General features: G+C 51.3%; 4 protein-coding genes and 1 non-coding gene across 7 annotated transcripts; all 5 read left to right on the top strand.

Annotated features, from left to right (window-relative positions):
- The first annotated feature begins 18,538 nt into the window (after positions 1-18,538).
- On the top strand, positions 18,539-29,625 carry LOC124511151 (cytochrome P450 2S1). The gene is made up of 9 exons (XM_047078100.1): positions 18,539-18,709; positions 19,837-20,002; positions 21,879-22,028; positions 22,716-22,876; positions 23,012-23,191; positions 25,561-25,702; positions 26,935-27,122; positions 29,208-29,349; positions 29,444-29,625. The coding sequence occupies exons 1-9, from the start codon at positions 18,539-18,541 to the stop codon at positions 29,623-29,625; spliced, it is 1,482 nt and encodes a 493-aa protein (XP_046934056.1).
- Positions 29,626-38,325: 8,700 nt separating this feature from the next.
- AXL (AXL receptor tyrosine kinase) lies at positions 38,326-65,056 on the top strand. Its single transcript, XM_047079169.1, has 20 exons — positions 38,326-38,475; positions 39,625-39,847; positions 40,189-40,289; positions 40,876-41,052; positions 45,999-46,079; positions 46,220-46,335; positions 49,629-49,839; positions 50,149-50,288; positions 50,958-51,108; positions 51,310-51,336; positions 52,573-52,705; positions 52,988-53,079; positions 56,359-56,454; positions 56,591-56,668; positions 58,352-58,444; positions 58,856-58,977; positions 59,619-59,728; positions 62,648-62,807; positions 63,323-63,459; positions 64,257-65,056. Exons 1-20 carry the CDS (start codon positions 38,412-38,414, stop codon positions 64,606-64,608), a joined length of 2,664 nt encoding a protein of 887 aa, XP_046935125.1. The 5' UTR covers positions 38,326-38,411; the 3' UTR covers positions 64,609-65,056.
- A 3,378-nt stretch (positions 65,057-68,434) lies between these two features.
- On the top strand, positions 68,435-102,981 carry HNRNPUL1 (heterogeneous nuclear ribonucleoprotein U like 1). Of its 3 annotated transcripts, none has more exons than XM_047078009.1 (15): positions 68,435-68,870; positions 72,392-72,514; positions 75,127-75,280; positions 77,046-77,119; positions 78,606-78,745; positions 80,624-80,723; positions 82,628-82,740; positions 87,805-88,071; positions 89,311-89,433; positions 89,532-89,660; positions 98,247-98,415; positions 99,020-99,304; positions 100,393-100,682; positions 101,965-102,156; positions 102,698-102,981. In XM_047078009.1, the coding sequence occupies exons 1-15, from the start codon at positions 68,576-68,578 to the stop codon at positions 102,812-102,814; spliced, it is 2,571 nt and encodes an 856-aa protein (XP_046933965.1). In that variant the 5' UTR covers positions 68,435-68,575; the 3' UTR covers positions 102,815-102,981. The 3 variants fall into 3 exon arrangements, with proteins under 3 accessions (XP_046933965.1, XP_046933964.1, XP_046933966.1); XM_047078008.1 differs by having other exon boundaries at positions 75,124-75,280; XM_047078010.1 differs by having other exon boundaries at positions 68,681-68,764; positions 75,124-75,280.
- Positions 97,441-97,543, top strand: LOC124511985 (U6 spliceosomal RNA). Its single transcript, XR_006962023.1, has one exon. It is a non-coding gene; the product is annotated as a U6 spliceosomal RNA (small nuclear RNA).
- Positions 102,982-103,346: 365 nt separating the features above from the next.
- On the top strand, positions 103,347-116,506 carry CCDC97 (coiled-coil domain containing 97). Its single transcript, XM_047078007.1, has 5 exons — positions 103,347-106,145; positions 109,550-110,005; positions 111,593-111,868; positions 112,311-112,440; positions 114,280-116,506. Exons 1-5 carry the CDS (start codon positions 106,100-106,102, stop codon positions 114,398-114,400), a joined length of 1,029 nt encoding a protein of 342 aa, XP_046933963.1. The 5' UTR covers positions 103,347-106,099; the 3' UTR covers positions 114,401-116,506.
- The last annotated feature ends 544 nt before the right edge of the window (positions 116,507-117,050 follow it).

Genomic DNA, 117,050 nt, shown 5'->3' with positions numbered 1-117,050 from the left:
ACTGGATAGGCAGCCACAGGGACAAATTAAAGGGAAAAAAAATGTTTTTAATTTGTTTTAAAGATTATTTATTTATTTTGAGAGAGAGAGAGCATGAGTGGGGTAGGGGCAGAGAGAGAGAGACAATTCCAAGCAGGCTCCGCACTGTCAGCACAGAGTCTGATGCGGGGCTTGAACTTGTGAACCGTGAGATCATGACTTGAGCCAAGATCAAGACAAGAGTCAGACACTTGCCTGAATGAGCCACCCAGGCCCCCAAATTAAAGAAAATGAATGCCCAGATCCTCACCTTCCCAATGGACAATTCCCTAAATAAATCTGCCTGAGAATGTCGCTGGTTCTGTAGGACTTAGCCATTTCCCATTTCCGTCCTTCACCACCTTTTTTTAAATACAAAAAGTGAAACACTTGACCTCCTTCCCAACTTCTCAATTCATGCTCTCAGGGTAGAAAATCCTCTGGTGACCAAAGAGATCTAGAACACTGATATTGGTGCTAACAAAGGGAAGAACTTTGGAGCACCTGGGTGGCTCAGTCAGTTAAGCACCTGACTCTTGATCTCGGCTCAGGTTGTGACCTCACAGTTTTTGAGTTCGAGCCCGCGTCAGGCTCTCTGCTGTCAGAGCATGCTTCAGATCCTCTGTCCCCTTCCCCTGCTCTCTCTCACTCACTCACTCACTCAATAAATAAATATATAGGGGCGCCTGGGTGGCGCAGTCGGTTAAGCGTCCGACTTCAGCCAGGTCACGATCTCGCGGTCCGTGAGTTCGAGCCCCGCGTCGGGCTCTGGGCTGATGGCTCGGAGCCTGGAGCCTGTTTCCCATTCTGTGTCTCCCTCTCTCTCTGCCCCTCCCCCGTTCATGCTCTGTCTCTCTCTGTCCCAAAAATAAATAAACGTTGAAAAAAAAATTAAAAAAAAAACTCTTTAAAAAAAAAATAAATATATAAATGTAAAATAAAATGCTATAAAGAAAGGGAGGAACGCTAGTGACTAGATAATGAATAATTTTGCAAGGCTTTGCTTTTCAGATTTTTTGCTTCCAACACTTTGCATTCAACAAAATTGGAGGAGGGTGTGGGCACGCTATCAGCTGAGAAATCATTAAACTATGTTTTGGAGATAGATCATGATTGATTTCTGGCATACAGCTTAAGAGTTCAAAGAATTAAGGGACACACTATACTGGTATTTGTTGGATTCCCATCTATTTAATTGTGTGAACATGTTTTCTCCTTGTTTGCTTGAAAAGGGGGGGGGGACATACTCATTTTTCCCTGGGTATCCCCTATGTATATATGAGATATATCCATGTTAATAAACTTCCGTTTGTTTTTCTCCTGCTTAAAAAAAGAGAGAGACAGAGAAAGAAATGATTTTATTCCAACAAAAACAAACATAAGAAAGAATACCAGAATAATCTTATGACAAAAATTTTTGAGAAATAAATTAAGTGGGGGCGGCTGGGCGGCTCAGTCATTTAAATGTCTGACTCTTGGTTTCAGCTCAGGTCATGATCTCAGGGTCGTGGGATGGAGCCCTGTGTCAGGCTCCATGCTGAGCATGAAGACTGCTTAAGATTCTCTCTCCCTCTCCCTTTGCCCCTCCCTCACTCTCTCTTTCAGGAAAGAAGGAAGAAGGAAAAGAAAGAAAGAAAGAAAGAAAGAAAGAAAGAAAGAAGTAAACAAATGCCTAATAAAATAATAATAACAGGAGTGCCTGTGGTTAAGTGTCTGACTTTGGTTCAGGTCATGATCTCACTGTGAGAGCCCTACATCGGGCTCTGTGCTGACAGCTCAGAGCCTGGAACCTGCTTTGGATTCTGTGTCTCCCTCTCTCTGCCCCTCCCCGGCTCGTGCTCTGTCTCTCTCTGCCTCTCAAAAATGAATAATCATTAAAATATTTTTAAAAAGGAAGAAAATCATTCAATGTAATTAACAGAAGGAAAGTTATATCTCAATGGATCTAAAAAGTATTTGACAAAAAATTCAACACTCATTCATGATTTTATATTAAAAAAAACTCCTAGTAAAATTAGAATAAATACCTTAGTCTGATAAAATTTCTTGCAGCAAACTTCACAAATAATAGTGAAACATCGCAAGATTGGCAGCAAGACAAGGATGCCTACTCTTACCACTTTGTTTCAACATTGTGCCAGAGGATTTGCCTGTGCAGTAAAGCAAAAAGATAAATAAATGGCATAAAGGTTGGGGTGCCTGGGTGGCTCAGTCAGTTGAGCATCTGACTTCAGCTCAGGTCATGATCTCATGGTCCGTGGGTTCGAGCCCCACGCTGGACTCTGTGCTGACAGCTCAGAGCCTGGAACCTGCTTCAGATTCGGTGTGTGTGTGTGTGTCTCTCTCTCTGCCCCTCCCTTGCTTATGTTCTGTCTCACTCCCTCTCAAAAATATATAAACATTAAAATTTTTTAAATAAAATAAAATAAAAAGACAAATAAATGGAGAGGGGAACCATGTTTCTGGATTGGCAGACTTAATATTTGAAATGTGTCAGTTCTCCTCGACGGGCATGTAGATTCACTCTAAACCAAAAGGTTATTTTGTGGAATTTGATAAGCTCATTTGAAAATGTATAGGGACAGTACACCTTAAACTCACACAATGTTATATGTCAAATATATCTCAGTAAAACTGGAAAATAAAAATTGAATATGTATGGAAATGCAAAACATCAGGAAAAGCCAAGGACTGTTTGGCTGGCTCGGTTGGTGGAGCATGTGACTCTTGATCTTGAGGTTGTAAGTTCAAGCCCCATTTTGGGTGTAGAGATTACTTGAAATTTTTTTTAATCTTTTTTTTAAAAGTCAAGACACTCTTTTTTTTTATTTTTTTAAAATTTTTTTTCAACGTTTTTTATTTATTTTTGGGACAGAGAGAGACAGAGCATGAACGGGGGAGGGGCAGAGAGAGAGGGAGACACAGAATCGGAAACAGGCTCCAGGCTCCGAGCCATCAGCCCAGAGCCCGACGCGGGGCTCGAACCCACGGACCGCGAGATCGTGACCTGGCTGAAGTCGGACGCTTAACCGACTGCGCCACCCAGGCGCCCCAAAAGTCAAGACACTCTTAAACAGGAACAAGGTGGAAAGATTTACTTTATTTGATTTTTTAAAATTGTTAACATTTATTTATTTTTGAGAGAAAGAGACAGAGCATGAGCAGGAGAGGCTCAAACTCACGAGTAGTGAGATCATGACCTGAGCCAAAGTCCGACACCCAACCGACTGAGTCACCCAGGCGCCTCTACTTTCTTTGATTTAAAAAATTTTTTTTAACTTTTTTTTTATTATTGAGAGGCAGAGAGAGACAGAGCATGAGCATGGGAGGGGCAGAGAGAGAGGGGGAGACACAGAATCTGAAGTGGGCTCCAGGCTCTGAGCGGTCAGCACAGAGCCCGACGCGGGGCTCGAACTCACGAACTGTGAGATCATGACCTGAGCCGAAGTCAGATGCCTAACCGACTGAACCACCCAGATGCCCCACTTTATTTGATTTTAAAATTTATTATGAAGCTGTAGTAATTAGGCTGGTGTGGAGTTGGCACAGCATGAACAGAGACCAGTGGATGGAAGAAATTGGGCAGCTCAGAAGAGGGACCCACATCTGGATCAGGCCAGAGATGGCATTACGGAGCAATGGGAAATGGATGGTCTTTTCAATAAAGGGACTGAGACAACTGAGTAATGCAGAAAAAGGAAATTCGATGCCTGCCTGCCGTCGCACTAAATATCAATTCTAAGTAGATTGTAGATCTAAACATGAAAGGCAAAATAACAAAAGTTTTAGAAGAGCACATATGAGCACAATCCCTATCAAAATAACACCAGCATTCTGCACAGAGCTAGAACAAACAATCCTAAAATCTGTATGGAGCCAGAAAAGACCCCGAGTAGCCAAAGCTGCCCTGAAAAAGAAGACCAAAGCTGGAGGTATCACAATTCCGGACTTCAAGCTGTATTACAAAGCTGTAATCATCAAGACAGTATGGTACTGGCACAAAACAGACACTTAGATCAGTGGAACGGAATAGAGAACCCAGAGATAGACCCACAAACATATGGCCAACTAATCTTTGACAAAGCAGGAACAAATATTCAATGGAAAAAAAGTCTCTTTAGCAAATGGTGTTGGGAAAACTGGACAGTGACATGCAGAAGATTGAGCGTGGACCACTTTCTTCCACCATACACAAAAATAAACTCAAAATGGATGAAAGACCTAAATGTGAGACAGGAAGCCATCAAAATCCTGGAGAAGAAAACAGGCAACAACTTCACTGAACTTGGCTGCAGCAACTTCTTATTTGACATGTCTCCAGAGACAAGGGAAACAAAAGCAAAAATGAACTATTGGGACCTCATCAAGATAAAAAACTTCTGCACAGTGAAGGAAACAATCAGCAAAACTAAAAGGCAACCGACAGAATTGGAGAAGATATTTGCAAACGGCATATCAGATAAAGGGTTAGTATCCAAAATCTGTAAAGAACTTATCAAACTCAACACCCAAAAACAAATAATCCAGTGAAGAAATGGGCAAAAGACATGAATAGACACTTCTCCAAAGAAGATATCCAGATAGCCAACCGACACATGAAAAAACTCTCAACATCACTCATCATCAGGGAAATACAAATCAAAACCACAATGAGATACCACCTCACATCTGTCAGAATGACTCAAATTAACAACTCAAGCAACAACGGATGTTGGCAAGGATGCAGAGAAAGGGGAACCCTTTTGCACTGCTGGTGGGAATGCAACCTGGTGCAGCCACTCTGGAAAACAATATGAAGGTTCCTCAAAAAATTAAAAATAGAACTACCCTATGAGTCAGACATTGCACTACTAGATATTTATCCAAAAGATACAAAAATGCTGATTCGGAGGGACACATGCACCCCAGTGTTTATAGCAGCGCTATTGGCAATAGCCAAAGTATGGAAAGAGCCTAAATGTCCATCAACTGATGAGTAGACAAAGAAGATGTGGTATATATATTCAATGGAATATTACTTGGCCATCAAAAAGAATGAAATATCGCCATTTGCAACAACATGGATGGAACTAGAGTATATTACGCTAATCAAAATAAGTCAGCCAAGGAAAGACAAATATCATATGATTTCACTCATACATGGAATCTAAGATACAAAGCAGATGAACATAAGGGAAGGGAAGCAAAAAATAATATAAAAACAGAGGGAGACAAACCATAAGAGACTCTTAAATATAGAGAACCAACTGAGGGTTGCTGGCAGGGTGTTGGGTGAGGGGAAAGGCTAAAGGGGTGAGTGGCATTAAGGAGGACACTGGTCGTAAAACCACAATGCAACACAACTACACACTACGGAATTGCTAAAATCAAAAAGGTCTGGAGCAAACACTGGCCTAGAGGGGGAACAGAAAATCTATATGCTGCTGGTCAGAATGTTAATTTGTATTATTGTATCATCACTTTTGAAATCTGGTAGTAACTACTTAAGGCACAAGAAATGCATATCCAATAACCCATTCATCATTCTTCTAGGTATATACTCAACAGAAATGCGTAAATATAAATCGAGAAACATAAACTTTATTAAAAAAAATTTTTTTAACGTTTATTTATTTTTGGGACAGAGAGAGACAGAGCATGAACGGGGGAGGGGCAGAGAGAGAGGGAGACACAGAATCGGAAACAGGCTCCAGGCTCTGAGCCATCAGCCCAGAGCCCGACGCGGGGCTCGAACTCCCAGACCGCGAGATCGTGACCTGGCTGAAGTCGGACGCTTAACCGACTGCGCCACCCAGGCGCCCCGAGAAACATAAACTTTAAAATCTCACAATATTGGGGCACCTGGGTGGCTCAGTCAGTTAAACATCCGACTTCAGCTCAGGTCATGATCTCGAGGTTCGCGAGTCCGAGCCCCACTTCGGGCTCTGTGCCGGCAGCTCAGAGCCTAGAGCCTGCTTCAGATTCTCTTTCTCTCTCTCTCTCTCTCTCTCTCTCTGAAGAATAAATTAACACTAGAAAAAAAATTTTTTTAATATTCAACTCTGGTTATAAAATTTACAGTATTGGGGTGGCTGGGTGGCTCTGTCAGTTAAACGTCTGACTTTGGTCATGATTCCCCAGTTCAGGAGTTTGAGCCCCACATCAGGCTCTCTGCTGCAAGCACAGAGCCCACTCCAGACCCTCCGTCCCCACCTCTCTCTGCCCCTCCCCAGCTTGTTCTCTCTCTCTCTCCGTCACTCTCTCTCTCAAAAATAAATAAACATTTAAATAAAATAAAAAATAAATTGACCTTTAAAAAAAAGTGACAGGGGCAGCTGGGCAGCTCAGTCGGTTAAGTGTCCTACTTCAGCTCAGGATATGATCTCACGGTTTGTGGGTTTGAGCCCTGCATCAGGCTCTGTGCTGACAGCTCAGAGCCTGGAGCCTGCTTTGGATTCTGTGTCTCCCTCTCTCTCTGCCCCTCCCCAGCTTGTGCCCTGTCTCTCCAGTTCTCAAAAATAAATAAAAATTTAAAAAATTAAAAAATATATATATGACTGACTCTTGATCTTGGCTCAGGTCATGATCTCATGGGTTCATGGAATCCAACCCCAGGTCAGGCTCTGTGCGGACAGCGTGCAACCTGCTTGGGATTCTCTCTCCCTCTCTCTGCCCCTCCCCTGCTTGCACTCTCTCTCTCCTTCTCTCTCTCAAAACAAATAAATAAACTTAAAAAAATTATATTATTGATAAAAAACTTCCTAGAAAATAGTAGGTGAAAGTGAAAGCATCTCCAGTGATCTCCAAGGCTGGTGCAAAAATCCCAAAAAGATCGATTTGAAATGCAAAATAACATTAGCCGCACATGATTTTTGAAAAGTATTATAAAGTACAAATTCTTAAACAAATTTTTTTTAAGTTTATTTATCTTTGAGAGAGAGAGAGAGAGAGAGAGAGAGAGCACAAGCAGAAGAGGGGCAGAGAGAGAGGAGGACACAGAATCCGAGGCAGGCTCCAGGCTCTGAGCGGTCAGCACAGAGCCCAACATGGGGCTCGAACTCAAAAGCTGTGAGATCATGACCTGAGCCGAAGTCGGATGCTTAACCAACTGAGCCACCCAGGCGTACCTATAAAATATAAATTCTGCTGAGGGTTGATGGAGGGAGGTGGGCGGGGGATGGGCTTACATGGATGGTGGGTATAGGAGGGCACTTCTTGGGATGAGGTCTGGGTATTATATATAAACAACGAATCACTGAATTCTACTCCTGAACCAATATTGCACTGTATAATAACTAACTAAAATTTAAATTAAAAATATATATTTTTTAATAATTTTAATTTTATATAATTTTATATAATTAAAATTTATATAATTTTAATAATTTTAATATATATATAAAACAAAATACAAATTCCGGTGGGGAGTCCATTGAGAGTCCCTCTGCCTGTACAGTCCCTCTGTACAGAGTCCTGTACTCCCTCTGCCTGGTGGTGGCAGGTGGTCTTACCCCCCACCCCACCCCACCCGAGGCCTCACCCTCAGTTCCTCAATTCCTTGATCCTCCCTCCCTTATTCTGTCCCACCTCCAAGAGCTGGGATTCCTGGGGGCTAGGACCCAGGGCCACACTCTCTCTCCTGGTGAGTCCAGCCATTCGTAGGCTCCGAATGCCACCTCTTTCTGCTAAGTGTGGGGTGTGAAAGAATTCACCCAAGGCAGAACAAAGGAGATTGAGGTTTATTGAATGTGCTGTAGAGGAGCAGTGGGCAGAGCAGCAAAGGAGAGACTGTCTGCCAGGAGCAGTGGTGAGGAGCTATAGTTATAGGGTAGAGTGAGGGAGTGTGGGGATATATGGAATTTTCCCTTTTTTGGTGGTCATTCCACACTCTGTGCTGGAATCATCATGAACAACGCTGAGCTCTTCCAGTCCCCTGTGCTACCCCAAGCTCCCCAACATGCTGTTCCCTCTGTGAGGAACACCTTTGCCCATGATCTTTCTCTACTCATTCCTCAGACTCACATATGCCTCCTCCAGGAAGCCCTCCTTGACACCCACCATTCCCAGACTAGCAGGCACTTACTCCGGGTTCAAACAGTCCTCTGTGCCTCCCTGATCTCAGCCCTGATCCCACTGGGCAAGAAATGGCGATCGATCTGTCTCTCCACTGATCTGTGAGCCTCATGAAGGCAGGGCTGTCTTTATCTCCACTGTGACCATAGCATCCCCCAGCCAGGCCTGGACACAGAGCTGGCTGGCACCAACTCTGGATGTAAGGAGCTGAGGCCCAGGTTCTCCAGGGTGCCCAGCATCTGGCACAGGCAGAGGGACCTTCTGCATCCTCACCTTCTCCTGTCCTCCAGCCTCTCCACTTATTCTGGAAGCTAGCACAAGGTGAAATAAAACGGAATTAATGGGGCGCCTGGGTGGCTCAGTCGGTTGAGTGTCCAACTCTTGGTTTCAGCTCAGGTCATGATTTCACGGTTTGTGGGATCGAGCCAGGCATTGGGCTGTGCACTGGTGGTGTGGAGCCTGCTTGAGATGCTCTCTCCCTCTCTCTCAAAATAAAAAATTAAATTAAAAAAAAAAAAAAAAAACAGGGAGGGAGGCCTTACGTGGCTCAGTCTGTTAAGCACCTGACTCTGGTTCAGGTCATGATCTCAGGGTTTGTGGGTTCAAGCCCACTCCGGGCTCTGTGCTGACGGCTCGGAGTCTGGAGCCTGCTTCGGATTCTGTGTCTCCCTCTCTCTCTAGCCCTCCCCCACTCATCCTCTGTCTCTCTTTCTCTCTCAAAAATGAAATAAACGTTAAAAAAAAAAAAAGAGGGGCACCTGGGTGGCTCAGTCAGTTGAGTGTCCGACTTTGGCTCAGGTCATCATCTCATAGTTCTTGGGTTTGAGCCCTGAATCAAGCTCTGTGCTGACAGCTTGAGCCTGGAGCCTGCTTCAGATTCTGTGTCTCCCTCTCTCTCTGCCCCTCCCCCGCTTTCTCTCTTTGTCTCTCAAAAATAAATAAACATAAAAAAAAATTTTTTTAAAGAAAGAAACAGGGAATTAAATACAGATGGAACGTGCTACAGATTCAGAGACAAGTGTGCATAAAGGGGAATGTAACTTCCCCAAAGTAACACCAAGAGCCAGTGACCCCCCCTGACCCTGGGTGCCGCCTTTGGTCAACTTTCCAAGGGTGGGTCTCACTTTTGCGGGAAGATAGAAAAAAATGGAACCAATCCAGGCTGGTTCCTGCAACTGAGAACAGTTCCTCGAAGTTGATGACCTAGCCCAGCCAGGAAGGAAAGAGCTGAACAGAGAAAAGGAATTCTTTTTCTGTAGTCTTTGAAATTTTTTTTAATTTTTTTTTTTAACATTTATTTATTTTTGAGACAGAGAGAGACAGAGCATGAGCATGAACGGGGGAAGGGCAGAGAGAGAGGGAGACACGGAATCGGAAGCAGGCTCCAGGCTCTGAGCCATCAGCCCAGAGCCCGACGCGGGGCTCGAACTCACGGACTGCGAGATGGTGACCTGAGTTGAAGTCACACGCTTAACCGGCTGAGCCACCCAGGCGCCCCAGTCTTTGAAATTTTTAATGAGCCCGTAATCCTCTACCACGTGTGTAATTTTCAGTATCTCTGAAAAATTAGAGGCGATAAAGGCACTGCCTTCGGGCTGTCGTGAGGTTTGGGCACCACGCCTGGCAGGTGCCCACCCAGAGCCAGATAGCAGCGAACTGCCTTCACCCTCTGAGAGAAGTACTAATATACTGTCCGCTCCCACTGAGCACTGAAACAGAGGTGGTCGAGTTGCCCCTGCCCAAGGCCACCCAGCATAAGGCCAGCTCGGGATTTGAACCCAGGTAGCTCCTGGCCGCAGAGGGCAGGTGAAGAGGGGGAGGAAGGCAAGGAAGGGTCAGTGCCTCCGGGGTTCTCCTCACCCCTCTCCCCTCCAGCCCAAAGCAGTGACCTGTGGGGCGGAGGGCGCCCCCTTGGTGGAGCGGCCCGAGCAAGCCAGGGGGTGAAAGGAGAAGGACTGGAGAAGGTGAGAAGGTGGGGGGTGCGGCCAGGCGGGGCTCCTACCAGGATATGGAAGGATGGGCTCGCTCATTCATTTCTTCGACAACTGTCTGCCCAGAGCAACTGGTCTGTGCTCTGACTGGGATGGGGCAGGATCAGGGAGGGAAGGACAGGAGTGGAGAAACAACCCAGAACAGGAAGCGCCTAAGAGCTATGTAACCTTGAACAGGTAACCGAACTTTCTTCAGCCCCCATTTCTTCTGAGGTTGGGAATATTTTAGCACCTCCCTCAAAGCAGTAATGTGAGTCTGGTAGGAGTCATGCCCTTTGTTGGAAGAACCCAAAGCAGATTCCTTAACCCAGCCAGAGGTGGGGGGGGGGGGTGAGGGGTCGGGACTTACTATTTACTGAGCCTCTAAAGCTTGAGGTGAACGGAAAGCTAAAGGTGAACAGAAAACCCAGACCCTGCTCTCACGGGCTTACCCAAAAGCTCGTGTGTCCTGTGCAGACGTAGGGGCAGAGTAGCGCCATTATGCCATTTGATGGGTACTATATCCTTGGGAGGTGGGTGCAGTGATGAGCCCCATTTACCGATGAGGAAAACCGAGAGGCTGTATAACCTGGCCAAAATCACACAAAGAGACCTGGCGGTGGCCGGGCAGAGTTAAATTCAGGTAACACCTGTTTCCAGAAGTTGCTTCCAAAACTCTAACTTGGGTCTCCCTCTTCCCACACCACTCCACCTCCTCAAACATTTCCTGTTCCTTTATTCTTTTTTTTTTTTTTTAAGTAAGCTTTGCACCCTACTTGGGGCTTGAACTCAGGACCTTGATCTCACATGCTCTACTGACAGAGCCAGCCAGGTGCCCCTTCCTGTGCCTTTAGAATGCAAAGCCTTAAGCTCACTCCCTTGTTGTTCCAACCAACCAATTCTTTATTATTATTAATATTATTATTAACACTTTTTAAGTGTTTTTTGGGGGTGGGGGAGGGGCAGAAAGAGGGGGAAACAGGATCAGAAGCAGGCTCTGCCCTCTCAGCAATGAGCCCAATGCAGGGCTCCAACTCATGAACTGCAAGATCTCACTTGAGCTGAAGTCAGGCACTCAACTGACTGAGTCACCCAGGGGCCCTTTGGATGCTTAACCTACTGAGCCACCCAGGCACCCCTGCAACCAGCCAATTCTTAAGATGCTGCCCTCCACCCTTCTTCTACTCCCTCGCCTCCACCAACCGGCTGAGCCACATATTTTCAGCCACCAAAACAGTTCTTGCCCTAAGAGAATTCCAAAGCCAGCTGCTGAATCTGGGACATTTTCATCTCACTCAATGTGTCTTCCCAGGGTGCCCAGGGGTGAGGAAGATGGGTCCTGTTCCCACCCTCATCCATCACTGGGCTTGGAGATGGAACCAGCATCAGGCAAATGATCACAGACGTGCAGTTTGAAGACCCCACCCCCACCCCCAGCTTCAAGTGGGGAGTGGCCTGCAAGGGGAGCCTGGGAGCTGGGAGCAGCTAGAAGGGAATGGGGGTGTACCGAGAGGGGAGGGCAGGAGGGGGCAGAGTGAACCCAAATGCTGCAGGCATAAGGAACCAGACCCCCATGACTGGACATTTGAAATGAGGACGTTCTCAGGGCGAATGGCTGGCTCAGTTGGTAGAGCATGGGACTCTGCCTCTCAAGGTTGTGAGTGCAAGCCCCACGTTGAGGGGTAGAGATTACTTTAAAAAATTAAAAAAATGAAACAAGGAAGTTCTCAGCTAAATGAAAGACGTAGCACCGTCTGTTAAGAGGAAAAGCCAAAATACCCTAGAGACTGATCCAAAGGGAAAATGGATGGAGGCTTTGCATCAAAACCATTGCCTATTGAAATACCTCCCAGGAATGAAAACGAATGAACCAAAGCCACATGTATGGCTAGGAACGAATCTCAAACATTAAAGTAAAAAGGCCAGTTTTTAAACCTGCCAAGGAACACTTTCCCAAATATTGTGCGTGGATGCACAGATATGCAGTAAAAGATAAAAAACAAAGGGTGGGGTGCCTGGGTGTCTCAGTCAGTAAAGCATGCAACTCTTCATCTCGGGTTGTGAGTTCAAGCCCCACGTTGGGCATAGAGCTTACTTAAGACAAAACAAAACAAAACAAAACAAAACAAAACCCATAGGCTCCAAATGGTGTGATTTAGACCAAGTTCCCAACTGGGGCTTGATACTTAATCTAACTGCAGTTTCAGCCTCCCCAAGAAATGTACACTTATCTGGTCAGTCAGGAATTTTTGAGTCAGTGCCATGAGTCTGCCACTTGGATCCTCTCCAGTCCCCCCAAAAGATGAGGTAATCTGCATGATAAGACCCTTGTTTTTCTCTTAAGGGAAAGCCACCTTGCCCCAAACCCTGTAACAATGCTAATAACTTTCTTGTCCCCCCTTCTTTAAAAACCTTCCATTTTGTACATTTCCTCAGAGGGACCCTGTATTTACTAGATGGGATGCTGGCTGATTCCTGAATTGTTTAATAATGCCAATTAGATCTTTAAATTTTACTCACTTGAACTTTTGTTATTTAACACATTAAAGAATATTACTGGGGGTGGGGGGCGCCTGGGTGGCTCAGTCGGTTAAGAGTCTGACTTCGGCTCAGGTCATGATCTCACGGTTTGTGAGTTCAAGCCCTGCGTCGGGTTCTGTGCTGACAGCTCGGAGCCTGCTTTGAATTCTGTGTCTCCTTCTCTCTCTGCCCCTCCCCGACTTGTGCTCTCTCTATCAAAAATAAGTAAACGTAAAAAAAAATCTTTAAAGAATATTGCTGGGGGGTGGGTGGGTAGGACTGAGTGGCTCAGTTGTTAAGCATGACTGGGTTGTGAATTCAAGCCCTGAGTTGGGTGCGGAGAAGAAATTTTAACTTCTCCTTTTGCCTAGTTCTGGGTGCTGGAGGGGGGGTGGCTTTGAGGGAGGGAAGGGCTGGGAGGAGAAAGTCAGGAGGAAGACACGTGGGCCAGACCGCAGACTGGCCATGGCTTGACCAAAGTCAAGTTCTAGAACCATAAGGCTTTGGAGGATCCCAAGCAAAATTAACCCTGGCAATTTCCAGAACCCACCCACCACTCAGCCTGCTGGAACCCCGGGGATAGCAGCCTCCAGAGTGATCTTAAAAAATTCATGGAGCTAAATTTCAAAAGGGTTGCTCTCCAGCTTCCCTCGGCCCAGAGCAGAGGATGTCTGATGAGAAGTAGCTGGTGGGGGAGAGGAGTCAGTTGTCAGCCACCCAGGGTGAAGAGAGACCGGGATCCACCAAAGAGTACTCTGTTACTGTGAAACCTATATTGGGACCCTCTGAATCTGTGTTATTTAGACCCAAGAATTTGGAAACCTTGATCGCTCTGTACATGACTTTGAGAGACTAACAAATTGTATCCAAATCGCTCATTCAATAAAATATGTATTGAACACCTACTGTGTGTCAGATACTGGGGATACCTCTGTGAACCCAACAGAAGTCCCTGCCCTTATGGAGAGAACATTCTGGTGGGAGAAGGCAGAATAAAAATGTAACTGCACATATAACATGATTTCAGGTAGTGATAGAGGTTATGAAGAAAATGTTTATATATTTTACCAACACATTCAAAGCTTACTATACACCAGGCACTACTGTAAATACTTTTAAAATATTAACTTGTTTAACATTCATTAAAGGTCTTATATAATGGATTAAAGCAGGGTCTGGGATTGGGAGACAGCACTAATTCAGCTTGTGTGGTCCAGGAAAATCTCTTCTGGAGGGGACTGGCCTTGAGCTAGGAACAGAAAATGAGCCAACCTCAATCACCAGGCCAAGCATTTCAGGCTGAGAGCTAGTGCAAAGGCCCTGAGGCTGGCTTAGGTGTTCCAGAAACTAAAAGAAGGCCAGCGTGAGTGGCGTCTCATGAGCAGGGACCAGAGTGGGCCAACATGATATCAAACTCAGCAGCCAGTAGACAGCTGCCGAAGAGTCTTACAGGCCACCACAAGGGGCTTGAATTTTATTACCAGGGTAATGATAAGTCTTGTCTTGGAATCTTTAGAATCTTGGGGATTTGGAAGTTTTCCTACCTACGGGATGTTGTGTAAAAATTAATAAAAGGTAAACTCACTAAAATGGAGTCAAGAGGTTGTACAGGGCAAGCTCTCAACGCCCAACCCACTCAAAGCCAATTGCAAACCCAATAGGAAGAGAAGGACTTTGACAGTGGATGCTATTATACTATGCTTGCTGGAGAAAGGAAAGCTTCGCTCCGCCCCACCTCAGTAGTCCAGCCAATGAGAGACAGCCAAAACCAGCCAATGAGAAGCCACTATACTTCCATCTCCCAGTTTGCTCCAATGGATTTTTTGTTTATAGCAGCCTTCCCAACTCCCCCCACCCCCAGCTCCTTCCTCTATAAAAGAGCATACCTCTGGGCGCCTGGCTGGCTCAATCAGTTAAGCCTCTGACTCGATGTCCTGTCAGGTCATGATCACGGGGTTTTGTGAGTTCGGGCCCATGTCAGGCTTGGGTTGGGCTCTATGCTGGTAGTCTGGAGCCTGCTTGGGATTCTCTCTCTCATTTTCCCTCGCTGCCCCTCCCCTGCCAGCTCTTGAGCGCTCTGTCTCTCAAAAATAAATAAAACGTTAAAAAATTAAAATCAATACAATACAATACAATACAATACAATACAATACAATACAAAATAAATAGGGGTGCCTGGGTGGCTCAGTCGGTTAAGCATCCAACTTCAGCTCAGGTCATGATCTCGCTGTTCATGGGTTCAAGCTCAGCATCCGGCTCTGTGCTGACAGCTCAGAGCCAGGAGCCTGCTTCACATTCTGTGTCTCCCTCTCTCTCTGCCCCCACCCCTGCTCATGCCCTCTCTCTCTGTCAAAAATAAATATTTTAAAAAATTAAAATTAAAAACAAATTAAAAAAAAAAAAAAAACATGGCCAGAATGTTCCCTGCAGTGTCCTCTAGTCTTGATTCTAGCCTCTGACATCCAAGGGGTGTGCCCTGAAACTGGAAGGGAGAGGTGGGGAGGCTGGCCTACACTTTGTTGCCATGAAGGAGGTGCCAGTTCTATGTTCCTCCTTTGTCTTGTTCTGGAGGGTTCCACGAGGTCCCAAATCCAACCTCTAACCTTTCTGTCCACAGGGGCTTTAGTCCTGGGACAGCTTACCAGCTATCCCAAACTTAATGACACCAAATGAGAATTCCTGATTCTCTGACCCCCTGCAAAACCTGCTCCAACCGCTTCCCACCTCTGGTCCCTACAGGTTCCCTCATCCCCTTCCTCGACCCTGTACCAGGCATCACCATCTTTCTACTTGCCGAGGACAACAAATCGAGGAGTAGAGAAAAAAAATTTGTTTCACTAGAGAACACATCCTTCTGGGTTATCAGACTCTGGTCTTGTTTCCTGTCTTATGCAATATAATCTCCTCTCTCTCCTGTAATAGTCTTCTAGCATAAAATCTCTCCTTAGCTAAGACCAGAAGTGTTTGCATTTGACAGGCTGACCTTGATTCCTTCCTTTGCTGTCACACCCAATTTGTCAGCAAATCCTACAGGCTCTACCTCCTCATATATCCCAAATATATCCATTTCCTTCTTTCCCCACTGCCGCCCACCTTGCTTCAAGCCATTGGCATCACTTACCTGGACCTTACTTGCCTTGGGTTCTTTGCTTTTTCTTCATCTGCTTCCCAGTCGCCCACAATTCATTCACCGGAGGGTAGCCCAAAAGATCCTTTTAAAATGCAAAAAGAGGGGCACCTGGGTGGCTCCGTGGGTTGAGCCTCCAACATCAGCTAGTGAGTTCAAGCCCCGCGTTGAGCCCTGCGTCAGGCTCCGTGCTGACAGCTCAGAGCCTGGAGCCTACTTGGGATTCTGTGTCTCCCTCTCTCTCTGACCCCCCTGGCTTGTGCTCTGTCTCTCTCTGTCTCAAAAATAAATAAACACTTAAAAAAATTAAAATAAAATAAAATGCAACGAGAAAACTAATCTAGGAGAAAGTAGTGATCAGTGCAGTGGGTGGTGAGGGGTACTGATTGGGGAGGAGGATGGGAGAGGTTTCTGGGAAGATGGTAACTCGCCATCCTGATAGGAGTTTGGGTTACACAGATGTAAGCAGATGAAATGCATCTTAAATACACTTAAGATTTGTACATTTCATAGTATGTAAACCTACCTGGGGTGGGGGGAAATGCCCTGGAAACAAATATTGAACTCTAGCAAATGATGCATGCTGATGTGTTTAGGAATGAAGTGTACTGGTATCTGCAACTGTCTGAAATGCATCCAAAAAAAATCATAATAAGATGGATTGGTGGGGCAAGATGAATAGGTAAGCAACAAAGAAAGAATAGTAATGATGAGAGAGCATAAGGCAAGCTGAGGGTAAAAGGGTAAAGCACAAAGTAACGATACCTCCCTCCCTCTCCCCCCCCCCGCCATTGCCCCCACCCTCGAAAGTGGGATATGTGTGATATTCCTCAAGCTCTCCTGACAGCCAAAGAATAAAGGAAAAGGCAGAAAATAAATGGTGGAATAGATAGAGATCACAGAACCAGAGTATCCAACGGTTTATAAGTATCTTCCTAATTATAAGAAAAAGGCAATCTTCTCAATAGCCTAATCTCCAGGAACTCCCTACTGTCTCAATGCTTTGCTAGACAGAAAAGCAACCTTAGTTTGACAATAGCTAGGCCTCCAGGAACCTGTGAGTCCTCTTTAGCACATGGAAATCCCTTTAAGAAACTTCCTCTTGACTTTCTCTCCTCAGCCCCATAGTATGTAACCAGCCACTCTGCACAACCCCAATGCAGCTCTTTCTGCCCACGGGTCCTGTCCCGGTGCTTTCATAAAATCATCTTTTTTGCACCAAAGAGGTCTCAAAAATTCTTTCTTGGCCATCAGCTCTGGACCCCCATCACTCCAAAACCTCATCCGTAAAATGTTTTTGGTGGAATCTAGGTGGTGAATATGCAGGTGTCTACTGTATGTTTGAAAGTTTTCATAAAATGTTTAATGAAAATGCAAAGCAAACTAGTGCTGCTTATGCCGGAAACCCTTCACCTGCTTCCTTTTGCAGGACAAACTATGCAGATAAGTTTTCTAGGACCCTGCATACCTCCCTGCTGATCTCATCTCCCACATGCAATCTTTGATGCAACAAATATTTATGGAGCACCTCCCGTGCTCCAGGCACTGCTCTAGACACAGGGGATACAGCTTTGAACCAAACAGCATGGACTTGACTTTGGAACGGTCTTCCTCAAGGAGCTCATTCCGGAGGCAAACCCTTGAACAACTGGAGATTATCTTTTTTTTTTTTTTTTCAACGTTTATTTATTTTTGGGACAGAGAGAGACAGAGCATGAACGGGGGAGGGGCAGAGAGAGAGGGAGACACAGAATCGGAAACAGGCTCCAGGCTCCGAGCCATCAGCCCAGAGCCTGACGCGGGGCTCGAACTCACGGACCGTGAGATCGTGACCTGGCTGAAGTCGGACGCTTAACTGACTGTGCCACCCAGGCGCCCCACAACTGGAGATTATCTTAATTTAAGACTTCACTTGCATGGTCAATATAAGCTCAGGGAGGGCAGGACCCTTCTCACTTATAGCTGCATCTCTGGGTCTAGAACAGTCTTGTTTATAGTTAGACCTCAATAGCAATTAGTTGAAAGAATATTAGCTAACATTTATTTGGTACTTGTTATACACGCACCTGGACCTCTTTGAAGTTGTTTACACATGAACCTATTAATCCTTAAAACGATCCCCATTTTTCAAGAGTTAACAGAGGCACAGAGAAGCTAGGCTGTGAACTCAAGCACTCTGGCTTCAGATAGCATGTTCCTAACCATTATACGATACTAAGTGAATGAATGATGGAGTCAGTCAATCCTTCTGAATGGCCGGGAATTCAAACCTCAGCTCTGCCGCTTGTTAGCTGTGTGGCCCGGGGTCAGCCGATTTATCTCCCTGGACCTCAGATGTTTTATTGTTAAAGGTCAAGTCCTCCTCCTGGTTCACCGTGAAGATGTAAGAAAGATGTTGGAGGAAATCGGCTCAAAGACGCGCGCACGCACAAGCGAACGCACACCCCGGCAGCCTCGAGGAGGGAGGTGGCAGCTGGGGAGGGCGGCCGCGGGTCACCTCTTCAGGCACGGGGTGTGGCCTCCTGGAGACAGCCAAAGTCTCTGGCTCCCGGGCTCTTCCAGTGTGCCCACGCCCTACCTGGGGCCCCAGGCGCTGTCTCCGCCCCCCCGAACCTAGGTGACCTGGTAGATACCCGTTCGAGAGCGTGTCCCCACACCCGGCGGCCGCAGGGGTCTCGAAGAAAGAAATCCGGCGGCGGGGAGAGAATCCTGCCTGTAGGTAGGGGGAGGGGCTGGCTGCCCCGCCCCTCGCCGCCGGATTTCGACCGCGAGGAGCCGCCCGGCTCCCGCCCCTAGCTGGCCCAGCCGCGTGGAGTGTCTGGGAACCCGGAGAAGGAGCCAACCCGCCGAGATGGAGGCGGCCAGCACCGGGACGCTGCTGCTGATGCTGCTGCTGCTCTTGGTGCTGACGCTGGCGCTGCCCCGGACCCCGGGCCACCTGCCCCCGGGGCCCATGCCGCTGCCGCTGCTGGGGAACCTCCTGCAGCTCCGGCCCGGGGCGCTGTACTTGGGGCTCTTGCGGGTGAGGGGCGGCGGGGACGCCCTGGTTGGGGCGGGGGTCCGGGGCCAAGAGAGGGAGGGGGCCCCGGGAGAGAGGGAAAGCGGAGTGCCAGGACAGACAGACCCTTGGGTATCCTAGAGGAGGCAGGCGAAGGGTGCAAGGGCGAAGGGGTTATGGGCGTTCTGGGGTGGGGCAGGGCTCCGGAGCTGAGAAGGGTGGAAGAGGGCGCTGAGGTGAGAGGACCCTGGGGTGTGGGGCCAGGGCTAGGAGGAGCAGAATCCTAGAGAGGATGAGAGCAGGGGAGCAGGATCCCGTGGCCGAGGGGTCCACAGAATCCTGGGAAGGTGCTAGAAGCAGGGGATTAAAGCCAGAGACTGGGAGAGAGCCCTCTAGCAGCAGAGAAGCTGATGAAGGGAAGCCTGTCCCAGGGGGAGAGGTAGCTGGGGAGGGGCAGAAAAGAAAAGGGGAGCGGTCGCTGGCGGGAAGGGGAGGTTTGGCTGGAGAGTTCCAGGTATTTGTCTGCAGAGAATAGGGGCGTGGGAGTGCCGTTTGCATGGGACTCGGCTAGGAGGGACCTGGAAGTCTCCAGAACAGCAGGGAAAGAGGGCAAGAAAGAAGGCTGAGACAGTTTCAACCCTTTGCAGGAGAGAGGAAGAGGCCAGAGGTTCCCCATTCAAAAGGAGTCTGGGGGACTCCAGAACATGGGGAGGGGGAGGGGGGTCTTGGGGAAAGATTTGGCAGGTGCCCAGCAGTGTCTGCTCCAAAATCTGAGGGTTTAGCAGTGATGGAAAAGGGTGGCTAGTTTGGGGGTAGGGGAAGAACTGAGCAATCAGGAGAGGTCAGAGTCTCAGCTGCCCATTTTTGCTGTCATATGTCTGGGTTGGGAGGTAGGGGTGGTTCTGGGTTGTCCCCGGGTCTGAACCGGGGTCTCTGTAGGAAACAAGGAGTTGAGGACTCTATGGGGAGGGGGCCTGAGAGCCTGATGCAGAAAGAGAACTGAGTCTCCCAAGGGGGCTATTTCCGTCTGGAGGGGAGGGGCTTCCTCCTAGGTGCTTCATCCAGTGATGGGGCTGTGATGGGGACATCTAAACTGAAAGAGGCCATAGCCTGTCCCTCAGCACCTGCCCCTTCTCCCTCCCTACCCCCAGCTAAGTAAGAAGTATGGACCAGTGTTCACCGTGTACCTGGGTCCCTGGCGGCGCGTGGTGGTCCTGGTTGGGCACGAAGCTGTCCAGGAGGCCCTGGGAGGTCAGGCTGAGGACTTCAGTGGGCGGGGGATGCTGGCAACGCTGGACGGGACTTTCGAAGGCCATGGTGAGTCATGAGCAGGGCTGGAGACCCCTGGCTCCTTCCCTTAGAGCCTGCTACCACTTAACCGGTATGATTTTTGTGCGTGACTTAGTGTCCCTGAGCCTGTGTTTCCTCATCCATAACATGGGGTGATAATAGCACTTGCTGAGGTCCTGCTGAGGATTGAATGAGCCCTGGGCCAGGTTGTAGCGATGTCATCACTGCTCCAGGTCAAGCCCCCAGGGCTGGGAGAGACCAGGAGAGCTTTCTAGGCACTGGGAATGGGTGGGAACACTTAATGTTATAAGTATTATTCTCTGCTAAGCCTGGAAGTAGGAGCCTGGTGTTGGGCACTATCGGGACACAGCAGTGACCTAGAGCTTGTTAGCCAGTGGGGAGAAAGACCCAGGCAGTGACAGGCCAGAGAGGTCAGGCCTAGGATGGGGAAGGCAGAGAAGCCAGGGCCAGGATAGAGGAAGCCCTGGGACTTCTGGAACCTGAAGAGGCACCTGACCCAGCCTGTTTGGTGGGAGATGTCCAGGGAGTCTTGAAAGACGGGTTGTCTGAGCTCAGACTCCTAGGATGAGTGGGAAGGGCGTTCCAAGCAGAGACTAGCACGTAGGAAAGCATGGAGGTGAGAGAAGAAGCATCCATTCACTCATTAAATTGACAAATCTCTATCATGCCTGGCCCTATAGTGGGTACTGGGGACACAGAGATGTCCAAGACAGATGTGGCATCCTGTCTTACTGTAGGAGAGGTGGGCTTGTCATGAGACTGGAGGGAGAGAATGGAATTCTGCAACCTGCCTTCAGCTCTGACAGCAGGACACAAGGGAACTATACTGGAAGGGGGAAGGGAGGGAGACCGGGAGGAATCAGGAAGGCTTCTCAGAGTAGGGGACAATTGCAATGAGACCTGAAGGAGGAATGGAATTAGTTCAGCGAGAATGGAGAGTGAATGATCCAGATGGGGGGGTGGGGGGGGCGGGGGGGGCAAAGCCTAGAGGGGGGATCCTGACACCACTGAGGAAGCAAGAGGAGCCCAGTTCAATTGCAGCAGGATGAGTAAGAAAGCTGGAGAAGTGGGTCATGCCGGGCCTGAGTCACACCAGAGTGCTTGGTTTTGGGTTTTTCTGGGGGCTGTAGATGGAAGTAGGGATGGAGTATGGTCAGAGCTAGAAAGATCCTCGGGTTGCTGTGTAGGAGCCCAGGGAGGGGACTCTACTGGGCTGGAGCTGAGGCCGTGGGAAAGGGAGGGGGGTGGCTGGGAGAGGTTTCCAGGGCTCTGGACCGGGGCCGGGGCCAGGGCCAGGGAATGGTGGGCTGAAATGAGAAGGAGGAGAGGTGCGGAGGCCAGTTTGGGACACCCAGGAGGCCACTAGGGGCCAGCACTGCACAGGTGAGATGCTGAATTCAGAGAAGGCAAGGTTTTTGTCCAATGCCGACCCTTAGCTGAAGGAGGAAAAGTCAGTTCCATGCTCCTCCCTCCCGCTTCAGTTTCCAGCTTCCAAATGATGTGGAGCAGGGGACCCCATGGTACTCTGTAAATGTTGGGAAGGAAGGAGGAAGAGGAAGGAGAGATAAAAGGACTCCAGGGGAGGGGGGACGGGAAAAGAGGAATAAAAAGATAAATGCAAGGAAGAAGTCCTCATTCATCCTGGTTCATCACAGAACATGTGTGACCGGCTTCTCAGGAGAATGTCACCCTCTGCCCCAAGGTTAGGCATTTACTGAGTACTTACGGAGTCCCCTGCCAGTCCCCTGGGCTAGGCTGATAACGGACTCGGGACAGGACCTTCGGAGTCCCCCTTGGGCGCGTCACTGGGGGCAAGGGAGCAGTCCTGGGGGTGGGGGGGGGGAGGGGGCCAGTCCCTCCTTGAGTCCAGCCTTCTGTGCAGGGGTTTTCTTCTCCAATGGGGAGCGATGGAGGCAGCTGAAGAGGTTCACCACACTCGCGCTGCGGGACCTGGGCATGGGGAAGCGAGAAGGCGAGGAGCTGATCCAGGCGGAGGCCCGGTGTCTGGTGGAGGCATTCCAGGGGACAGAAGGTCAGCAGGGTGGGGTGAGCCTGGGGTGCCCTGTGGTGTGGCCTTCCCTCTGGCGCTGGGCTGAGGGCTCTGTTCGCCTCCTGGAGCGCCTCCTCCACCTTCTGTCTCTGTCCTCATGTCTCCCCAGGGATCTCGGTGCCCCTGGTGCTGCCACATCACTCTTAGTGCTTCTTTTCTTTCTCGATTTTTCTGTTTCTCTCTCCTATAAGTCTATCTTTCTCTGTCTCTCTCTCCCTATCCATCTTTCTCACTCAGTCTTTCCCGGTCTCTCTTTCCCTGTCTCTTTCTCCGTCTCTCCCTGTCTCTCTGTCTGTCTCTTTCCCCATCTGTTTCTCCATCTGTCTTTCATCCCCCTGTCTGTCTCTCTCTTTTTTTTTTTTTTTAATTTTTTTTTTCAACGTTTATTTATTTTTGGGACAGAGAGAGACAGAGCATGAACGGGGGAGGGGCAGAGAGAGAGGGAGACACAGAATCGGAAACAGGCTCCAGGCTCTGAGCCATCAGCCCAGAGCCTGACGCGGGGCTCGAACTCACGGACCGCGAGATCGTGACCTGGCTGAAGTCGGACGCTTAACCGACTGCGCCACCCAGTCACCCCCCTGTCTGTCTCTCTCTATGCCTGTCTCCTTCTGGTCGAGTCTGGCCCCCTGTCCATCACAGCCCTCCTCCCTGCCCCCTCCTCCTCAGGACAGCCATTTGACCCCTCCCTGCTGCTGGCCCAGGCCACCTCCAACATCATCTGCTCCCTTACCTTCGGCCTCCGCTTCCCCTATGAGGATGAGGAGTTCCAGACCGTGGTCCGGGCAGCTGGTGGCGCCGTGCTGGGGATCAGTTCCCCATGGGGCCAGGTACGCGGGTGGGACCCCTCTTGTTCCCCAAAGGTTCCTGCCTACCTTTCCCAGGTAACCCCCAGAGCACCCCTCCATGCTGGTGCAGGGCCAGGCCCCATGGAAATAGCTGTCCTTCTCCCCCGCCCCTCGCAGGCCTACGAGATGTTCTCCCAGCTCCTGCAGCACCTGCCGGGGCCCCACACACAACTCCTTGGTCACTTGAGCATCCTGGCCACCTTTGCCATCCAGCAGGTGCAGCGACACAAGGGGAGCCTGGACACCTCCGGGCCCGCGTGCGACGTTGTGGATGCCTTCCTGCTGAAGATGGCAGAGGTGGGGGAAGGTCAGGGTTGGGGGGCCTCCTGAATGGGGCTGGCGGCCAGTCTGGGGCCCACTCTGGCATAACTGGAATCTGTCAGGCCTCCCTCTCTCTCTCCCTCTCCCTTTCTCCCTCTCTCTCTCTGACCTTAGCCCCCTGTGCAGGCCCCAACTGTACAGTACCCCACTGTACCCCACCCCAAGACATGTCAAGTAAAATCACTTGATCATGAGACCTTGTGATATCAAATTACAGGAGTAAAGTCCACTTCCTTCATTCAATAAGGACAATATATTATTACAAGGAAATTGCAATGAAGGTTAAGCCTATGGAAATAGCTACTTTTGAATTATCCAAACTTTGGAATTATGGAAGACATTCAGGGCCACATCCTTGGAATAAATGCGGCCACCCTGTTCATGGAGAGACAGAACACTTTTCTTAACCTCGTACCCCATTTCCTTCTACTTCCATTTTCTAAATGAAACAAAATTTTTGAAATGGTGGTAAAGCACACATAACATAAAGTTTACCACCTTAACCATTTTTTGGGTAAAGATTTTATTTCTAGGAGGCACCTGGGTGGCTCAGTCGGTTAAGCTTCTGACTCTTGATTTCGGCTCAGGTCATGATCTCCCAGTTGTGGGATCCCACACTGGATTGACAGCATAGGGCCTGCTTGGGATTCTCTCTCTGCCGCTCCCCTGCACTCTTTGGCACTCTCTCTCTCTCTTTCTCTGTCTCTCTCAGAATAAAAAAAAAACTTAAAATTTTTATTTTTAGAGGCGCCTGGATGGCTCAGTTGGTTAAGCATCCAACTCTTGATTTCGGCTCAGGTCATGATCTCAGGGTCATGGAATCAAGCCCCACGTCAGGCTCTGCACTCACAGCGTGGAGCCTGCTTGGGATTCTCTCTCTCCCTGTGCCCCGCGCACTCACTCTCCCTCTCTCTCTCTCAAAATAAATAAGTAAACATTAAAAAAAAAGATTTTATTTTTAAATAATCTCTACATCTAATGTAGGGCTCGAATTTACAACCTCTGGACCAAGAATCACATGCTCCTCCCACCACCAGCCAGGTGCCCCCTACCTTGACCGTTTTTAAGTGTCAAGTCCAGTAGTGTTAATATATCCACATTGTCGTGCAGAAAATCTCCAGAACTTTTTTTTCATCTTATCAAACAGAAACTCTCTACTTGGTTAAGGACTCCCCAGCCCCCTCCCAGCCCCCAGCAACCACCTTTCTACGTTCTGTCTCTATGAGTTTGCATATTCTAGGGACCTCACGTAAGTGGTTTGTCCTTTTGCGATTGGCTTATCTCACTTAGCGTGATATCCTCAAGGTTCATCCATGTTGTAGCCTGTAACAGCATTTCCTTCCTTTTTAAGCCTTTTTTTTTTTTAATGTTTATTTATTTTGGGGACAGAGAGAGACAGAGCATGAATGGGGGAGGGGCAGAGAGAGAGGGAGACACAGAATCGGAAACAGGCTCCAGGCTCTGAGCCATCAGCCCAGAGCCTGACACGGGGCTCGAACTCACGGACCGCGAGATCGTGACCTGGCTGAAGTCGGACGCTTAACCAACTGCGCCACCCAGGCGCCCCCTTTTTAAGCCTTTTTAAGGCCGAGTCCTTATTCCACCGCATGGATAGACCACACTGGGCTCATCCATTCATCTGTCAGTGGACACTTGAGCTGCTTCCTCCTTTGGTCTGTTATGAATAACGTTGCTATGAACAAATACCTCTTCACGATCTTGCTTTCCATTTGTTGGGTTCCCTGCCCAGAAGTGGAAATGCTAGATCATACCATAATTCTATTTTCATTAAAAAGAAATTTTTTTAATGTTTATTTATTTGAGGGGAGGAGCACAAGAGGGGGAAGGGGAGAGAGAGAAGGAGACACAGAATCCGAAGCAGGCTCCAGGCTCCTAGCTGTCTGCACCAAGTCTGACGCGGGGCTTGAACCTCACCAACTGTGAGATCGTGACCTGAGCCAAAGTTGGGCACTCAACAGACTGAGCCACCCAAGCGCCCCCTTCTATTTTAATTGCTTAAGGAGCCTCATGCCATTGCCCATAGCTGCGCCATCTGACGTCCCCACTGAGGGTGACAGGGTTCCGGTTTCTCCACATCCTCACCACGTGCCATTTTCTGTTTGTTTGTTTTTTATAGTGGCCATGCTCTTTCATTTTCAAAAACATTCCAACCAAAGAAAATTAATATCAAGAGTCCACTTCCCAACTTGCCCAAACATTTATACAACCCCCACCCGCCCCGACAAAGCTTCAACTTGCCGTGTTGCAGCCCCAGGCGTGGCTGTGCTGGGCCTCTGCTCCCCACAGCCTGAGTTCTCTGAGCCCTTCTGCCTGGTTTCTTCCAGGAAGAGCAAGACCCAAACACAGAATGGACTGACAAGAACTTGTTGATGACAGTCATTTATCTGCTGTTTGCCGGGACGGTCACGGTCAGCACCACGGTCCGCTACGCCCTCTTGCTTCTGCTGAAATACCCTCAGGTCCAAGGTAGGAGCCTTTGGACCAGCCAGCCCTGGGAACGGAAGTGAGGGCTCAAGAGGAAGAATGTTCAGGAGAACGAGCTGGAGCCTGGTGGCGAGAATGAACCTGGCATTGGGGGTGTCTGACGAGCAAGAACTTGGGGGCGGTGGGGGCTGCAGGTTGATGTGTGAAGCGTAGTGAAATGAGAGATGAGGCAGGGGGCCTTGTATGCCTGATCCTGAGCAATGGGGAACCACAGAAGGATGCTGAGCAGAGGAGGGCAGGGTTCAATTAGCCTTTTACAAAAAATCTTTCCGGGTGAAAGAAGATGCCGGGAGCCCAGGGAAGAGGATGGGATAGGGACCTGGGCAGGAGAGGACAGGCCTGGGCCAAGCTGTGGGGGGAGAAGAGGGGCTGGGTGAGCAGGTAGAGAATGACGCGGGAGGCCCAGGGGATTTGGGGACCAGAGGGCCATGGAGGCACCCTGAGATGGGGACAGAAGGAACGAGGAGCTGTTTCAGGGGAGATGCTGAGGCCAGTTTAGGACAAGTGTAAGGGACCTGGGGCCACCTGGGGGGAGGCATCCACGAGGCCACAAGACATCCGGGGCAGGACTTAACAGGATCCTTGATCTCAGGGTCCTGAGTTCAAGTAGCATGTTGGGCACAGAGTTCACTTAAAAAGGGGAAGGGAGGGGCGCCTGGGTGGCTCAGTCGATTAAACAACCAACTCTTGGTCTCAAGTCAGGTCTTGATCTCAGGGTAGTGAGTTTGAGCCCCATGTTGGGTGTAGAAATTACTTAAAACAAAAACTAAGGTCATTAGGGCACAAGCAAGAAGCAAAAGATGACTGGCTGAGAGGCAGAGCTGGGGGTGTGAGCTCTGGGAAAGCCCAGCATTTTGGAGTCAGGCAGCTGCATCAAATGCCCTCAAGCCAGTGGGGTGGGCTGAACTGGAAGGTGGCCTCAGCGGAATGGAGTCCGCTGTGACTTTAGCAATCTGGGCCTCAGTTTTCTCATCTGGGAAATGCGGATGGATAATGGTAGCCCACCTCGCAGCATTGCTGTGGGAATTGAGAGGAGAGACCCTGTGCTCAGCACATAGGTCATGGGGACTCTGGCTCAGTGCGATCTGGGAACCTCCTCCCTGCCCAACAGCCTCACCCCAACCACCGCCACTTTGAGAAGATGGGGCTTCCAAGGGTAGGATCGCGGGGCCCCACCCCACCTCTGACTCCAGCCTTCCTCTTCCTCGGTGCAGAGCGTGTCCGGGAGGAGCTGACCCGGGAGCTGGGGGCTGGCCGGGCGCCAGGCCTGGGGGACCGAGCCCGCCTCCCCTACACGGACGCAGTTTTGCATGAGGCACAACGGCTGCTGGCTCTGGTGCCCATGGGAATGCCCCACGCCCTCACGAGGACCACCTGCTTCCGAGGGTACACCCTTCCCCAGGTGGGCGCCTGCACCCAGTGGTCGTCTCGGCCTCAGGCCTGAGTCTGTTGCTGTCTGTGTCTCTGACTTTTTCTGATTATTGGTCTCTCTCTGACATCCCTTTCTTGGTGTCCCTCTCTCCTTCCCTGTCCTGTTTGTTTCTTTCTGGGTGCATTTCTCTTGCCTTTGCCTCTGTCTCTGGGCCTCAGCTCCCTATCTGTCCAACGGATATCCTAATTCTACCTCCTTCCAGGGTGGCTGGGACAATCACAAGCCACAGGTGACAGGGAAGCAATTTAGGAACTGCTGTAAACCCCCACCATCAAACCCCTCCCTCCCTTCTTCCCCACGCCCCGCCCAACTCCTGCCCTCCATTAGAGAGCAACTCGGAGCCAGCACCACCAGGGGGCGATGTCCGCCCGGGAACCCCAGGTGCCGTCGTCCCGCAAGCTGCTGCCTCCTCTTAGAATCAAACCCATAGTAGTTATGATCTGTTTTTTCTCTGGGACCTTGGGCAAATCACTTCACCCTCTGAACCACTCGCCACCCCTCTTCTACATCGGGAACAAAATAGTATTAATTTGAGATCTTAAGGAACCTGCAAGACAATGCTTGCAAAACACCAACTCCGCTCTTGGTGCAGGGTGTCGGGGGTTCCCCAGGGGTTCCCCGTTCGGCCGCAGCAACCATTGCTAGTGCAGTGACGGTCGCAACTCTTGATAGTGATTATGTAAACAGGCATCAATGATTGAGGACTTGCTCTCACCAGGTATCGTTCTAAATGCTTCACAAATATATTACCTTACGGGGCGCCTGGGTGGCGCAGTCGGTTAAGCGTCCGACTTCAGCCAGGTCACGATCTTGCGGTCCGGGAGTTCGAGCCCCGTGTCGGGCTCTGGGCTGATGGCTCAGAGCCTGGAGCCTGTTTCCGATTCTGTGTCTCCCTCTCTCTCTGCCCCTCCCCCGTTCATGCTCTGTCTCTCTCTGTCCCAAAAATAAAGAAATGTTGAAAAAAAAAAACAAAAAAAAACAAATATATTACCTTACTTAATCTTCAGCCTCAGAGCAACCCTACACTATTATGTCCGTTTTACAGATGAGGAAACTGTGGCCTTTAAAGATGAGAAGACTTGCTGGGATCACCCAGCCTACAGTGGTAAAGGCAGGATTTACACTCAGGACCTGTGCTTTAACCACAGTTACCTGCTTCTCTTATTTTAAATAGTCATAGCATGAGCCTGTCTGTTTTTTGGAGCCCCCCTCCACTGCACAGCCTTGGGAACACTGTAACTGATCTCGACCGCCACTGGGAGGGGGCGGGGGAGGAGCGGGAGCTGGGCGGAGGGGAGTCGTCAGGGACAGCCCTCACCTACCCAGCTTTGGTTTTACCCGTGGAAGAGCACTGTGGGAAAGAGCTGGACTCTGGCCAGGTGGCTTAGGACAGCCACAGATGAATCACAACATACCCTCAAAGTTGAAAGACAAAATTAAAAAATAACAACAAACTCTGCTGTCACCGAATGGTACCTTGGGCAAGTTGCTTAAGTTCTTTGGGCCTCTGTTTTCCCATCTTGAAAATGGGAGTCATGTCAGAAATACTTCCCAGCCTTGTGAAAAAGCTTTAGCGGATTCAAGTGTATGTTTGTGGATGTGAGAGCGAGCAAGATACACATACATGTTACATAAGAGAGAATATATCAAAAATGCTTAATTGGGGTGCCTGGGTGGCTCAGTCAGTTACGCGTCCAACTTCGGCTCAGGTCATGATCTCGTGGTCGGTGGATTTGAGCCTTGTGTCGGGCTCTGTGCTGACAGCTCGGAGCCTGGAGCCTGCTTCGGATCCTGTGTCTCCCTCTCTCTCTGTCCTTCCCACGCTTGCACTCTGTGTGTGTGTGTGTCTCTCTCTCTCTCTCTCAAAAATAAACAAACGTTAAAAAAAATTTTTTTTAATGCTTAACAAAGTACCTGGCCCATAACAAGCCCTTGAAACACGTTGATGCCATTGTGTTTTGTGAACTGGAGTCCCTGACACTCCAGACTCTTGTGCTCTGCCCTCACGCCTGGGTGGGGAGGGATATTTGTAACTTTGTTATTATTCCCCCTCAGGGCACCGAGGTCTTCCCCCTCCTCGGCTCTGTCCTGCATGATCCTGAGGTCTTCGAAAAGCCAGAGGAATTCAATCCAGACCGATTCCTAGATGCGGACGGACGGTTCCAGAAGCAGGAGGCATTCTTGCCCTTCTCCTTAGGTACTTGCTGGGCCCGTCCCTGCTCACCTGCCCATCGTCCCCGCATCTGTGTGTGAGGAGGGCCGGCCCAGCTCTGTCTCCCTGTTCCCTGCAGGGAAGCGCGTCTGCCTCGGAGAGGGCCTGGCTCGGGCAGAACTGTTCCTCCTCTTTACCGCCATCCTGCAGGCCTTCTCCCTGGAGAGCCCGTGCCCGCCAGGGACCCTGAGCCTCCAGCCAGCCGTCAGCGGCCTTTTCAACATCCCCCCAGCCTTCCAGCTACAAGTCCAGCCCCACTGACCTCCACGCATCCTGTGGCCCCGATGACGGAGGGAGCCATGGGAGATGGTGGCCTTCTCATGGGGGTAGGCGTGAACACGCTTGTGTCTCCAGAACCGCAAGCCCACACCACAGGCAGCCACGTCCACGCACCTGGAGCTGTTTTCTAGGGTCGGTTGCACAGATACTCAGCCTACATGTCCACAGGGCCATGCTCACTCAGCCCACGCAGCTGCCGAGACACGCAACCCCCCCCCACTTCACGCGGCCACGGAAAGGTCCACGAGGCAACTCTGCCACACAGGCTTTCTGTAGTCACAGATTTAGTGCGTCTGGAGTCACGACCATGTGCCCAGATAACACACCATCTTGTACACAACACAACTCCCCTTGATGTGCAACCTGCATGTGGGAGTTTCGTTCCTACCTTAACAAGCCACAGAAGCAGCCTCTATGTTCAGGGCCCACACGCCCTCGTCGCCCATCCAACTTACCAATGCTGCCAGTTCTGGGAGCCTGCTGCAGAGGGGAACGTGCCCCTTCCCGGGTCATGTCCCCACACAGAGAGACCGGCCCTGTCTTCAGCCCTAGCATACCCTCTCTCTCGCAGCCACACTGCAATCCAGGCACATGGCCATCGCTGTCCGCATGCCCCCGACCGCTGAACCACACAGCCAGCCCACACATGACACCATGCCATTTCCAAGTATCTTCTCACTGAGACACGCCATTCCCGGGGAGCACAGCCCTGGCCTCCTCCAGACCTTCAGCCCTCAAGGATACCCCTTTCCAAGCCCCTTGATGCTCAGATTCTCCCAAATATAAATATATCCCCGAGTGTGCAGTTGTGCGCACAGGCCTGGGAACCAAGGGAACTTGGACACACTGGACCCTCCGATCAGAGCCCCCCCCCCCCACCCTCTTGTTTATGTAACCATGTTAAAAGCCTCCCCTGCCTGTCCCTCCACACATACACACTGACCCACCTCCCCTCCCCACGCCCCAGTTAGACCCGGTGAAAGGGGCTAGATGACCCAGTTGGGGCCAGATTCCAACTCCCGGTGTCAGGGAAGAGGCCAGTTCTGACGTCCTTGTGACTTGAAGGTCCCCATTTTGCAATAAAAGTTGATGTCTGGCCCCTGTCAGGGCCTGGTGTGCCTGTGACAGTGTCTGTCATTGTGAGTAAGGGGTGGGAATGGGGGGTCCGCCCCTCCCTCGAGGCTGGGCGGGGAGCTAAAAAACATGGCCCCCGCCCACCCTGGCTGTTGACATCAGTACACCAGATGTGGAGGGGGGAGGGGGGGGGGCCTGTCCTGGGCCTCACTTCCGGTGAAGCTGATGTGGGGAGGGGGGTGCGGGCAGGGAGAAAGTAACAGGCTGAACTGCAACCCTGGGGTGGGGTGGGGGGCCCAGCCAGAGAGAGCCTACAGGTGAAGTTCCAGATCCCGGCCCTGGGAACTTTCCGAGTCTGAAAGCTGCCTGCCGGAACAGCATTCCTGACCCAGCTTTGCCTCTTCCACAGGCTCTTTTCCTCCTGCCTTCCCGTCACAAGGAAGGGAAGTTTTCAAACACAAAAATAGAGAGAATGGTGTAATGAACCCCTGTGCCCGTCACCTGGCCTCATCGATAACCATCAACTTTCTGCTAGTTTTTTTTTTTTTATTTGCCCATCACCTGGCCTCATTGATAACCATCAACTTTCTGCTAGTTTTCTTTTCTTTCTTTTTTTAGTTTATTTATTTATTGTTTGAGGGAGAGAGAGCACACATGAGTAGGGTAGGGGCAGAGAGGGGGAGGGAGAGAATCCCAAGCAGGCCCCCCACTGTCAGCGCAGAGCCGGATGTGAGGCTTGAACTCAGGGACCATTAGATCATGACCTGAGCCGAAATCAAGAGTCAGATGCTTAACCGACTGAGCCACCCAGGTGTCCTAGTTTTATTTCTGCTATCACTCATTTACGACTAAGATTTTATTTTTATTTCTTTTTTTAAGCCAAACCTAAATTTTATTTATTTTGAGAGAAATAGAAAACACATGCGCTCACTCTCTCTCTCTGTCAAAAATAAACATTTATTTAAAAAAAAAAAAAAAAAGGAAGAAGAAGGAGCACCTGGATGGCTCAGTCAGTTAGGCATCCGACTCTTGGTTTCGGCTCAGGTCATGATCTCAGGGTTCTGTGAGTTTGAGCCCCACGTCGGACTCTGTGCTGGCGGCGTGGAGCCTCCTTGGGATTCTCTCTCTGCCCCTCCCCTACTCACGCTCTCTCTGTCTCTCTCAAAAATAAATAAACTGTAAAAAAAAAAAAAAAATTGTTGGACCCAAAGTGAAAATGTAGAATTAGTGTGGTCTTCAGTTTTGTGTGTGTTTATGGTAAAATACATATAACATTTATCATTTTAACCATTCGTAAGTGTTTAAGTCAGTGGCATTAAATATATTCACAGTGTTGTGTAACCATCACCACTATATTCAAAAATTTTTATTATCCCCCCCAAAGGACCCTTTACTACTAAGCAATAATTCCCCCCTTTCAATTTTACTTTTTTTTAAATTTTTTTTTTAACGTTTATTTATTTTTGAGACAGAGAGAGACAGAGCATGAACGGGGGAGGGTCAGAGAGAGAGGGAGACACAGAATCTGAAACAGGCTCCAGGCTCTGAGCTGTCAGCACAGAGCCCAATGCGGGGCTCGAACTCACAGACCGAGAGATCATGACCTGAGTTGACCTGAGCCGAAGTCGGACGCTCAACTGACTGAGCCACCCAGGCGCCCCTAACGTTTATTTATTTTTGAGACAGAGAGAGACAGAGCATGAACGGGGGAGGGTCAGAGAGAGGGAGGCACAGAATCCAAAGCAGGCTCCAGGCTCTGAGCTGTCAGCACAGAGCCCAATGCGGGGCTTGAACTCACAGACTGTGAGATCATGACCTGAGCCGAAGTCGGACGCTCAACCGACGGAGCCACCCAGGTGCCCCTCAATTTTACTTTTTTAAAGTCCCAACAGGGGTGCCTGGGTGGCTCCGTCAGTTAAGGATCCTACTTTTGATTTAGGCTCAGGTCCTAGTCCCACGGTTCAAGGGATCCAGCCCCAAACTGGGCTCTGCGCGGACAGCATGGAGCCTGCTTGGGATTCTCTCTCTCCCTCTCTCTCTCTCTTAACATAAATAAAAAGAAATTAAAAAAAAAAAAAAAAAGTCCCAACAAACACCCATTTCACCCCTTCTCACATTTACCAATTCTGCGGTCTCCATATTCACCTTTCCCTGATGGCCTCCTAAGGGTCCTTTATAGTTCAGTTTGTTCAAACAAGGATCCCATTTGAACGTCTCTGGTCTTTGAGATCTATAGCCACCCCTCAACATGTGTACATCTGCTCGTCTTTTAAAGAAACTTAGGTCACTTGCCGTGTGCAAGGTTTCACATCCTGGATTTGACTGAAAGCATCTTTGTGGGGGCACTCGAGATGTCTTTCTACTCCAGGAATTTCCTGTAAGATGGGAATTCGGCCAGATTTGGGCTCATTCTGGCAAGAGCTCCCCACTGGAGGTGCTGGGGCCCTTCCTGGTACATCATGTCGCAGTAATCCATGGCCCCATGTACTGCGGCCAGGTCCTGATCTCTCTCTTAAGAAGTTTCCTATCAACCTTTCACTTATTGGTCTTAGAGGGATCCTTTTTTTTTTTTTTTTTGTAAGTTTATTTATTTTTGAGACAGAGAGCAAACATGAGTGGGGGAAGGGCAGAGAGTGAGGAGAATCCCAAGGGGCACAGAGATCAAACCAGGGGCACCTGGGTGGCTCAGTCGGTTGACCTTCTGACTTTGGTTCAGGTCATGATCTCACAGTTTGGGAGTTCGAGCCCCGCATCAGGCTGGCTGCTGTCAGCACAGAGCCCACCTTGGATCTTCTGTCCCCCTCCTCTGCCCCTTCCCCGCTGGTGCTCTCTCTCTCTCTCTCTCTCAAAATAAATTAACGTTAAAAAAATAATAAAAGAACCAAAAAGATCAAACCAGGTCCCTCTCTGCTCAAAGCCCACCCCCCAGCCCCCCAGTGGAGAACTCTTCTGTGCTGTTGGTGGGAATACACATTGGGATCGCTATAATGATAAACAGTATGAAAGTTTCTCAAAAAATTAAAAATAGAAATATCATATGACCCTGCAATCCTACTTCTGGGTATATATCCAAAGGAAACAAAACCAGTGTCTCCAAGAGTTATCTGCACTCCCGTGCTCATGGAAGCATTATTTACAGTAGCCAAAACAGAAACAAACCTACTGCCCCTCAGCAGACGAATGGATACAGAAAATGTGAAAAGAGGGGCGCCTGGGTGGTTCAGTCGGTTAAGCCTCCAACTTAGGCTCAGGTCATGATCTCGCGGTTCACGAGTTCGAGCCCCATGTCAGGCTCTGTGCTGACAGCTCAGAGCCCGGAGCCTGTCTCGGATTCTGTGTCTCCCTCTCTCTCTGCGCCCCCCTCCCTCGCTATCTGTGTGTCTCTCTCTCTCAAAAATAAATAAACATAAAATGTGAAAAGAAAAAAGTAATAATAATAGGAGGTGCCCGGCTGGCTCAATCAATAGAGGTTGATCTTGGGGTTGTAAGTTCGAGCCCCGTGCTCGTGCCAAAATTACTTCAAAATATAAATTACTTCAAAATATAAATCTCAAAAAAAAAAAGTTCTCATCACAAGATTAAGAAAAATTTGTATCTGTGGTGACAGATGTTGATTAGACTTACTGAGGTGATCATTTCTAAATAGACACAAATATTGAATCACTACGTTGGGCCCTTGAAAGTAATGTCGTATGTCCTCCTCCCTAGGCCAAGGTCCTCCTTGACCTTATCATCCATCCCAGACACGCGGGTCTCCTCCTTGAAGTTCTTCACATGCTTGCCTCCAGACCTTTGTACTGGCTGTCCGCTCTGCCTCCAATGCCCTTTCTTCATGACTCACTTGCTAATTAACTTCAGATCTCAATCATATCCTCAGAGGGGCCTCCCCTGACCACCCTGTGGTTTTTTTTTTTAAGTTTATTTATTTTGAGGGAGAGAGAGAGAGAGAGAATGTGCGCATGCAAGTGGGGGAGGGACAGAAAGAGGGGGAAAGAGAGAGAATCCCAAGCAGTCTCCACACTGTCAGCACAGAGCCCAATGTGAGGCTCAAACCCACGAACTGTGAGATCATGACCTGAGTCGAAAGCTCAACTGACTGAGCCACCCAGGCGCCCCCTGACCACCCTGTTTAAAATGGCACTCTTGGGGCACCTGGGTGGCTCAGGAGGTTGAGCATCCGACTTCAGGTTCAAGCCCCACGTTGGGCGCCATGCTGACAGCTCAGAGCCTGGATCCTGCTTCGGATTCTGTGTCCTCCTCTCTCTCCGCCCCACCCCTGCTTATGTTCTGTCTCTCTCTTTCAAAAAAGATGAATAAACATTAAAAAAATTTAAAAAAATTTTTTTCAATGCTTTTTTTTTTTTATTTTTCAGTTGGATGCTCAAGTGACTGAGCCATCCAGGTGCCCCGAAAAAAAAATCTTTTAATGACACTCTCACCCCTTGGTATTCCCTCCCCTGCTTTGTGTTTCTCCGTTGCCCATAATGCACCCTGATAAACCTTTACCTGGTTGTTGTCTCTCTTCGCCTTGGAATATGAACTCCATGAGGGCAGACGTTTGTCTCCCTCGCTGTGGAATCCCCAGCCTCCGACACACGGAACATTTCTGTCCACCCATCCATTTCATTTTTTAAATGCATTTGGAAGTAAATTGCAAGCACGTAGTAGGTGCTCAGCAAATAGTTCTTGAGTGAGCAAACACAGATTCCAGTTGGCCATGCACACAGCCAGGTGCACAGAACTCTAGGTGTGCAGGGTCCCCCAGCGTGTTTATTTATTTTTATGTTTATTTATTTTTGAGAGACAGAGACAGACAGAGGTGTGAATGGGGGAGAGGCAGAGAGAGAGGGAGACACAGAATGTGAAGCAGGCTTCAGGCTCCGAACTGTCAGCACAGAGCTTGATTCAGGGCTCAAACCCAAGAACTAGGAGATGATGACCTGAGCCAAAGTCAGACACTTAACCGACTGAGCCTCCCAGGCGCCCCTCGCCCAGTGTATTTAAACCTTTGTTTTTAAAGTTTATTTATATTAAGAGAGAGAATCCCAAGCAGGGTCTGCACTGTCAGCACAGAGGCTGATTTGGGGCTCAAACTCGTGAACCATGAGATCATGACCTGAGCTGAAATCAAGAGTCAGATGCTTAACCGACTGAGCCACCCAGGCACCCCTCTCCCAGTGTATTTAAACAAGTGGGCAAACCTTTGCACAAAATTTGTGCCCCCCCAAAAAAAACCACAATAATTAATTGGCCCCTTTATGGCAGGCCTTTTATAGGGTGGTAGGGATGCAGTGGTGACCAAGATATACCCAGTCCCTGTCCTTTCAAAGCCCACAGAGCAGCAGGAGGAGACAGACATCAGACACATAATATATATGTGCCAATGAATATATCATGATGGCCCATGCTGTATTGCCAAAAAAAAGGACAGAAGTGTTGACAGTGGACAACAGGAGACCTAGATTAGACCAGGAAGAGCCGGCAGAGTCATAATTGAGGGGGGATGACCGACATGGGACTGGTGGGTGTGCAGGTGATAAGGACAAGGCCGCAAAGCAGGGAGAGAAGCCTGGGGACAGGAATGGGAGGCTAGGTAGACAGGAAGGAACATGCAGTCAGCAGTTTGAGATTTCATCTTGGAAGGTCTGGGGCAAAGAAGGAGAAATATCTGATTCGGGATTGAGAAACATTTGTCTTGTGTCGCTGTCTACAGGTTAGAAGGAGGGACAGTGGTGGTGGCTGGGAGACCACTGAGGAGGCCAGGCTGGACCGTGGTGAGGTCAAGGGGAGGACAGCAGCACCAGGTGGGAGAGAGGTTTATGAAGCTCCTCCATCCTGCATGGGGACTTAGTCACTTACTGCGGGGAGGGGGCAGGGGGCGTTGTGCAAGAGGACCCTGAGGGTCTGGCCTTGGTGGCGGGATGGATGCTGACTCTGTCACTGAGATGGGACACACAGGAGACAGCTCATGGAAGCCTCTGGTGAAGAGCCCTAAGTGCCAGGCTGAGGGGCTGAGAGCTCAGCCCCAGCACAGTGGTGGGTCACAGTTAAGCAGGAGAGGGACAGGGTGAGAGCTGAGTTGCAGAAACAACCCTCTGGCCACAGGGAGGCAAGAAGGCCAAGGAGGAAACCAGGGCATAGCCCTGTGGGGAAGGATGGGGCTAGACGATGGGGGTGGGGAGGAGCCTACTGGTACACACAGAGATGAATGCCCAGCCCCCTCCTGCATAGACACCCAGGCTTGTAGAGACCCCCCCCCCCCACGTACACAACACAGAGGGGCACAGAAACGGACAAGCAATTGAATCAACACACAGGCGCCAGGATGCACAGTCCCACCAGAGGGAGACAGCAAGGCGAGAGACCAACAGATGAGACGCAAAAACTCAAGGGCACCTTGTCAGCTGTGTTACCACGTGCGAAGAAGAACCGTACACGCACTGACCTCACATATCCTCCCTCTAGCCTACTAAATGGGTTCTATTCTTTAAGAATTTTTTTAAATCTTTATTTTTGAGAGAGAGAGAGACACACACGGAGTGAGGCGGGGGAGAAGAACAGAGAGAGAAGGAGACACAGAATCCGAAGCAGGCTCCAGGCTCTGAGCTGTCAGCACAGAGCCCGACACGGGGCTCGAACTCATGGAGTGTGAGACCATGACCTGAGCTGAAGTCGGACACTCAACCCACTGAGCCACCCAGGCCCCCCCTATTCTTAGTCCCATCTTATAGATGGGCAAACAGAGGCTGTGGGGGTGGGGGGAGTCAATGGCAAGGTCACACAGTTAAAGGTAGAGCTGAGACTCCAACCCACATCTTCGGGCACCCCTGTGAGTGCCCATACACTGCCGTCCTGTTTCTGCACCCACATGGGTCTTTTTTTGTTACAATGATCCATGTCTGCCCGAGTCTATCCAGGGGATGCCCGCTGAGCCGCGTCTTCCCGTTCCTGGTTTCTGAGTTTCTGCAGGAACGGAGTTCCTGACCCGGCTTGTCTGAGTGGGTCCGTGGGCCAGCAACGTGCCCCTGCTTGTCCCCTGCTGTCCCAGCCTCTGTGTGTGGATGACATCTGAGTGTGTGTGTCCTCATCAGCGGTGCTGCGAGAGTGAGGGGGAGTGTCTGGCTGGGGCTGGGGCTGGGCTGGGGGTGGGGGTGGAGGCAGGGCAGGGGGGAGTCGCATAGGCTGAGAGGGGAGTGGAGTTCTGGAGGAATTGTTTACCAGACACTGAGAGAGTCCAGAGGGACATCGCCCAGAGCCAGGATAGCGAGCTTAGCCTCTCTGCCTCGCTGGCCCAGGATTAGGGGTCCATCCATCGGGGCCCCTTCCCCCTCCTCAGCCTCGCTCCGCTGCTCCGGGGCCCCTTTAAGACAGGGCTGGTCCTCTCCTCCCCGGGTTAACCCCTCCAAGCCCAGGTGGCCCCCTGGGCTCCGTCCTGTGGGCGGAGGCAGAGGGGGAGCCAGGGGCGGGGAAAGGGTTGCCCGAAGTCTGGGAGGGAGAGTAGGAGGCAGGGGAGCAGGGGAGGCGGCCGCTGAGCAGAGCCGGCAAGGGGCCCTCCGTGGCAGGCAGGCAGTGCCAAATCCGGGGAGCCCGGAGCTGGGGGGAGGGCTGGGGACAGCCCGGCCCTGCCCCCACCCCCACGGCGTGCCCGGCAACTTCTGAGGAAAGTTTGGCATCGTTCGAGTGGTGTCCTGAGGATGGGCAGGGTCCTGCTGGCCTGGTGCTGGGCGCTGTGCTGCTGGGGGTGCGTGGCCCCCAAGGGTGAGTGCTAGGGGCCTGCGGGGGAAGGCCAGCGTGGCTGGGCTGGGGCAGGAGGGAGCGGAGTTGGGGGGGGGCGGCTATGGCAGGTGTTGGGGGAGTCTGGGCCGGCTGGAGAAGTGTCTTCGGGACAACAGGGAGACAGGGACACACAGACACTAACGGAGAAAGGCCGGGGTGGGGGGGGTGGGGAGAAAGGGGCTCAGAGAGGAACAGGGTAAGAAACAGAAACTGGGAGGGTCAGAGACGGAAAGACATGGACACAGAGGGAGACGGACAGACAGAGACACTGGGGGCAGGAGTGGAGCTGGACTTAACTTGGGGGCCCTGGGGAGCGGACCTCAGCTGGGGGCTGCCGCGGAAGGAATCTTCCAGAAAGGAGTACTAAGTCAAGCAGTGGGATGAGGAGGGCTCCGGAGCTCTCAGGAAAACCCTCGCCACTGTCACCCCCCACTTGTCCTTACCCCATCACTGTCCACTCCGTCTCTGGGCCAGGGGTCTCTGGCTCTAGCTTCAGCTCCACCATCTCCGGGGGGCTTCACTTCTCTGTCCTGGTCTCTGTCTTCATCTCTCCCTATTTTCTAAGTGTCTCTATGATGTCGTCTCTCTGTCTGTTTCCCTCTGTGTCTCTCCCCCCAACTTTTTTTCCCCTCTCAGGGGTGTCTCTTTCCTCATCGCTTATTTTCTGTGTCTCTCCTCCAGTCTCCGTTCCCTGCTGTCTCCGACTCCTCATGCCTGACTTTGTCTGGCTTCTCTGTGTCTCTGTCTCTCCTTCCCTGTTACTCTCTCTCTCTCTTCTCTCCCTCCCCACCTCTTTTTCTTCCCCGCCATCCACCAGCCCAATCCGTCAGGTCTCTAGAGACCCTAAGGGAGGGCAGCGGGGGCCGGGGCTGGCCCTGTCGGGCAGTCCAGGGCGTGGGAGGCTGCCAGATCCCCGGCCTACTTCCCAACAGACGTAGGATGGGGGCCCCTGTAGGAAGGATGGAGGCCGGACCCCAGTCTCCTGGGAAGGCTCCCATCCTCCCCCAAAGCCTCCACCCTCCACCCCACCCCCCCTGCTGAGGTCACTTTACAACTATGTGGGCCTAAGGGCCTGGCAGGCTGGGAGGAAAGTAGGGGTTCCTGAGCTAACTTTTGCCCATCTCCTTGCAGGCACACAGGCTGAGGCAGACCCTTTCGTGGAGAGTCCAAGGAACATCACTGCTGCCCGGGGACTTGTGGGGACCCTTCGGTGTGAGCTCAAGGTTCAGGGGGAGCCCCCTGAGGTGACCTGGCTTCGGGATGGACAGGTGTTAGAGCTGGCCGACAGTACCCAGATGCAGGTGCCCCTGGGCGAAGACGGGGAGGATGAATGGAAAGTGGTCAGCCAACTCAGGTGCTCAGCCTCCCCCTCCCACCCCCCTAGCCCCACCCTGACCAACTGCATGCCTCCTGACCCCTGTTCCCCCCCACCCCCCGGACCTCCATCGCATGGCGGGTGAAAGGTTATGGGCAGGAGCCCCCCCTGAGCTGGAACCCCAGTGTGGCCACTCGCTGGCTATGTGGCTTCGAGCATGTGATGTAACCCTGGGTTTCACTTTCCTCTTCTGTAAAATGAGTTAATAATAGTACCCACTTCTTAACCCCGAAGAGTTTCCAGTCCAGACCCCTTCTTTCAATTCTCTCAGTATGCAGCTCTGACCCTGAGCCTTTCTGTCTCTCCTCTTGCCCTGTTAGAATCTCATCCCTGCAGCTCTCGGACGCGGGGTGGTACCAGTGTGCCGTGAACCTGGGAGGAAAGACCTTCCTGTCCCAGCCTGGCTATGTTGGGCTGGAGGGTGAGCCCTGGGCTCAGAGGTCATGGGAGGGCAGGAAGCCTCAGTGATTAGAGGGTGCTGGGGAATTCAGGGTGTCCCCCGGGGGACTCGCAGCCTAGGAATGTCAGAGATTGTTAGGGGTCGGGAAGCTGGGAAGTCTCTAAATTACTGGGGGCAGGCCTGGGTGAGATTATATGTCTTGGGGTAGAAGACATCTTGGGGGTTGTGGCATGTCCTGGGGTCAGACATGGTCGGGGTAGGATACTCTGGGGATCAGCTAAGGGACCAGAGGTGCCACTGAACCCTCTCCTCCACCCCTGGGGGCCTCGCTTTCCTCGTTGGTAAAATAGGACTGGGAGCCAGACATTTTGGAAAAGAGACGTAAGGGACTCAGGTGTCCTGGAGTTCGGACACTGGTGGGGGAGTCAGATACTGGGATCACATGTTCTGGGGGTAGAGACCTGAGGAGTCAGGCATCGGAAGGAAGTATGGGTGTCCTGAGGGATCAGACACAGGGGTCAAAGCATCTGAAGCCTGCCCTATCCTAGCGGTGAGTCAGACACCTGGGGGGCTCAGAGGGACCTCAGCATCCACTACCACTCCCTAGGCCTGCCTTACTTCCTGGAGGAGCCGGAGGACAGGGCCATGGCCGCCAATACCCCCTTCAACCTGAGCTGCTGGGCCCAGGGACCCCCAGAGCCCGTGGACCTACTCTGGCTCCAGGATGCTGTCCCCCTGACTCCAGTCATGGGCCGTGGCCCCCAGCATACACTGCGCATCCGAGGTAAGTCTGGGGATGCGGCCAGTTCAGCACGGAGGGCCAGGCAGGATGGAGGTGGGGAGCAAGGGAGCCCTTCATGCCTCTTCACGTGTGTCTGCCTGTCCCTCTATCCTTCACTGTCTGGCTCTTTCTGTCCCTGCTTCTCTCCTCTGAGTCTCTCTGCCTCTGCGTCTCTGTCCCTACATATCCCCACATTTCTCTCTGTGTGCTTTCTCTGTCCCTTTCTGTCTCTCTGCCTTCCAGCTCTCTCTGTTTCTCTCTTTCTGCTTCTCTATGTGTGTGTGTCTGTCTCCCTGTCCTTCTGTCTCGTCACCCCAGCCTGTCTGAATAGAATTCTTTGTCCTGGGTTTCCTCTGAGCTGTTCCATGGCCCAAATGTGTGTGTGGGGGGGGGGGGGCTGATGCTCCTTTGTCAGCGCTTGACCCCAAGCAGGGCATTGGAATCGACCGTGCCCTCCTCTTCTCCACCTCCCCCACCCTGCCCACCTCAGTAGCTGAAGAGTTTCACTGGGGGGACAGAGCCAAAAGCCGAGAGAGGAGGAGAAAGTGGAAGAGGGAGAAAGACAGTTACAAAGAGAGAGAGAGAACAAGAGACACAGGAAGGGACAGACCACAGAGGTAACCCAAGATGGAGAGACTGGACAGGGAGGTCTGAGTGACAGTAGAAACTCTCTTAGCCTCAGGGTGACCATCCTCTTCTGCACCACATAGATGGGGCAGGACTTAGCTTGGGATCACAGAGCAGTCAGAGGCAGAGCTAGGGCCCCTGGACACAGAGGTTTCACCCTCACTAAGGAAGGAGAGATAGAGGAACACAGAGGGCTGAGGATCAGTCAGAGGGAGGCAGCTGGACCCTGGAGGGCATCAGCTTCTGGCACACCCCCCCCCCACCCGCTGCCTGAATCCTCTGGGATGGGTGGGGGGGGAGGAGACTCTGAAGGGTCTCCAGAGGTAGAGGGAGGTGTCCACATTCTCAACATTCCGGGGGCCCTGAGTGTACAAGGAAGAGGTGGTGAGCATGCCAGCCCCTAGAAGGGTGACTCAGGCCCATGGCTCTGGGGCCTGAGTCAGCCTGGCAGGACCCCGGAGATGGGGAGGGAGGGGGTATAGGTCCCCCACTCCATCCCAGGAAGGAGAAATGGGTGCCCCCCCCCGCCCCACAGGCGCGAGAGGATCCGTGTGTGTGTGTGTGTGTGTGTGTGTGTGTGTGTGTCGGTGTATGGTAGAGCTCTGTGGGGAGGGTGTCTGTGTGTGTGTCTCAGTGTGTGTGTGAGGTCCGGGTGTGTATGTATCCATGTCCCTCTGGATCTGTGCCTCAGTGCATCTGTCAGCATCAACCTCTTTGTATGAGGGTGTGCTTTAGGGAGGTCCAGCTTCTTTCCTTTTTTAAAATTTTTTTAATGTTTATTTATTTTTGAGGGAGACAGGGACTGAATGCGAGTGGGTTAGGGGCAGAGAGAGGGAGACACAGGATCCGAAGCAGGCTCCAGGCTCTGAGCTGTCAGCACAGGGCCCGACACGGGGCTCGAACTCACCAGCTGTGAGATCATGACCTGAGCCGAAGTCAGACGCTCAAAAGACTGAGCCACCCGTGCGCTCCAGCTTTTTTTTTTCTTAATGCTTTATTTATTTATTTTTGAGAGGGGGGAGGAGGGGCAGAGGGAAAGGGGGACAGAGGATCTGAAGCAGGCACTCACGAACCGAACCGTGAGATCACGACCTGAGCCGAAGTCGGACGCTTAACCAACTGAGCCGCCCAAGTGCCCCAGGGAGGGCCAGTGTCTATGGGTGTTTCAGTGTGTGTGTGTGTTTGTCACTAGGTATGCTTCTGTCAGCTTGGGTGTCTCCCCCACTGTATGTTTGGGTCTTTAGAGTATGTCTTTGTAAGTTTCTCAGGGGCTGCCAATGCACGTGTGTGTGTGTGTGTGTGTGTGTGCGCGCGCATCTGTTTCCTTGTGGACTCAGGATGTTATCAGCGGACAACCTGGTGTTTCTTCAGTGTTTCCACAGACTGTGGCTGTCCGTGTCCACAGGATGTCTTTGTGGTTTCTATGTATATGTCACAGGGTGAGTGTGTTGGCATGGGACCGTCACATGGACATCTGTGTGTGCGTGCACGCGCATACATGTGTGAGAGGAAGAGAAAGATTTCCAGCAGGCAGTAACAACACCCTTCTACTTCTGTCCTGTCTCCCTGCGAATCAACCCCAGCCCTGCTTTTCTCTTGGTAGATAAATAGCGTATATGTAGGTCTGAGCCATCTATGTGCACAGGGCAGCTTGTGTGTCTGCGTCAGTCCTGTGTGTCTACGCAAGCGTGTGTTTTTGTATAGTCTGTGTCTGAAATGCGTCTGAAGCAACCTGAGTGTCCAGCTGTGTTTGAAGGATTGGCTGTGTTTGTTTGCAAGCAAGTCAACATTCACCTCACTCACGTCCTGGTGTGTATTGGTGGGCCCACTTCAACTTCAGTGTACGTTTGTTGCTTGGTGTGTGTATTTCAATTCAGTTTCAGCCTGGCTGGATGTTGCCTTGTGTTGCTAGGTGTTTGTAGGTTGTACGTTTATGTCTGTGGATGTATGTGTGTCTCTTTATAAAGTGCATCAATGTCAGTCCCTGTGTATATAGACACAAGTCACTGAGTGTATATTTGTGTCACGGCGTGTTTGCGACAGCATCAGCCCTCTGTGTAGCTTAGCGAGAGCCGGGTTTTCTGTTTTTGTGCCAGTAACGGCCCCCGTGTGTTAAGTATGATTCATTGTGTCTGCGTGGTTGGGGGGGGTTGCTGTAAGGAATTTTGTCCGTTTGTGTGAGTCTGTCCCTTGATCTGACTCAGGGCGTGCCCCCTCTCCTTCCATGCCTCTGATTCCCTCGGAAAAAGCGCGGGCGTGGGGGGGAGGAGGAGCGGGAGCGGAGAGGGCGAGGGACAGTGCACAGTGCATCTGGAAAGCACATCTGGAGTGGGCCTGCTCCAGTCGAGGAAGTTCAGCCCGCTGGAGGAGAGGGGGTCCCAGGCCCCTCCATCCCTGCTCTCCTAGTCCTCAAGGTGCGCGTTGACGCCAAGGAAGGGGGATCCTGGGCCGCGCGCCCCCCACCGGGCCGCCGGAAGTTCCAGAGCGGGAGGGGGGGGCGCCCCGTGACTCACGCGGGGGCAGGAATGCTGCGGTCGGAACAGGACCAGGCTCCAGAACTCTTTCTTGCCCCAGGGCTCCTCCGGCGGGCAGCGCCAGCCCCCGCGCGGTGACCCTGGCGGGCCCCCACGTGCCAGGTGGCTGGACCGGACCCAGGCTCCCCGCCCCCTCCGGCAGTCGGCCCGGGGCTGTCCTGCCCTTCCCCCGCCGGCGGGGGCTGCGGCCGGGCACCTGACCTTGGCTGGGAGCTGCCGCCTGGGCAGCGGCGCTGAGGAGCTTCCCTGCCCAACCCCCTTCCGGGCCCCGGCTGCCGGGCCCCGGCTGCCGACTTTCCCTCATTCCACTCCCTGTGCCGACTGAGAAAAGGAAACTTTGTGTCTGCGGGTAGATGGTGGTGGTGAGAACGCGGGCTCACGCACGCAGAACAAGCAGGAGATACACACACAAGGTATACGACATCCACAGCCACACACAGACCTGCGGTCACCCTGACAGACTCAAGACCTGGTCCTCTTACATCCTGTCACCCAGACACTGTGTGTGTGTCTATATTTCCTCGTGTGTGAATCTGTGTATTTTTGTGTTTGTGTGTCTGCGCCTCTTGTTTGTCTCTGTACTTGTCTTGGTGCATGTGTGCATGTGTGTGCATGTCCGCCTGTGTTCCCACCCGCACCTCACTGGGGAGGAGAGGCAGTCCACCCCCAGACACCCAGAAAGTTATCCAAGACACGTATTAACTCACTTACCCATAGAATTACACACGCTGGCATTTCTACACACACGCCCCACAACGTTCATTAGTACATAAAGGCATACACATAAATTCATCCATTCGTTCAACAAGCATTTACAGAGCACCTGTTGTGTGCAAGGCCATCGTATGCCCTGGGGCATACAGCTGGGGGCAAAACAGAAACCCCTGCCCTCCTGGAGTTGACGTAGTGGAGTAGACACTAAGCAAGACAAGGTAATAGGTAAAGTATGTTGTGATGAGAAGAACCAGAGGAAATGTAAAGCAGTGGAGTGGCTAGATAATGGACGTGAGCTCCCAGCTCTAAACAAGACAGCCAGGGGCGGGGTGGCTGAGAAGGTGGGGTCTAGTAACAAATGTGAAGGAGGGCAGGAGGGAGCCACGTGCACATCTGTGGGAAGACTGATCCAAGCGGAGGGAACAGAGAAATGCAAAGTTCCTGAGGAGGTGGGAACGTGTCTGATGTCTGATGGCCTGTGTTCCAGAAACACCGGGAGGCCACTGAGGGCGGGAGGGGGAGGGGGCTTGGTAGGAGCTGAGCTTAGAGCTTATAAGTGAACAAACATTACCTTTATACACACCGGTGAAGGCCTGTTTCTTAAGTGTGTGTCCATTCGGTATAGAAGCCTCTACGTGTGCCTGTGTGGCTCAGCGTGATCGTGTCCGCGTTTGTCCCAGTATGTGACTGTGTGTGTGTGTGTGTGTGTGTGTGTGTTTCTGTGCATAAGTGTGTGTGTCTGCGTGTCTATATGTGCATGTATGAGTATGTGTTTCTGTGTGTGAGTGTATGGGTATGTAAGTCTCTGTGTGTGTGTGCCCCTGTGTGTGTCTGCATGTATGTGTGTCTGTGTGGTGGGGCATCAGGACTGAGGCCACTAGCCTGTCCTTGTCTTTGCATCTGAGGATGGAGGCCTGCGTTCCCAACTCATCGCCCTTCCCCCCTCTTTCCCATGCAGCAGGTGCCCATGTGGGCTAGACTGACCCTGTCAGGCGGTAGGAGGTGGCCCAGCATGGCCCGGGAACCCCTTCTTGGCCTCTCTGACACTGGGCCCTTCCTTCTGTGACTCCCCAGGCTTGAACAAGACGTCTTCTTTCTCCTGTGAAGCCCACAATGCCAAGGGGGTCACCACATCCCGCACAGCCACCATCACAGGTGACAGGAAAGGGAGCTGGGGAGCTGGGTGTCAGAGGGTGTGAGGTCTGGGCCCAAGGTCAGAGCTGGGGTAGAGGGCAGGGCGGGGAGCTTTGGGCCAAGGCCCCCCAGGGTCAGCTCCTCCCCTCATCTCTCCACAGTGCTCCCCCAGAGGCCCCACAACCTCCACCTGGCTTCCCGTCAGCCCACAGAGCTGGAGGTGGCTTGGACCCCAGGCCTGAGCGGCATCTACCCCCTCACGCACTGTACCCTGCAGGTGAGACCTTGGCCCTCCTTCTACCGCTCATAAGCCCCCATCCTCTTCCTGGGAAACCAGCCCTTACCAGCCATTCGTGTGTTGACCAGCAGTAGAGCCTTGAGTTAAGCCAGGCGTCCTGGGTTCAAATCCTGACTCTACCAGCGGCCAGCTGCAGGAGCATGGACCAGTGACTTAATCTCACTGGACCTCGGTTCTCTCATCTGTAAAATGGGCAGATAGGCTTGTTGTAAGAATTCAGTGAGTGAATGCAAGTAGCAAACTTACCATAGTATCTGGAACATAGGATATGCACGATAGACTATCAGCTGCTTTAACTTTTTTTAGTATTAGTAATATTGACTCTGGCCAGAGAGGGAATCCTGAGACAGGTGGTCCAGAGCCATCTCTGTCACCTCCAGGTGCCCGCAGCCCTGTACTTCTCCCATCCCAGCCCTGATCACTCTGGGGTGTCACTGTTTTGGGGGTGAGTGTGTCTCCCCACCGGACAGTGAGCTCTGGGAGGGGGCCGGTCCCAGCTGTCTTGGTCACCACTGAGTCCTCACGATTGCCCAGTGCAGGGCCAGACCTAGATTAGGGAACGTTTGCTGGAACCTGAAATGCTCTAGACCCAGCCCTTCTGCATCAAAGTTGTTCCTGTTCTACAGTAAGAAAAGCAAACCAATGCAGATCTCTGAATACGAGCCCAGTTCTGGCCTGAAGTTCTCTGAGATTTAGAAGTTGGAATAAGGGTGGGACAGTGCCTGCCACGGCAGGTGACAGTACTTAACAATGACCAGCTTTTATGGAGTGTCAGCTCTGTGCCGGGCCTTGTGTTAAGGCTTTGCGCACACCCCCTTGCGTGTTTATGGAGTAGGGTTTATGGATTCACCCATTTTCCAGATGAACAAACTAAGGCTCAGAGTAGTTACACAACCTGCCCAAGATCACAGCCAGGAAGTGGCAGAGGTGGGATTCGAACCCTCATCTCCTCAAACCCAAACAGTCCTCCTCACCTCCTAAGAGACCGTTCAGAGCCAGCGCGTGATTAAATAAGAGTTGTCTTTCTTGTAATTACGTGCCCTGGACACAATTTCATTTGCTTGTCATTTTAACCCTAGAAACGTAATCTGTTAATCTTTCTGTTTTCAAGGTAAGGAACTGAGACCCAGAGAGGGGAAGTGATCTGCCCTTCCCATTGGCTAAAAGGGATAAAACTGATTTAATCCCCGAGGCCAGGGCCCATTTGGGAGACCTCAAATGCCAGGTCAGGCATCTGCTGTACCCCCAACCCACATGCGTCCTATGTCAAAGGAAAGCGGAAGTGTGTCCCTCTTCCCTCTCCAGGGCTCACTTCCTGCTGCGCCTGGCGTGGGGCTAGAGGGTTCGAATGGGAGGGTCACAGGGAAAAGAGAAGTGTGAGTGGGCACGGGGAGGCTGATTGTCTGGACCCATGTCCCTGTTGTCCCCTTTGTCCCAGCGAAGGTTCCCCTTCCCATCTGTCACTGCAGGTCAGAGAGCAGGCATGGGACAGCTTCCCCCCATCCCACTCCCCACCATCTGGCCAGGCCTCGTGGTGGTCTCCTCTCCCCACAGGGGTCTGTGTGACCTTGGGCAAGCTGCCGAACCACTCTGGGACTCATTGTCCTCATCTGTAAAATGGGAATGAAAAAAGAAATTGACCTCAGAGGGTGGTGGTAAAAAGCCAATGAGTTCATCCAGGATTGCACTGGCCAGGGTGCCTGATACAGTGTTGGCACTCAAGAAATGTTAGATGTTGATATGATGCGCGGACCCCCTGACGTGCACTGCGTCATTAAACCTCACACCCTGCCAGGTAGGGACTCTTGGATGCCCATTTTCCAGAGATAGGAATAGAGACTCAGAAAAGTAAAGACACTCATGCTAGGTCATACAGCAAGTGATATCCAAGCCAGGACTTGGACCCAAAGAATCTTGAGTTCACATCGGAAAGCAGTAAACACCTTCTGACACATGGTGTAGAGGAGCGGTTAGGTCTCCTGCTGGCTCCCCGGTTGCAGGGGGCGGGAGGCAGCATCCTTGCGGTGTGGGGCTGTGATTGTGTGGCTGTAGAGGGTTTGTGGTTCTGTGTGGCAGGGCTCTGCAGATGCAATCCCCAGCTGTGGCCTTTGCCATGCTGATCGTGCTATTCCTGGGGACCAGGTGAGTGTCCCAGCCTGTGCCTTTGTGCAGAGTGTGCAGAATTTGACATTGGTAGCCAGGCAGCCTCTCACACATGCACAAAATAATAATAATAATAATAAACACCCGATGTGAACAGGCCCTCTTCTAAGCGCTTACAAGCATCAATTCAGTCAGTCCTGCAAGTTAGGAAGCCATTGTTGTTTTCCCACTTTACAGATGAGGAAACTAAGGCACAGAGCTAGGGAACGGTAGAGGCTGGATTTGAAGCCCAGATCCAGCGTCTACGCCTAGCACTAAGGCTATACTGCCTCTCTGAACAGAAGTACCGTGACTATCAGTGATGTTCTTAAATGGACATTCTCACCGTAAGTAGGGCAGAAGTTTGCAAGACAGGTTGGGGTTCAGTTCCCACCTTCGTCAGTGACAAGCTGGTGACCTTGGACAAGTGGTTCCATCTCTCCAATACTCAGGGTCCTCATCTGTAAATGGGTATACACACAGTACCCACACTGAGGGCTGAGGTCAGGGTCAAAGGAGTTCTGATTTATAAAGGGCTTTTCTTTTTTATTAAGATATAGCGTACATAACGTACATAATCTTTGGTGTAAACCTAGATTGTTTAACACGAATATTCAGCCACGTCACCATCCTTCCAAATCGAGAGGCAGACTCTTCCCTGACCCCCTACAAGGATCCTTCAACCCCCAGAGATGCCCACTCTTCTGACTTCTATTGTGGGGCATTACTTTTGCCCGTGGTTGAATGTCATTGTCACTTTATTGATGCTGACCACCTGCCATGTTCTGTACAGCTTGTCCTATGTTCATCCTTTAGGCAGCCTTGTAAGGTATTTGGTCCTCTAAGCCCCCCATTTTCCAGATGAGGAAACTGAGGCTCAGAGAGGGAAAGTCTTGCCAGAAGTGGCTTCTGCAAGTGATGATAGAGCCACATTGTACAACCGGGTGGTCTCCTTGCTTTGCAAATGCACGTGCCCGTGTTACACCAGCACGGCGCTCACACACACGCACGCACGCACGCACATCCTTGCGAAGCCGTGTAATCACACCAGGACCACCACCATCGACTTGGGTGACCGCCTCGTTTAACTGCGTGGCCATCCTGTCCTCATGCTCCTTCCCTCTCCCCAGGCTGTGCTGTCAGACGATGGGGTGGGTGTCTGGCTGGGAGAGCCAGACCCCCCCAAAGAACCTATCACCTTGCAAGCATCCGTCCCCCCTCACCAACTTCGGCTGGGTGGCCTCCACCCTCACACTCCTTACCACATCCGGGTGGCCTGTACCAGTAGCCAGGGCCCCTCGCCCTGGACCCACTGGCTTCCTGTGGAGACACCGGAGGGAGGTAAGAAGGAGCCGGTGTGGGGCAGACATCACTCTCTGCCCTGCTGGACCTTGCTCACATCGATGCCACCCCAGCAGCTCCTGTTACCCATTCACCCCATGTGGCCTTAGTCCTTCCTGTCCACCCCCTGACTCCTCAGCACGGCCCACTGGCGTCTCTCCCAGACCTCTTCCCTGCGCTTCTGCTCATGGGAGGGCTGCACGAGTTGCCCACGTGCATGCCCTTTGCACCCTGCCCCCGCTTCCTGGGAACAGGGGAAGGGGGCAGGAAGAGGTGGGGTGCCAGCTTCCCCTCTTCCCTGTCCTCCAGTACCCCTGGGCCCCCCTGAGAACGTTAGTGCCATGCGGAATGGGAGCCAAGCCCTCGTGCGTTGGCGGGAGCCAAGGGCACCCCTGCAGGGCACCCTGTTAGGGTACCGGCTGGCCTATCGAGGCCAGGACACTCCGGAGGTGGGTGCTGTTGGCTGGGCTGGGGCGGAGTGGCCGGGGGGAGGGAGTGGGGGAGGAGATGACAGGGTGGACATGGACAGTTGTGCAGGTTGGGTAGTGTGGGATACATTACACCTAGGAGAGCACTTTCTGGGAAAGTTAAAGGAGTCCAGGGGAGGGTCAGGGAATAGCTATTTACGAATCATTGTAAAAAGTGTTTCGGTAGACTTACAGATGTACTATGACAATTTTATAGCAGATAATTGTATAACACCTTGAAGAAGGGGTGACTTTTCCTAATTTGCACAAGAGTGGTGTTGGAACAAGCAGCACCCTGGGGTGCAGAAATGGAGTGGGAAGCGGGGAGTTACGAGGCAATAGGGGAACACGGGGGGGAAAGATGAGGGTTCGGCCCCTCAGCAGAAGTACTGCGTGCCACGCACAGTGCTAGCACTTGAGCACAGGCGGCGAATGAAGCAAAGGCCCAGTCCTGGTGGAGCTGATGAGTGGGTGTGGGGATGGAGAATGGAGGTGGCGATGGGGGTGAGAGATGAAGGGTAGGAGGAGAAAGGGTGAGGGGCTGGGCGTGAGGAGGAGGCTTTGAGAAAGATGAGGACTTGAGGCCAAGGGTGCAGTCTTAAGAGTTGGAGGCCTGGGACTCTACCCTGATGCTACATCTGGATGTCCTAGGTGCTAATGGACATAGGGCTAAAGAGAGAGGTGACCCTGGAGCTGCAGGGGGATGGGACTGTCCCCAACCTGACCGTGTGTGTGGCAGCCTACACCGCTGCTGGGGATGGACCCTGGAGCCACCCTGTGCCCCTGGAGTCCTGGCGCCCAGGTAACTTCGTGCTCAGCCCCCTCCAACTGATTCACAAGGACCATGTCTTTCCCAGATACCCCTGACTTGCTCCATGTACCTTTCAGTGTTGCCCCAATCTAGGCTCTTTTCCTACCCCGGAAGCTTACTGAGAGCCTCACCCATGTCACATCAGTCTTGCTTTCTCTGAGCATGTCCTCCCTCTGTCCTTTCTCCTCACAGGACAAGGACAACCAATCCACCTGCTAGGTAAGGGTTTTTGCACCCTCTCTCCTCCTTTATTTCCCTCAGCTCCCAGTGAGGACTCCATCACCACACACATACTCTTTGACATGCTTTCCGTGTTTCTCAAACTTCTCATTCTAATCCTCTACTTTTGGGGTTTGTGTGGTCCTTGATGGGGTTGCCTGGAATGGCCTCACACATTGTAGGTACTCAATGAATGGTAGATGGGTGGATGGCTAGATAGACGGATGGATAGATCAGTTATCCCCCTCAAATCCATCCCTCTCAAGTATTTCTTCAGCAATTCTCAAAAACTCCTCCTACACCCATTGTACCCTCCTAGCATTATGACAGCTCACCTCTTGTAACTCAACCTACTATCCTTAAATATTCCTCCCATGCCTTCCTGCCTTTCTTTGCAAACCCTTTCCACAGCCTCCTTTCCTCCCAGTCTTCTTTCCCAATCATAGCTTTACAAGCCTTTGTTCCTCACACATGCCTCTCAAACCCAATCACACCCACACTTTGCATTCACAAACTCTGCACGCTTTTTACACGCTCACCATATATCTCACATTGCAAATGCTGGAAAACTTCGGGTCCACACTTTTCAACTCTCCTTACACGTTACTCCCTCGCCCCTTGCCAGTCCTACCTGTTCCCACTCTATGCACAGACCCACACCAAACTCCTGCTACATTTACCATGTACCCATTCCCATCCCTTACACGTCTACTCCCACCTTTCTGCACACCATTTCATCCCATGTTCCTCACCTGCCCTTCCCACACTCCTCTTGCACCAAAGTTACATCCTTACAAATCACTCTTCACTAATTGTATCTAAAACTCCTTGACTACTCCTCACTCGCATACCCAAAACTCCTCCAACACCCACCTGACGCTCTATATATACATGCCTTTCCTTTGCACATGCATTTCACTTCCATCCCTTACTTTACGGAAACCCCTCCATCATCAGGACACACTCAAGACTACTCCTTAGCCATCTATGCGTGAACCTCACACTCCTTACACACGCCCCCCCCCCACACACCCATCCTATGCTGCACGCATTCTCTCCCTTGCTCACCTGTTTTTCACACCCAAATCTCGTCTCCCTGGATAAATGAACACACCTACCTGCCACATGTCTCATGAGATATTTCCTCATCTGCCTCCCTCCAACATCACCCCTTTGGGTCCCAGGGAGCAGGATCCAGAGCCCCAGCCATGACCTGTGTCCCATACCCCCTGACAGTGAGTGAGCCCCCAGCCCCTGCCTTCTCATGGCCCTGGTGGTATGTACTGCTGGGAGCAGTTGTGGCCGCTGGCTGTGTCTTCATCTTGGCCCTGTTCCTCGTCCACCGACGGAAGAAGGAGACCCGCTATGGGTGAGTTGGAACTACATGAGTAGGAAGGCTAATGTGGATTGGAACAGAGAGGCTGGAGTCGGGGAGACCGTGAGGAGGCTGGTACAGGATGAGAGATTAGCAAGAATCGGAATGAGGACAAGGGGGGAGGCAGAAGGTAGCGATCCAAGACAAGCTCAGCAAACGATGGAGGAGAGGGCGGGCAGGGCCTGGGGTTAGGGTGGTGTTCACTTTCACTGCTGTTGGAAGGAGGGGGTTCCACTCATTTCTGTCCTGCCCTCACCTCCTGCCTGTTCCCCCCAGAGAGGTGTTTGAACCAACAGTGGAGAGGGGTGAACTGGTGGTCAGGTACCGTGTTCGCAAGTCCTACAGCCGCCGGACCACTGAAGCCACCTGTAAGTGAACCCCGTGCCTCCCTGCCCTGGTGCGGGGATGATGAACGTAGAGACTGGGGCCTGCTAGGCTTCTGTCGATGCATGCACCAAAAGTTTCTGAAAGTCTTGGAATGCTGGGTTGTTAGAACCACAGACCATAAGAACAACAGAACTGTGAAACCACACAGACCCTTAGAGTAATAGAGTCTTAGGGGCGCCTGGGTGGCTCAGTCGGTTAAGCGGCCGACTTTGGCTCAGGTCATGATCTCGCGGTCAGTGAGTTCAAGCCCCGCGTCGGGCTCTGTGCTGACAGCTCAGAGCCTGGAGCCTGTTTCAGATTCTGTGTCTCCCTCTCTCTGACCCTCCCCCGTTCATGCTCTGTCTCTCTCTGTCTCAAAAATAAATAAACGTTAGGGGCACCTGGGTGGCTCAGTCGGTTGAGCGGCCGACTTCGGCTCAGGTCATGATCTTGTGGTCTGTGAGTTCGAGCCCCGCGTCGGGCTCTGTGCTGACAACTCAGAGCCTGGAGCCTGTTTCCGATTCTGTGTCTCCCTCTCTCTGACCCTCCCCTGTTCATGCTCTGTCTCTCCCTGTCTCAAAAATAAATAAAAGGTTAAAAAAAATTTTTTTAAACAAAAAATAAATAAATAAATAAACGTTAAAAAAATTAAAAAAAAAAAAAGAATACTAGAGTCTTAGACACAATAAATCGTAGAAAGACCAAACCCCGGGGCCACAGGACGCTAGGACATTGTAATGATGATGATGATAAAGATAATGATGATGGTAACAATAAGGATGAGACTCATTGATGATGATGAAGCCAATGATGACAGCCAACCCTGGCACTTCTAGGGGTGATGGGCGCTGTCCTAAGTGCTCTGTACATATCACTTACTTTAATCCTCATGACAACCCAATGAGGTAGGTACGTCAACAGATGAGGAAGCTGTGGTATAGAGTGGTTAAGTAACTTCCTCAAGGCCACACAGCTTGTAAGTCGGACAGCTGGGCTCCGAACCCAGGTAGATTTGCTCTGAAGTCCATCCTCTTAACTGCCTCTTGGAATTATAGAATGTTAGAGAGGTAGGGTTGATCTTGGCCGAAACAATCAAAGGCTTAATTCTTGGTGCGCCTGGGTGGCTCAGTTAGTTAAGCATCGAGCTTCGGCTCAGCTCATGATCTCACGGTGTGTGGGTTTGAGCCCCACATCGGGCTCTGTGCTGATAGCTCAGAGCCTCAAGACTGCTTTTGATTCTGTCTCCCTCTCTCTCTGCCCTTACCCCATTCGCACTCTGTCTCTCTCAAAAGTAAATAAACATTAAATGAAAAATTTTTAATGTTGTAATACTATAGACCCTTAAGATTTTTTTTTTAATTTTAAGTATTTATTTTTGAGAGAGAGAGAGAGCTCATGTGCACAAGTGAGGGAGGAGCAGAGAGACAGGGCACAGAGGATCCGAAGCAGGGCTCCACGCTGATAGCAGAGAACCTGATTCAGGGCTCCAACTCACAAATGGTGAGGTCATGCCCTGAGCTGAAGTCGGACGCTTAACTGACTGAGCCACCCAGGTGCCCCTAGACCCCTAAGATTTTGAAAATCATAGGCTCTTAGAACTCTAGACTCTCTGTTCGACTGTGGAGCTATGAAGTGTCCCAGCTAAGAAGGGACCTCAGAGGCCACCTCGTCAAATCTCTTCATCTTTCCCGCTGAGGAGACCAGAAAGAAAAGGGACAGAATTATGTCTCTTCCCAGCACACAGTGAGAAGGCTACCGGGGCCCCAGGGAGATACCAGAAGGGGCTGGGAAAGACATTTATTTAAGAGGAGAAAGAATAGGAAGCAAGGAGGTCATGGTGCCGTAATGAAGTAACATGCAGAGTACTTCTCAAAGTGTGATCCAGGTCCCTGGAGGGGTCCCCGAGACCTCTGTATGGGGTCCATGAGGTCAAAACTATTTTCATAGTAATTCCAAGATGTTATTTGCCCTTTTACACTGCTGTTCTCTCACACGTGTTCCGTGGAGTTTTCCAGAAGCTCTACAACGTGTGTTGATGTCATCACTCTATTGGTTGATGAATGTGTGCTTGTTTATTCTGGTTTTAAAAATCTATTCATTTGGGGTGCCTGGGTGGCTCAGTTGGTTAAACCTCTGACTCTTGGTTTCAGCTCAGGTCATGATCTCACGGTTCATGGGTTCAAGCCCCACATTGGGCTCTGTGCTGAGAGCACAGAGCCTGCTGGGGATTCTCTCTCTGCCCTTCCCTATTCCCACTGTCTCTTTCTCAAAACAAATAAACTTTAAAAAATTTTAAAAATTAAAATCTATCCATTTGACTTTGCATACAGTAAGTGGTATACATAATCCCCCTAGACGAAAGCTTTTTGCAGTCCTTAGTAATTTTAAGAATGTGAAGGGGTCTTGAGGCCAATAAATTTGAGAACTGTTACCATATAGCAACGAAAAAAAATTGCAGTTACCCACAACCACATTACAGCTGTCTCATAGACGCCGTGTTGACTGAAAGAAGCCAGACACAAAAAAGAACATATTATGTGATTCCACGTTTATAATAATCTCCCCAAACAGAGGAAGCCTATCTATGGTAAGAGAAGTCAGGAAGGTGGCCACTCTTGAGAGGGCAGGTCATGGTCTTTTCTTGACCTGGGTGCTGATTATACTGTTGTGTTTGGTTTGTGGAAATCCATTGAGCTACTAACTTATGATTTGTGCAGATTCTACTTCAATAAAAAGTTAAGAAATATTTTTAGCAACTGGCATTGTAGGACACTGACCAGTCAGGGTGCCCAGTGGTGCAAGATCATGTGCCAAGTTCTAACCCTTTAGCTGCTGGTTTGGGAGAAGTTTCAGGGATCTAGAGGAGGATCTAGGGTAGGGTGTGTGCTTAGGGAAGTAGCTGATTTTTTTTTTTAAGTTTTAACTTCATTTATTTTTGAGAGAGAGAAAGAGAGAGCAGGAGAAGGGCAGAGAGAGAGGGAGACAGGAGACGGAGAATCCTAAGCAGGTTCAGAGCTGTCAGCACAGAGCACAACTCGGGGCTCAAACCTGCAAACCGTGAGATCATGACCTGAGCCAAAATCAAGAGTTATATGCTTAACCAACTGAGCCACCCAGGTGCTCCAGGGCAGTAGCTGGTTTTGAATGAATGCAGAAGTATTTCAATATTTTAATAATGGCTACATCCCTATTGACATCCGAATGTCAAATGTCCGAATGTTGAATGTCGCCTGAATGTCAGCCCTGCTCCATGGTTCTGTCCACCCCCACCCCCCATGCAGTGAACAGCCTGGGCATCAATGAAGAGCTGAAGGAGAAGCTTCGGGATGTGATGGTGGACCGTCATAAGGTGGCCCTGGGGAAGACCCTGGGAGAAGGTGAGTTCCGTACCTAGTGCACACATGTATTCCCTTGAACCATGAAGTCCTTCACTTGCCCACCCCTACCCAGTCACAGGAAATGCAGTTTCCACAAGTGCCCCTGAGGTCAATGTCTCCCTCTGGTCCCCCATAGGAGAATTCGGAGCTGTGATGGAGGGCCAGCTCAACCAGGATGACTCCATCCTCAAGGTGGCTGTGAAGACAATGAAGAGTGAGTCTATGCCTGCATGTGCACACGTATGGGACCCCCGTCTCCTAGCCCTAGACCCTTCTCCTATGCCCCTAAGGAGGCAGAAGCACAGAAAAGTTAGTAGCAAATTAGCCCTACCACAGAATCTCAGGGTTTCCAGAAAGGAAATGGAATCCATGCCAGGTACTTCAACAGAAGGAATGTAATATGAGGAGGTTTACTACAACGGTGCAGGAATAACTGGGAGCAGTGAGGCAACCTGGAGATTAGCAGCAGCAGTACCTTACTTCCTCCCCAAGGCCTGAAGGGCAGAGGGAGGAAATGGTGTTACCAGAGCCCATGGCCAGGGACGCCTGGTGGGATTTAGGATCACAGGAGTTAGCGGCTACCTTGTAGGAGCTTGAAACACACAGGAGGCACAGCCACCATCAAAGCAAGACTGGAAGCAGTAAGAGACAGGGTGAAATACCCTGACTTCTCCCCTTCCTCCTACGCACCTGCCAGTCTGCCATCAGTGCTTCCCATGGGCAAACTCCCAACAGAAAGCCAGTATGAAAGGGAGCCTGGGAAATGTAGTTTTCGGGGACGAGCTCCTGTGATACATAACAGAGCAGGAAAAGGTCTGGAATGAGGCATACCTGGTTTCATCATTTACCAGCTGTGTGATCTCAAGCAAGTGACTCTCCCTCTCTGAGCTGCCATCCTTCATCCAGGGGAAAAAAAAAGATAAAAATCTCCCTGCCTCCTAGGGTGAGCCAAAGCACTTAATGCTGGGTATATAGGATGTGTCATTGATGTGGACTGCGACTATATTATTTACATAGTCAAAGAGGGTGAGAGCCAGTCCAGGGTCACGCAGCACACGGAGTCCATGCCCAAGTCCTTTCTTTTTTTTTTTTTTTTTAATTTTTTTTTCAACGTTTTTTATTTATTTTTGGGACAGAGAGAGACAGAGCATGAATGGGGGAGGGGCAGAGAGAGAGGGAGACACAGAATCGGAAGCAGGCTCCAGGCTCTGAGCCATCAGCCCAGAGCCTGACGCGGGGCTCGAACTCACGGACCGCGAGATCGTGACCTGGCTGAAGTCGGACGCTTAACCGACTGCGCCACCCAGGCGCCCCCCCAAGTCCTTTCTATACAGGAAAGAGGCGTTGAGGGTCAGGCTGAACCTGGTGGTTAGGCAAGAAGGTTCCTTTCTGAATCACTGGGGCTAAAAGCTTGGATTATGGACTCAACGGTCTCTCACTCATTCATTCATTATTGAGCACTTCTTATGTACCAGGTTATATTCCCCACCTGGGTTTGAATCCCAGCTATGTGACTTTGGGCAAGTCACTTTGCCTCTGTGAGCCAGCGTCCAGAGTAATCGTATGGATCGCCGGGGAAGCAGCCTTGCATGGTGTTTGCACGTGGGCCTCAGAGCCAGACCACCTGGCCTTCAGTTCTGCCTATTCCGCTTGCAAGCTGTGTGTGCAGATTCCTTAACCATTGTGTGCCATGGTTTCCCCATCGTTAAAACAGGGAAAACAATAGTGGCACCTCAGAGGGTTAAATGAGTTAATATATGTAAAGTGCTGAGTGCAGCACCAGGTACTTAGTAATCATGTTTGATGATGATGATGATGATGATGATGGAGGAGAAGAGGAGAGAAAGAGTCCTCTCTCCCCTCCTTTCCTCCTTATCACCTTCCTTTCCCCTCCAAGTTGCCATCTGCACAAGATCGGAGCTGGAGGATTTCCTGAGTGAAGCCGTCTGCATGAAGGAATTCGATCACCCCAACGTCATGAGGCTCATTGGTGAGGGAGGGGCAGATTTAGGGGATCTGCAGGCTCCATGGAGGCCACCCTAGAAGGAAGACCCCTCCCTCTGGCACTGAGAAGATCAAACCTCCAGGCTCCCTGTCTCCCTCCCATTCCTCAGAGTCAGCAAGCTCCCCCCTCCTTCTTTCCCTCAGCTTGGAATGTGACCTCTGACCTTTCCCAGAAATAGCTGAGGTCCCCAGGAGGGCTCTGGAAACTTCCCTGGGAACAGTGCTGGAAATGGCTTCTCTGAAGCTCAGTCCTTGCCACTGCTGTCCCCCGCCCCCAACAATTTGGGGGGAAGGGAGAGATTTGAGGGGAAGGGAGAGACAGAGCTGAGGGAGGGGACGGCTTCCCGTCCTGTCCAACTGGAGTGACAGGGCTGCCTGTGGGGGGCGGGGGGCTCAGGTGTCTGTTTCCAGGGTTCTGAACGAGAGGGCTTCCCGGCACCTGTGGTCATCTTACCTTTCATGAAACATGGAGACCTGCACAGTTTCCTCCTCTACTCCCGGCTTGGGGACCAGCCAGTGGTGAGGGACATTTACATGTCTGGTTCACAAGTATTAACTGAGCACCTAAGAGGTACCCAGCGCTGCTCAGAGACTGGGAAAACCATGGTGACCCAAACCATGGTGACCCAGAGCTTGCTGTCCTGGAGCTCTCTGCCAGTGGGGACACCGGGCAGTAAATTAGTTAACAAATAAGCAAGATAATGTAAGTGCTAGGAAGGAAATAGAGTCAGATGAACTATAGAGAAGCTAGGCAGTTAGTTTGAGGGGACAGAGAAGGTCTTAGTAAGGAGGTGGCCTTGAAGGAGGAGCCAGCTGGTGGGAGGTGGGGAGATCTTGGGGGAAGCAATCCTGGCAGAGGGAACAGTATAGGCAAAGGCTCAGAGGTGGGAGCAAGCAACAGCCTGTCTGAAAACCAGAAAGGAGGCCCCTGGCTGGAGCGTGTGTCCTATGTCCAGGGCAAGGAGAGTAGATCCACTCAGAGAGGAAGGCAGGAGGGGATTATATAGGGCCTTGTTGGAAAGAGGAGGGATTTCATTTTCAGAGCCATTAGAAACCACTGCAGGGCCGAGTGAGGCACACACAGGAAGGGAAGGAAGGAGGGGGGAAGAATGGATCTCATGGACTCTGCTGACCTCTACTCCCTCCTGGGCTGCCTCCAGTTCCTGCCCACTCAGATGCTGGTGAAGTTCATGGCAGACATTGCCAGTGGCATGGAGTATCTGAGTACCAAGAGATTCATACACCGAGACCTGGCTGCCAGAAACTGCATGTGAGTGTTGAGCCTTCCAAAGACATCCCCACCCGCCGAGGAGCTCCATCCCTCCTTCCAAGATGGAAGAGGGGTCTAGACACTTACCTCTCGGGTAGTCCAGAACTCAGGACTGGGACAGAAAGGTCAGCAAGGGAGTTGGAGAAGCATTCCTGGAGGATGTGGGCCTGGAACTGAGATCCTGGAGGGGCATTTGGATGTGGAGACAGGTGAGGCAAGAGGGTTGGCTCAGTGGGTAGCATGAGAGGTGCAGAGGTGACTGATGACCGTAGTAACATTGAAGCCCCATCTCTGTCTCCCTCTGTGCTGAGTGTCTTCCCCGGGCTGCCTTTGGGGAGGGGCCACACTGAATAATGGTGGGTTGGGTACAAGCCAGAAAACAGGCCAGAACTGAGCTAAGGTGAGAGCGGTGTGTGTGTGTATATAAACACAGGCTTAGGATATTAGTTACATTACAATATTGGACTCCTAGAAATTGGAGCTGGAGAATCAGAATCTTGTGTAAGATGTCTCATTGTTCGCAACTCTCAGGAATATGAACGGTTCTGCATTTCTCCCAATTTTTTATTTTGAAAAAGTCCAACCCTACAGAAAAGCTGAAAGAACTGTACAGTGGACCCCCATATACCCTCCTTGTTGAAATTCTCTTCTATTCTCTTTCTGTCTTTCCACAACCATTTCAAAGTGAGTTGCCAAGATAGTGGCACCAGGCCCCTAAATCTTCAGTAGGTATCGCCTAAGAATGAGGACTTACATGGAAGTGATTACAGTTCTGTTGTCACACCTAAGATTAACCGTAATTCTGTAACATAACCTCTCATCCAATCCATGTTCAAATTCTTCCAGTTGTCCTCTGAAATGTCTTTTAGGGCTGTTTTAATTTTTTACCCCAAATCAGAATCTCTTCAGGGTCCCCCCGCCACTGCATTTAGCTGTTATGCCCCTTTGGTCCTTATAAATCTGGAATAGACCCCCCCCAATCTTTTTCTATTTTTACATCATATTATTTTGGAAGAGACCAGGCCACTTGTCTCGTAGGATGTGACAGGCATGTATCTGTTTCCTTGTGGTGGCATTTGCCTTGTTCCTCTGTTCCCTGTATTTCCTGTTAACTGGAAAGTTTATGTAAAGGCTTCAACAGGCTCAGTCAAAATGGAAATTCCTTTCTTTTTTTTTTTAATGATTATTTTTGAGAGAGAGTGGGGGGCAGGGAGGGCCAGAGAGAGAAGGAGACACAGAATCTGAAGCAGGCTCCAGGCTCCGAGCTGTCAGCATAGAGCCTGGTGCAGGGCTTGAACCTACAAACTGTGAGATCATGACCTGAGCTGAAGTCAGATGCTTAACCAACTGAGCCACCCAGGCACCCCTGGAAATTCCTTTCTATCTGCAACTTGGCGTGATCCTAGTCAAGTCCCCCATGGAACAGTGACACTGGAAATCAGAGTAGACAACCCATTGTTATGCATCTGCCCCTTTTTGTTAAGTTACAATATTGAGGGGTGCCTGGTTAGGTCACTTGGTAGAGCATGCGACTCATGGTCTTGGAGTTGTGAGTTCAAGCCCCAAGTTGGGTGTACAGATCGCTTAAATATAAAATCTCCAGGGATGCCTGGCTGGCTCAGTCAGTAGAGCATGCAACTCTTGATCTCAGGGTCATGACTTCACACCTCACATTGGGGATGGAGGCTACCTTAAAAATAAGTAAATAAGGGGCGCTTGGGTGGCTCAGTCCATTAATTATCCGACTTAAGCTCAGGTCATGATCTGGCCGTCCGTGAGTTCAAGCCCCGTGTTGGGCTCTGTGCTGACAGCTCAGAGCCGGGAGCCTGCTTTGGATTCTGTGTCTCCCTCTCTCTCTGTCCCTCCCCTGCTCACGCTCTGTCTCTCTCTCTGAAAAATAAATAACATTAAAAAAAATAAAAGTAAATAAATAATTTTTTTAAATGTTATTTCCTTACCCAGTTGGCAGTTCGCCACTACCCGAAACCTCCCACCCACTCCACAGCCACCAGCCTGGATACCTGAGCATCACCTCTCTCTGCCTCCCTGCCATGATCCTCTGGGCTTTCCCTGGACCTAGAGGGTGAAGGTTAACTCCTGCCATGTGAGGGGCCTCCAGGGTCTGTTCTGATTGGTCACTGCCCCAGCCCATCACCCTGGCTAGAAATCATTAATTCTTAATAGGATCCTAGAACCTCAGGTGCAAAAATTAGAGAATCTTCTCTTTATGAAAAGCACAAAAGCAGGCAAAAGTAATCCATGCTCGAAGACTGTGGCTTCTCTGGGAGGGGTGGTCACAGGCAGGACTAGTAATGTGTTCCTTCCTTTCTCATACTTAAAAAAATCAACGTATGCTGACAAGCTAACACACACACATTCTAGGTGTGTGGCTAAATGCATGTTTATGTCTATAGACTCACGTAAACGACCACCACTGGATAAAGGTAAAGAACATTTCTGGGCCCCGGCAGGCTCCCTCAAGCACTTTGTAGTCACTGCCCCCAGGGAAAATACTGTCCTGTATTTCAGTCACCTGTTCTTAAATGTCACGGAATCACGGAAGGTGTACTTCTTTGTGTCTGGTTCCTTTCGCTCAGTGTGCTATTGTTGAGATGAGCCCACGTCGCCATGCATATTGGTTAGTTCCAGCTTTTTCTTTGCTCTGTGGTATTCCTTGTACAGATGATGTCCCGCGGTGTTCTGTTTCTTCATCTGGGTGCTGGTTACATGGGTGTGTTTGTGAAACTTCATATAGAGGGAACAAGAAGCAACACATTTCCCTTCGGTCTGGGGTTGACAGACCCTCACCCCCAAAGAGGCCAGCCAGAGCAGGGGGTGAAAAGGCGTCTGAGAGTGAGGACAGGCTTCCCGGTGGAGGGGGCGATGCCGTGACTCTATTCCTCTCCCCATTCCGGGCAGGCTGAACGAGAACATGTCCGTGTGTGTGGCGGACTTTGGGCTCTCTAAGAAGATCTACAATGGGGACTACTACCGGCAGGGACGCATCGCCAAGATGCCAGTCAAGTGGATCGCCATCGAGAGCCTAGCTGACCGGGTCTACACCAGCAAGAGTGATGTGGTATGTGTCAGGTGTGGGGAGCAGTGGCCAGTTCATGTCACATTGCAGCTGGGCTCACAGGGATGCCCGGGCTTCCCGGTACAGGGGCCTGACCGCATGTGTTAGGCATGTCTGGGGGTGTGCTGGGTGTCTGTGAATGGTGGTGTGGGCATGGTGGCGACATGCACAGGTCCACGTGTGCATGATGGCAGGTTCATACATGGGACGTGTGGACAGTTTAGGTCGCGAGAGGCAGTGGTGAGGACATGTATGTATGCACAGCCACAGTGCCCAGGGCGACCCGTAAGACCATGTGACTGTGAAGTGTGTACATGTGTGCATGGATCATCATGCCTATGCACACACAAAAGTTGCCACTCAGTGTGTCCCTGTGCCAAAGTGTTTCGGTGAAGAGCTGTGATGCCCCCACAGAAATAGCTGTGTACAGATGTGCACATAAATGTGGGTGTACCTGTGCGTTGGGGTGTCTTTGTGCAGGAGAGACCCTCTAACTCTCTCTCCTCTGCCCCCTACAGTGGTCCTTTGGAGTGACGATGTGGGAGATTGCCACGCGAGGCCAAACCCCATATCCAGGAGTGGAGAACAGCGAGATTTACGACTACCTGTGCCAGGGAAACCGCCTGAAACAGCCTGTGGACTGTCTGGATGGACTGTGAGGACCCTGAGGACTCTCCCCACCCCCAATCCAATCCCAGATTTCACTCCAAAAGTCCTGAGCACCCCACATGGCCCCGACCCTCTAAAAGCTGCACAGAATCCCCCAGACCGTTGAGGAACCCACACACCTCCTCACCAATGCCCCACAAGACTAGGGTTAGCTCACAGGGTGCAGACTGGCAAAAGGTGCCCTCTCCTCTGGTGCCTTTCTGTGTGGAATGCAGGCTGGATCAGCCGCCTTGGCCGGGCATCTGTGGGCAGTGAATAACTGCACCAGCTTACCTGGGGGCCCTGCCTCTGAGACCCCCCACTCTCCCCAAATTCTAATTCACCTCAGACTCCTGAGCACCCATACTTCCCCCACATGCTCTTCAACACCCCTCAGGACCCGCTGCCAACCCTCCGGTTTGCCATATGGGGCTTCTCCAAACTCATGGGGCTCCTCTGAGATATCCCCAGGATCCTTTAGGACAGTGTTTATGAAACTTACAGTTTATGAAACTGACAGCGCACAGAGAAAAGCAGAGCATTCATCCAGCGCTTTGAGGGCAAAGTCTGCTCTAGCAAACCCTCACTGAACACCACACGATACTCAGAGAGGTTCCCCAAGACCTTTTTCAGCTCCTGAGTGTCCTAGGACTCCCCTCAGAAACTCTTGAGAGTTCCCAAATCCCCTATAGAAGCCCCCAAACTGCTATGGTTCCTTCCAGTCCCGTGAAATACCCCAAACTCCCAGAACGCCCTCCTTCTGAGTGCCTGCTCAGTCTCCCACCCTTCACTTTGCTGCCCTAGGTATGCCCTGATGTCCCGGTGCTGGGAGCTAAACCCTCGGGACCGGCCGAGCTTCTCAGAACTTCGGGAGGATCTGGAGAACACACTGAAGGCCCTGCCCCCTGCCCAGGAGCCCGACGAGATCCTCTATGTCAACATGGATGAGGGTGGGGGGCATCCTGAACCACTTGGAGCTGCTGGAGGAGCTGACCCCCTAACCCAGCCTGACCCTAAGGATTCTTGCAGTTGCCTCACCGCGGCTGAGGTCCATCCTGCTGGACGCTATGTCCTCTGCCCTTCTACCGCCCCCGGCCCTACTCTGCCCACGGAAAGGAGCTCCCCAGCTCCCCCAGGGCAGGAGGATGGAGCCTAAGACAACCCTCTACCTGGGACTCCCTCTCAGGACCCAAGCTAGGCACTGCCACTGGGGGAGCCTACCCTATCAACTATTTCTCCATTCCAGGCCTCACCCCAAACTACAGCCTTCTCTTCCTACCTATTCCACTTCCATCCCAGACAGATCCTTTCCTTTTTCCATGCCTTAGAGTCCCCATGTGTAAAAGGAAGGGGTTGTACCGCAATCCCTAAGGATCCTTCCAGGTCTGACATTCCACGATTCTAGATTCTAAGGTTTAAAGAGTCTAGATTCAAAGGTTCTAGGTTTCAAAGATGCTATTGGTCTTTGGCTCTAAGGACCTAAAATCCCAAAGTCTCTAATTCTAAAGTGCTAAGGTTCTAGACATGGAAGTTGCAAGGTCTATATTCTAAGGCTCTGAGAGCCCATGGCTCTGGATTTTTCTGGTTCTAGGGTTCTTCATAAAGCCCACAAGATTTTGGGTTCTAAGCTCTAAGATTCTAGTTTTAGGATCCAAGGTTCTGTGATCCTAGATTTTATTTTTCTAGGGTTCTGAATTCTTAGGGTATAAGATTCTAGATTCTACAATTCTAGACCTGGAGGTTCTAAGGCCTAATGTTCTAAAATCTGGTGTTCTAAGCCTCCTAGACTGTAAATTCTCTGGCTTATCAGACTCTACATCATAAGGCTTCCAGATTTTATCTTCTCAAGTTCAAAGCTTCTAATAATGGTTAATTATAAGTTTTAAGGCTTCATGATCCTTGAAACTCTTATGAGATTCTGGATCCTAAATATCTAAGGTTAAAATGTGCAATTCAAAAGTTCGAAGAGTCTAAAGATGGAGGTTCAAAGGTCTAATGTTCTAAGATGTGATGTTCTAAGACTTAGTCTAAGAACCTAGATTCTCTGTGTCTAAGATTCTAGACCATATGCTTCAAGATTCTAGATTATTAAACTCAAAGATTCTAATGTTGTTCTGTTCTATGTTCCAAGGTACTCTAGAGTCTATTGGTCCAAGATTCTGGACCCTTAGCACTAAGGTATAAAACTCTACAGTTAGTTGTGACTAGCTAGATACCAAAGTTTTAATCATTTCTAATGTTGGATACCTTTAGGTTCAATGCTGCATTCCACCTTTCTAGAGTTTTAGTTGAGGGTCCAAGAATCCACAGTTCTAAATCTTAAGTTCCTAGGCACTGTAGTTCTAAGATTCAAACGTTGTAGTTGTAAGATTCAAAAGTTCAAAGATTCTAAAGGTGTACTGGTCTAGAATTCCAAGGTATGATCCAAGATTCTAATCTTACAGTATTCTTCTGTGCGACTCTCCCTTTCTTAGCCACCTCTGCTTCCTCCTCCCCTCATGTGGGGGCATGCCTCCCCTCAAGCCTGTGCAATGCATTAGGGATGCCTCCTTTCCCCAGGAGACAATTTCCCTCCTTTTGGGCCATGCTGCCCCCCTGAGCCAATCCCTCAAGCCTCCTGTACAGAGGCGTGGACTCTGGTGCCTCCAGAGGGGCTCAGATCACATAAAACTTTATAACCACACTTCTGTCTCCTCTTGTTTCCACTCAGCTGTCATGTGGCCCCTCTCCCTGGCCACTCAGTTTCCCCATCAGTAAAAAGAAGAGCTTGGTGGTCTAGAAGTTCTCCCTTTATCAAGAGGGTAGAAATGAGCATATGCATAGGCAAAAAGACATACAAAGAAATGCCGACTCCTTCCTAGTGAGGAAGAGGCGCGTGGATACTCCTGTCACAAAGAGACTCTTCTCCTCACCCCAAAGTAACAGACCCATTAGGACATACTCAGGCATACCTTGCCACAAATAGAGACACTGAAATTCAGACGCACAGAGTAACAGACATACAAAATTACACAGATAACAAACATATTTGCAAACATATGCAAGGCAGATACTCACCAGGAATAGGAAGAAACTAGACTAACAGATTACAGAATAAATAAAGTGACACAAATACCTAGAGAGTACAACAGGTACTCACAGACTCAAACGTTCAGGTTCACATAGAAACACAGGCACAGAACACCTCCGATCAGCGAGGGCGCACAAAGGGATTGCTGCCAAGACAAACACCCTGTGCTTTGCATGCCCACGTTCCTGGGTCTATCGGGCAGCAGATGAAGAAACCCTTGGCAGCGCCCGGACGCCCCCCGGTGGCAGCTCCTGAGAACCCGAGGACAGTTCAATCCGGGCCACAAACTTTTTCAGAACAAATCATTGTGGGAAGCTGGGAGGAGAGAGGAAGTCGGACGTGGGCGAGGGGCGGGGTGTCTGGACTGGAACCTCCGGGCCCACGTGAGTGTCTGCCCCGTTTCTGAGTGGGTGCTGTGTGTCGAGGTTGCCTAGTCAGCTTGTAGTGTAACTGTCCCTTGTCTTTATCATTTGATGCCTCCTGCCTGTGTGGACCTTAGTGGCCACATCTACACTGCAGTTTAGTGTATTATCCCCTTTACGGATGTATCTGATCTGACTCACGGCCATTTGTTTATCTGTGTTGTGTGTGCTTTTGTCTAAGTAGAGGTGGTGGTGGTGTGTGGTTTTTGTGGGCTTGTGGTATGGCTCGGTGGGCAGCGGGCGTTTGCATTGTGTAGCACGATTGTGTATTTCACGGAAGTTTTGTGTCTTTTGAGTTAGAGGCGACAGGTGGTGCAGCAGTAGACATTGTGAAACTGTGGCGTTTGCATTTGTAGCGTGAGGCTGAACTACGGACCTATGTGTTCGAGCTTGTCCGTACAGACGCCAAACAGCCAGAACTACTGAACAGCAGCTCAGAAGATTTGGGGTACAGACCCGAGAACTTTCGGAGGTGGGGAAGTCTCTATGGTCGCGTGCAGAGCGCCCATTCCACGTAAGATACCAACCATAGAGAAAGACTGCAGCGAATCTATGATCGTGGAAAGAGGCGCCCCTTGAGATGAACTATCAAAAGGGAAGAGGGTGCGATTTCCTTTACAACTTTTTTCCCGTTGTTGGTCTAGCCTCTATTTTCAAAACTCCGGTACTCTCTGAAGTCAAAAGATTGCTTTTCGTAGTCAATTGAGTTTCTTCCAGATTAAGGATAATTTATCTACTTAATCTCTATCTCCTCGGCCTCCCTCTTCAGCGAGATTTGTGAGGCCGTCCGCCAAAGAACAGCCAATCTGGTTGGCTTTTCCTAAAGCTATCCAACTGTACTAGCTTTAGTGAGTTAAAACGATAATTGCAATTGGTGGACAGATTGTTTTGAAACCGCCCTAACGGCAAGGGGCAGGTCCTTCGTGAATTCATCTTTCCGGTTTCTTAAAGGCAAACGTGAAAGGAGGAAGAGGGGGGAGTTGGTCGGCCGACCCTCCATTTGATTGGTTCTAGTGCTTTTATCCGCTTGTACTCCTCTAGGGGCGGGAGATCTAGACCAATCAGGGTATGTGTTACAGGAGACACCAGTTTGATGAAAGGACCGCGCAGGAAAGGCCGAGAGTGTGTATGTGTGAGTGGCGGGGGGTGGGGGGGTGGGCAGGGAGGTTCATTCTGAGATCCCATCGCTGATTGGGCCAAGTCCTTACTCCCTTTTCTTCATTTGACCCTACTGGAGCGGGCGCGCGGGGGCCACCCAATCACCGCGTGCTCCGCCTCCCGCCTTTTCCCGCCCTCCGCTCCGGCGGCTGCAGCGACGTAGGCCAACGCTTCCTCCCCGGGTGCTACGGGGCCCTTTCATTGCCGTTCTTTTGAAAGCCGCGCTCTGATTGGCTGAGTCTCCCGGCCCGCGCCCGTTGCCTCCACGCGGTGGCCAATTGGCACCCGTGTTGCATCGCATGGGGCCACGGAGGAGGGGGAGGTGGCGGCGGCGGCCATTTTGAGCCGCCGCCGCCATTGGAGCGGGCCCCCCCCCCCCTTTTCCCCCTTCGCCTCCTGACAGGAAAGGTTTAAGGGGGACAGAGCCCTGGGAGGCCGGGCCGGGCTCGGGGGCCGCCCCGGGGGCCCGGGCCATGGATGTGCGCCGTCTGAAGGTGAACGAACTTCGCGAGGAGCTGCAGCGCCGCGGCCTGGACACTCGCGGCCTCAAGGCCGAGCTTGCTGAGCGGCTGCAGGCGGCGCTGGAGGCCGAGGAGCCCGACGACGAGCGGGAGCTCGAGGCCGACGACGAACCGGGGCGACCCGGGCACAACAACGAGGAGGTCGAGACCGAGGGGGGCTCCGAGCTGGAGGGGACCGCGCAGCCACCGCCGTCCGGGCTGCAGCCGCACGCGGAGCCTGGCGGCTACTCGGGGCCGGACGGACATTGTGAGAGTGCGCGGGGCGGGGGTCGGGGAGCCCGGAGTCCGGGCCGAGGAAGGGCTGTGGGACGCGGGAGTCCGGCGCCTGAGGTCGGGGAGATGGTCTGAGGATTGGGGGATCCTGCTACCTGCCGCTGAAAAGGATCTAGGGCCCAGGGCCTCGGGACGACTGGAGGGTGGACCCTGGCATTCGGTGCAGGAGAGCTACTGGAGTGGGGGCTCTTGGTTTCGGAGATGAGGAAGGTCCCGGGGGTGTAGAGGATTCCGGAGTCTGGGGCTCGGAGACCGGAAGCCGTGGTTTCTGGAGCCGAAGAGAGTCGGAAGAACAAGAGGTTTTCTAACCGGGGGCCAAGGAGGGTCTTGGAAATGACGATATTAGGGTTTGGAGCCGGGGGGGGGGGGGGGGCTTTGGGGCTGTGCTAGCCCAGCGTGTGGGCTGGACGTCGGGAGCCGTGTTTTTAGGGCTGGAAGAGTTTTAAGAATAGAGGATCTTGGAGTTTGGTGCTGGGTGGGGTATGGGGAGTTCTCATATTTGGTATTGGGATGGGTTAGTGAGGTGGAGGTGCTCGTGTCTGGCCAGGGGGAAATCTGATGGACTGGGTGTTCTGGTATTTGGCTAGTGAGCATTTAGGGGATGTGGGAGACTACCATGTGATTGGACTGTGGGGGATCCCTATCTGTCTAAGGATGGCCTGGGGGACTCTGAGATCCAGGGCTGGAAGGCCAACCTTGAGTCAGGGCCAACTTGGGCATTTGGTACTAGGATACCTGGGGATCTTCTGATTGGCTTCCAGAGGAGGTAGAAGGAAACCACCATCTCTGGGGGCAGGCAAGGGAGGGAAGGATGCCTCGCTGGACAAGGAACCTAGAGATCTTGAGCTGGGTGGATTCTGGGAACAGGTAATTCAGCGCCTACTGCTGAGTCGTCTTGGATTAACAGTATGGATTGTTTGAAGAACAGAAAAGTAGCTAGGGGTGGGGTGCGGCTGATAGCAAGTTGATGGAGTTTGAAGTCAGTGGAGTATCTGGGGGATAGAGGATCCTTCTGTCCAGGACAGGAGTGTACGTGTGGTCTAGCATATGTGGGAGAGGGGAGGGTATAGAATGGAAAGAGAAAGAAAACCTGTTGACTTGGCTAGAGGTCTCAGGATGGAGTGGGGGTAGTGTTTCTGAGACTGAGTGTCTCCACGAGAGGGCTCCTTGGTCCTCAGAAACAGTTATTTGTGTGCCCAGGGAATGGGGGGATCTCAGGGTGTAGTAAGGAACCACTGCGTGAGCCAGAAGGTATGGCTCAGAACAAGAGGGGCAGGGTAGATCTGCGATTGTCTGAAGAGAGAAGACCCTAGTATGGAAGGTAGGAAATGTGGAGTTAGAAAAACGTGGTTTTCTAGCAGGACAGGGGAGTGGTGATTGGAGAAGTTAAGGAGTAAGTAGAAAGGACTCCGGCATACAGCATTTGTGGTATTTCTCTGAAAAGTGGGTGCCATGAGGTTAGCCAAGTGAAGAGAGCAAGAGGGTGAGGGAAGAGACAAGAAACTGGGTTGGCATTGGGTACTTACTGACTTATTGGTGAGAGATGTGATGTCCTGGAGGGGGGCGACCTGAGTATAAATTAGCAGTGAGAGCAGCCTAGTGATTGTCCGGGACCCACATGCCAGGAAGAATACTTCCTTTGCAGAGACCTGTGAGGGAAGGAGGAGTGCATGTCTAGGGCAGGAGAGATGCTGCAGGAATGCCTAGGAGGAAGGGCCAGTGGCCAGAGGTGTCTCAGAAGAGGGACTGCTAGACTCTGGACAGACTTTGTTCCAAAGGTGTGTCTATGACTTGGGCAAGTCAGTTCACCTCTGTGAGCCCTGGTTTTCTTGCGTGCACAACAGGGATAATAATATGCCCCCCAGGATTGTTATGAATGAGGTCACATGTGTAGGAGGCTTAGCACTGGGCTTGCATGTCAATAGGAGGTGGATGTTTTAAGGGTGGAGAAGGACCCCAGAATCATCCGGGGTGAGGCTGCCTTTGTGGGCACAGGAGAGATATTTGAAAAGAGAGATGTGAGTATTTGTAGGAAGAAGAGTACTGTGCTTGGAGCCCAGAAGAAACCGAATAGTTTGAAAGGCACTCCCTGTGTTCCAATTAAGGAGATAATCTATTTCTTCCTTTTTCCTGTAACCCCTACAACAAAATCCTCTGAGCCCCTTTCATGCCCCACTGCAACCCTTCCTTCAGGCTCTGGTAAACAGAGCTGTGGCAGATCACGTGATCTGTTACTTTCCTCCCTTTGGGCTGCACCTGGTTTGTGCCCAGATGTATTTGTCCTCTGAGAAAGGATCCAATCAGTTAGCAAGTGGCAGAATAGTCTCTCCTTCCCTGTGGTTCTGCCGGTCCTGGCACAGCTACCAGTAGGGCCCTAGAGGCACCTAGCAGAGCTTGCCACTGGGGTAGAGAACCTGCTTGCTGCTCGTCCTAGGTTTCCAGACTTCTCTCTGGGTTTGGCTGCAAGGTTCTTCTTGGGTTTGCTACTCTGGTTCTAGTCTCACCTCTGAACTTTGACATGTTGTAACAACCCCAGGAATGGCTTCTCTGTTACTTTCTGGGTTCCTGTCTTAACTCCTGGTACTTCTTGGTAAACCTGAATGCAATTAGAATTTGCTTTTTGTGTTTAAGTATTTGTTTAATGTATGTCCTATTCACAAAACTGAAGGCTTCAGTGAGGCAAGCTTATTCTAAGCTATACCCAGGGTCTGGTATGTAGTGTGCATTCCACAAATAGTTAATAATATTCTTGTAATAAGAATAAGCTTCCGTTCTTAGTCTGATTCCATGAGACACCTTCTCGAAACCCTTCCCACCTAGCTCCATATATTTCATGACTTCTCCCTAATGAGTCTAAAGGCCACTATTATCATAACTCCTGTTTTCCTAACTGTTCCTCCGCCACCCCCCATTTCTCTGTCAATTGGGATGGTTACTCTTTATCTTTGCAGCTATGGTGGGGTGGAAGAGATTCTTGAAGAGGGTTGGCTGTGCAGTGAGTTGGGCTGGGCAGCAGGCTGATTTGCAGCCTGAGTAGTTTTTAAGGTCGTGCCCTGAAGCCAGCTCCCTACACATCATACCATGTCATAAGACAGCTAGACTGGTGGTTTTTAAACTGTGCTGCATGGAGTCCCAGCTGCCAATAGAGTTGTCACAGCCTTTGAGTGGGGACTTAGGGAGTGAGGTCAAGCTGGGTACTTTCTCTGACCCTCCCATCTTCTCACTTTAACCAGAGCGGTTCTGCCTCAGTTGGTTTTGTTTGTTGGGATTCTGTACAGCCCAGTCACAGATGTATCGCCAATCATTTGAGGGACAAGAGGGCACGTCCTTAGGCAGTTGAGGCTGCTGACTGCCCAGATAGGTTCCATCTGAAGGGGTTGTCACACCTTTTAGCCTTTGGCAGACTGTCCCCACTGAGAATGACATTGTGTAGCACCAAAAACCCACCTCTGGTCCCAAGAAGCACCTTTCTAACTAGCCATTTCTTGTTTTAAGATGTCATGGACAATATTACCAGGCAAAACCAATTCTATGAAAGCCAGGTCATCAAGCAAGAGAACGAGTCTGGCTACGAGAGGAGACCTCTGGAAATGGAGCAGCAGCAGGCCTATCGCCCAGGTGGGAAAGTACACGTTGTACATCTCTTTCGAAGGAACTAGAATCTGTATGTGGCCTTTACCCTCTGCCTAGAGCCGTCTTCCCAGAGAGATTTTGCATCTTCCTCTTGGATGGTCCATTTGGGCTCTGTCACTCTGGAAAGGTTCTTTTGAAGGAGAGAACTTAATCCTGCTCCCGGGTGTTGAAAGAGGGGAGTCTTCATGGTATCTGTTTTCAGATGTTAGTATCAACACCCTGGAGAGTTTAGACTCAGAGGACAGTACTTGAGTCTTATTTAAGATCTTAGAATGTAGAATCCAGCAAAGACTTTTTATTTTTATTTTTTAATGTTTATTCATTTCTGAGGGGGAGTGAGAGAACGTGAGCGGGGGAGGGGCAGAGAAAGAGGGAGACAGAGGATCCAAAGCGGGCTCTGTGCTGACAGCAGAGAGCAGATGTAAGGCTCAAACTCACCAACCATGAGATCATGACCTGAGCCAAAGTTGGATGCTTAACCGACTGAGCCACCCAGGTGCCCCATCTAGCAAGGACTTTCTAAAGCTAGTTTAGTATTTAGTAGTTTCTGCATTCTGAAGAATATTGTTCCAGAAGATGTCATTAGGGACCTCCCAGGGAAGGGTTCCTTGGCTAAAACATACCTGGAAATGCAGCACGTGCTATACCACCTCTGGGAGCATTAAAGGCTCTGAGAAGTCCTGGACTGAAAAAAAACCCGTGTCACATTGTTTAAACCCAGGGTTTCCCAAATATGTGAATAAATATGTCTTTGCCGAACAAAGTTTCTTGCAGTGTCAGTTTGGGAAACACAGATGCAACCCAGCTCTCTGCTCCCATTTTACAGACTGAGGAGGTGGCTTATCTGATGGCAGAGCTGGGGTTAGCACCCAGGAAACTGGTGCCTGGGCCACTGCTGTTGGTTAATAAGCAGCATTCCCAACCAGTTGTGTCCTACCATTTAGAAAGCAGGGTCCCACTGTTGAGTAATGATGGAGCCAGAACTGCCTCCCAGTCTTGTGTTCCTGTCACTGTGTTACAGCCCTAGTGTCTGTACTTAGTGAAGTTGATTCTATGTAGTTGATTCTATCTAATTCCATTCTGGTTCATCCACAAAGTGAAATCCCCAGACATTTCTTGTGGGTGGCTGAGGATTTTACTTTCAATGTAGGTTAAACTGCAGATTTGTGTCAGGCTCTGTCAAACCTGTGGGATCATTTGGCCCAAGGAGAGTCATTTCTGTGCTGTTAACAACAGACTTTTTTTTTTTTTTAATGTTTGTTTATGTATTTTTGAGAGAGAGATCAAGATTGCAAGAGGGGGAGGGGCAGAGAAGAGGGAGAGAGAGAATCCCAAGCAGGCTCCACACTGTCAGTGTAGAGCCCGATGAGGGGCTTGAACTCATGAACTGCAAGATCATGACCTGAGCCATCTAGGGACCCCCACAACAGACATTTATCGGGGCCTCCTGCGAGCTCGGCTCTGCTGGGAAGCATGGAGGCTCTCCAGATGGGGGAGCACAGTCCCTGCCGTGGGTGCCCAGGAGCCTTCTTTCTACGCCACAGCTAAGGATCCGAGGTGGTCTTGGCTTGAGTGCTGAAATGAGGAGATGTGAGTGATCCGCAGTGTCAGCATAGATGCTGGTTCCACAGTTTGCTCTCTGTTAGGTGCTTGGATTATTAAGTCACACCACAAATAGAAAGTCAGGATTTCTATTTGTGGTGTGACTTAATAAGGCCATCACACCTATAGGCCGGCTTAAGTTCAGACCCTCGCTTCTGGAATGATTCTGGGCTTTATGGTAGAGTGACTGAAGCCAGTGGAGTTAGCTGTGGGCCCACAGTGTCCTGTTGAATTGACCTTCCCACCTCCTTTTCCAGACAGACGACGCTTTGTAAGAAATGAGGTAGAGAGATTCTCTGGGAGGAATAATTAGAGAAGGTCGGATCGTGGGATCTCAAAGTTTAAAGGGATCTTAGAAATTTTCTTTATTTTTTCTAGAGAGAGAAAGAGTATGACCCAGGGAGAGGGGCAGAAGAAAAGAAAGAATCCTAAGCAGGCCCCATGCCCAGCGTATACCCCGATGCAGGGCTTGATCCCACGATGCTGGGATCATGACCTGAGCAGAAATTAAAAGTCAAACGCTCAGCCGACTGAGCCACCCAGGTGCCTCCATGTTAGAAACTCTCTAGGGCTCTCCCACTCATTGCGGACCAAGGTAGCTGCCAACTTTCCTGAGGCCTTTGGCAAAGTAGCCTAAGGCAGCTATTCACTTTTGGGTGGACCTTATTAAGAGAGCTGGTCTTTATTCAGTGCTGAAGTCCCCTCTCCCACATGAAGCCTGAGAGTTATCTGGCTGACATCTGTCACCCCATCAACTGCCAGTGCAGATGTGCCTCGCTGACCATCCCCGACTTCCTTCTGCCCTGGTCCTGTTCTCCAGTGCAGCCTTCTTGGCTCCCTGGTAGGTTTCCGTTGAATCGAGCAAGCTGCCTGTGCCCAGCCCATCGTGAGTGTAGTCAGGATCCCGCCAACATCTCCTGAGGTAAAGGAACCAGAAAAGTGATAGCTAAGGAGTTTCCAAGTGTCTTGACCACCTGGCTTTGTCCTGACAGTAGAAATGAAGACAGAGATGAAGCAAGAAGCACCCACCAGCTTCCTCCCACCTGAAGCATCTCAACTCAAACCAGATAGACAACAATTCCAGAGTCGCAAGAGGCCTTATGAAGAAAACCGGGGACGGGGGTACTTCGAGCACCGAGAGGATAGGAGGTGGGTGTGTGAGGCGATAGTCCCCCTTCTTCCAGTAGGTCTCTGTGTCTGTAGCCTGGTGCCCACTGGTACCTTTGTATTAACCAAGGGGGCAGAGCAATCTGCCCTCACACGTTTGCTCAGTTCTCCCTGCACTCACTGCCAGATTCAGCTTTATTAAACTTTTGCTCCTTTCTCAGCTCCTCCCTTCTCATTACCTACAGGGTAAAGTCCAAATACTTGGCCTTTCACATGTGAGATGCCAGCTTGCCTTTTCAGTCCTTTGCCTCACTGCCCCATCATCCTGCACAGTGTCCTATTCTTAATGGCTGCTCAGTATCCCTTGATGAAAAGATTTATTTCCTGACCCTTTTCCCAAACACATCCTTCCATCTATCTACTCATTTATCTATTGTCACACTCCCGCTGCTTTCACAAGGTACCTACCCTTGGGCTGGACACTGGGGACACAGAGATGATTTGTTTGGACAGTGGGTTTTGCCTTCTTTTGATCCCAATATAGGGCCTGAGACAGACCCATGAGTAAGCCACAACCTAGTGAGACCAGTAGTCACGGTGTGTGTCAGGAGGTCAGAGGAGGGAGTGTCCTCTCTGCCCTGGTTATTTTCCTTTCCTGACAAGCCCTTCCTATCCCTTTGCCCCAGCCCCAGTTCCCCCACCCCCACTCCCACCCTCCCTTCAGTTTTTGCATGAAGACTTTTCTGGTCACGCAAACTAGGAATGACCATTACTTCTCTACTTGTCTGGACTGGTCATCTGACACATTTTATTTCCCACCTGGTGGATTCTATCCCCTCACTGCCTTGTGACCCTCTAAGACAGGGTCTGGGTCTCTTGGCTTCAACCAAAGCTAGGATGTGAAACTACCTCCTACAAGTTTCTCCCAATGCCTCCTACTGAGCAGAGCCCTAGGGTACTTGCCTGTGGGGAACAGAGGAAAAATACTTGCTCTGATTCGAGGCTGGCAGGGAAGGCTTTCTCAGATGAACTTACTGTGTGATGAGGTCCTTCTTTGTACAGGGCTCTGCCTTAGCCCTAGACTGGCAGGGCCAGAAGGGCATTCCACCAGAGGGAAGCCTCCCAGATGGGCCAGGGGTACCTGATCTGGGCACATGGTCGACAAGGTCCAGACTGTTCCAGACAGGACCCTGGGCATTAGACCCCATCCTTCTGTGCCTTTGCTTTATTCCTGTAAGTTGGAAGCCAAGCAGTATTTTAACATTAGTCCCTTTTTAGTGATTTGGTAGGAGATGAGTCTTATTCATAATTTAGGACGCTTGACGGAAAGAGACTGAAAAAATGGGTCATTTCAAATACTTGCAGATGTGGAGTCTTAGGAAGATGTGGGCAGATTGTGATTACTGGGTTTTATCTGAGCCTTTGCACATTCCCCCTCCCCGGCCCAGCCCCTTCTGGGCTACTGTGCCACCCATCGCTAAGAGTCCATCATGGAGGCTGCTCCCAACATGCACAGGGCATGGGTCAGAATCTCGGGGTGTGAGAGAGTAGTTGTCTTTGAACAGGCTGGCCCTCTGGAGCAGAGTGTGCCCCCTCTAGTCTCCATCCTCACCCTAGGTGTTAACAGTCCTTGCTGTCGTTGCAAGGATGTAGGGTTGCACAGTTGTTTTGCTAACCTCCGTGAGAAGAAATCAAAATCCAGGAAGCAGTCTGGAGGCCACTTGTCAATTCCAACAGAACCTTCATTTCCCTTCCTCCGTGCTCATCCAGCTGTTCTCATGTGACTTAACCCCTTTTTCTGACACAGGGGCCGCTCTCCTCAGCCTCCTGCTGAAGAGGATGAAGATGACTTTGATGACACCCTTGTTGCCATCGACACATGTGAGTCCTTGGGGTGCCCATCTGATTCTGCTCTCCAGTCAGTATTGGGAAAGTCGGATATGAGAAACCGGGCTCTCGAGTGAGGTTGCTGGTTCAGAGACCGAAGACCTCCTCCCAGCTCTAGCTGGGATCCTGGGCAGGATCATTCTGTTTCTCTGATCTTCTCTTCAGGGAGGCATAATGCTGCCCTAATACCTCAGAGGATTTTCAGTGACACTCATCAGAATGGGTGCAGGGGCAATCTGGAAAACCCTGAACGCCCAGGGGCTTGTCGTCTAACCAGGAAGGGAACCTGAGTGCACCTGGGGAAACTTAACTCTTTGACAACCAGTTCCCCAGTTTCCATCAGCTGCTCACGTTCCTGGTGAAACCAATGCCACCTTGTCCTCTGAGGCTTAACCTGGCCTGCCTCGCTGTCCGTCCTCCAGTTTCTTTCCGCTGGATAAGTGGCTTCCCCTAAACTGCATCTGAACCCGAGGGGTGACGGTGATAGAGGTCCTGCCCCTCCTCAGACTGAATCTCAGTGGTAGAACCTGCAAATCTGACTTTAGGAAGAAGTCGATCAGGTCTGAGAACACTGTACTTTTCAGCAGAGCAGAAACTTCACAGCAAGTCACGTATTTCTCTACTCAGCTTGTGCTTCTAGAGCAGCGCCTACATACTTTGGAAGAGAGAAAGATATCTTGTACACAGTCCTGTCTATCACAGGATCTCAAAGCCCGTGTACCTAGAGTAAAGCTAAACTTTTTTTTTTTTTAATATTGGGTGGCAGTGATCAGTGAAGCAGCAACTGATCAGATGGGGAATGTACAGGCTATGACTCTCAGCCTTGAGGGAAAAGAGCCAGCCTGCTGGATGGGGTGGTCAGGAAAGACTTTCTTAGAGGCCTGACCAGCTCCTTGAAGAGTGGGAAGAGTCAGAGCTACAGCAGGAGAGTCCAAGGCCCGCAGAGGAGGTGGGAGCCTGTGGTGAACCTGCACAGCGGTGCCTGGGTGGCAAGTGAGGAGCCGGGTCAGATGTTTGTGCAGCTGTTGGCAGTAGGAGTCTGACTCCCAAACTGAGCTAGCACACGGAAATGGTTAAAGTGAGCGGCTGTGGGATTCACCTTTTTAAAAATGCTAAATCCCTTGAACATGATGAGGATATGGATCCTCTCCCTAGCAAATGTACATCCCTGTAAAGTGCGTTTGTGTACAATTTGGGGGGGTTCCCCTGACGGCCATCCTTGGAACCCAGCGAGGTGAAGAACCCAATTCCTATGCATAATGGCTGCGCTGATCCTGTGCAGAGGCCCGTTTGCATAGTCTGGAGCCTTGCTCCTAAACAGGAGAATGGTTAGGCAGTGCGGCTGGCTTCTCGTGCACCTACCCTCATGATGCGTCGGCTTGTATACTCCTGGTTAACACTCTCAGGGAACTTATCTTTGCCTGTGCCTCTTTTGGGAACCTTTAAAACACCAGCCAACTCCTGGCTTTTTCCTCTACAGATAACTGTGACCTCCACTTCAAGGTGGCCCGAGACCGGAGTAGTGGCTACCCTCTCACGATTGAAGGCTTTGCCTACCTGTGGTCAGGAGCCCGTGCCAGCTATGGAGTCAGAAGGGGCCGTGTGTGCTTTGAGATGAAGGTGAGTGGGAGCAACAGAAGGGTCAGGGACAGAAACCAGGTCCATCCTTTGGAATTAGCCTGTCATCAGCCACTTCGGTCAGAGCCACGATGGCAAAAGAGATTTAATTGAGATTTAATTGGACTGTGTGTCCAAGCAAAAAAAAGCATGATGGACTCAGGAGAACTGTCATCGCTAAACACTGCATCGGAAAAGCAAGCCAATTGTACATTGCTTTGTTGAGCTAATTTTTCCTTAGTGAGATTTGACCCACGTATTATATAGCCAACCTCACTAGGTATGACATGTTTGTCGAACTGGGAAAAGGAGTAGTTTGGAAGAAAAATGAGCTAGAAAGTGTGGACATGGACCCTGCCAGTTAGAGAGGGTAGAAGGAGAGCTGGGCAAAGCTCGGTCCTGCCACCAGGACTGATCCTCTACCAGGACCTACCAGGCTATCCTCTACCATCATCTCTCCATAGTCCAGGTCAGGTTCTGTTTATGAAAAAAGCACACAGTCATGGTCAACGGAAATTCAGATGGCACAGGAGAGTGTAGGGTAAAAAAAGCAGAAGTTAGGCTCCGATCCCCCTGGTGCCCATCCTACCCTCCAGAGGTAACTTACATGTTAGTGATTTCTTGCGTGTCCTTTCGGTAGCCAAACTTAACTGACCGTTAGTATCTACAGAACCGTTTGCACAAGCTAGATACATGCCAAGTGCCTTGCACGGGTATCTCTATTAATTCTCACCATACCGTCCTGAGATAGGCAGTTATCCCCGTTTTTTAACAGGGCAAGCTGCCAGTGTTCTCGTTTCTGATTGACTAAGTCTGTTGATTGTGAGTTGCGTACTGTTTCATGTGCTGCTCATAGAGAAACGCTGCCGATTAAACTGACAGAGTGTTTGCTTCCCACATCAGTTGTAAGATCTGTCTGGATTTTGGAACAGCAAGATGGAAAAATGTGCATCCGAAAGTCAAGAAAATAGGTTAACTTCACAGAAACCACCGACTAACACAGATACGGTTGTTAGGCAGTCTAACCTCTAAGGTTACATCAGAACGCACCTTTTATTCTTTCTGCTTCTTAATACTGTGTTTTGGACAACATACTCCATAGCAGTATGTCAACCCTACTTCACTCTTTCTGACCGCTTCATCTGTTCTGTGACATGGATGTGCCATAACATGGCCAGTGTCTTGTTGGTGGGTTTTTGGAGTTGTTTTTAACATAAACAGTGTCACTGAATATTCTTCTGTGTGTGTCGTGTGTTCACACATACACCTCTGATTGCATCTGTAGGGTTAACTGGAAGTTGAATTGCTGCGTTATAGAGTAGATGCATTTGCAGCGTCCCCACCCACCCACTCCCCTTGTTTTTTTTTAAGTTTATTTTTGAGAGAGAGAGCGTGGGGAGGATCAGGGAAAGGGAGACAGAGAATCCCAAGCAGCCCTGCTCTGACACCACAGAACCTAATGTGGAGCTCGATCCCACGAAATGTGAGATCATGACTTGAGCCGGAATCCAGAGTTGGATATTCAACCGACTGAGCCACCCAGGCGCCCCTGCATTTGCAGTTTTGATAGAGGTTGCTAAATTACCCTCCAAAGACACTGTGCCAGTTTATCCTTCTACACTAAATATGACAGTCCCTGTTTTCTCTGTAGCGTGTTAAAATTTAAAATTAACTGTACTTTTGAAACACCTATCTCTGTGGCCCTGTAATTTCCTGAGCCTTTCAGCGCAACAGGCCTTTTGGAGCACTTAAACACCTTTTCCCCAGCAACAAAAGCCATTGCTGATTTTTAATGCCTGTGTGCTTCTTCCCTCTTGTGTTGCCTTATAACCTGCAAGCCTCTAGGCACCAGTTCTGAGCCTTCTTATTCTTCGTCCCCAGATCAATGAGGAAATCTCCGTGAAGCACCTTCCTTCTACAGAGCCCGACCCACACGTTGTCCGTATTGGCTGGTCCCTGGACTCCTGCAGCACCCAGCTGGGTAAGGGGACGTCAGCCTAGCAGTCCAGAGAGTACAGCAATGTGTCTCTATTCCTGGATTCTCAAACTTCCTAAGCTTCTCTTCCCAGCGTGGGACTCAGAACACGACTAGCCTAGGCTGGAGCACACAGTCTTTAGGCGTACAGGATTCAGCTGGAAGGACCATAATCCTATTAGCTTTCCTATGAAAAATTTAGTCTTCATCTTTTAGGAGATGGTCCAAAGTTCTCTTTAGAGAGCTGATCCTTTTCTTAAAAGATCAGTTGTCTTCTGTCTTCAAACCATGCTGAAAATAAGTTCCTCAAACCCTGTTAAGTTCTGTTTGGGGTTTTCTGTCCAGAGCCAGACCCAGAGTAAAAAGGGAAGCAGAGAGCATTGGGGCTGGTTGGCAGAGAGGCAGGGGCTGCTCATTGAGAGGTTTTGAATTTTCACAGGCCTCCAAGCCTCAGTGACATTGTGGCCCCAAGTGAGTGATTTCCATGACCAATGCTGAGATTTTCTGCTTTGGTCATATAAACCTTCTGATTATGAAAATAATGTGTGCTCTTTGTAACAATTCAGGCCACACAAGTTGGGGAAAATGAAAATCCTCCTAAACTTGTGAGATAACAGCTGACATTAACATTTTTATCTACAGTCTTCTGGATAATTCTTTTGTTCTTTGTATATCTCAAACTGGGTCACACTATGCATACCGTTTCATGGCCTGATTTCTTTTTCCTACTTAGCGTATGCTGGGCATGTTTTTATAGATAGGTATAACTTTTTTTTTTTTTAACAATGTTTATTTATTTTGAGAGAGAATGCATGAATGCATGCATGAACGAGCAGGACAGGTGCAGAGAGAGAGGGTGAGAGAATCCCAAGTAGGCTCCCCGCTGTTGGCACAGACCCTGACGCGGAGCTCAAACTCATGAACCATGAGATCATGACCTGAGCCAAAATCAAGAGTTGGACGCTTGACCGACTGACCCCGACCGCCCCTTAGATAAGTACAGCTTTCTGACCACTGCATCATTTTCCTTAAGTGATGTGTAGATCTGTTAAGTTGATTGCAATTTTTTGCTGGTAAACTCTTGAGTCGTCCACGTGTATGATCTGATTGTTCACGTAAGCCTGATCCTTATAGTAGAAATGCTAGGTCAAAAGGAGTAGACAGTTTCATTTTGATAGATGTTCACACCCTTTATTTCAGGCTCCTATTTTATCTTTGGCTCTGATTTTGTATGTCAGTGGTGGGGAGGTGGTACAGGTAAAGATCCAGAGCCCAGAATGGTCAGTTGTCCAAGGCCAACAGCTGGTGTACAGAAGAGCTGGGCCCAGAATTCACGTCTGTTGGCACCTTCTTTTCTGGTAGAATGTTCCTTGGTTTCCTGGCCAAGGGTCTGTACAACCCAGGTGTCAGGCAGGGCCCTTGGAATCTCACACTGCTTCAGCCCCTGGTTCTGTGGCCTGAGGAGATCCAGCACCTTTCCTAACGGTTAGACCTCACAGTCTCCAGAAGCAAAACCCAGCCCCGTTCCTGATTTCTGCCCCAGACGCGCTGACACCAAAAATTGATGCCACTAGTAATACTTGACTGAATGTGAGTGCCACTGGAAAGGTCTCTTCTCTGTGTACAGCCTACCTTCTCCCTCTCTCCCTCCTCCCTCTTTTCAGATTCTCCTTCTCTTTGTGCAGTTCAGTTCAGCTCCCACTCCCAGATTCCACCCCTCAACCCTCCAGGCCCTCAGAGTTCTGCATGATGAGGGCCTTCCTTTCAGCAGAACCTTCCTCACTTTTCCCTACAAAAGCAACTGTTTAGTGAAGCTAGTAATGAAACTGACTTTTTTTTTCTTTAGAAGTATGTGGCAGACGTAGTGACCATGGCGGGTTTAATCTGCCTTTGCCCGTTTCTTCCGTCAGGTGAAGAGCCGTTCTCCTATGGCTACGGAGGCACTGGGAAGAAGTCCACCAACAGCCGGTTCGAGAACTATGGAGACAAGTTTGCAGAGAATGATGTGATTGGCTGCTTTGCGGTGAGTGCTGGCAGCCCGTGGGGGTTGGCAGAACCAAACGTTGGTCCTGTCAGCTGGACTTGCAGACTTTGTTCCCAGAATACCTCTGGTGATTGTCCGCCTCATGTCCAGCCTCTTTTGCTATGGCTCTTTGTCTTTCTTTACCAGACTGGAACGTTGACTGTCATTTTGTGCAAAATTCTGCCATTCCGCCCCCTCTGGTCTTTCGCGTGAAGCTGTCAGATGGCACCCTGGAGAGGTTTGGGGACATCAGGTGTGCACAGCCTTCCTCCAATCCCAGATACCAGAGGGACATTTTCTAAAAATTTTTTTAATGTTTATTTTTGAGAGACAGTGTGAGTGGGGGAGAGGGAGAGGGAGAGAGAGGGAGACACAGAATCAGAAACAGGCTCCAGGCTCTGAGCTGTCAGCACAGAGCCTATCGCGAGCTCAAACTCATGGACCGTGACCTGAGCCAAAGTTGGATGCTAAACCGACTGAGCCACCCAGGAGCCCCTCAGAGGGACGTTTTCTAAACAGACCCAGGGATTTCTTGTCTTGCTCTGCTGCTCAATAGCCTTTGCTATTGGCTCTTGCCCCACTGTGGCATCATCTCATCCCAGAACCTCTCCTTTCACCTCATGCTGGTTGAACCGGCTTCCTACAGTGCAGTCTTCTAGAAGGGCAGGGGTGCATGCAAAATAAAACAAGAGATAGGCTGGCTGCACTGCTCTCCAACACTGCTGTCCACTGACAACAGTGACTGACACTCGATGGTGCTGCCGGCTCAGGCCAGACTCCCTAGACCCAGCTCCTGCTCGCCTGCTCACAGCCCCGGGCAGCGGCCTCCCTGCATGGCAGCGTGCTCTCCATAAGGAACTTCACACCTACCTCAGAACTCTGTGTGGGCTCATTAAGCCAACCTGTTAGCAGCACTCCTAATGATGCTTGGAGCATAGTACGTGTGCAGTAAATACCACTCAACAGTGTTTCAGTAGGAGTTCTAGATGTGGTAAAGTGTGTCAGGTGAGGCACCAGCTGGGGTGGCCCCCCGGGCACTTCCTCTTAGTCTGTTCTCCCTTCCTCCCTCTCGTGTGTACACATGTACTCTTTCTTTCTTTTTTCCTTCAGTGTCACTTTAAGAGAAATTTCTGACTTAAAGAAAAGCCCTAAGAAAGCTCAGCCTTGCCCAGATTCTAACATTTGCCGATTTACTTTGACCAGTTTTCAAATATACATGTATGTGTGTATGATGTGCATCTGACCCCTTTGAAAGTGGGGTGCCAGCATTATGTCTTTAGTCCTTAACTCTTCAGCGTGCATTTCCTAAGGATAAAGCTGCTGTATCCACCACAGTACGGTTGTCAAATTTAATGCTGATGTAATGCCATTATCTACTCCACAGTCCACACTTAAATTTCGTCTGTTGTCCCAACAATATCCTTTACAGCAATTTTGTTCCTGGTCCAGGATCCAGTCCAGGATCATGGATTGTATTCTCTTGTTAGGCCTTTTAAGTTTGAAACAGTTTCCCAGTCTTCTATCTTTTGTGACTTCATTCTCTTTTTAATAAAAAAAAACATGTTTTCTTAAACAAAAATTAACCGTGTTTAAATGCTACAAACTACTCTAAACCTTGCTTTTTTCCCCCCATTTAACAGTAAATCTTGGCTCTCTTTTCCTCTCCACACAGAGAATATAGATCTGGCTCAATTAAAAACTTTTTAAAAAGTTTTTTATTATTTATTTTGAGAGAGGGAGAGAGAGTGAGTGGGGGAGGGGCAGACAGAGAGGGAGAGAGAGAATCCCAAGCTGGCCCCACACCAGCAGCACAGAGCCTGATATGGGGCTCGAACCCATGAACTGTGAGATCATGACCTGAGCCAAAACCAAGAGTCAGATGCTTAACCAACTGAGCCACCCGGGTGCCTCTGAAAACATTTTTGAATAGTTAATGAATTCCTGTGGTTCCCAAAGATATTAAGAGATATATATCAAAAGATTTGTGTGTAAAGTTGTCTTCAGACCTGCCCTCTCTGCCCGTTGTTCGTTCACGTTTACCCTCCCTGTACAGGAACCCGCTGGTGCCTAATACAAGAAAGATGATTGTCGTATTTCTTCTTTTACACAAAAGGTGGTATATCATACATGTCATCCTGCATTGGTTTTTGCTTATTTATCTTAGAACTTTTTTCGTATCACTACCTAGAAGACTTTGTTTTTTCACATGTGGTGAAAGGGGTTTCAGCAGGGTGTTTTTTCATTGTGTGGATCTACCATTCTCAACCAGCAGACATTTGGTTAGTTTCTCCCTGTTTTATTTGGTGGCGGCCTAGTCTTCTGATGCAGGCATCAATTTACCCTGCGCTTATTTAGCCAGTGTCCTGTTGATGGACCAGAAAGCTATTCGCCAGGAGAGTCCATGGTGCGGTGACAGCCTGTCCTTTTCCCGTGTACCAGAGCATCTTGGGGATCTTTTTGTATTTCTGTACATGGATCTTCTCCGTTCTGTAGTCTCTCCCACTTCCCCTTGGAGCACAGTTGGCAGTGCTGGGGTGGGTGATTTGCACATAAATCTTTGCATTCTGGTAGGAATCTACCTGCAGTGTTTATTCCTGAAAGTGTAATTTCTGGGTCAGGGGTGTATTTTTAAATTTTGATGGCTGCCACCGAGACTGCACTCCAAAGAGGTTGTAGAATTTTAACATGTCATCGGTGTGTGGCAGCATCTGCCAGACTCTGTCCCATCCAAGTGTGAGGTTCTGTGAGCATGTGGCAGTTTGGAACTATAGGCCTTGACTCTTGACTACAACTAAATCATTCAACCAGGTACCCCTCAACTTCGATATTAAAGATTCTGTGTGCAGTTTTTCTTTTTTCAAATGGTGCCATAACTTTTTTAAAGGGTGAGGGGTTGGAGCAGATATGAAAATGCAGTGACCTGAGGGAACCCGGGGGAGCACATTAGCATTAGATCTCAAGTTCTCAGCCTTCACAAAACAGGACAGAATGGCTGCCAGGCAGAGAGAAATGTAGAACCGTAAGGAACGTTGTACTTGGAGCCCTGGGGACGACACGAGATGTGAGAGATGAGGCTGCAGAACTGGTGGGCTCTGAATAACACCAGGTGTGATGACCTTGAGGTTTGAGACCCTGGACGGGCACCAGGGTGTTCTAGCAGGAGTGACATGACCACACTTGCCTCTTGGACAGATGGCCCCATTGGTGGTGGATTCATCATTTGAGGGTGCTGGTTTCTGTACAATATGGTGAGTTCCCCTAGTGAAGCTGGTGGCCGGAAGGAAGGCTGACCCCCAGGATGTTCATCTCCATGTTAGAGTAAAGATGACCTGGGCCACTCTGGCTCCGGTGGGAAGACACAGCAGGGATCCTGCTGCAGGATTCAGTTTGGCAGATGTTTGTGTGTCTGCCCTGCGTGGTCTTGACCTCTGTGGGCACTTAAAAATGAGCAGATAAGGATTGTATAGAGCTGTGTCCTGTGGTCACCGAGCATGGTGTTGAGGAAGCCACTTAGGGAAAGGAGTTCTCGCTGCTTCTCAAAGGACGAGTCCCAAGGCGGTCTCCCCATTCAAGAGGGAAAGAATACCATGTCTTGTGCTTTTATATCAGGAATCCGACCTTGTACTTACTTTGGTTTAGTCTGCCATCTGATCCCAAGGTTTTTTTTGTTTGTCTTTGTTTTTTTAACTTTTGAGAGAGACAGAGACAGAATGCGAGTGGGTTAGGGGCAGAGAGAGAGGGAGACACAGAATTCAAAGCAGGCTCCTGGGTCTAAGCTGTTAGCACAGAGCCCGATGCGGGGCCTGAACTCACAAGCTGTGAGATCATGACCTGAGCCGAAGTCAGACGCTCAACCAACTGAGCCACCCAGGTGCCCCATGATCCCAAGTTTTGAGTCTCCCTTAAATGTAAACCTTTACCGTGCACCCAAAGTGATCTTTCTGAAACAGCTTTGACCATGCCACTCCCTTGTTGGAAACAAGTCAGGGGTTCTGCTCTGCCATCAACATGAAGTCCAAATTCCTGAGGTGACAGAGAGCCCCTCGCTATGCTAAGGGCAGGGACCGTGTCTCCTCCCCACCACTGCAGCCCAGCGAAGTGCCTGGCCTCTTGGACTGATCGCTCCCAGCAACCCCCTTAGTCCTCAGAACAGCCCTTTGCAACATAGAATCTTAGGATGGCTCCCTTGTTTGATAAGGAAACTGCAGATGAAACCTCAAGGTCACACAGTGAGTGAATAGCAGAGCTGAAGCAGTCTGCCTTCCTAAACCGCCTTAACCACTGCACTCCAGCCACTTGGCAGGAACTCTGTAAATAGTTGTTGAATGAACAAATACGGTCTTCGCCTGGCCCTCCAGCTGTACCTGAAGTTACTTCTCCCTCATCTGTCCTGCTACAGCCGGGCTGACCCTTTGTGCCCTCACCACCCGATTCATATACAAACACCACCTCTCTTTAGGACTCACTCCTCCCACCGCAGACTTGGCTCGTTTCCACTTCTTGTCCAGGACTTGGCTTACAAGTCCTCTCCTCAGAGAATCCTGCTCTTGAATAGGTGCCCTCACCAAATGGTCTGATTCCCTGCTAGGCCCTGAGCTCTGTCAGGCCCAGAGCACCACGGGCACCCGCACCGGGAAGAGCAGGAGCTGGAGGATGTGTGGTGTGTGGCGAACAAACAAATGCACACATTTGTAGAGCTGGGCTTGACTCAGAAGGCCCTGCTGTGGGGCTTTTTCTTTCCATCTGTTCTCTCCACAGACTGCCCTTGCTGGGCTTGAGGACACACTCCCCTTTTCCTTCATCTTTGTCTGAGGCTAGGCACAAGACGGAGCTTCCTACGATGACACATGTCACAGCCGTGGGGTTTGGGGCAAGGAAGGCTTTGGCCACACCTTCGCAGCTGTTTCCTGGTGACGCCTCGTGTATCTGTGTTGGGGGAGGGATGCACTTAGATGTGGGAAGGAAGCTGAGTTTCCTCTCCCTACATCTGCTCCTGCTCAGCTTTGGCTCCCAATCCCTTAAGCTGAACATTGGCAGTTATCTTCCTTTGGCTTTGTCTCCTAGGACTTTGAATGTGGAAATGATGTGGAACTTTCCTTCACCAAGAATGGGAAGTGGATGGGCATTGCCTTCCGAATCCAGAAGGAAGCCTTGGGAGGTCAGGCCCTCTACCCTCACGTCCTGGTGAAGAATTGTGCGGTGGAGTTCAACTTCGGGCAGAGGGCAGAGCCCTACTGTTCCGTCCTCCCAGGCTTCACCTTTATCCAGCACCTTCCCCTGAGCGAGCGGATCCGGGGCACTGTGGGACCAAAGAGCAAGGCAGAGTGTGAGGTGAGTGGGCCCGGAAGACTGAATTGGAGGCCGCTTCTCCAGAGTCACATTGCTGCCAAGGCAGAAGGGAGACCCTGCAGTGGGGTGGTGAAAGCGCCACAGCCTCACTGAGGGAGACACCTGGGGCCTCTTCCTCCAGGCTTCCCAGAGCTGGGAGACAGTGGTGAGGGGGTGGGTGTGGCCTGGAAGAGGGAGGGGCTGGGGTGAGAGACCGAAATCTTGGAAAGGTTCCCCAAAAAAGTTGTCATGGCTCCATCCACACTGCTCCATCAGTGAGGTCAGGATCTTGGAAAAGGAGGCTTTCCTCCCAGCAGACAGGGATGTGAAGGCACTTCTGGTGAGTGCATTCTTGCGGTTGTGCGGTTCCATCCCCTAACGCTGCCAAGGCTAAGAACAAAAATGACAGCTGATCTTGGGGGTGATGAGGCTGCAAAAGCTGTACTGGTGAGCTTTGCTCTCAAGATAATGTTTTACTAGATACATAAGTGATTTGATGTTTATTCTAAAAAACTAAACATAAAGGTTAGCTCCCCATAATTCCACCGTTTGCAAATAAGTTTACTGTTAAAGTTTTCAAGTTTGTGCTATGCTTTTTGCTATGCTAGGTGCCTGGTTTATACACACACACTTATAATTGAGAACTTAAAGCATAAGCATTTTGGTATCCTCCCTTTCATTCAACATTATTTTGTGAGCTTTATCCTACTACACGAACCCCTCTTTTTAAACTCACTTATAATGGTCTTAAAAACTCATCATTCCCCTCTCTTGTTGGGCGTTTAGGTTGTATCTAGTGTTTGCCAAATTCTGAATGTACTACTAAATAAGTACCATGCTTGTCATCATGTGTGTTAGTCTGTTCCCGTCTCAGACTCCAGGAGGGTTGTACCCACTTCTTGTGCCCACTACGTGTACCATGCCCAGTGCATCGCCCTCCCTGGGCTTTTTCCTGTCAGAAGCCACTTCATCCTGTCTAACAAAAATGTAAATAATCATGATAACAGCACTTGATTTTGTGCTCACCCCATGCCAGGCCCTCTGTTAAGAGCCTGACACACCTCATGTCTTTGAATCCCAGCAGCAACGCTGTGAGGTAGACGCTCTCATTGCTTCTGTTTTCCAGAGGCAGCCATGAGGTTTAGACTCACCCTCGAGGTCACCAGTGAGTGAGGGTGGTGCCAGGCTGCCATGCCACCCACTGCTACTGCTTCAGTGCCCCGCTTTGTCCCATTCTTGTAGATTCTGATGATGGTGGGCCTGCCCGCTGCCGGTAAGACCACGTGGGCCATCAAACATGCAGCCTCCAACCCCTCCAAGAAGTACAACATCCTGGGTACCAATGCCATCATGGATAAAATGCGGGTAAGGATGGTTCCCGGTCTCTCCATATTCATCTCCCACCCCCCAAGTGCTGCCCTGCAGCCAGGACCACCCACCCCTTCACCACCCTCTGTCCACAGGTAATGGGCCTACGCCGGCAGCGGAACTATGCCGGCCGCTGGGACGTCCTGATCCAGCAGGCCACCCAGTGCCTCAACCGCCTCATTCAGATCGCCGCCCGCAAGAAACGCAACTATATTCTAGATCAGGTACTCACTGGTTGAGCGTCAGGCCCCAGAAAAAGGAAGGGGCCTGTTGGGTACCTGGGAATTCCCCTCTGGTCCTTTTTTTTCTTTTTTTTTTTTTTTTTCTTTTTCTTTTTTCTTTTTTTCCTGCATAATGCTCTTGGACTGTAGTGCTGGTCAGGGAGTCAGCCATACATGATGACACAGTGCCAGACTCAGCATAGTTCTCTGAGCCCGGTCTGTGGGTGGGGCCTGGGGCCATGGTCCAGATGTAGCTCAGGCTCTCAGCAGCTCACCAGTACAGCTTCTGCAGCTATTTAGCGAAATGGAAGGGAGGTAGATTTCTGAAACGGACAAACATGGGCTTGAATCCGAGCTCTGCCTCTTCCTAGCTGCGTGCCTGTGGGTGGCTGACCTCATCCTCCAAATCTCAGTGTTGTGGTCTATAAAATAGAGATCGTATAATGGTACCCATCTGACACATGGTCTGGCATGTGATCGCTGGAAATTGTTGTTAATTACCCTACAGAATAGGTATGTCCCGGCTTCTCTTAGCATGTTTTTATGACTATGGGATACATATTTAAGTCATGTATTTTCTTTTTTTTTAAATCACATATTTCCTACCTGCCATTTCAATTAAGAGGAAGGTTCTTAGCATCAGAAGGTCTAGGAACCTTTGAAATTAAATCATAATTTTGTATGCAGGCTCAGATATGTATTTTAAAACAACAACTGGACAGTTTTGAGTTAGGATAGGAAGATCCTCCATGGCTGTTAGCATTCTCAAAAGTATGAGTGACCCAAACATGGTTAAGGGTCCCTGTCTCAGAGTAATGAGTTCCTCACGTTTACCACCTATGAGACATCATTCTTGACACTGCCCTGAAGGCTTTTTCTTTTCTTTCTTTTTTTTAAATAAGTGTCGTTGTGGTTGTTTTTTAATTTTTTTTTTAATGTTTATTTATTTTTGAGAGACAGAGACAGAATGTGAGTGGGTTAGGGGCAGAGAGAGAGGAAGACACAGAATCCGAAGCAGGCTCCAGGCTCTGAGCTGTCAGCACAGAGCGCGATGCAGGGCTTGAACCCACGAGCTGTGAGATCGTGACCTGAGCTGAAGTCGGACGCTCAACCTACTGAGCCACCCAGGCGCCCCCCTGAAGACTTTCAAGTAGCAAATCCTATACGTGGGGATCTACGAACAAGCCTCTGTTCCCTTCCACCTTGCATTTGCCCTTTCTTTAAAACCTCTGAGTGCAAATACGTAACCCAAGTAGTACCCCCACCCTGGCAGCCTTACCATTCATGTAGCCCTGCGTACTTTGGTTACCGTGAGTTCAAAGGGTCCTGATGACGGTGGAGCTGGTGGTGGTGCTGGCTTGTCAGAAAGGTGGTTGGAATCTCCAGGGAACCAGGTTGGCTTTGCATAGGAGTGACATCTTCTACAAAACAATTGAGCGGGAGCTCCCAGGTCAGGGGACACATGGAGATTTGGGGAGAGTGGCTCCATGCCCCTTCCCTGTACCTTGCCCTCTGCATCTCTTCCATCGGGCTGCTCCCGAGTTATATCCTTTTCATAATAAACCAGTAAGCTGATGTTTACAGTGGAAGAAATGAGGCCTCCTAGCCAACATAGAAAAACAGAGAGCTCATGGTAAGAAATTAGTTCTTGGGGCGCCTGGGTGGCGCAGTCGGTTAAGCGTCCGACTTCAGCCAGGTCACGATCTCGCGGTCTGTGAGTTCGAGCCCCGCGTCGGGCTCTGGGCTGATGGCTCAGAGCCTGGAGCCTGTTTCCGATTCTGTGTCTCCCTCTCTCTCTGCCCCTCGCCCGTTCATGCTCTGTCTCTCTCTGTCCCAAAAATAAATAAACGTTGAAAAAAAAAAAAAAAAAAAGAAATTAGTTCTTAAAGACAAAAAGAAAAAAGCTATTGACTGATCTTTATGATCAGTCTTTAAGATCAGTGATCTTTATGATAGACAAATTTATTTAAAGGATCTTGCCAAGCAGTTAGGTGTCAAGAGTGGAAATTTGGCTTGCTGATGAAACAGCCATGCTACAAAAACTAAAAGTTGGTCAGAGCCGTGCCACACCTCTGGCACTACTCTGTGATAGTGGAGATGTGAGATTCGCTCTGAGTGTTGCTATTCTGGAAGGTGGAGCTGAAAAGGTGTACTTTCATCCAGTGACAAACACCGAGACCATAGGATTGAGCCCTGAAGACTCACATTTGTAAAGTACTAATTGGGTTAACGAAAAAAACAAAAAAGCAAAACAGTTGAGCACAAGATAGTCCAGGAGCCACCCAGCGTTATTCCCCCAGCTCAGCCCCATTACTGATGCATATAGCCAGCTTTCTCCCCCTTTAAAAGACTTCTTTTTCTTTCTTTCTTTTTTTCTTTCTTTTTTTTCATGTTTATTCATTTATTTTGAGAGAGAGAGGGCGTGAGCAGGGGAGGAGCAGAGAGAGTGGGAGAGAGAAAATCCCAATCCGTGCTGTTGGCGCAGAGTCCAGCAAGGGGCTTGATCCCAAAGACCGTGAGATTGTGACCCGAACCGAAATCAAGAGTCAGATGCTCAACAGACAGCCACCCAGGCACCCTAAGAGTTTGTTTTGTTTTGTTTTGTTTTTAATTTTTTTTTTAATGTTTATTTATTTTTGAGACAGAGAGAGACAGAGCATGAACGGGGGAGGGTCAGAGAGAGGGAGACACAGAATCTGAAACAGGCTCCGGGCTCTGAGCTGTCAGCACAGAGCCCGACGTGGGGCTCGAAATCACTGACCGCGAGATCATGACCTGAGCCGAAGTCGGCTGCTCAACCGACTGAGCCACCCAGGTGCCCCAGAGTTTGTTTTTTAAACAAGCCTCATTTTGCCCCATTCTTTTTGTCAGGGCATTTTGAAATTGTAGTCTGACTAGGCCCCAGTGGGACTGGGTCCTAAAAGGTGTGAGAGCAGTGGTGTTTTAACACCTTGAGGATTCCTTGTTTGGACACCCCAGCAAGTATTCCCTGCCTATCTTTTTCTCAGTTTGCTGGTTAAATTAACTGTGAAACCTATTTCAAATATGTAGCCCGGTGGAGAAGGATTATAGTCATAGCGGTAGATGGTCTTAACATCTGTGTTCAACATTTCAAAATGGGCTCTCTCTGGAAGTCAAGCCCCAGCACCTCAGCCAGGCATAGAACAGCTTAGCCTTCTCAGCTTGTGCTGGCTTGTTCAGGGACAGGATCCAGGGCAGTACTGGGTGCACCTGTGCTCTTCAGGGCTTCTGGCTTCCTGGTAGGGGGGACCTGCAGGTCAGGCCAAGTGATCTAGGCCAGCAGGGAGACAAAATAACCTAAACTCTGAAGGAGGGAGAAGAGTGTTCTTGGATTAACCACAGATCGTAGGATTGACGGGGTCTGAAGCTATAGGTTACTCAGGCCTGGGAAGAGGTCTAAAGTCAGTGGTTTGATCTGTCTTTTTGGCTTAAGCCCCAAAAGTGGGTTCCAGAAAATCCTGGGGGTATGATACAAGATTCACAGCAGACCCCTGGCCAGATGCTGGCACTTCCCACTCCACCAGCTTTGACAATGAGGATAAGTTGATGAACAGCTGTCTCCTGAGCTAGATAGACCTCCCAAAGCAGAGACAGTAATGCAGGCCATGTCCCTACAATCCCAGGATCTCAGCTCAAGGCTCTTTTTCCCTTTTCTCTCTGATTTTTCCTTAGTGTTCAGACCTCCCTCCATGTGGCTCTCCTGTTACTTAGGTTGGCCTCAGAAATGCTAGTCCTTGAGAGGGAAGGAGAAAGAAATTGTGTGAGCCAGGATTCTGCCTTCGGCCAGGATCCCAGCCCCTACCCCAGGATGTATCTCATTGAGCACAAGCTCTCAGGTGTGTTGGGGCCTGGACCTACATTCCATGATTACTTGAGTCCTCTTGAGATCATGTGGGACATCTGGGGAGGGAAAAAAAGTAGATGGACCAAAGGGGAAGCTTAGGCCTCATCAGGGAAAAGAACCTATTTGAAGTTATTTGGTCAGTTTACTGGTAGAACAGGTCACTGCTGACTTCCCAGAAAGTCACAGCCAAGAATGGTGGGAGCCTTGGTGGAAAATTAGGAAAGCTTTCTGGAGGTGGGGTGCCTAGCCAGGACATGGATGATGATAAAAGGAGTTGAGACTTTGCCCTGAGGGTGGTGGGGAGAGGGACATGGCTAGCTTTGCTTGACTGGTAAAAGGCTGAAGAGCAAGGGAGAAAGAGAAGTTGGAAGCCACATTGCTTCACGTGGTCTCTGGGGGCCTCTCTTACCGGTGGAAAGCGTTTGGAATGAGATGCTGCCTGGCCTGCCCCTGACCCACCACAGGAGCTCTCCTGGAGGCTTTTGAGAAGGCCTCTGCGGGGCCGTGTGTGAGGGCCCTAAACCACCCCAGAGTTGAGGACTGCAGGCTAGGAGTTCCCTCAGGCTCTAACAGCTCAGAGCCAGGCCAGGCAGTAATCAGAAACCGCGCTGGAGGTGACCACATTGCCAGCCCTGCCTCAGTCGTCAGAACATGTGGTTCTAGTCCCACTTTGTGTCCCTGTTGACAAGCGCCATGCCTTCTCCTGAAACAGAAACCTAGGGCTGAGATTAGAGGCCCAAAGTTAACCGCCTGTTGTTGGCAGGTTTTGGAGAGGGAGGGGTTTCTCTTCACCTTCCCATCCCCAGAGCCTCAGCTTGTGTCATTGTTGACACTCCAGCCAATTCTCTTCCTACATATGTGGTTCCTTCCACTGGATTCACCTCCCTGAGCCCAGAGTGAACTCTTGTCACCAGCTTTAAATTTGCTCCACGAGTCCAGCTATGTTTCTGTCGCTGCCAGCCTGACCCCACCGAGCTCTGGACAGGGGACAGTGGGACTCTCACAGAACTCAGGCTGGGAGCCCACTGTGTTTCTCCCTCACTCCCTCAGGCTGTCATACACTAGAGCTATCCACATAGCTTCTTTGAGGAACCCAGTTCCTGTCCTTCGGCCCACATGGCTGGGGATTGGGGATAGCTGGGGACAGGGAGGCAAGAAACATAGCCCCAGACCTTCGTAGAGTCAGCATCTTCAAGCAGGGTGGGACTGGGAGAAGCAGGAGCTGGACAGAGGGATCCCACACAGCTGGAAAAGCTGACCTAGCTGTTGTGCTGGTCTCCTAGCAACAGCCACCAGCAGCCCCTAGTGACCATAGCAGTGCTGGGCCAGCTCAGGGGCCCTGACCTCACTGTGTTTGCTGTAGCAACAGCCACCAGCAGCTAACTCCCTTTCCTCCTGGAAGCCAGGCATTTGCATTTCTACTGGCCTGGTTCAGGCACTTCCCTTCCCCAAGCCCAGGACTAAGGGGGAGGGACAGGCAGTCTTGAAAACACTCGCCAAGTGTGTTCTCAGCACCTCCGTTCCAGAGTGTCTGAGGAGCCATCCCTCCAAGTCTAGCCACTTCCCCCGACAGGGGCCAGCTATTTATGAGTCGGTTCTGCTCCGCCCCCACCCCTCCTATCCCCAGAAGCTGCAGGGACAAGCCTCTGCCCCCCATCTGCCCCTTGGGAAACCTCCAGGTGGTGTTTATCCATGTCCTCGGGGTTCGAGGCAGTCAAAATAGGATTGCTTCTTAAGAGCAAGAACATGGAATGGGTTGTCCGTAGAATGATCTAGGGCCACAGTCACACTGGCACCTATTCACTCTGGCCTTTGTGCCAGGAGAAAAACCTCATTATTTAGCTAGAGGAGGCCAAATTCTATCTTGCTATGATCAGATGCCACTTTCTGCTTTGCCTTTAGGAATGAGTCCAGGAAGGGCAGTGGAGAGAGGGACCTTTCCTCTAACCTGATGTGCCTCTTAACCATTTGTGGCCCAAGGCCTCTCCTTGGGCTGGTCCCAGGTCCCAGCCTGGGTGTCCTCCTGCCCCTCCTTGAAGGGTGGAACATTTTCCCTGGGGAACAGGGAGGAACATCCCTGCCTAGTGTGTGTTAGGGCTGGGGGTCTGGTTGGTGAGAACAGCTACACCCACAGCCCAGATCTTTCAGCAAATGTGCTCTGGGGTCCCTGGGCTCTGGCTGACCCACAGCCCAGCTTCCTGTTCCTTGTGTCTTGGGAGAGGATCTCTTGTGACTTTTTCTTTTTCTTTTTTTTTTTTAATTTCACTTTCCTTGGTCCTTTCCATTAGGAAGCCTCTCCAAGGACAGTGTCAGTCCTGTTGGCTATATTTTCAGACCCACCCTGTGTGTGTTGACTTGGAACTTTTCCTGCCCCCTCCCTGCCACATGCCAGACGTTTTCACATCTGCAGCTCCTCAACAGAGCCAAGAAGAGGGTGATATGATCCCTGTCTTTCAGATGAAGAAATTTGAGAGGCAGGCTAATTAGGTGACTTGTCTACAGCCTCACAAATAGTAGAAGGCACAGCTGGGATTTCAACCCCAAGCTTCTTCCCCAAAGCCTGTGTTCTCCCTGTCCCATCTCACTGTCCCTGCCCTTCTGATGGGATGTCACTGTAGCTTGATCCTCCCCTGGCCTGGGTTGCTTTGCATTCACATTTTAACAGCAAGAATATCCATGGCACACACCCCCTCCACAATAATAGCCATAACAGCCGTGCTTCCCATTTGTTCAGTGTTGGCTGTGAGCCAGGCCCTGGGCTAATCAAGGGCTTTTACTCACATGAACTCCTATTGTCTTAATAACAACTGTATGACATTCATACTCTTTTCCCCTTTCAGGGCTTGAGACTCAGACTCATGAAATACGCAGTACGTTGATTTTACAGACAAGTAAGCCAGAGTTTTTCACCCAGGGCCATGCAGGTGTGACCTGACCAGGTCCACCCCACACACTGCTTGCCTCTGTCAAGATGCTCCCACTCTGGAGGCTGCCTCATAACCCCACTCTAGGAGTTCCTCGTGTTTGGACGGTTGCTTTGTGGTCCTTTTCCGCTCAGTCTTCACCAGCTCTAGGAGGGCAGCTTCTCATCTCTGTTTTACAGATGAGGCAACTGTATAAGGGCTGGCCAGAGCTAGTTACTGGCCGCACTAGGGTTTTTCCACCTTGCCAGGCAGTGTCTTCAAAATGCCATATTTTTGTGTCCACTGGTGCATGCCCCTTAGACTCTTCACCTCTGTGGCTTCTCCCTTGAGTCCCTGTCAAAGCCATTAGAAGTTGTTTAAATGCAATTATTCCTCGTTACTCCAGAGCTGTTGAGTGTCTGAGTTTGGATAGGGTGGATACCCGTATAGGTGCCTGGGCCCCACTTCTAGAGAATGGGGTTTGGGGGTTCCCTAGTGGGGGTGGGCCTGCTTTTTTTTTTTTTTTTTTTTTTTTGGAGTAGCATCCAGAAGGTTTGGGTGTGCAGGCTGAATCTCCCAGGTCTGGGCCCCAGTCCCAAAGGGCCTGGCATGTAGTTGGTTTTCAATAAATGGAAGCTAATGGTCACTGCTGCTCTCAATCAAGTGTTTTCTAGAGACCCACTTTGTGCCCAGTGCACACTGCACACCGCCCAGACGAAGAGAACAAAATGTTAGCAGCAAAACCACTTGTGAAAAGCATGGGCTGCTGCCTCGTCAGGCTCTGGGTAAAAGCCTGTGGATGAGACTGATGTTTTAGAGAGGGACTGAGGGAATGAAAACAGTCCACACGGCAGTCAAAAGGGGGTGGTTGATTATGGCAACCACTGTGTAAATATTATGGAGCCATTAAAAGTGAACACTGACACAGAAAAAAGGTTAAAGAAACATTAAGTGAAAAAAGCCTTCAGGAGAGTATGTAGCATGATTCCACTTGTGTTAAAAATCACACAGATCGGTGCTCACTTTGGCAGCACACACACTAAAATTGGAACGACACAGAGAAGGTGAGCATGGCCCCTGCTCAAGGATGACACGTTTGTGAAGCGTTGCATATTTTATTATTTTTTATGAGAGAGAGAGAAAAGGAGGGGAGAGAGCAAGCTCAGGGAAGGGGTAAAGAGAGAGGGAGAGAGAATCCCAGGCAGGCTCCATCCCATGAACTGTGAGGTCATGACCTAACCCAAAATCAAGAGTGCGACACTTAACCGACTGAGCCACCCATGCACCCTGCATTTTAAACATGAACACTTTTCGTTGTGTACCTATAAGATTTTTCCACCAGGTCTCAAAGTCGGTGCTTTAAGAAAGAAAAAAAATCACACAGATCTTCCTGGAAATACATAAATTCAGTACAGGCCATCTCTGGGAAGTAGGACTGGCAGTAAGCGGATGAAGGGATTATTCTTACTCTAAACTTTATCCTTGTACTCTGACAGTTTTATCGTGAGCAGGTGTTACTTTTAGAATTGGGGGTGGGGAGGGGTACGGCGTAAAATGGCATACCAAGAACAAATAGGAGTTAAAAGCCCAAGTGTAGGTACCCCTTGTCCTGTGACTGTCAGCAGCCACTTTCCCAAAGCCAGTTTCTCCGAATGGGCTCAAGAATCTTAACAAAAAAAGAGCACAGTTTCCTGAGTTTGTTTTGTTTTGTTTGCTTAGAGCTAGTGTCCTTTTCTCAATTCCTGGCCCACAGAATACCTGATAGGAAAAAACCCAGCTCGTAACGTACCATCTCTTGCCTCTTCTGTTTCCTTCCCCTAGACAAATGTTTATGGGTCAGCCCAGAGACGAAAAATGAGACCATTTGAAGGCTTCCAGCGCAAAGCTATTGTAATTTGTCCCACTGATGAGGACCTAAAAGACCGGACTATAAAGCGAACTGATGAGGAGGGGAAGGATGTCCCAGATCACGCGGTCCTAGAAATGAAAGGTAGGAGATAAGCCAGCACAGCAGGGTCCTTAGGAGAAAAGCGCCTTCCATCGTCCTTTCTTCCACAGCTCCTTGCTTATTCCTCTTTTGATCTTGTCCATTCTTTCCTTGCTCCCGTTTTGCCCTTCCCGGTCTAGTGCACCTGTGAATGGAAGAGCTGCTGGCATCTCTCACAGCATGGTTTAGACTAGATGGGGCTGGGGCAGGATGAGGGAGAGGACACGTGGCGGAAAACGCTGAGACCTGCACATCTCCTGCCTCTGGCACCCACTGGTGGGGTGACTGAGCAAGCTTCATTCTGCTCCTGTGTAGAAACAAGGATGGTGATTCCACGTCTCTGGCCCACTCCCTGGGGAGGCTGGAGGGAGTGTTTATATTTGGTGGGGCTTGTAGCCACCTCTTCAGAAAAGGGACAGGAGAGTCTTTATTAACTCCTGATAATTGTCAGAGAGGTTAGGACCCTTTCTCACTTCTGTCACTCACTATTCATGCCTCTGCCATCTCCCTTCTGGCCGGCCAGTGTCCTGGGGGTGTAGGGGACTAGACCTTGGGAGGTACTGACCTCCCTCTCCCTGTTCCCTCCGGGGCCCTGCCTTCCTCCTAGCCAACTTCACGTTACCAGACGTTGGGGACTTCCTGGATGAGGTGCTGTTCATTGAGCTGCAGCGGGAAGAAGCAGACAAACTGGTGAGGCAATACAACGAAGAAGGTCGCAAGGCCGGGCCACCCCCTGAAAAGCGCTTTGACAACCGAGGTGGTGGTGGATTTCGGGGCCGTGGGGGCGGTGGTGGTTTCCAGCGCTATGACAACAGAGGCCCACCAGGGGGCAACCGAGGAGGCTTCCAGAACCGAGGAGGAGGCAGTGGTGGAGGAGGCAACTACCGAGGAGGTGAGACATCTCAAGCAGAGCTCTCTCCGCTCGTGGCTCCCGGGTCAGGGTTGGTGATTGCTTATTCAGTCAGCAGATGAATTTTCCCTAGCACCAGCTGTGGGCTGAATTCTGGTGGAGAACCAAGGTGATCAAACTCTGGGGCCTCAGGGAAATTCCCACTGTCCTGCTTCTCCTGGGGATTGCTTCTGAAGCCCATGCCCGTTTGTAGGTCACCCTCTGTCATTTTTACGAGTCCAACCTTCCATCTGACCATGAGCTCCTTAAGAAGAGGGGCCAGGCCGAGTTTACTGCCGGTCCTGCCTTCCAGCTCAGGCACAAGGCAAACGTTAGGACTGTTTTCGGGGTTTAGTATTCAAACAAATAGAAAAATGGGCTTAGGTTAATTTGCCCAAGTTTCTCCCAGCTAAATCCAGAGCTGGGAGCAGGTGGTCCAGTGCCCAAGTTTTCTGTCTTAAGTTCTGCTGTCTCTGAGGTAAAGTATATGATCATGATTTAACTAGCATACCCAACTGTTTCAGTGTTGTGCTAGATGGTTCTGGGGACACAGCCATGACCTGGACAGACACATCACCCTGTGCTGACAGTACAGAAGGATTCTGGACTGAATGGCAGAGCCCAGGGTTACTGTGAGCTTGGGTGACACCAGATCCAGCCTGTGAGGGAGCCAGGCTCAGGAAAGGCCTCCCAAGATAGCAGTGTCTAGGCTGAGGTCCAGAGACCTGTGGAAGTTGACAGGGGAAGGGTTCTGGGCCCAGCAGCAGCTGGTCAAGGGCTCAGGAGAGATGGCCCATTTGACCCAGCCTGAAGAGGACTGTCCTCAGTATTTAGCATCCCTCTTCCTGACCTTCTCTGATTTGTTGAATAGCTGTCAAGATGCTGGGGACACAGTAGAAACCAAAACAGCCCTGGTCACGAGCTCACAGTCCAGTGGGCAGGACAAACCTGTCAGCAGACAGTGAAGACTGAGTTATCAGGGCTGTATGGGGGACGTGCCCAGGGGTCTGGGGAAACCCAGAGTGGAGCCCAGCTCCTGAGGGTCCCAAGTTCAGAATGACGAGACCTCCCACCTGGCTTCTCCAATGCAGGTTTCAACCGCAGCGGAGGTGGTGGCTACAACCAGAACCGCTGGGGTAGCAACAGCCGGGATAACAACAATTCCAACAACCGAGGCAGCTACAACCGGGCTCCCCAGCAACAGCCGCCACCACAGCAGCCCCCGCCACCGCAGCCTCCACCGCAACAGCCGCCGCCACCACCCAGCTACAGCCCCGCTCGGAACCCACCAGGGGCCAGCAGCTACAACAAGAATAGCAACATCCCTGGCTCAAGCGCCAATACCAGCACCCCCACTGTCAGCAGCTACAGCCCTCCACAGGTGAGAACATAACATGTACGGGGCAGCGGTTGTGGTCCCGTGCTGCAGCCGCGGGTCTCCACTCTTCCCTCCAGCCCTGCCCTTCTTCCTGGCAGTGCTTTTGACTGGATGGACCCTAGATACTCCTTCCAGACCCAGATAAATTGGGAACTTCTTGTTTTTCCCCCTCACCCCACCTGTCAGGGTGGTGTGCTATAAGTGTTGAATGCTCCAGCAAGTAAATTTTTCTGGGCTGTGTCGCTGGCCTCTACTGAATCCCCAAGAAAGCACTTGATCGGAGCTGCCCTTTGCCGAGGCTGGAAGGGATTGACCCCCTTATCTCTAACGTACTGAGACAGGCCCTAAGGTTGGGAGGTCTCGCCCTGTGCCCTGAGAGTTTCACTCTGGAGCAGCTCCTAGCTCAGGTCCAACTCTCCGCAAGCTGGTGCTCGGACTCTGGTATGCACAGGCCTGTCACCCAGAGCCGTCCGCAGCCATTTCCTGAGCGCCTTCCACATGCCAGGCCTGGGAACAGCTGCCAAGAGACATTGGTGAATGGCTCCTAGTCCAGTCCTGCTTTAACCAGAATATTTCCTAGAACGGGATTTGGGCAGGCACGAGTTCAAGCCCCCGCCCCACGTCTTAGTTCTGTAACCTTACATAAATGTTTCACCTCTCCGGACCTCATATTCTTCATAAAAGGCTAGAGTTGTTTATAGAACTCACTTCTGAGGTTTGTTGTGAGGGATGGGTGGCATTATAGCTTTGTGGGGAAAGCTCTGGAACTAGACAGACCAGAGCCACCACTTTTTACTGTGTGACTTGGGCCCGGTTGTTTCACCTCCTTGAGTGTCAGCTTCCTTCTCTGTAAAATGCCACTAATGGAACCCGCCTCTCAGATTTGATGGGGGGATTAGATGGGTTAACGATAGAGCCTGGACTTGGGAAGCACCTGGGAAATTGCTACTACAGTTGCTCTCAGCCAACCTTCCCAGAGCAACTGCCACCACTTATTGAGTGCTCAAGCTTACTGAATACACAAAGCAGTCTGAAGGGGGAAAAGCAGTGGAATTTCAAGAGATGCTGTGCGCCTTGCTCCCCCAGGGTCTTAGAGCCAGGAGACTGCAGAACACAGCCTTACATCCCACCCTGTCCTGCCATGTCCCAGAGCTGACCCGTTTCCTCAGCCCTCAGACAACCTCCACCAAGGAAGTTCCTTTGTGGGCCCACTGCTTACAAAGGCCCTTCCTCCATCCCAGCTGAGCTATTTCACAGAACCCTGATTTTCCTCCCCATTTTCCAGCCGAGTTACAGCCAGCCACCGTACAACCAGGGAGGGTACAGCCAGGGCTACACAGCCCCTCCACCTCCACCTCCACCACCGCCTGCCTACAACTATGGGAGCTATGGCGGCTACAACCCGGCTCCCTACACCCCACCGCCGCCCCCCACCGCACAGACCTATCCTCAGCCCAGCTATAACCAGTATCAGCAGGTAGGTGCCAGACTCAGGCTGTGGGGGTGGGGGGAGGGTGTGCTAAAGAGACTTCCAGGGGCCTGGACTGGAGTCTGTATTTATTCCTAAAAAGATGGGCTGGCCTCAGGCCAGTATTTGTCTGATGTAGCCATTCCATTTGGTGAACACTTACGTACCAGCTGCTGAATACCTGATCTGAACCTCCCTTCCCAGAGCAGCAAGCAAACTACAAAGCAGGGGCTTTCAAATCCTGCTTCAGCACCATGGCCAGTGTCCACACCCCTGGGTTGGTGCTAGGCCATCATAGCTGTTAGTAAGTGTTTTGAATATGGCTATCTGGCTGTACCTGAAAGGACATTAGGTTGGCAAGCCAGGAGGTCTGGGCTTTAGTCCCTGACTGTCCATCCACGTGTCATCAGGTCAACCACTTGTCCTCCCAAGGTGCCTTGATTTCTCTCTCAGGGGACCCATCTCTGCCCTGGGTGGGAGTAGGGTCAAGGCAGGAGCCAAATGTGGGTCTGGGTAAGGACAACCTGGTGCTCTTGGTCTCTCTCTCCAGTATGCCCAGCAGTGGAACCAGTACTATCAGAACCAGGGCCAGTGGCCACCATACTACGGGAACTACGACTACGGGAGCTACTCCGGGAACACACAGGGAGGCACAAGCACACAGTAGCCGGTGTGCTCTGGAGGCCCCTGCCGGCTTCCTCCACCAGCGCCCACCTCGGCCCCCTCGTCTACCCCCACTGGGTCCTGTGGTGCTGGGGGACGGGTCATCCCAGGGCTGCCTCCTTTCAGCCCACTGCCTCCCCTCTGAGGGGCTTCTTCCCCAACACAGGGCCGGGCATTTTTCTCTGGATTCAAACAGGCAACAGTGACCTTTTATTTTCTGTTTGTCCCCTTCTTCTTCCCCTTCTCCTCTTCTTCTTCCTCCCCTCCTCCTTTTTGACTGAAGACCCACCCCCCCCCCTTGGTCAAACAGTGAGGCTGCAGTGGCTGAGGGAGGGCCCCTTCTGCCCATCTGTCCCAGTCCTGCTCCAGCCCCCTCAGCTTCCCACACCCTCATGCAGTTGGTTGTAAATTCTTCCAGGAGCTGTTTTACTGTCTACTTTTCAGGATTTAAAAAAAAAAAAAAATCAAAAACTTAAAAAAAAAAAAAACCCACAAGTTTAAAAAGTAAAATGCGGAGGGAGGAAGCAGTGACAGATTTTTTTTTTTTTTGGTAATTATGCTTTTTTTTTTTTTTTTTTTTTTTAATTTTTAGAATTTCTCTGTTTTTACTGTGGCTGTCGATACTTCATCAGGATAACCATTTCTTTGCTGAGTTCAGGTGACTGAGGAAGAGCCACACCCTCAAAACAGAACACAAAACAAAACTATAGAATCATCTTTAACCTAACTTTTTATACGATGTCTCAGTTTCCCGTAACTTTGCACACAAGCTTCTGTGTTGAGTTGAATTGTAACTGCTTTTTGTATTTGGAGAGAGTGTGACTATTGAACTTGAAACCTTTTATTCCGGGCGTCTTGGTAGTTTCTGGTGGGATTAAGCGGGTGAGAGGGAAGAAGGGGAGGTTGGGGGGCTCCTTCCCTTCAGAACATGAAATTTCTCCCACTGCCTCCTCTCCAGAGGTCTCCCAGGTGCCAGACCTAAAGGTTTTTCCTACAATGATCCTCTGATTATTTTTACTTCCCCTTGACCCATATGTTTTAACAGGATTTTAACAAACTGCACTTATTAAGAAATGTGTTTGCTTTGTTTTGTTTTCTTTCAATAAATGACATGGCACCTCCTAGCAGGAAGGAAGCAGGGTTGAAACCCTGAAGTGTTACTGCAGTTGGCCTTTAATTGGGGTGGGGCCTTTTCAGGGGGACATTATTTGCTCATCTATTAAACATGTATTGAGGGATTCATGGGCTGGGCCCCATTTTTGGTGCTGGGAATGCCCCCTTAAAACTGGGGCTCTCAGTTTTAAAGTAGTTCTCTGGTCCCCGCTCTTTTCTGATCCTCTCACACCAGACAGTCCCAAATCTCTCCATGAATTTGTGAGTAGAAGGCATGGCAGGTCCCTAGGCAGAGGATGAGGTAGGGCTGATGGGATGGAGACCAGGGGTGGACTGTTGGGAGTCATCACTGGGTGTGACTCCCCAGACACGTCAGCCCCGGCCTTGGGTGCTAGACTTAGGACGGTTCCTGCCTGTGCTTCTGGATCCAGGCCGGTGGGAATTCCATGGTGCCCGCTCTGTGCCTCACTCTGGACAGTGCTGGGGATATAGCATGGTCAAGGCAGTCCTGAGCCCTGCTCTCACAGGTCTCCCAGTCCAGAGGTAACACAGACTTTCTAAATGGTGACGGCACCAAGTGGTCAGCTGTGAAAGCCGGAGGTGGAGAGTTTGGTGAGGGGAGCTGGACAAGAGAACAGTTTTAAAAATAGCCAGGGTAAAAGACTCTGATTGCATTTCTGTGGCCTAGTATCCTCCTTTTCCAACAACTGGAGTCATTCCTTTATCCCCTCTGGACATGTGGTATTCCTGGCCCCTTGTGAGGGACAGTCCTGGGGCACAGGAGTGGCCAGTTCAGCCCCTTCCCTTATAGTACCTCAGAGCCTTGTGAATGGGACACAGGCTGCAAAAAGGCAGGAGGAAGGCTGACCAGCTTTGAGATTGGGGCTGGGGCATTAGAATGTGAGATGGAGCCAAGACTGGTGGCTAGTTGGGCTAAAAGGGACCCTACAGTACGTACCCCTGCCCCCACTCCGCCTATCCCGGAGAGCAGAAGGAAGGGCCTTGGCCCACATCTGCGAAATCCCCTTCCTTGCAGGTCCACATGTAGGGCAACAGCACCCTCTGCTGACCTCTCTGGGTAATCTCTTAAGGGTAGTCTCCACCCATCTGCTGTGTAGCAAATGGGCCTCCAGATCCCTCATCCTGGAGATGCCAATGGGAAGTTAATTCCCTTGCTCCTGTCCACAGTGTCTGGATCATTGCACCAGCCTCCTCACAGATTCCCCTTACCTCTAGTCCTTTACCCTGATGCCCTCCTGCCTGCTACCTGAAGGATAAAGGAGCTCAAGCTACTTAGTGCAGCTTATGAGCCCCCCACCCCCCCACCCGTGTGCCTGGCTCCTGGTGACCTCTCTGGCTTCATCTTTTGCTGTTCCTCTGAACTTTAGATCGGTGGTTTTAAGTCCTGCTCATCGTTCAGGTCTCAGCTTGGGTGTCTCTTCCTGGAAGGATGCCTTCCCTGACCCTCCAGGCTGGGGTAGGCAACCCCATAAGATCCCTGGCCACTCAGGGTAGTCACTTGCGTGGTGTCTGCCTACTTTGTTGGTAACTCACACTTGAATAGGAGTCCCTACCCAACACCTCAAGCAGATCAGGACCAAGGTTGTCCCCCCTCCACATCTGCAAATTCCCAAGGTCCTGGGAACACAGTGGGAAGCTCTGTCTGATCTCACCGCCCATATCCTGCTAGCCAGGGACTGGCTGTGATGCCAGAAGCAAGAGACAAGCTTAGTTATTCTTTGAGGTGGTGAAGGACAAAAAGGGGATGGGTTGGAGTCAAAGCCAGACCATAAACCCTCAAGAGGCTCTGGAAGGTGGCCATTCAACTATCCATCCAAAAAGCATGCCAGACTTTGAAGTTCGAGCAGTGAACAGTAGTTCAGATCCCTCCAGACAGTGCAATTCTGCAGCAGGTCAGATAGGGGTGGGGGAGGAAGAGTGGAGGAGACTCCCCTGACTCCAGCGCCCTTAACCTTCCTGGCTGCGAGGAGGCGGGACCTGGGGGAGGCGCGCATGCGCAAAGGAAGGTTCGCCTTCAGCCCGGAACTGTTGTTTCGGACTCGGCGGAGCACCGGGACCCAGGAGTGTGCTCGGCCGGAAGTGGCCGCTGAGGACTTGGGACCAGAATTGGCGTGCGGGACCTGCCGCGGCGGTTAACAAGTAATAGAGAATCAGGATGGAGACCGTGGCGACCACGGCGGCGGCGAGGGAACCCGATGAAGGTGAGGTCCTGGCCACTCGGAGGAGGCGGGAGGGTGGGGCTATGGTGTCACTGAGAAATGATTCCCCGTGAGCTCGCAGGAGGACTCTTTATAGGGGGACACCTGCTCTCGGGTTTACCAGTCCGCGTGGCCACTTAGTCCAGATTAATCCGTCCCTTGTTGCGAGCTGCAGTGCTTTTCCCCATCCCCTCCCCTGAAATTAACGTCTTTCAAGTTCCAATCCAGCCGTTTCCATGTGCCAAGCTAGCCCGGTTCCTTACCAGGCTAACTCTTAGGTCAACATAAACCTGTCCCCTGTCCCGGCTAAGTCCCAGTGTCCCAATCAACCCTGCCTTTCAAATGACCTCCTTCCCTAAGTCACACTGACCCTTTCCTTGTCCCCAGGCTCACCCTCCTCCTGTCCCATGCAAAGTCTTGCTTATTCGAGACTTAAACAGCTTCCCCATTTCATTCTCATTCCCCTTCCCCCAAAGTCCGCAGTTCCATCTGCCGCCTCAGGTCCTTAATCCATTTCTGTGCTGCCTCCCCCCCCCCCCGCCCCGCCCCCTTTCCTTTGCATTTTCAGTCTCTTTATTCTCCTGATGCCTTCCCCTCCGTATCTAAAATGCTTTAGTTTGGGGGCACCTGGGTTGCTTAGTGGGTTAAGCCTCCAACTCTTGATTTCTGCTCAGATTGTGATCTCAGTCTTTGTGAGATGCAGCCCCCTCCCCACCCCTCCACCCCCACGTTGGGCTCTGAGCTGACTGTGCGGAGCCTGCTTAGGATTCTCTCTCTCTCCCTCTTGTCTCTGCCTCCTCCCGCTTTCACGCTCTTTCAATCTCTCTCTCTCAGAACAAACAAATAAACATTTAAAAAAATAAAAATGCTTTCATTTTGCTCATCTTAAATTTTCATCCCGCTATTTCCGAGTCATCCCAGATGGGGCGAGGAGCGGTTGGGAAGTTGGCTGAAGCATCACTGGCCAAGAATTGGTAACTGTTGAAGCTAGATGATGGCCATGTGGGGTAGGGGGTGGGCCATGGGGGGGTAAGGGGGACTTTGGTTGTCTTCTCTACATCTGTGCATGTTGGAAATTTTCCGTAATAAAAAATGTTTTAACCTAAAGTCTATCCTTTGATCCCATGTACCTTCCAGATACCATGTATCTTCTCCAGAGAGTCCTCCACACCTGTCTCCCATTTCCTTACCACCCACTTGCCGTCTGGCTTTCACTTTCAGAAACTGCTCTGATCAAGGCCACCAATGACCTCCCCCGAGTACTTCAACGGAGTCACCCCATTTAGGGCTTTTCCTACTGGACTGCTCGGAGAATTCAATGCCATTGAATCCTCCATCGCTCTTGAACCTTGTCCCTCGGTTTCGGTGACACCGGTCTTTCCCATTTCCTTCCCTTCTCTCAGGCTCCTCCTGCTCAGCCTCTGTCAGTTTTCTATGGCCTCTGCAGCCAATGACCACAAGCTCGGGGGCTAAAAACAACAGAAATGTATTCTCTCAGGTTTTTTTTTTTTTTTTTTTTCCCCAACGTTTTATTTATTTTTTTTAAGACAGAGAGATACAGAGCATGAATGGGGGAGGGGCAGAGAGAGAGGGAGACACAGAATCGGAAGCAGGCTCCAGGCTCTGAGCCATCAGCCCAGAGCCTGACGCGGGGCTCGAACTCACGGACCGCGAGATCGTGACCTGGCTGAAGTCGGACGCTTAACCGACTGCGCCACCCAGGCGCCCCTATTCTCTCAGTTTTGAAGGCCAGAGGCCTGAAATTGGTACCACTAGGCAAAAATCAAGGTGTTAGCAGGACCGTGGAGGGCTCCCTCGGGGGTTCTTCCAGCTTCTAATGGCTCCTGGCATTCTTTGGCTTCTGGCTACATCACTCAGGCGTCTGCCTCTGTCCGTCTTCACGTGGCCCTTCTCTGCAAATGTCCAGGCTCCCTCTTGGACTCTGTCTTACAGACACTCATTGTGGCATTTAGGCCCCAATCGAAGATAATCTCCCAGTTCCAAGAGCCTTAACTTCATCGCATCTGTGGAGACCCATTTTTTTGGCCAAATGCAGTAACACAGCCTCCAGGAATTAAGGCGCAGCTGTCTTTCGGGGGCCCCTTTTGTAGCTTGTGTTGGTCTCCTTCACGGGCACGTCCTCTTCCCGAGTCAGGCCTCTTTCTAGCCCCCTCTTCTCTTGCCCTCACACACTCCCATGCCCTCCCCATGACCTCTCATTTCCTCTGGCTTTAGTTTTGTCTTGGCTCCATGGGCTTCACAACTCTGACCCCAGCCCTGCACTTTTCTTGTGAGAAGCCTCTAGCAGTCTCTTAGATGTCTCCCCTTGGATGTCACCTGTGCCCATGATACGTTCCATATCCCAAGACCTGTTCCTCCTCCATGACTCTGTCTCAGGGACAGTTTGACCAAGCCCCACACCAGAACCCTGGACCTGAACTAGATGAGACCCCACCTCTCAGCTCTTCAGCCCCGAGGCTTGCCTACTCAGCCCCCAGAGCATCTTTCCAACCCCTGCCCCATCCCCTCCTGCACATCCCCTGCAAGACTGGTCCGGCTCAGTCTTCTCTGGTCTCAATGATCAAAACCCTCCCTGAAGCCCATTGTACCTGTAAACCCTCACCCCCGCTTCCCTGTACCAGCCAAGCTGCCCAAAGGCATTGCCTCTATTTTCTGTCTTCTCTTATTTCCTGCTTGCTCAGCCTTGCTCCAGTCCCACAACTTTTGAGAAACAGCTCTCGACAAGATTTGCCTACAGTTCAGCTTTCCTGTTACCAGCGCCCATATTGTCTTTGGATCGACGTGTGAATGAGTAGGAGATGGGGAGTGAGTGAACAAGTTAGTGCATGTGTTAGTGATTTTGTGAATAAGTGAAAAGGCAAAGAATTGAGTGAGTCAATAAATGTGGTAAAGGACCAAGTAAACACACCAAGCTCACTTGTGCCTCAGGGCCTTTGCACTGGCTGTTCCCACTCCCTGGAACTCTCTTCCTCCAAAACTGTCATAGCTCAGTCCCTCACCACCTCAGGACTCTACTGAAATGTCACTTCTTTGGCAAGTTCTTCTCTGCCCCATTTGAAATTGTAGTCTGCCCCCCACTAACCCCAGTTCTTCTGCCTTTCCTCTTTATTTTTCTGCATAGTCCTTGGAACCACCCGACAGACTGTACGTTTGCTAACATGTCACATGTTTTCAGTAATTATATTTCTCACTGTCTGTGTCCCCCGCTAAAATGTCAACTTTGTGCTTACTGTGGCATCTCTAGGACCTTGAACAGTGCCCAGAATATAGTAGGTGCTCAGTAAATGTGAAATGAGTGGCTGAGCATCTAGGCCTTTCCACCCACCCCCCTCCCCCGTCCCCTCCCTTCCCATCCCAGGACTGACAAATCTCCCCTCTCCCCACAGGCTGCACAGAGCCCAGTACTGGGCACTGGGGGGAGCTGAGCTGGACGCCTGTCCCACCCAGACCCCAGGACAAGGTGAAAGCAGCAGAGGGAGCACCAGAGGCCCCGAATGGTGGCCCCCCTAGGGTTGAGGATGCGGCGGTGAGTGCCATGCTGCGTGCCGTGGCCGCCAGCCGCCTGCCCGTGTGCAGCCAGCAGCAGGGCGAGCCTGACCTGACCGAGCAGGAGAAGGTGGCCATCCTGGGCCAGCTGTACCATGAGAAGCCGCTGGTGTTCCTGGAGCGCTTCCGCACGAGCCTCCGTGAGGAGCACCTGGCCTGCTTTGGCCACTTGCGTGGTGACCATCGGGCAGACTTCTACTGTGCCGAGGTGGCCCGGCAGGGCAGCGCCCGACCCCGCACCCTGCGCACCCGCCTGCGTAACCGGCGCTACGCTGCCCTGCGTGAGCTCATCCAAGGTGTGGGGCCAAGTGGGCTGGGCAGGAGGGGAGACTGAAGCAGAGGAAGCAAGAAACAAGGATGCAAGAGTAGAGACAACAGACAGAGGTCCTGGGAGACAAGTTTTGAGACAGGGACACAGGGAGGTTGAAATAGAAACATGAAGCAATGAGGAAGATCAGTACAAACAGGAAGAGAATGGGATAGGCAGTGAGAAGGGTCAGAATTTAGCAAAGACACAAGTGCCGTTTCAGATCAGTGGGCTGAGGACACAGTACCTTGCACTGTGGTAACTGGTCATCCCTCAGGAAAATGCAATCCCTACCTCACACCATACACAGAGGTGCTGAGGAAACCTAGGGGAGTGTGTCTGTGACCCTGGGGATACAAAGGCCCGCTTAGACAAGGCACACATGTGGATGGCACGAAGAAAAACACTGAAACCGTTTTGACCATGGCATAATTATAAGCATCTTTGTGACCAAAGACACCAGAACTAAAGTTGAAAGATGAAACTAAATGAAGCGGAGAGTGAGTGAAGATTCTGGTTAGGGAGAAGACGAGGTCATAGGCTGTAGAGCGAGCTAGATGGAGAGGGTGGGGCGCAGTGACAGGCAGGGAGTGAAGCTAGAGATCGGGGGAGGCGGAACGGATGAATGGTGAGGTGACAGGCACGGAGCCCAAGAGAGACTGGTGGATAGAGGCAGAGAAGCAGAAACAGACCCAGGGAGAGAGGCTGACAGAGCCAGGGAGAGGGAGAGAAACAGTATGGTGGGAGATCCCAGAAACAGGGAGATGGGGTAAGAGAGAGGGATAGCTACAGACCCCAGTGCTGCAGAGGCCAGGGTTCTGGGCACATTCTCGCCCTGGGCTCTGAAGGCAGGGCTGGGACTGGTGGGTTGGAAGGACCCAGCAGGTTTAACTGTTTTCTGAGGGACAGAGCCACCCCTGCAGGAACAGGCAGCCAGGAGAGATGCGAAGGTCCCGGGTTTGGGGTGGTGGGGAAGCCAAGCATACCTGAGGGGTGGCTGCAGAGAGGAGCACTCTGGGAACAGGTGAGAGCCGGGGTCTGGAAGACCACCGGGACGCCCACCTCTGGCACATCCTGCTGTGCGCACAGACAGGTACACATAACCTACATCCTGGCTTCTGTGTGCGGGACCCCTGCCTGTGGAGCCCCGCACACCCACTCCCAGCCACACTCCTGGCACCTGCAGGAGGGCACGTACACCCGTGTGACCCTGCACACACACCCACGGGCAGGTGTGTGTGCACTCTGCCCAGGCATAGTGGTGTACAGGCCCCGGACCACCGGTGCCTTGGGGGCCAGGATGTACATGGCCTGATTGCACACACATGCTTGCACATGCAAGGACACATGCACATACCGGCCTGCTTATGCGCATGCTCAGACGCATGCGTGAGTACTTGTGGCCACGTGACCTCGGGCCTCGGCAGATTTTCCTGCGTGTCAGAACGTGCATGCACATGCTTGCACTCACGCGTCCACGGCTTCCTACAAGCCCGATTATGGACACATGTGCTCAGACGTGCTCACCCCGCACCCAGGCCCCAGCCTCACGCGCAGACCCCCCGTCTCCGTGCAGGTGGCGAGTACTTCAGTGACGAGCAGATGCGGTTCCGGGCCCCGCTGCTATACGAGCAGTACATTGGGCAGTACCTAACCCAGGAGGAGCTCAGCGCCCGCGCCCCAGCCCACCGGCCTCCTGAGTCCGGCGCCCCCGGCACCGCCTGCCCGCTCTCTGACCTGCTGCTCCAGTCCTGCCAGGAGCGGGAGCTGCAGCAACGGCTGCTCCGACAGCAGGAGGAGGAGGAGGCCTGCCTGGAGGAGGAAGAGGAGGAAGAGGACAGCGATGAGGAAGGTGAGGGCCAGTACCGGGGAGGCCCGAGGCTGGGGCCCCCCGACCTGCAAGGTCAGACTCCCTCCCCTGCTTGCCCTGAGTGCCCAGGCTCTCCCAGCCTCTCCAGCATCGCCCCCCCCCCCCCCCCCTCCGCTCCTCAAAGGCACCAAGGAGTCATCACTCACCTCCAGGCCATTACTCATGCTGTTCCCTCTGCCAAGAATGCCTTCCCTTCCCCACCCTTCAGGTAGCAGGTCCTGACCCAGCTCTACAGTCTCCAGAGTGCTATATTGTCCTCCTGTGTTCAGTGTGTGCCCCAGGAGGGCAGGACCAGGGCTGTCTTGGTCACCGCCGCGTTCCCGGTGCCACCAGCACAGAGGAAGCAGCTCTTTGTGGGTGTGTGTTCAGCACGCACCCAAGGGCACCCGTCCCATCCCTCCACTGAGGGTGTCTGCCCCCACAGACCAGAGCTCCGGCAAAGACTCAGAGGCCTGGGTCCCTGACTCAGAAGAGAGGCTGATCCTGCGGGAAGAGTTCACCAGCCGGATGCACCAGCACTTCCTGGACGGCAAGGACGGGGACTTTGACTACAGGTGATTCGTGCCCCCCTCCCCAAGCCTGGCACTCCACAGCCCTCGGCCCAGGCATAAGGGTTTCAGATCAACCAGGGATCAGTGGGTGACCTTGGACGAGCTTCGTCCACCTCTGGGCCTCAGTCCCCTCACCTAAAGAAGGGACCGAACAAGGCTGACAGCTCAAATTTGATAAGACGTTGAAATATTTCCATTCGGGTGAGCAGTGGTGATCTAGAAGGATGACACCCCCCCGAGCCCCCCAGGTGTCCTCCGGGCACCGCCGCTTCAGGCCCCCAGACCCTCTGGTGCTACAGGAAATCACCCCTGGCAGGGAGAGACCTGCAGTGGCCGCTGCTGCGGTGCTGCTTGTCGATGTCCACACTGTAACCCTGGGCGAGACACACAGCCACTGCTTTGGAAAGGATTTTGCCATCAGGGAAAAGGACACAGAAGAGTGAAGGGTCAGAGTCAAGGATAAAAGGCTCTGACAGCTGAAGCAGTCTTGCCTTGTGGGTGTGACAGCCGATGCCCGGCTTCAGACCCAGCCCCGGCAAACCGACCCTCACCAGCTGTGGGGCGCACGATGGCCTGATCTAGGGAACCCCCCCACCTCCAGAGGGGAGCCTGGCTGATGAGCTTCCAGCTGGGGTGGAGCCTCCCGGCCCGAGTTCCTACACAGAGCGGGGTGCAGAGTGCCTAGGCCGCGGGGAGCCCTCAGAAAGCCGGGGGCCCATGAGGAAATGGGGCCTAGCCTGAGGAATAGAGACGAGCGGGGACCGGCGCCTGTTCCACCCTGGAGGGCAGCTGCTGGGCAGCAGGGCCAGTGGGTCCCCACCACTGTGGGGCTAAGCACCTGCTGTGTCCAGACTGTGGGGATAAAGCAGCAAGCAAAGCTGACAAAAGGGTTCCGTGCCCTGAAAGGGGACCCAGTTTAGTGAGGAAGCAAAAGAAGTATTTAGCATCTGGTGCTGCCAGGGCCATGAAGAAAATTAAAGCAGGGTCGAGGGGCAGAGGTGTGGGAGGTAGTGATGAGGGGGCCAGCATAGGCTCTCTGAGCAGATGACATTTCGGCAAAGACTTGCAGGATGTGAGGGGTAAGCGACATAAATACCTGGGGTCAGAGTGTTCCTGGCAGGGGAGATAGCAGGTGCAAGGACCCTGAGGCGGATCGGAGGAACAGCAAGGGGACAGGGGTGGCTAGAGCAGATCGCGAGGGGCGAGGAGCAGGCGGGTCTCCTCAGAAGTGGCGGGCCGGATCAGACAGGGCTTCCTGCACCCAAGGGAGTATGGTGGGGGTCACGGGAGAGCTCGGAGCACAGCCAGGGGTCCTCTTCACAATTTAGGATCACATGCGCCCAGGGCAGACATTTCTCAGCACTGTTGACCTTTCTCGGGCCAGATGATTCTTTGTGCTCATTGTCCTGTGAGCAGCAGGGTGTCGAGTAGCATCCCTGGTGTCCGGTCCCTGGGCACCAGTGAGAGCCCCCCTAGGTGTGACAACCAAAACATCTACACTTATCCCCAAATGTCACCTGAGGGGCAGAAGCTTCCTAGTTGAGAACCACTCCAGGGAATGTGAGTCGGCCTGTCACCACATCTTCCAGCATTTTGAGAGAAACCAGAAGTTTTTATGTAAAATCTGCTTGGAAGACGATGCCTTCATTTGAAGCCCTGAGAGACTCCATGCGCCGCGCCCCCCCCCCCCCCCCCCGCCCTGGGTTAGCTCCGATTTATAGCCGCATATGGCCTGGGACCTTGGAGGGCCCCCCCACCCCCAGGCTCCTCCAGAGGGTGAGAAGCAGGGAGGCTGGGGTGGGAGGGGGCAGAGACGGGCCCTGACAGCCCCTCTCCCCGCAGCACTGTGGATGACAACCCCGACTTTGACAACCTAGACATCGTGGCGCGGGATGAGGAGGAGAGGTACTTCGACGCGGAGGAGCCCGAGGAGGCACCCAGCCCAGAGCTGGATGGGGACTGATGGCCGCGCCGCCCACCCTGCCCGTGACTTCCTCTAGGGGACAGCAGGGCAGCCGCCCCACACCCCCGGCCTCGCTGGCTCTGGTGCCGTCCCGGCCCAGCCCCTGCCCCCTCTGCGTGCAGGGCTCCCTGCCTTCCCCCACTCTCCTTCCCTGATCCAGGTCTGTCTCGCTGTCTCTCTCACTCGCTTTTTCTCCATCCCTTTCCTCTTTCTACACGTCACTGTCTTTTTCCTCTCTGGCCTTCTCTCTCTCCCCTCTGTGTGCCTTGGCCTCTGTTCCCACGACCGGGCTCAGGCTGAACATCCTCCCCCTGATGGAGGCCAGCGGGGCTCTTTGTAGCTGGAGCCGGCCAGGTCAGTGCCGGAGTGCAGCGCGGGGTCGTGAGCCCCCGGGCCCCGCCTGCTTGTCCAGCTCTGTACTGGTGGGCTCTTGCCTCCTTCAACTTCACCCTGGGCCTCTGGTGCTTCCTGCCCACACACCCCCATCTATCAGCCTCCGTGCCGCCTGCCTCGGCCCTCTGCCTCTCAGCCTCTCTCTGGTTTCAGTGTCATCTCCCCCCAAACCCCAGCCTGGCTGCTGAGGAAGGAGCCTCACCAGGGAGGCTACCAGCTCCCACCTCTCCTTCAGGACCCAGGCTTGGGAGGGGGGTGTGGGGCAGCACTGGGGCCATGGGCCTGAGAGCTTGGGTGTGGAGGGAGGGGTGTGGGGAGGGGGGCTCTCTCCTTCAGCCCCACCGGCCAGCCCCTCTCTGCCTGGCCACAATTTTCCCTTCCTTCACTTCCTCCACCTCCTTCTCCCTCTCCTGTTTACACTCCCCAAATACGCACAGGCTGTTATCATGGGTCCTGAGTCATCCCACACACACAGCCTGCCCCAGCATCCCTGCCCCCAGCTGGCCACAGGGCCCGCCCCACAGAGCCCCCCGCCGCCCTGGGCTAATGGGAGCCAGATGGCCTCTTGGTGACTCAGCCACTTGGCCTGTGGGAACCCAGGCGTCCTGCCTTCCCATGCCCCCATACCCGGTTCATGCTCCCTCAGTAGACACAGACACACACAGAGAAGGGGTCAGCTGTTGGCAGGGGGTACAGGCCACACAGGTCAGAGAGATAGGGCCTGGGGACCCTTCACTCCTGTGAGCCAGCATGGTGACACCCTGCCATAGCCAGGCCTGAAGACACTCGAAACCACCTCAGGCATATGGCCCGGAGAAAGGGGGAGACCCCCAAGGCCTCCCGGGACCACAGCCCTTGACCCCTGGGCCTCAGCTCTGCCCTCTGGGTCAGCCAGAACTAGAGCCAGACACAGAAAGTGAGAGCTGGCCTAGAGGCCGAGGGACATTCACACAGAGAGACCATTAAACGAGGAAACTTCCGGTCACTGAGCAGTTCTGTCCTATTCCAGGCCGGATGGGCCTGATGCCCCATGGAATTCTCCAAACAACCCGGTGAACTAGGGACTCCGCTCCGTTTCATAAGTGAGGGGAGGGGGCCAGAAGGGGAATGTTACTTGCTCGAGGCCTCACGGCCACTGACGAAAAGCGAGGTCTAGAACTTCACAGGTCCTAGAGACCATTCTAGCCTGTGTGTTAGCTGTCAGGGCCACTGGGAGCAGACAGACGCACGGACTTGCTCAGAAAGGTCACGAAGAGACAGCTGTCGAGGGTGATACCAGCAGCTAACGCTTGGGGCCCTCCCCACGTGCTCGGCACCATGCTGCACACGGGCTTGGAATCATCTCGATGGTGTGTAAGTCAGCACCTGGACCAGAACCATCACGGCGGTCCTACTCCTCACGTCCTGCCAGTAGCAATGCCCTGGCTCCCAGAGAAGACCCCCGATCGGCCGGCCAGACTCGCCCTTGGAGAGCCTGAAAGCCAGAGGATGGAAGACGTTTGTCCCTCGGGTACACGTGTGTGTGTGTGTGTGTGTGTGTGTGTACGCACGCGCGCGTGTGCGCCCACTGTCAGAGGACTTCTCTAAGCCAGGGAGCAGCCCCGAGTGAGGTGTGCAGTTTTCATCAGTCTGTCATTTGATCCTTAATGCTGTTTGTGATATACTTTGCCATACATAGATTTGTTACATAATAAAAAGTGATGAGAGACCACAGCAGTTGAGTCAGAATTAGGGTTAGTCAGATGGTGGAGGCGGGAGCGTCTGCAGCTGAGACAGAGGTGGGGCCAGTCAGGAGGGACTGTGGGAGACACACCCCCGGCACGGCCCCCGCAGCTGCCACTGGACCCTGAGGAGCCAGAGGTGACTGTCCCTCCGCCCCCCAGCCCTCGGTCGAGGCAGGCGGAGAGGCTGAGTCAGGGAGGGAGGACCCGCTGGGGGAGAGCCCCTCCGTGGGCATCCGGCCCCCACCCCGTCTCCTGTCTGTCCTCCTGGCCGGGCTGTGCTGGCTGCCACCCGCACCCCCATCTGACCCTTCTGTGTGTCCTGCCCTCGCATCCTGCCCCTCCCACCGCCACCCCTCTCCCTCTCTCTCTCCTCTCCTCTGCCTTCTCTTCTGCCTCTGTGCCTCTGGCAGCCCGCCCGAATCTCCTATCACCTCCCACCTCGCTTGTCAGCCCTACACTCTTCCCCCGCCAGCCCTGCCCAGGGCCACTGCCACCCCTCTCACCTCCCTCCTGCTCATCCCTACACACTGGTC

Source organism: Lynx rufus, unplaced genomic scaffold (genome assembly GCF_022079265.1).
Source record: "Lynx rufus isolate CCGP_SWC_20201006 ecotype Redwood Valley unplaced genomic scaffold, mLynRuf1.p SCAF_16, whole genome shotgun sequence".
NCBI lineage: Eukaryota > Metazoa > Chordata > Mammalia > Carnivora > Felidae > Lynx > Lynx rufus.
This window is presented reverse-complemented; position numbering and strand designations above follow the sequence as displayed.

Coding starts and splice junctions, on each gene's coding strand:
- AXL (XM_047079169.1), top strand. CDS start 38,412: ATGGGCAGGGTCCTGCTGGCCTGGTGCTGGGCGCTGTGCTGCTGGGGG. Junction 49,840..50,148: donor TGTGGAGACACCGGAGGGAG/GTAAGAAGGAGC, acceptor CCTGTCCTCCAG/TACCCCTGGGCCCCCCTGAG. Junction 56,669..58,351: donor GGCTGTGAAGACAATGAAGA/GTGAGTCTATGC, acceptor TTCCCCTCCAAG/TTGCCATCTGCACAAGATCG.
- LOC124511151 (XM_047078100.1), top strand. CDS start 18,539: ATGGAGGCGGCCAGCACCGGGACGCTGCTGCTGATGCTGCTGCTGCTC. Junction 22,877..23,011: donor TCAGTTCCCCATGGGGCCAG/GTACGCGGGTGG, acceptor CGCCCCTCGCAG/GCCTACGAGATGTTCTCCCA. Junction 29,350..29,443: donor ATTCTTGCCCTTCTCCTTAG/GTACTTGCTGGG, acceptor TGTTCCCTGCAG/GGAAGCGCGTCTGCCTCGGA.
- HNRNPUL1 (XM_047078008.1), top strand. CDS start 68,576: ATGGATGTGCGCCGTCTGAAGGTGAACGAACTTCGCGAGGAGCTGCAG. Junction 78,746..80,623: donor GTGTGTGCTTTGAGATGAAG/GTGAGTGGGAGC, acceptor CTTCGTCCCCAG/ATCAATGAGGAAATCTCCGT. Junction 100,683..101,964: donor GCAGCTACAGCCCTCCACAG/GTGAGAACATAA, acceptor CCCATTTTCCAG/CCGAGTTACAGCCAGCCACC.
- CCDC97 (XM_047078007.1), top strand. CDS start 106,100: ATGGAGACCGTGGCGACCACGGCGGCGGCGAGGGAACCCGATGAAG. Junction 110,006..111,592: donor CCTGCGTGAGCTCATCCAAG/GTGTGGGGCCAA, acceptor GTCTCCGTGCAG/GTGGCGAGTACTTCAGTGAC. Junction 112,441..114,279: donor GACGGGGACTTTGACTACAG/GTGATTCGTGCC, acceptor CTCTCCCCGCAG/CACTGTGGATGACAACCCCG.